Source organism: Bubalus bubalis, chromosome 23, assembly GCF_019923935.1.
Source record: "Bubalus bubalis isolate 160015118507 breed Murrah chromosome 23, NDDB_SH_1, whole genome shotgun sequence".
Taxonomy (NCBI): domain Eukaryota; kingdom Metazoa; phylum Chordata; class Mammalia; order Artiodactyla; family Bovidae; genus Bubalus; species Bubalus bubalis.
Window position 1 is genome coordinate 3,165,991 of NC_059179.1, and position 144,179 is coordinate 3,310,169.

At 37.8% G+C, this 144,179-nt stretch overlaps 1 protein-coding gene, 1 long non-coding RNA gene and 1 pseudogene across 6 annotated transcripts; 1 reads left to right on the forward strand and 2 right to left on the reverse strand.

Moving 5' to 3' along the window:
* Window positions 1-10,880: 10,880 nt before the first annotated feature.
* LOC102412762 lies at window positions 10,881-64,788 on the reverse strand. 2 transcript variants are annotated; one of them, XR_003106261.3, is made up of 4 exons: window positions 64,402-64,788; window positions 45,215-45,251; window positions 17,163-17,300; window positions 10,881-11,818 (listed from the first exon to the last, which is right to left on the reverse strand). It is a non-coding gene; the product is annotated as an uncharacterized LOC102412762 (long non-coding RNA). The 2 variants fall into 2 exon arrangements; XR_326894.4 differs by having other exon boundaries at window positions 10,881-11,823; window positions 64,402-64,786.
* A 115-nt stretch (window positions 64,789-64,903) lies between these two features.
* Window positions 64,904-69,834, forward strand: ZWINT (ZW10 interacting kinetochore protein). 4 transcript variants are annotated; one of them, XM_025274383.3, is made up of 9 exons: window positions 64,904-65,056; window positions 66,190-66,280; window positions 66,447-66,570; window positions 66,731-66,897; window positions 67,403-67,459; window positions 67,995-68,137; window positions 68,218-68,395; window positions 68,482-68,564; window positions 69,176-69,834. In XM_025274383.3, the coding sequence occupies exons 1-8, from the start codon at window positions 65,016-65,018 to the stop codon at window positions 68,557-68,559; spliced, it is 879 nt and encodes a 292-aa protein (XP_025130168.3). In that variant the 5' UTR covers window positions 64,904-65,015; the 3' UTR covers window positions 68,560-68,564; window positions 69,176-69,834. The 4 variants fall into 4 exon arrangements, with proteins under 4 accessions (XP_025130168.3, XP_006051338.2, XP_006051337.3 ...); XM_006051275.4 differs by having other exon boundaries at window positions 64,905-65,056; window positions 68,218-68,377; XM_006051276.4 differs by lacking the exon at window positions 68,482-68,564 and having other exon boundaries at window positions 68,218-68,377.
* A 44,454-nt stretch (window positions 69,835-114,288) lies between these two features.
* Window positions 114,289-123,666, reverse strand: LOC102413871 (annotated as a pseudogene).
* Between the last annotated feature and the right edge of the window lie 20,513 nt (window positions 123,667-144,179).

Below are 144,179 nucleotides of genomic sequence, written 5' to 3' on the forward strand. Positions count from 1 at the left end.
TTGGTCACTTAGTTGTATCCGACTCTTTGGGACCCCATGAATCACAGCACGCCAGGCTAACCGGTCCATCACCAACACCTGGATTTCACTCAAACTCACGTCCATCAAGTCGGTGATGCCATTCAGCCATCTCATCCTCTGTCGTCCCTTCTCCTCCTGCCCTCAATCCCTTCAGGCATCAGGGTCTTTTCCAATGAGTCAACTCTTCGCATGAGGTGGCCAAAGTACTGGAGTTTCAGCTTTAGCATCATTCCTTCCAAAGAAATCCCAGGGCTGATCTCCTTCCGAATGGACTGGTTGGATCTCCTTGCAGTCCAAGGGACTCTCAAGAGTTTTCTCCAACACCACAGTTCAAAAGCATCAATTCTTCAGCGCTCAGCCTTCTTCACAGTCCGACTCTCACATCCATACATGACCACAGGAAAAATCATAGCCTTGACCAGATGGACCTTTGTTGGCAAACTAATGTCTCTGCTTTTGAATATGCTAAATAGGTTGGTCATAACTTTCCTCCAAAGGAGTAAGTGTCTTTTAATTTCATGGCTGCAACCATCTACAGTGGTTTTGGAGCCCAAAACAATAAAGTCTGACACTGTTTCCACTGTTTCTCCATCTATTTCCCATGAAGTGGTGGGACCGGATGCCATGATCTTCATTTTCTGAATGTTGAGCTTTAAGCCAACTTTTTCACTCTCCTCTTTCACTCTCATCAAGAGGCACTTTAGTTCCTCTTCACTTTCTGCCATAAGGGTGGTGTCATCTGCATATCTGAGGTTATTGATATTTCTCCCAGCAATCCTGATTCCAGCTTGTGCTTCTTCCAGCCCAGCATTTCTCATGATGTACTCTGCATATAAGTTAAATAAACAGGGTGACAATATACAGCCTTGATGTACTCCTTTTCCTATTTGGAACCAGTCTGTTGTTCCATGTCCACTTTTAACTGTTGCTTCCTGACCTGCATATAGTTTTCTCAAGAGGCAGGTCAGGTGGTCTGGTATTCCCATCTCCTTCAGAATTTTCCACAGTTTATTGTGATCCACACAGTCCAAGGCTTTGACATAGTCAATAAAGAAGAAATAGATGTTTTTCTGGAACTCTGTTGCTTTTTTGATGATCCAGTGGATGTTGGCAATTTGATGTATGGTTCCTCTTCCTTTTCTAAATCCAGCATGAACATCTGGAAGTTCACGGTTCATGTATTGCTGAAGCCTGGCTTGGAGAATTTGAGTATTACTTGACTAGCACGTGACATGACTGCAATTATGCAGTAGTTTGAGCATTCTTTGGCATTGCCTTTCTTTGGAATTGGGATGAAAACTGATCTTTTCCATTCCTGTGGCCACTAGTGAGTTTTCCAAATTTGCTGGCATATTGAGTGCAGCACTTTCACAGCATCATCTTGCAGGATTTGAAATAGCTCAACTGGAATTCCATCACCTCCACTAGCTTTGTTTGTAGTGATGTTTCCTAAGGCCCACTTGACTTCACATTCCAGGATGTCTGGCTCTAGTTGAGTGATCACACCATCGTGATTAACTTGGTTGAAGATCTTTTTTGTACAGTTCTTCTGTGTATTCTTGCCACCTCTTCTTAATATCTTCTGCTTCTGTTAGGTCCATACCATTTCTGTCTTTTATCGAGCCCATCTTTGCATGAAATGTTCCCTTGGCATCTCTAATTTTATTAAAGAGATCTCTAATCTTTCCCATTCTTTGTTTTCCTCTATTTCTTTGCATTGATGGTTGAGGAAGGCTTTCTCACCTCATCTTGCTATTCTTTGAACTCTGCATTGAGATGCTTATATTTTTCCTTTTCTCCTTTGCTTTTCACAGCTATTTATAAGGCCTCCCCAGACAGCCATTTTGCTTTTCTGCATTTCTTTTCCATGAGAATGGTCTTGATCCCTGTCTGCTGTACAATGTCACGAACTTCAGTCCATAGTTCATCAGGCACTCTATCTATCAGATCTAGTCCCTTCAATATATTTTTCACTTCCACTGTATAATCATAACGGATTTGATTTAGGTCATATCTGAATGGTCTAGTGGTTTTCCCTACACTCTTTACGTCTGAATTTGGCAATAAGGAGTTTGTGATCTGAGCCACAGTCTGCTCCTGGTCTTGTTTTTGCTGACTGTATAGAGCTTCTCCATTTTTGGCTTCAAAGAATATAATCAATCTGATTGTGGTGTTGACCATCTGGTGATGTCCATGTGTAGAGTCTTCTCTTGAGTTGTTGGAAGAGCATGTTTGCTATGACCAGTGTGTTCTCTTGGCAAAACTCTATGAGTCTTTGCCCTGCTTCATTCCATATTCCAAGGCCAAATTTGCCTGTTAGTCCAGGTGTTTCTTGACTTCCTACTTTTGCATTCCAGTCCCCCATAATGAAAAGGACATGTTTTTTGGGTGTTCATTCTAAAAGGTCTTGTAGGTCTTCATAGAACCATTCATCTTCAGCTTCTTCAGCATTACTGTTTGGGGCATAGACTTGGATTACTGTGATATTGAATGGTTTGCCTTGGAAACGAACAGATATTCTGTCATTTTTGAGATTGCATCCATGCCCTAAGATAATTTAAATGCCAGAATTATTTGTCTCATGAAGTCACTTTGTATCAAAATCAACGGAAAAATTAGTCCTATAATTATTCCTTGTATTACTAAGTCACAGCATAAAGAAAGGATCTATTCTTGAATTAGACATGTATATTTATTTATACAATTAACAATAAGATCTTTCATTCAGATTTATATATGAATCTCAGGTGTACTGTTTAGCAGCTGTGTGTTCTTGTACAAGTGGCTTAATCTCCCTGTAACTCAGTTTCCTCATCTGTATTTCAGTTTTATTAGCATCAAATATAAATGTACATATCTCAGAGTAATAAGGTTAATTTTATGGGATAGAATACACAAAAAATGCTTAGCATACTTTCTGGCAGTCAGCACACATAGCAGTACTCAGGAAATTTTAGTTCTCTTTACATGATTAATATATAAATACCTAAACTGACTGTAGTCTCTGAAAATGCTTGTCTTTGTACTTCTCATTGCATTTTGTACTGTATCATGAATATATTGGGCATTTGTATGTATTTCTTAACTACTTTTCCCCTCCCCACTCCAATGAACAGAGCATCATGTTGGAAAACAGCTGAATGCTTGTTTTTGTTTTACTGAATTTATATAGTGCTAAGTTGATATTTCCTCACTTTCCAAATGCTAGCACTCATCTGCTGCCTTTATGTTCTTTGGGATTCTATCCAAGACCCTGTCCTCCACACATGCCCTGCAACACTCTCCCAAACCTAGTCCTAGTCACAGCCTGTACCTTTGGAAAAAACTTTCTGAAATATACCTCTAATTCACTCTATGAATATTTCCCTTCTACTGAAACTCTGACCTCAACTAACTCAATGGAACAATATAGGATCTGAATATAGTTCATATTAAAGTAATGGCAAGGTTGCTTTGAATTCTTTGTGGTGGATCTTTTTAAAGTATAAAGCTTTTATCTATAACAAATAAAATTATATTGTGGAATTTAAAACAGTATGACTAATTAACTATTGATCCTCTTCTAAAAGTAATAATATATAAATTGTTTGGGTGTACAAGAAAGGCATGGAAAAGGGCAGGGCCACCTGCTCCAGTATTCTTGCCTGGAGAATCCCATTGGTAGGGGTGCCTGTCGACAAAGCTATGGGCCATAAGGTCACAAAGAATTGGACATGACTGAAACAACTTACCACTGCACAGTACATAAGAAAGGCAACTGTCATATCTTTTTTTTTTTTTTTTTCTTACTATAGATTCCCTTTGAACTTCTGGAATTTAGTATTTTTAATAACAACAGCTGGGAGATTTAAGGCTATAATAACATGTTCCTATTTCTAATTTCATTTTCTATTCATAACTCAAAGTAACTTGGTAACATATACTGAGAGTTTTCCCCATGTATCAGACAGTTTAAAAATATGTTTGGAACAAATCAAAGATATATTTTACTAATAAGTAACTGAGTTGACTTGTGGGCAATAGATCTAAATTTTTTCTTCTTTCATTCAGTGATATTTTTGAATATTCATAGAATATATCAAATTAGAAAATGAAAACACTATTTTTTTATAGCTTGTTGTTATTGCTTTGTTTCTTCAATTTGGCTCTTAGTTTTTAAGGTAAGTTTCATATATAGATTGTACAGTGTTTGCAAGTCAACTTCTAGAAACAAATTGATTGAGGTTAAAAGCCAGAGTCAAGATACTTGGCTTCCTTTGCATCACTTTTGTCCCTTGTAAAACTGGAATTAAATGGTGAAAAAAACATGGTGCACTTTTTTTAGGGTTGTCATACTGGAATATAGTTTATAACACAGCTTGAAACTTGACTGTGCCAAATAATATTAGCTATCATCAATAGGATCATTATTGTCCCCCAAACCTAAGTCATTTGCTGGCAGTCAGATTATTCATCATTTCCTTCCAGGTAAAAATAAACATTTAAAACTTGAGAACAAATTTTAAATATTTAGTTTTCAGACCTAATATAGAAAGTCTAAGGGACAGAGGTGGTAACTGAATACAGATAGGCATAGAAAACATGAATGTTCTAAATGAGTGAGAACCTGGAACATAATGGGATATAATATTAGTACTTTAGATTGTGGAATAAAGGTGAAAATTATACTTATTATACAATAAAATAAAACCACTTAGATATTCTTACTTTGAGAATCCCATGAACAGTGTGGACAGACTAAAAGATATCATAATGGAAGATGAGCCCCCCAGGTCAGAATGTGTTCAATATGCTTCTGGGGAGGACTGGAGAAATAGCTCCAGAGAGAATGAAGAGGTTGAGCCAAAGTGAAAATGATGCCCAGTATGGATGTGTCTGGTGCTAAACAAAGTCCCATGCTATAAAGAACAATACTACATAGGAACCTGGAATGTTAGGTCCATGAATCAAAGTAAATTGAATGTGGTCAAACAGGAAATAGCAAGAGTGAACATGGACATTTTAAGAATCAGTGAACTAAAATGGACTGTGATGGGTGAATTTAATTCAGATGATCGTTATATCTACTACTGTGGGCAAGAATCCCTTAGAAGAAATGAAGTACCCATTATACGTAACAAAAAAGCCCCAAATGCAGTACTTGGGTACAGCCTCAAAAATGACAGAATGATCTCAGTTTGTTTCCAAGGCAAACCATTCAGTATCACAGTAATCCAAGTTTATGCCCCAACCACTGATGCTGAAGAATCTGAAGTTGAATGGTTCTATGAAGACCTACAGCACATCTTAAACAGGTACTCTGAACGTGTTTATATAGACTCCTTACAGGTTATCTGAATATAAGGAAATGTGCATTTAATAATGTTTAAGCTGTCCTGTAGCATTGTACTACTGCTTTCAGAAACACATAGTTCAACTAAATGCTGTGGCAGTAATTCATGTTCATAGGAAAATTGGTACATAGGCTTTGGCAAGTTTGAGGGAGGAAAGGAAATAAAATTTTCATTTTGTACTGTAAGTTACTTCTTCTAAATTGTATTTCTTAAAAATCAGCTCCCAAGGTACCATAGTTTTAGCAGGCCTCTACATGAGCCTTAGTTGTCTTTTCTTTTAACTTTATTAATGATTTTATTCCTTCCTCCCTTCCATTGTGTCTGATACTGCCACAGTTTGAATCTGTACCTCTCCCTGCCTCTTCTTTTAATCTCTCCTTTTAATCTCTCCTTTTAATATTACCCTGATTCAGCCACAGACTGTGTTTATATGTGTTTTATTCAAGTTTGCAAGGCAGTCAGAGTTCCACTTGAGTTCATGTAGTATCTGTTATAACAAGGTTAAAATTATAGAAAGAGCTCAACTATATTCCTTTTAGAGAAGGATAACAGAGGTGGATTTTACTATTTCCTTGTAAAATACTGCACCTAATAATAGCAATTATTAGGATCCAATCCCAAAAGATCCCCCCCACAAAAAAAAAAAAAAAAGGTAATGCCAAAGAATGCACAAACTACCACAAATTGCACTCATCTCACACGCTAGTAAAGTAATGCTCAAAACTCTCCAAGCCAGGCTTCAGCAATATGTGAACCATGAACTTCCAGATGCTCAAGCTGGTTTTAGAAAAAGCAGAGGAACCAGAGATCAAATTGCAAACATCCATTGGATCATTGAAAAACCAAGACAGTCCCAGAAAAACATCTACATGTGCTTTATTAACTATGCCAAAGCCTTTGACTGTGTGGATCACAATAAGCTGTGGAAAATTCTGAAAGAGATGGGAATACCAGACCATCTGACCTGCCTCTTGAGAAATCTGTATGCAGATCAGGAGGCATACAGTTAGAACTGGACATGGAACAACAGACTTGTTCCAAATAGGAAAAGGAGTACATCAAGGCTGTATATTATCACCCTGCTTATTTAACTCATATGCAGAGTACATTATGAGAAACGCTGGGCTGGATGAAGCACAAGCTGGAATCAAGATTGCTGGGAGAAATATCAATAACCTCAGACATGCAGATGACACCACCCTTATGGCAAGAAGTTAAGAGGAACTAAAAAGTCTCTTGATGAAAGTGAAAGTGGAGAGTGAAAAAGTTGGCTTAAAGCTCAATATTCAGAAAACTAAGATCATGGCATCTGGTCCCATCACTTCATGGCAAATAGATGGGGAAAGAGTGGAAACAGTGGCTGACTTTATTTTTCTGGGCTCCAAAATCACTGTAGATAGTGATTGCAGTCATGATATTCAGTTCAGTTCAGTTCAGTCGCTCAGTCGTGTCCGACTTTTTGCGACCCCATGAATCGCAGCACGCCAGGCCTCCCTGTCCATCACCAACTCCCGGAGTTCACTCAGACTCACGTCCATCAAGTCAGTGATGCCATCCAGCCGTCTCATCCTCTGTCGTCCCCTTGTCCTCCTGCCCCCAATCCCTCCCAACGTCAGAGACTTTTCCAGTGAGTCATTTCTTCGCATGAGGTGGCCAAAGTACTGGAGTTTCAGCTTTAGCATCCTTCCTTCCAAGGAAATCCCAGGGCTGATCTCCTTCAGAACGGACTGGTTGGAACTCCTAGCAGTCCAAGGGACTCTCAAGAGTCTTCTCCAACACCACAGTTCAAAAGCATCAATTCTTTGGCGCTCAGCCTTCTTCACAGTCCAACTCTCACATCCATACATGACCACAGGAAAAACCATAGCCTTGACTAGATGGACCTTTGTTGGCAAAGTAATGTTTCTGCTTTTCAATATGCTATCTAGGTTGGCCATAACTTTTCTTCCAAGGAGTAAGCATATTTTAATTTCATGGCTGCAGTCACCATCTGCAGTGATTTTGGAGCCCAAAAGAATAAAGTCTGACACTGTTTCCACTGTTTCCCCATCTATTTCACATGAAGTGATGGGACCAGATGCCATGATCTTCGTTTTCTGAATGTTGAGTTTTAAGCCCACTTTTTCAATCACCTCTTTCACCTTCATCAAGAGGAGTTTTAGTTCCTTTTCATTTTCTGCCATAAGGGTGGAGTCCTCTGCATATCTGAGGTTATTGATATTTCTCCCGGCAATCTTGATTCCAGCTTGTGCTTCTTCCAGCCCAGCATTTCTCATGATGTACTCTGCATATAAGTTAAATAAGCAGGGTGACAATATACAGCCTTGATGTACTCCTTTTCCTATTTGGAGCCAGTCTGTTGTTTGGAACCAGTCTCTTGTTCCATGTCCTGTTCTAACTGTTGCTTCCTGACCTGCATACACATTTCTCAAGAGGCAGGTAAGGTGGTCTGGTATTCACATCTCTTTCAGAATTTTCCACAGTTTATTGCGATCCACACAGTCAAAGGCTTTGGCATAGTCAATAAAGCAGAAATAGATGTTTTTCTGGAACTCTCTTGCTTTTTCAATGATCCATCAGATTTTGCAATTTGATCTCTGGTTCCTCTGCCTTTACTAAAACCAGCTTGAACAACTGGAAGTTCACTTATTGCTGAAGCCTGTCTTGGAGAATTTTGAGCATTATTTTACTAGTGTGTGAGATGAGTGCAATTGTGTAGTTTGAGCATTCTTTGGCATTGCCTTTCTTTGGAATTGGAATAAAAAGTGACATTTTCCAGTCTTGTGGCCACTGCTGAGTTTTCTAAATTTGCTGGCATATTGAGTGCAACACTTTCACAGCATTATCTTTCAGGATTTGAAATAGCTCAACTGGAATTCCATCACCTCCACTAGCTTTGTTCGTAGTGATGCTTTGACACTTTAACTCTTTGGAAGGAAAGCTGTTACCAACCTATACAACATATTCAAAAGCAGAGATATTACTTTGCCAACAAAGGTCCATCTATTCAAGGCTATGGTTTTTCCAGTGGTCATGTATGGATGTGAGAGTTGGACTATAAAGAACACTGAGTGGTGATGAATTGATTCTTTTGAACTGTGGTGTTGGAGAAGACTCTTGAGAGTCCCTTGGACTGCAAGGAGATCCAATGAGTCCATCCTAAAGGAGATCAGTCCTGGGTGTTCATTGGAAGGACTGATGCTGAAGCTGAGATTCCAATACTTTGGCCACCTGATGCAAAGAACTGACTCATTTGAAAAGACCCTGATGCTGGGAAAGATTGAGGGCAGGAAGAGAAGGGGACGACAGAGGATGAGATGGTTGGATGGCATCACTGACTTGATCGACATGGGTTTGGGTGGACTCCGGGAGTTGGTGATGGACAGGGAGGCCTGGCGTGCTGCAGTTCATGGGGTTGCAGAGTTGGACATGACTGCATGACTGAACTGAACTGAACTAAATAATGACTTAGAGTAAACCATGTCGGATTCGTGATCTCCAAAGAAGATTTAGTTTAGGGACCAGGAACAAGGTTTGATAACTCAAGCAATTGGGTAGCAGAGGTTTGTTAAAGTGAAAAAGGGACAGAGAAAGCTTCTGACATAGACATCCGAAGGGGAATGGAGAGTGCCTCCCTTTGCTAATCTTTAGCAAGGGAGCTATATACTTTTTAAATTAGTTATTACAATAAATCAAAAGAATGTCTCAACGTTATAAAAATTTTACCAGACCCACTCCTGCAATTTATATTTTAAGACAATAGGATTAAACCTGATCAATTAACAGACTTATTCCCATAATATAATTTCTAAAATATCAGGATTCAGTAGAGTTCAGTTCAGTCATTCAGTGGAATCCAACTCTTTGCGAACCCATGGACTGCAGCACGCCAGGCCTCCCTGTCTATCACCAACTCCCAGAGTTTACTCAAACTAGTGTCTATTGAGTTGGTGATGTCATCTAACCATTTCATCTTCTGTCGTCCCCTTCTTCTCCCACTTTCAATCTTTCTCGCATCAGGGTCTTTTTCAATGTGTCAGTTCATCGTATCCGGTGGCCAAAGTATTGGAATTTCAGCTTCAAGATCAGTCCTTTCAATTAATATTCAGGACTGATTTCCTTTATAATGGAATGGTTGGATCTCCTTGCAGTTCAAGGACTCTTAAGAGTCTTCTCCAACACCACAGTTCAAAAGCATCAGTTCTTTGGTGCTCAGCTTTCTTTATAGTCCAACTCTCACATCCATATAGGACTACTGGAAAAACCATAGCTTTGACTATATGAAACTTTGTTGGCAATGCAACCCCTCTGCTTTGAATATGCTATCTAGGGTGGTCATAACTTTTCTTCCAAGGAGCAAGTGTCTTTTAATTTCATGGCTGCAGTCACCATCTACAGTGACTTTGGAACCCCTCAAAATAAAGTCTGTCACTTTTCCTCTGTTTCCCCATCAATTTGCCATGAAGTGATAGGACCAGATGCCATGATCTTAGTGTTCTCAATGTGAAGCTTTAAGCCAACTTTTTCACTCTCCTCTCTCACTTTCGTCAAGAGGCCCTGTAGTTCTTCACCTTCTGCCAAAAGGTTGGTGTTATCTACATATCTGAGGTTATTGATATTTTTCCCAGAAATCTTGATCCAGCTTGTGCTTCCTCCAGCCCAGCGTTTCTTTTGATGTACTCTGCATTTAAGTTAAAGAAGCAGAGTGATAATATACAAACGTGATGTACTCCTTTCCCTATTTGGAGCCGGTCTGTTGTTCCATGTCCACTTCTAAGTGTTGCTTCCTGACCTGCTTACAGATTTCTCAAGAGGCAGGTCAGGTGGTCTGGCATTCCCATCACTTTAAGAATTTTCCACAGCTTCTTGTGATCCACACAGTTAAAGGCTTTGCATATTCAATAAAGCAGAAATAGATGTTTTTCTGGAACCTTCTTGGTTTTGCGATGATCCAATGGGTGTTGGTGATTTGATCTCCTCTGCCTTTTCTAAAACCAGCTTGAACATCTGGAAGTTCATGGTTCATGTACTGTTGACGCCTGGCTTGGAGAATTTTGAGCATTATTTTACTAGCATGTGAGATGAGTGCATTTGTGCAGTAGTTTGAGCATTCTTTGGCATTGCCTTTCTTTGGGATTGGAATGAAAATTGACCTTTTGCAGTTTTTCAGCCACTGCTGAGTTTTCCAAATTTACTGGCATATTGAGTGCAGCACTTTAACAGCATCATCTTTTAAGATTTAAAATAGCTCCACTGGAATTCCATCACCTCCACTAGCTTTGTTCATCGTGATGCTTTCTAAGGCCCACTTGACTTCACATTCCAGCATGTCTGGCTCTAGGTGAGTGAATATACCATCCTGGTTACCTGACCCACTCCCATAATATACATTCAAAGATATCAGAATTAGTCAGAAGGTTTCAAGAAGGAGAAACTGTCCTTAAGCAGGATACATTGTTGTTATATAATCCTTAGCACAGAATTTGGAGAAGGCAATGGCACCCCACTCCAGTACTCTTGCCTGGAACATCACATGGACAGAGGAGCCTGTTGGACTGCAATCCATGGGGTCGCTAAGAGTTGGACATGACTGAGCGACTGAACTGAACTGAACCCTTCCCAACATAAAGAAGCTTTTAAATTTAAATGCCCATAGCCTGGTGTCAACCATGTAGATCCACCCAATAATTGTGGAATTTTTCCGTTTAATAGATTTTTCCTTTTAATTTTTTTTTTTTTTTAATTGAGACGTAGCTCATCACTCCAAGTGAATTTGAATGACCCTAAGATAAAACTTAAATCTCTGGCCAGCATCAGAGCAGGTATTATTAATTGGCCAGGTGAGAGGATCCCATCTAGTAATATCATGAAGATAGAACAGGAGTGAACACTCTTCTAAAATAAATTTCCTAGGGGGTATCCAATCAGAGCCCTAGAGAACAGAAATCCACCAAGGTAACCCAAAAGTTCTAGACACAGGTAATTGGCCGCAACTAAACAATTGGATTGAGTTTTAAACTAGCATAGAATTGTGTCCATGATAGAAAACATTTGATTGATAGGCATAGGTCCATGGAATCAAGAACATAAATGATCATACAAGTCAAATAAGCATCTTGGGCAAGATGTCTTCTTCTTCTTTTTTTTTTTTTTTAATTTAATTTTATTTTTAAATTTACAATATTGTATTGGTTTTGCCATATATTTGTCATCTTCTTCTCATCCTGGTGTAGTTTCCTGTGTTTGAGCATTGTTTTAAGGTGAGTTTTAGGTCAGTAGGCCTCTCTATAAACCAGTCCTGCTTAGGGGCCTTTGGAAGTGTGAGTTAATCCAAGAGTCAATTTACCTTCAATTTTACTAGGCATGAGCTAGTTAAGAGTACCTGATAGAAAGGTCCTTCCACGCAGCTTGGAGACAGTTCATTAAATTATGTCTTCTTCCAGTTTTGGCTGTGTATGAGGCATCTGATCTTCAACCAAAGACAGATTACTGAGATAAGTTTCAGAAACAACCCTACAGTGTCCTTTAATAATTAAATTAAATTTTACCATAATATACCCTAACAGCACAGAGAAGTCAATGGCAACCCGGTCCAGTACGCTTGACTGGAAAATCCCGTGGATGGAGGAGTCTGGTAGGCTGAAATCCATGGGGTCGCTAAGAGTCAGTCATGACTGAGGGCCTTCACTTTCATGCATTGGAGAAGTAAATGTCAACCCACTCCAGTATTCTTGCCTGGAGAATACCAGGGATGGGGGAGCCTGGTGGGCTGCCATCTATGGGCTCACACAGAGTCAGACACAATGGAAGCGACTTAGCAGCAGCAGTAGCAATCCTAACAGCAAAGAACTATTCAGGAAATGAGTGTTAGTAGATACTGACCTCCTTTAACAAACAGGGATTTAACATTCATTGAAACATCTCTTTCTCCTTAAAATCACCGTCATTTTTACCAAATATAATCAAATTAAGATCTGCTTGTAATATACATCTGGTTTCAATAAACTTGGCCTAATGATTTATATAACCATAATTGATCATAGACATTTTAGCTTTGCTGAGACTTTTATCGAATCTTCAGACTGAACTTTTAAAATAAAAACTTTCAGGGCCAGGAAAGTCATGCCAAAGGCTTATCACAGATTTTACTAACATATCTAAAAAAAAAATTCCTCCGTTCTCATTTCATTTCAGTTCATACACTCAGTCATGTCAAACTCTTTGTGACGCCATGAACTGCAGCACAACAGGCCTCCCTGTCTATCACCAACTCCCAGAGTTTACTCAAACTCATGTCTACTGAGTCAGTGATGCCATCCAACAATCTCATCCTCTGTCATCCCCTTCTCCTCCTGCCTTTAATCTTTCCCAGCATCAGAGTCTTTTCAAGTGAGTCAGTTCTTTGCATCAGGTGGCCAAAGTATTGGAGTTTCAGCTTCAGCATCAGTCCTTCCAATGAATATTCAAGACTGATTTCCTTTAGGATGGACTAGTTGGATCTCTTTGCAGTCCAAGGGACTCTCAAGAGTCTTCTCCAGCACCACAGTTCAAAAGTATCAATTCTTCAGCGCTCAGCTTATAATCCAACTCTCACATCCATACATGACTACTGAAAAAACAATAGTTTGACTAGACAGACCTTTGTTGGCCAAGTAATGTCTCTGCTTTTTAATATGCTGTCTAGATTGATCGTAACTTTTCTTCCAAGGAGTAAGCATCTTAAATTTCATGGCTGCAGTCAGCATCTGCTGTTATTTTCGTGCCCCCTAAAGTAAAGTATGTCACTGTTTCCACTGTTTCCCCATCTATTTGCCATGAAGTGATGGGACCAGATGTCCATCAAGAAGCTTCCATAAGCCTCTTATCCTTCTCTACCAGAGGGCAGAAAGAATGAAAACCAGAATAACAGAAAACTAACCAATCTAATCACATGGAGCACAGCCTTGTTTAACTCAGTGAAAATATGAGCCATGTTGTGTAGGGCCACCCAAGACGAATGGATTGTTGTGGAGAGTTCTGACAAAATGTGGTCCACTGGAGAAGGGAATGGCAAACCACTTCAGTATTCTTGCCTTGAGAACCCCATGAACAGGATGAAAAGGCAAAAAGATAGGACACAGAAAGATGAACTCCCCAGGTCACTAGGTGCCCAATATGCTACTGGAGATTAGTGGAGATATAACTCCAGAAAGACTAAAGAGATAGAGCCAAAGCAAAAACAAAACCCAGTTATGGATATGACCGGTGATGGAAGTAAAGTCTGATGCTATAAAGAGCAATACTGTGTAGGAACCTGGAATGTTAGGTCCATCAATCATGGCAAATTGGAAGTGGTCAAACAGAAGATGCCAAGAGTGGATGGAGATCGACATTTTAGGAATCAGAATTAAAATGGACTGGAATGGATGAATTTAACTCATATTATCATTATATCTACTACTGTGGGCAACAATCCCTTAGAAGAAATGGAGTAGCCATCATAGTCAACAAAAGAGTCCATGCAGTACTTGCATGGAATCTCAAAAACGACAGAATGGTCTCTGTTAGTTTCCAAGGCAAACCATTCAATATCACAGTAATCCAGGTCTATGCCCTGACCAGTAATGCAGAAGAAGCTGAAGTTGAACGGTTCTATGGAGACCTACAAGACCTTCTAGAACTAACACCCCAAAAGATGTCCTTTTCATTGTAGGGGTCTGGAATGCAAAAGTAGGAAGTCAAGAAACACCAGGAGTAACAGGCAAATTGGGCCTTGGAGTACAGAATAAAGCAGGACAAATGCTAATCGAGTTTTGCTAAGGGAACCCACTGGTCATAGCAAACACCTTCTTCCCACAACACAAGAGAAGACTCTACACATGGACATCACGAGATGGTCAATACCAATTTCACATTGATTATATTCTTTATAGCCAAAAATGGAGAAGCTCTGTACAGTCAGCAAAAACAAGACAGGGAGCTTTCTGTGGCTCAGATCATGAACTCCTTATTGCCAAATTCAGACTTAAATTGAAGAAAGTATGGAAAACCACTAGACCATTCTGGTATGACCTAAATCAAATCCCTTAGGATTATACAGTGGAAGTAAAAAATAGATTCAAAGGATTAGATCTGAGAGACAGAGTGTCTGAAGAAATATGGACAGAGGTTTGTGACATTGTACAGGAGATAGGGATCAAGACCATCACCAAGAAAAAGAAATGCAAAAAAGCAACATGGCTGTATGAGGAGGCCTTATTAATAGCTGTGAAAAGAAGAGAAGCAAAAAGCAAAGGAGAAAATGAAAGATATTCCCATTTGAATGCAGAGTTCCAAGGAATAGCAAGGAGAGATAAGAAAGCCTTCCTCAATAATCAGTGCAAAGAAATAGAGGAAAACAATAGAATGGGAAAGACTAGAGATCTCTTCAAGAAAATTAGAGATACTAAAGAGATGGGAATACCAGGCCACCTTACCTGCCTCCTGAGAAATCTGTATGCAGGTCAAGAAGCAACAGTCAGAACTGAACATGGAACAAGACTGGTTCCAAATCGGGAAAGTAGTACGTCAGGGCTGTATATTGTCATCCTGTTTACTTAACATATGAAGAGTACATCATACAAAATGCCAGGCTGGATGAAGCACAAACTGGAATCAAGATTGCCTGGAGAAATATCAAAAACCTCAGAAATGGAGACGACACCACCCTTATGACAGAAAGCGAAGAACTAAAGAGCCTCTTGATGAAAGTGAAAGAGGAGAGTGAAAAAGTTAGCTTAAAACTCAACATTCAGAAAACTAAGATCATGGCATCTGGTCCCGTCACTTCCTGGCAAATAGATGGGGAAACAATGGAAACAGAGACTTTATTTTCTTGGGCTCCAAAATCACTGCAGATGGTGACTGCAACCATGAAATTAAAATACACTTGTTCCTTGGAAGAAAAGCTATGACTAACCTAGACAGCATACTAAAAAGCAGAGACATTCCTTTGCCAACAATGGTCTATCTAGTCAAGGCTATGGTTTTTCCAGTAGTCATGTATGGATGTGAGAGTTGGACTATAAAGAAGTCTGAGCACCAAAGAGCTGATGCTTTTGAACTATGGTGTTGGAGAAGACTCTTGAGAGTCCCTTGGACTGCAAGGAGATCCAACCAGTCCATCCTAAAGGAAATAAGTCCTGAATATTCACTGAAAGGTCTGATGCTGAAGCTGAAACTCCAATACTTTGGCCACCTGATATGACGAGCTGACTCATTTGAAAAGACTCTGATGCTGGGAAAGATTGAAGACAGGAGGAGAAGGGGGCAACAGAGGATGAGATGGTTGGATGGCACCACCGACTCGATGGACATGAGTTTGAGAAAGCTCTGGGAGTTGGCAATAGTCAGGGAAGCCTGGCGTGCTGCAGTCCTTGGGGTTGCAAGGAGTTGGACACTACTGAGCAACTGAACTGAACTGTTGTCATTTCAGTGTTTATCCCATTAGCCTTTTTTGGTCTATGTACTATGTTTCACTTTTGATGCTTTTGAACTGTGGTGTTGGAGAAGACTCTTGAGAGTCCCTTGGACTGCAAGGAGATGCAACCAGTCCATTTGAAGGCGATCAGCCCTGGGATTTCTTTGGAAGGAATGATGCTAATCTGAAACTCCAGTACTTTGGCCACCTCATGCGAAGAGTTGACTCATTGGAAAAGACTCTAATGCTGGGAGGGATTGGGGGCAAGAGGAGAAGGAGACGACAGAGGATGAGATGGCTGGATGGCATCACTGCCTCGATGGACATGAGTCTCAGTGAACTCCGGGAGTTGGTGATGGACAGGGAGGCCTGGCGTGCTGCGATTCATGGGGTCGCAAAGAGTCGGACACGACTGAGCGACTGATCTGATCTGATCTGCAAGTATGAGCTTCATACTTACTGTACACAAATCTGGCTAGAGTGTTAGTCAGAGGTTGGCTTTCTGACACCCCTTTGTTTCTGTTTTTGAGAGATTGTTTCCCATTTTAAGCTGAATTCATCAGGGATAAAAATCACTAATGAACTTGTATAGTGGGCCCATGCACTGCTTGTGAGCTTAACTCTTCCAGGAGTCACCCCAGATTCATTTCAGCTCCTCTTACGTGTCTTGGGTTCTGCCTCTGGCAATCTAAGACCACCGTGGCTGCTCAGGTCGCTGAATGGCCAGTTCTTATGTGTGACCCCCAAACATGCAAGTATTTTAATTAATGAGTGGATTTCCCTACAGGACCACTGCACAGTATAAGGAACTAGACCTCCACCACTCCCATAAATTTCTCAGTCACCAGAAAAAATCAAAACCAGCCGAGAGGCGTCTTCTCCCTTTTCTTCAGAGCAAAGTTCTCATTTGTTTTCCTCACTTTTATCCTGACAAATTCTATAATGGCAATCAAATTGAGGAAAACTGTCAAATCAGCCTCTTACTTAACCACTCGGCCAAGACCACTCAGTCCCCTACAACGGAGCAACCTCAGCATTTTTCAGCTGAGCCCAGGGTTTTCCTTGATTTTTTTCCCAGTTGAGCCCTCCTACCCAGTACCTTTCCACTGGGTGGACAATTCTTCTGGCATCTTTCAGCCAGCCCCTCACCCTGTATCTTTTGACTGAGTGGGAATTTCTCCATATCTTTCAATCGAGCCCTACTCATTGTCTAGATCATGAGTGGGTATGCCCCGAATATTTAACCTGACCCCCCCCACACACACACCAGTATCCTGCCTACTGGGAGGGTGCAGGTAACCTGCTCCACCACCAAATAAAACTAAGAATCTCAACCAATATGGGAGATGTGAAAACCAGGAGAGACTTACCCAAATTCGTCTGCACTCCCCCAGAAGGAAGATGGGTGCAAGGAGCCACTGCTGGTACCAAAGCTCCAGTTCCTCATGGAGTCCAGTCAAAGGAAGGAAGTCTATTCCGGGTCCTTTTGTGGTCACCATAATTGTTGACTAAAAAAAGATGTACAACTTGAGAGTTGTGAGTTAAGTTTTATTTGAGGCAAAATGAGGACTGCAGCCTGGGAAGCAGCATCTTGGGTAGCTCCAAGAGACTGCACTAAAGCAGCAGTGGAGGAAAAGTCAAATTATAAGGTTTTGGTGAAGGGGGAGTTCAGCGCCATAAAGCACTCATTTTATAAAATGTTTTTGTTAGTCATGAGGATATGATATCACCATGAAGGGATTTAGTGCTTCTCTAGATATCAGGAAATGTAAGGATTGAGATCATAAAATCTGTTCCTAAAAACATCCAACTATCTAAAGACCTGTCCCACCAGATTCCCTGGAGCACAAAGTGCCTCACTCCACCCTGAACTCCCTCAGGGGTTGTTGAAGGTCAATAGCTATAGCAGCATGAGGTTCAATCTCTGTAGAGGCAGATGGTAAATGCTTTTGTTGTTCAATCATTGGCAATGCTCTTGGTAAGTGCCAATTTGTAGATGACACTTCAAAAGCACTAAGAGCAAAAAAGACATTGAGAAATTCTCTACAATCCTAATGTACACCTTATCTGGATGACTACAATAATTTTGACTGTGGTTAGGCTGAAGTCCATGGGGTTTCAAAGAGTTGGACATCACTGAGTGACTGACGGGAGACAGTCACTGAGTTTCTGATGTTCATCATCACTGATGTTCAAGCTGGTTTTAGAAAAGGCAGAGGAACCAGAGATCAAATTGCCAACATCCACTGGATCATGGAAAAAGCAAGAGAGTTCTAGAAAAACATCTATTTCTGCTTTATTGACTATGCCAAAGCCTTTGACTGTGTGGATCACAATAAACTGTGGAAAATTCTGAAAGAGATGGGAATACCAGACCACCTGACCTGCCTCTTGAGAAATTTGTATGCAGGTCAGGAAGCAACAGTTAGAACTGGACACAGAACAACAGACTGGTTCCAAATAGGAAAAGGAGTTCATCAAGGCTGTATATTGTCACCCTGTTTATTTAACTTTTATACAGAGTACATCATGAAAAACGCTGGACGGGAAGAAACACAAGCTGGAATCAAGACTGCTGGGAGAAATATCAATAACCTCAAATATGCAGAGGACACCACCCTTATGGCAGAAAGTGAAGAGGAACTAAAAGCCTCTTGATAAAGGTGAAACAGGAGAGTGAAAAAGTTGGGTTAAAGCTCAACATTCAGAAAACGAAGATCATGGCATCTGGTCCCATCACTTCATGGGAAATAGAAGGGAAAACAGTGGAAACAGTGTCAGACTTTATTTTTCTTGGCTCCAAATCACTGCAGATGGTGACTGCAGCCATGAAATTAAAAGATGCTTACTCCTTGGAAGGAAAGTTATGACCAACCTATTTAGCATATTCAAAAGCAGAGACATTACTTTGCCAACAAAGGTCCATCTAGTCAAGGCTATGGTTTTTCCTGTGGTCATGTATGGATGTGAGAGTTGGACTGTGAAGAAGGCTGAACGCTGAAGAATTGATGCTTTTGAACTGTGGTGTTGGAGAAGACTCTTGAGAGTCCCTTGGACTGCAAGGAGATCCAACCAGTCCATTCTGAAGGAGATCAGCCCTGGGATTTCTTTGGAAGGAATGATGCTAAAGCTGGAACTTCAGTACTTTGGCCACCTCATGCGAAGAGTTGACTTATTGGAAAAGACTCTGATGCTGGGAGGGATTGGGGGCAGGAGGAGAAGGGGACGACAGAGGATGAGATGGCTGGATGGCATCACTGACTCGATGGATGTGAATCTGAGTGAACTCCAGGAGTTGGTGATGGACAGGGAGGCCTGGCGTGCTGCAATTCATGGGGTCGCAAAGAGTCAGACATGACTGAGCGACTGATCTGATCTGAGTGACCAGCACACACACTTAGGTTAAAGAGATATCCTTCCCAATAATATAAATTCTTTAGGATATTGGGATACAAATTTTTAAGAAGAATAGGTTTCCACTGATCACTGTTATGATTTTCCTTTGATGATGTTCTCCCTAAATAGATTATTATTCCAAAGAGAGGAAAGAAGCAAGTTTGAAAATTCAGGAAAGTTCTATAGAGCAGGTAGTTCTAATCAGGATGTTATTTGGGGAGAAATGCTTATGATCATCCCAAATATCTACACATATGATAAATCATGTTGCATGTCTTTCTCTCTCCCTCCATTATTATCAAAGAGAGAACTAGTTTAAAACAAGAAAAAATAGTCTTAATTGAATTAACAAGGCCTTCAAAGGATACTCTGATAGACTTACCCATTAAATTAAAGGGCAGCCCTGCCAACATTTTTTGGGAAATGGAAAAGGTGTAAAAAAAGATTTTAAGAAAGATTTTTTATATCCTTCTGGCATTGTCTTACCTAAGTAATTTTCTCCTCCAGTCCCTCAATTTCCTGAGCCACAAGTCCTGATGTAACAATCACAAGAACTGAATATTGTAAGGGCAAGAATTATGACAAAGGGTGTTGTATCAGAATAAGTCATACACTGAATAATAAATCAATTCTTGCATTTTCTTACTTTGTTATGTTAGCCAACTTTTCTACTGTTTTGGAAGAATTAAGAAGTAGAAAGTTGCTTTTCTGTGAAAATACAGAAAGATTTTATTCAATTCATTAAATACTTGTTGAATGTGCAAACCTAAAGAAACTGTAAAGAAAACTAATATAATATGGTTTGGGTATTATCAAAGACTAATCCTCAAAGACTAATCTCCTCCCAGGAATTCTAAGAATCAAAAAGTGATCTTCTCTCATTAAGAGATTATGGTGGTCGTCTCTCCTAAATCCAATGTAGAGTTAGGATCTAATGGAAAAATGTCAAATAAATTCTAGATCTTTATTTTATATAAAGCTTCACTGAGAAAATCTATTGTTTGCAGATATAAACAATTTAAATGCACCTGTATCAGTTGGAAGGTGGTAAGAATTCATTATCATATACTCATACAGTCCAGTGCATTAATATGGAAATTCTTAAGGGGACCACAACTAAATAACTTAATATTTAAGTAGTTTGAAATCATAAAACCAAAAGGACAATACAACAAATCTATACAAGCCAAGGATTACTAAAAACTGTGTGAGCATAAATAAATATGGAAATTAATATAGAATTTTGGATGTTTTCAAAAGAAAACAGATGTTAAATGGTCTAAATTGAATTATTTAACTTTTAAATAATCTAATCTACATATTTGTCCACTTTGTTATTAATATATGAAATCATAAGTGCCCACTTACAACTGAAGGTGTGTGTGTTTGAGTGTATGGGGATATGAGTGGATAGACTAGGTAGATAGATAGATAGATAATCAACTTCTCTAGTAGTTAAAAGTATTTTTTAATAGAATATTTAAAAAAAGGTATGGAGAGAATAAGAAATTATTTTTAAAAACCCAATCAGAAATAATTTTCAAATCCAAAACACCATGCATCCCCAAAGACTAACCCTTCAGTTCCCTATAATCTCATCTTAAAAGCAGCATACCATCACTTCTGGCATGATCACACAACGACTTGATACACGGTAGGAGGGGATTATACAAGTTCATGGATAATGATCACTGGGAGCCATTTTAGGAGCCAGCTACCTCTGTCTGCTCTCTAGACAACAATTGTTCACGAATTGTATCACAAATTCCTAAAAACTCATCCCATTATAGCATCAGCTTTAAGTTCAGAATCTTGTGATTTAAATTAGGGGTAGCTACGTATGTGCTTTGAGCTGCATTCCTGAAACACAGCTACTTGAGTATAGTTTCCTCAATCTGAAAACTGGTGAAAGTAGATAAATGAGTTATCTGCCTCTCCCATATCCATAACAAATGATAAAATAGCATAGAATAATCTTCATAGGCACTCCTATTCAATAAGGGACAATGAGAGGCTAGTAGAAGTGAATATCTCATCAGAGTTCTGAAACCCAGTCAGGGAAATATTTCCTTGGATTAGGAATTTCCCTGATCAGGATTTAATCATATATGTCCTCAGAGATGACATTCCACAGTTCTTGGTTCCACTCTCTGGACAATTCTTCTATTCTTTAAGTCATCCCTCTTTCTTTATAAAGGTTGTCACATGTTTGAGTCTGAGTTGTCTACTAAGCCTACTCCCTGTTTAAAGAATTTGGAGATCCATTTTGAACTGTCTCTGTCTCTTTCAGTCCAAATTGTCAGTATTTGTACATATGTGATTTTCTTTAAAACTTTATGAATTATTGTGAATCACTCTATTAAAGAAACATGAACCCTTTAACTGCTTCAAAATAAGCTCTACTTTACCTTGTGCATCTGTTGAGAAGGGACAGTATCCAGCACAGGCTCTATTGTTTGGTTGGCTGGATCAAGTATAGAATAACTATATATTTTAGAGGAACTTTTGTCTAACTGAATAGCACTTCAAAGCATTACCTTTGAACTTTCTGAAATCTAATCAAATAATTTTGTGGTTACATCTTTGACTTCACCTTTGGGTCATAATTTCCTGGCAGTGCCTTGGACTTGATCAGTAGTCAAAAGCTATTTCTGAATTTTAGCATAATTTACCATCTATAGCGACAGAGGAGCTTTCCCAGCAGCTCAGATGGTAAAGAAACTGCCTGTAATGTAGGCGACCCAGTTTTGATCCCTGGGTTGGGAAGATCCTCTGGAGAAGGGCATAGCTACCCACTCCAGTATTCTTGCCTGCAGAATTCCATGAACAGAGGAGCCTGGAAAACTACAGTCCGTGGTGTCAAAAAGAGTCAGACACGACTGAGTGACTAACATGTTCACTTCACTTAAGGGCTTCCCTGGCTCAGATGGAAACAAATATGCCTGCAATGCAAGAGATTCAGAATTTTCAAAGTCATGGAGTCCATTATTCTTTCATGGAGTCCATTATTTTTTCATTTATTTTATTTTTATGTGTGTGTGAGCTGGCACATGGCAACCCACTCCAGTACTCTTGCCTGGAAAATCCTATGGATGGAGGAGCCTGGTAGGCTGCAGTCCATGGGGTCGCTAAGAGTCGGACACGACTGAGCGACTTCACTTTCACTTTTCACTTTCATGCATGGAGAAGAAAATGGCAACCCACTCCAGTGTTCTTGCCAGGAGAATCCCAGGGACGGGGGAGCCTGGTGGGCTGCCGTCTATGGGGTCGCACAGAGTCGGACACGACTGAAGTGACTTAGCAGCAGCGGCAGAGCTGGCACAACTGATAAACCTTTCGAGTCTACTGAATATCTTAGCCAAAACTTTTTCAAAGCTAATTCTTGAACACAGCTTTGTTAATACCATCTGCTGTCTGATGTGGAAAAAAAAAAAAAAAAAAAAGCAAAGTATCCACTCTCATAGTATTCACATTTTATTGGATATAGACATATAATAAGCAAAGAAATACATGTCTTGAAAATTTTAGCAAGTACAAAAAAAGTATTGAATCAGAGAAATAAGATAGTAATAGGTAGTATTCATTATTTCAGCTAGGATAGTCAGGGAATGGATATTATGACTTAGAGTAATTAGGGAAGGCCTATTTTTGAAGAGGTATCTTTGAACTAAATGATAAAGAGAAGGCAGTCTTGTAATGGTTTATAATGTTTCAAATAAATAAAAGTATGTCCAAAAACACTGAGGTAGGAAGGAGACTGGCATATTTTTAAAAACAAAAAGGTTCATATATAGTTTTCCTGTATAGATGTAGCTTTGATGCAGGGTTTAAAAAGAAAAAAAAATAAGTCTTTCACCTAAGAGGACAAATTCAACTGATAATTTAATAAAATTTGCAATTTTAAGTTAATAGAAACTTTGATTTCCCTAGTATTCATCTCTGCTATAAAATCATTTAATTTTAGTTTATCTTAATATATTTTCTTTTGTTTCACTGAATCTCAAAGCATATGAGTTTGTTTATATATTGCCACAACTGGTATCACGAAGATTGCAGTCAACTGTCATTATATCATATTCTTTCCTAGTTTTTTCATTTTCCAGAATTTTATCTTCTAACAGCATAGAATCTGTATAGATTTGACAAGGCAAAGACTGAAAAACAGAAAGTAGAATTGTCATAATGATAATTTCTAGAGTGGCTGTTTTAACTTTTCTTTTGTGATAATTTGTAAACATATGTGCACTAGAAGTATCTTCCCCAGAGAAAAGACTGACCTTCTATGTTCAAACTTTAAAAGATATACATATATACATCTTTCATCATCTTAGATTTTATTACCCTCTTGCCTCCACTAGACAACATAATGATCATACTCACAAACAAAAACTCAAACCAACAATAATACTGTTTGCTATTTGAAAGAGAGCACAGAGAACCACATAGCTGTGATGGGAAGATTTTCACAGGTGTCTAAAAGGAAATAATAGTATGGATTTACATTTTTCTCATTATTTCTTTCCAAATATTTGCTTCTGCTTGATCAATGTTAGCTTTCTCTTATTTCTGCACCCAGACACATGCAAATACCTACACACATGAATATTAAAAAAACTCCTTAAATATGTGGGTTATTAAGGGTAAGCAGATGGTCTTTTTATAATGTTTAAATTCTATTTTGATTCATTCACATAACTATAAACTTCCCTATTAAAGCTAGATACTCCCCCCACCAAAGAAAATCCATTAGCTATACTTACTAAGTCCATAAAAATTAACACGCTAACATTGAAAACATAATTGCTAAATTATTTATGGAACTCTCCTTAGCATAAATATTTTTAAGGTTGCCTATATATTTTCAGGTGAATTGGGCAGCAGATGAATCAATCCAATTAGAAAATATAAAAACCATTTACCAAGTCCCAGATCACTTATCAATAATATAGCAAGATGAGTGCAAAACAAGCTATTAATGTAGATTTGGACTTACTGGGAGTTGAAGCAGAAGACAAGCTTGTAGATATTGAAATTAAGAAAGAAGCAAAAGTTTAGAAATACTTGAATATAACCAAGGTTGAAGTTTATATAGTTACCACTTTCTGGAATAAAAACTTAAAATTCCAGATCAAGAAAAAAAAAGTAGCAGAAAATATTAGGCTTTTAAAAATGTTTTGATAATCTAGGGGGAAGATGTCATTCCTGGTACACTGCAAAAGTAAAATCAGACATTCAGGGAAGGATGGGAAACTTTGACTAGCTCAAAGTTCTTTTTGGGTACTGTTTACAAAGCTCGTAACTGGAGTCAGCATATAGAAACCTGAAAGTGTGAACCATAAAGTGAAAGCTATTTTTGCTGGTTGGGAGCCTGGAACACATTTTTTTTTTTTTATAGTAGTAATATGACTAGAGAAAATTTTAGGAGAGAATAGGGTTGAATAATAGGTCTATGAACATCATTTTAGCAAAGAGCATCTGTGTCCAAAAGAGGAAAAATCCATATTATTTTCTATTTTGAGTTGACCAATGAAACAATCTCTAAAGTACAATTTAGTTATCCTTCATTCTGTCTTTTGAAATTAAATAACACAAGATGCTGTTCAATTTATTATTTTCAAAGTATCCTTGATTTGGGAGCAATATTCAAAAAAGGCCAATTTTAGTTTCTATATTTGGGAGTACTTAAAGCCAGAGTATCAAATTTTAGGGCTAAAAAAAAATCATAGCTACTGGTGTAAAGTTATTAAGTTGTTTCTTAAATCATTATATATAATTAGAGTGGCAATATAAGTTATTGCCTAAATTGGGATTCTTTAAAAGCGAAAGGGTGAGTAATACATACTGAGCCAGAGTCAGGACATCTGGCATCCAGACAACACAGGTAAATAAAAACTGCCCACAGTAAATCACACATAAGGGTACCCTATACAGAATCAATTGCTTCCTCTTTGTGTATTTATTCTTCTGTCCTAATGCTTATGGCATGTCATTTTAAATGGCATCTCAATCTGAAATATATTTGTAACTCAGTAGCTTCTCTTATTGTCTGTGTTTTTCCCTTCAGGTAAGTGTATCAGTTCAGTTGCTCAGTCGTGTCCGACTCTTTGCGACCCCATGAACCACAGCACGCCAGGCTTCCCTGTCCATCACCAACTCCTGGAATCCACACAAACCTATATCCATTGAGTTGGTGATGCCATCCAACCATTTCATCCTCTGTCATCCCCTTCTCCTCCTGCCCTTAATCTTTCCCAGCATCAGGGTCTTTTCAAATGATTCAGCTCTTTGCATCAGGTGGCCAAAGTATTGGAGTTTCAGCTTCAACATCATTCCTACCAGTGAACACCCAGGACTGATCTCCTTTAGGATGAACTGGTTGGATCTCCTTGCAAGTGCAAGGGACTCTCAAAAGTCTTATCCAATACCACAGTTCAAAAGCATCAATTCTTTGGTGCTCAGCTCTCTTTATAGTCCAACTCTCACATCCATACAGGACTATTAGAAGAAACAGCTTTTTCTAGACAGACCTTTGTTGGCAAAGCAACGTCTCAGTTTTTTAATATGCTGTCTAGGTTGGTCATAACTTTCCTTCCAATTAATTTCCTTTCCTTTAATTTCATGACTACAATCACCATCTGCAGTGATTTTGGAGCCCATAAAAATCAAGTCAGCCACTGTTTCCAGGTAAGCATATAATAGAACCATAATAACCATTCACAAGCACTTTCAACTTTCTCTCTGTCTTTGATTAGAAAACAGATGTATTTTCTATCAAACTAAGCTTGTTTGTTTTCACTTACTGGAAAAGAAAAGACACTGAGAAATACTTGGTTGCTTATTTCTTTCGTTTGCAAAGGGCTAGAAATAGAACCAGAGAAGGAAATGGCAACCCACTTCAGTGTCAACCCATTCTAGTGTTCTTGCCTGGAGAATCCCAGGGACAGAGGAGCCTAGTGGGCTGCCATCTATGGTGTTGGACAGGGTTGAACATGACTGAAGTGACTTAGCAGCAACAGCAGAAGAAACAGAACATTACTGGAGTCTCTATAATAAGATAAAAGCAAATATTTCTATTTCTACATATCTGAAATTTTGTCACCATTCTCCTAGAAGCAATTCTCAAGAATGTATTTTTGCCCTTAAAAGTCAATAATATAAAAATGTAGTCTCAGCTTCGCCAGAGAGAGAAATAACTCATTCAAAAATTTACGTTGATCTCTCATTCAAATATACTCCCAATGATAAAATTGATTTCTCTTTCTTCTACAAATGTATTATTCAGTAAAAAGAAATTTCTTGACATGTTAATGGTGACTTCCTGCAGTCTGCTTGAATATGATTGTTAAAATAATAATTTGTTAATAACAAATATACTTATTTGTGTATTTCCTTTTGATGAGTACTCCACTATATCCCACTCCAGTACTCTGGCCTGGAAAATTCCATGGACGGAGGAGCCTGGTAGGCTGCAGTCCATGGGGTTGCTAAAAGTCGGACATGACTGAGCGACTTCACTTTCACTTTTCACTTTCCTGCATTGGAGAAGGAAATGGCCTCTTGCCTGGAGAAACTCAGGGACGGAGGAGCCTGGTGGGTTGCTGTCTATGGGGTCACACAGAGTTGGACACGACTGACGTGACTTGGCAGCCACTATGTTTGTTGTAGTTTTAAGAAGGAAATTTTAAAAGTTTTAACAATGAAAAACAGAACTAAATAGCCTCTTGATGAAACTGATAGAGGAAAGTGAAAGACTTGGCTTAAAACAGCATTCAAAAAATGAAGATCATGGCATCTGGTCCCATCACTTCATGGCAAGTAGATGGAGAAACAATGGAAACAGTGACAGACTTTAGTTGTGTGGGCTCCAAAATCACCGCAGATGGTAACTGCAGCCATAAAATTAAAAGATGCTTGCTCTTTGGAAGAAAAATTATGACCAACCTAGACAGCATATTAAAAAGGAGAGACATTACTTTGCCAACAAAAGTCCACCTAGTCAAGCTATGGCTTTTCCAGTAGCCATGTATGGAGGTGAGAGTTGGACCATAAAGAAAGCTGAGCACCAAAGAACTGATGTATTTGAACTGTGGTGTTGGAGAACACTCTTGAGAGTCCCTTGTAAGTGAATATTACAATATTCTAACCCCTTTCCAAATTTAAGCAATGAAATATTTGGAAAAACTAGAGGCCAGTTAAACACATACATTTAATTTGTAGCTGTAAATAAATATACATAAAAGAATTATATGAAATATGAATTTAAGTCAGAGTAATTACTTCCCAAAATATCTATCTCATTTTGAATTAGCAGTTAGTTCATTAGAAGAGATATGAATATAATAAAAATTCTTCATAGAAATCTGCATAGAAACTCTTTATAGAAATGAAATCAAATAGATGTATAGAACACGGGAAGAGACACAATGGACAGTGAGAGAGGATTTGAACATGGTTCCTCTGAAAAAAGGAAGAAACGGCAGCTTTTACCCAAGTTGAAAAAAAAAAAAAAATCTCAGGGAGATATAGATTTAACACAAACTACTATTTTTTTGTACAGGTGTGTTATGGAAAGGAAATATGAAGAGTCTGAGTACTTTGTACATGGATGAGGAAATATAATTTCCATCTGGCATAGTCTCCAGAGACTATGCCAAATGTCCTTTGATTCAGAAAAACATTATTTAGAGGAATTACAAATCTAAACATTATTTTCTCTCTCCCCATTAATTCACTGTGTCACTCAGAATCAGGGTGATACTTGCTACTATTGAGTCCAATCTATCTGATCATCATACCTAAGGATCTTCCTTACACCCTTCTCTGCAATTTTTAACCAAATCCCTTTTTCATATTACAGGTTAAAATTATTTCCTAAAATATATATCTGACCATGGCACTTCCTACTTAAAATCATTTAGTGGATCCTGATCATCTATGATTTTGAACTCATTATGATGAACTGCTGCATGTAAAAAACCTGCTAGGTCAAAATTCCTGCCATTCCCCTAATGTTCGGTTCCTTTTATATCCAATTTGTTAGTATTGGGTATATTCTAAGCACTAAGCATACTCTAGAAATCCACTTACATGTCATTTTGTTTATTCATTCATTCACTGAATATTTCTTAGTTACATTCAGTGTGTACAGAGAAATGGTGGGACAGGGTAAAAAAAAAAAAAAAAATGAATAAGGTAGTCACAATCTTTGTCCTTAAGAAACTACGTAATCAACCAGGTACTTTTCCCCACACTGGATTGATAATTCTCTTCTGGGTTCCCACAACATTCTTTTTTTTGTTTGTTTGTTTGTTTCAATTTTTCCCACAACATTCTAAGTATGTCTCTACCTTGCTGCTGCTGCTGCTAAGTTACTTCAGTCCTGTCCGTCCGACTCTGTGCAACCCCATAGATGGCAGCCCGCCAGGCTCCGCCGTCCCTGGGATTCTCCAGGCAAGAACACTGGAGTGGGTCTCCATTTCCTTCTCCAATGCCTGAAAGTGAAAAGGGAAAGTCGTGTCCGACTCTTTGCGACCCAATGGAGCCTACCAGTTTCCTCCATCCATAGGATTTTCCAGGCAAGAGTACTGGAGTGGGTTGCCATTGCCTTCTCCATTTCTCTACCTTAAGTCACATCAAAATACAGAGAAATAACCTATTTAATTTTGTATAATCCCAACAGACCATGAGTTCCTTGATGGAAGCATAAATGTTATTTGTATCTTCATCCCCAGCATATGACTTGGTTTTATAAAGTTTGTTAAATTTAGAAGTGCCTATACCATGGTTTGAAGGTATATACTATATTATGTATATGTATTACATGTAATATATAGTATAATAATTTCAGCCTGCATTAAAAATGTAGATTATAAAACAACAGATCATAGTTAGGATTTCACATTAAATACTAAAATTAAATATAAAATTCAAAAAATCTTAGAGAAGAATGAAAGCATAAATTATACTGGAGAAGAGAAAACTATACTAAGGATCTATACACACACACACACACAGAGTAAGATCAGAGAGAAATAACATGACACATAGATAACATTAAGGAACAGAGATAAAATAATTGGAATACAAACTACACTAAGAATCTAATTATCACATGGACCAACTTGAAGTATAGAATTGAAGTGTTATAGGATGGAAGAATGCTGATGAGAAAAAGTGTATCATCAGTCAGTTAGAGAAAAATAATGATAATTTAATATAGAAAATTAAGGCTAAGAAATGACTACATGAAAATATGGAGACTTGAATTTGCTTGAGGATACAGAAGACAAGGAGGATATTGAAAATAAAAATGGATTTTTGAATTAAATTAATAAATTATGGACAAAAGCTAATAAAAAAGATGTGTGATGACGAAACAGAATGGCTGGTAACTACACACCATTTGGATTCTGAAGGGATTGAAAGTTATTAAGAGTAAAGCTAGAGGGGAGCAGCATAAAGATCAGCATAAACAAGGAGTGGATTTTATGCAGGCAGAAGTGTTAGAGCATCTTGTGGATCAAAACTATTCAGGTAGTATGCAGAAGCAAGGATGTGTAGCATTCAGATGTCAGATACAAGGAGAGAGCCCTGAAGCCAGTGAGAGACAGAAGACAGAAGGCATTCACACAGGAGGCAGTCAGTCCAAGGTCAAGGAAAGACGCTGGGAAATGGCAGCTAATTCAGGTGACTTGCAGAACTGAGGCAGGCTTCTAGGAGGATTCAATAGGGAGCATTTGGCTGCAGGGAGAATGAAAAATTGTATCATCTGCTCACCCTTGGTTGATGATTGGCTTTTGAATTTTATAATTGCTACTGAGTATAAAAAAAAAAAGAAAGAGCCTCTATGGGAATGGAAACATTTATTACTTTCAAGGCAGAATGCATCTGAGTAAGTAAGAAAGGGATTAAAAGAGTAACCAACAATATGGTTAGAAGAAACTCCCCATAAAATAACCACAGGCCTCCCAAATGGCAAGGTGGAACTTCTACTTGTGTCAAATGACTATACAGGGTTGGAACTAGTTTGAAGATGTAACTTTTCACTACCACCAGTAATTATGCAGAAGAAAGAATGGATAATAAATATTACTCAAAAAGTAATATATTGTCACCAACAGTACAAAATTATGCAAAGTGTTAAAAAACAAAATCTTTCACTCATATATGAGGATATCAATTAATTAATAAAACAACTGTTGAATATTACAAATTGGCTTTTGTCTATCTTCCTATTGTCATCAATTTGAAAATCTATAAGGAAAAGGTTAAGAAAAATACTGCATCTCAGCATGTAACCTCTAGTAGAGAGTTGGAGGGTACAGATAAAACTGTGAAAACAACAACTAGTAACATTTTAATGTGCAGATTAAATGATGCTGAATAGAAATAACAATGACAAGAAAACAGCCCTGAGCTCGTGTGACAATATATACAATAAAACTTTAAGAAAAAGTGACAACTGTGATAATAAATGTACTTCCCAAGAAGAATTAAACATATTTTCAAGTGACTAGACTTCAAAAAAATTAATCACTTCCTTAATATACTTACGTATTATTCTTAAAATATCTATGGGAACAACTATAATTGTTATGTATAGGCATTTAGAAAATATATGTTGTCATTTTTGTATGCAATTTGGGATCATTCTTCAATGAAAAACAATTTCTGACAATTAGCTTTTAGGCCTTTGTTCAGGGGAAGCCACATTATCACATTAAAATCCAAAGGTCAGACATCTGTGAAGTATTGTGTTCAAAGCCAAGAAGCTGAGGAAGAAAAATTCTCTCTGCTTCATCTCAATATAAATTGCAGATTAAACAGTGTTTTAGATTGACATTGGTCATCCAATTTGAAATGTATTGTATTATATTTAGCATCTAAAATATCATACTCAGCATTGCATATGGTTTTAATTTTCAACTGCCCACCCTTGTACTTGGTATTGTACTTTCCAAATGGGCTTTTTGATCTTCAGATGATAGGATTTTATACCTAGAAAAAACAAGCAAAAGTTTTGCAAAATTCATTGCAGCCAGTGGTTACTTATTTGCTTATTCATTTATATTTTAAAATATAGCTCATTTTGTGAGTAAACAATAAGAAATGTAATTTTAACTAATTTATTTTTAGCAGATGGTAACTTACAAAGAAAAACACCTTTAGCATTTTGTGAGAACACTATTATTCAATGAGAACTATTTGAAAATGGAAACTTGAAAACCATTTCTTAGCAGAAGGGTCATATCAGAAAAGTTTCAGAGACCAATTTGAAGAGCCTTCCCTTGGATACAACTGAGACAATTAGACCATAATTAGCATGATAACTGCAATAACTGAAATTCATCAAATGTATTTAAATCTAGGTGTACATAATGATATCAAAACATAGCCAAAACCAACAAATTAAAGAAACAAACCAAAATGAAATGAAAGGTTCATTGGTCAGTATTAGAGAATGATAGTTAACTAACTTATTTTGTTTAAAACTGAGTAATAAAGGAAAAGAATTAAGAGTTTACCTTTCCTTAGTATAAAAACTATTCCTCACTGCAAACAAATAGTTGAAAGAAAAGTTATTTTTATAAATTTATGCCAATTACTTTTTAATTAAGAAATGATTGAAATTGAATATCATTATTATCCAACTTCTAGACTCCTAGAAACGTTCATCAATGACTGTCAATGCCATATAAACACAATCAGACACCATATACCTCCTGATAGACACATATGCCACCTAAGAAATATTCTTGCCAAAAAAAGTGGACCTGTTTACTTGAATTTTCTTCCTCAGAAATACAGGAGACAATGTAAAGCATTTTCAAGGACTATGATTTCTGTTTGCTCTGTCTTCCACTATGATTTATCAGAAGAACTTGGATTCATGGCATGTGGGATGAGTTTCTCCCTGTCATTTATTAAAAATAGAAAATTTTGAGCAGGTTGCAACTTCAATGAAGCACAATTTCCTTTAAGAAAGTAAATGAACACTTAGCCATTCCTTGTACTATGAAATGACAGGAAAATTAGAGGAGAAAAATATGAGTAGAGAGTGATCACACTTCCTCTGTGATTAATGCAAAGAAATAGAGGACAATAATATAATGGAAAAGACTAGAGATCTCTCCAAGAAAATTAGAGATTCCAAGGGAACACTTCATGCAAAGATGGGCTCAATAAAGGACAGAAATGGTATGGACCTAACAGAAATAGAAGATATTAAGAAGAGGTGGCAAGAATATACAGAAGAACTATACAAAAAAGATCTTCATGGTCCAGATAACCACAATGAGTGATCACTCACCTAGAGCCAGACATCCTGGAATGTGAAGTTAAGTGGGCCTTAGGAAGCATCACTGCAAACAAAGCTAGTGGAAGCGATGGAATTCCAGTTAAGCTTTTTCAAATCCTAAAAGATGATGTTGTGAAAGTGCTGCACTCAATATACCAGCAAATTTGGAAAATTCAAAAGTGGGCACAGGACTGAAAAGGTCAATTTTCATTCCAATCCCAAAGAAAGGCAATGCCAAAGAAGGCTCAAACTACTGCACAAGTGCACTCACCTCACACTCTAGCAAAGTAATGCTAAAAATTCACCAAGCCAGAGATCAACAATACATCAACAATGAACTTCCATATGTTCAAGCTGGACTTCAAAAAGGCAGAGGAACCAGAGATCAAATTGCCAACATCTGCTGGATTATTGAAAAAGCAAGAGAGTTCCAGAAAAACATCTGCTTCTGCTTTATTGACTATGCCAAGGCCTTTGACTGTGTGGATCACAACAAACTGGAAAATTCTTAAAAAGAAGGGAATACCAGATCACCTGACCTGCCTCTTGAGAAATCTGTATGCAGATCACGAAGCAACAGTTAGAACTGGACATGGAACAATAGACTGGTTCCAAATAGGGAAAGGAGTCCGTCAAGGCTGTATATTGTCACCCTGCTTATTTAATTTATATGCAGAGTATATCATGAGAAATGCTGGGCTGGATGAAGCAGAAGCTGGAATCCAGATTGCTGGGAGAAATATCAATAACCTCAAATATGCAGATGACACCACACTTATGTCAGAAAGCAAAGAACTAAAGAGCCTCTTGATGAAAGTGAAAGAAGAGAGTGAAAAAGTTGGCTTAAAACTCAACATTCAGAAAACTAAGATCATGGCATCTGATCCCATCACTTCAAGGCAAATAGATGGGGAAACAATGGAAACAGTGTCAGACTTTATTTTTCTGGGCTCCAAAATCACTGCAGATGGTGACTGCAGGTATAAAATTAAAAGACGCTTGCTCCTTGGAAGAACAGTTATGACCAACCTAGACAGCATATTAAAAAGCAGAGATATTTTGTCCAGAGATGGACAAAGGTCTGTCTTTGGTTTTTCCAGTAGTCATGTACGAATGTGAGAGTTGGACTATAAAGAAAGCTGGGCACTGAAGAATTGATGCTTTTGAACTGTGGTGTTGGAGAAGATGCTTAATAGTCCCTTCAACAAGAGTCCCTTCAACAGCGAGGAATTCCAACCAGTCCATCCTAAAGGAAATCAGTCCTGAATATTCACTAGAAGGACTGATGCTGAAGCTTAAACTCCAATACTCTGGCACCTGATGTGAAGAACTGACTCATCGGAAAAGACCCTGATGCTGGGAAAGATTGAAGGCAGGAGAAGAAGGGGACGACAGAAGATGAAATGGTTGGATGGCATCACTGACTCTATGGACATGAGTTTGAGTAAGCTCTGGGAGTTGGTGAGACAGGGAAGCCTGGTGTGCTGTGGTCCAGGGAGTCTCTAAGAGTTGGACACGAGTGAATGACTGAATTGAACTTAACTTAAAGAGTGAAATTCTGTTAACTAAATTAGAGAAAATCAAAGATCAAAAATTGGAAGGAAAGTGATGTTTAGTTATTAAAACTGCACTGTTTAGAGTTTAGCTTTAATAACCTACTAGATGCAGCCAAATATTTCCATTGAGATTAGAAGTTTAAAGATACTTTCTCATACATTTCCCCAGCTGATCATCACAAACTCCATTAAATTAAAAAAAAAGTCATTTTTCCTTCTTCAAAAATAGATGAGGAAACTAAAACTCAAATGTTAAGTAATTAGTCCAATACTCACAAAACTACAGTTCACATTATTTCATTTAATTCATTTGTGCATTCATTTAATTTGTGCAAATTTATTTAGTATTTTTCATATTCCAGGAAGTATACTAGATATTATATATAAGGTAGTGAGCAAAAAAAGTAATCTACTTTCATAGGATTTTATCTCACATTCTAGAGGGAGACATGGACAGGACACATGTAAACAGATAAATACACAAAAATTATTACTTGCAAATATAAATTCTCTTCAAATAAAAAATAAGTGCTATATGAATTAGCAAAGGAAATGCAACCCACTCCAGTATTCTTGCCTGAAGAATACCAATAGACAGAAGAGCCTGGTCGGCTACAATCCATGGAGTCGCAGGGAGTCAGACACGACAGAAACAACTTAGCACTCACTCATGCTATATGAATAGCTTATGAAAACTTTTATAAAGGTCTTCTTTTGAGACTGAAGAGATAAAGAAGAGCCAGAAGAAGAAAAGTGCTCAAGGCAGGAAGAACATCATGTTTCAAAGCCTCTCACTTCCTAACCATGTCTGCCACATTTGGTGGGGTATTGCTCCAGTTACCTTGTTTCAGATGTGTTAAGATCCTCCTATCCATTAAACTATTGATGTCTCTGTTTCTGGGGGAAAAAAAAGACTCTCATCTCCTATTTACTAGTCTAACCCAGCACTATTAGTGGCACTGTGTGTGTGTGTTTACAGGGGACAAGGTAAGTTGGGGAGTCATTCCTCTCTCTATCATAGGTGTCACTTTCTTGGACCATAACGTTTTAGTTAAGTTTACTGTGAAGTTTTGCATGAGACTATAACATGGAAAGATTGAAAAGGAGAAAGGTGAAAATGGTCATGTCTAATACTTTTGGATACATGGTCAGGAAATCTAAGCTCCAGGAAACTTCCACTTGCACATGGATTTGCTGGACCAAACTGCCTAGACTGAAGGGACAGAGGCCACATCAATAACACTTTCCACATAAGGTGGCTCAATTCCATTTTGCAAAATGTGGCACTCAATAAGTTCTTTTAATTATGGCAACAAACCTCTGTGAGATTTCCTGATATATGGCATTACTGAAACCAATTAGATGTTTCATAAAACTCACTGGAAACCTGTATAAGTTCTTTGAGATTTCTTTCTCTATATAACAGTTTCTTCCACCCCTGTCACAGGATAGATATTAAGGCATTTTGTATGAAAGTGGGAGAAATGGAAAAATGAGAGCAGCTGCTCAAAAAATGCTGCCTCCTTCTCATGGCATTCAAACAATATTTCTACAAGTGTTATATTTCAAAGGAATTTATATCTAAAGGAAATTTATTAAAATGTTTTATGTGTTTCCAGTAAGCCTCATCTTCATAAGCCTCCATAAGCCTCAACTGAAGCTAAATGTAGCTTGTCGGAATTATAAGCACAACAGTACTTTATATATTACTGAGACTGAGTTTGAAATTTGAAACTCCAGTGTGGCAAACCTTGGGGAAATGACTTAAGGCAATCATAGATGGGACAAGTATCTCTTATTTATTGCATATAAACAGTTTTGCATATAGACCCTCAAATCTAATGACTGAAAACAAATTTGGCTAATTCCAGAGTCTAGCCTCACAATGGTTATGTTGAACATTCCTAGAATAGAAAAATGTTAAATAGGAAAGTGTTATAGTCATGAACAAGCAGTTTGTGACACAAACCTAGAAGCTGGAAGGATCTGTGCTTTTGCTTCTGCCTACAAATTATTGCCTCTTGTCTAGGTATTCTCATGAGATGCCTTGTCTATGTAACAAATATTTACTCATCTTTCAAGAATCAGTTTTAGCATCACCCATATTTTGACACTAAAATATTTCTGCAATTATTTGAACAAAGGACTGGTGATGGTTAATTATGTGTTAAGTTAGAAAATGTTTTGGGATGGGAAAAATTTAAATCAGCTATATTTGAGTAATCAGATGACCCTCCATAATTTGGGTGGGCCTTATCTAGTCAGCAGAATGACTGAATAGAACAAAAAGACTAGCCTGCTAGATTGTTTGTGAATTGATCCTGAACTTGACTATTCTGGGTCTTCACCTGCTGGCCTTCAGATCAGAACTGCACCATCGACTCTCCTGAATCTGGAGCTTCTCAGCCCACCCTGCAGATTTTGTACTTCCTTGCCTCAATAATTTTGTAGCATGGAGACACACTAACAAAAAAAAAAAAAAAAAATTACTAATCATGCCCTTTGTAAACATGTGGAAAGTAAATGGGATGGACTGGGGAATCATCTCTCCTTCACTCTTACATTATTATCAGTAGCATTAGTATAGTACTGTATTGGAACTAACACTTTTATTATTATATTAAGGCAATTTTTATAATATTTTTAATATTTTTCTTCATATTTCTGTAACATTTTCAAATGACTATGTTTATGTTAATTTAAATTTGCAATTAAATAAAACTTGTAAAATGCTAACTCTAACATTTATTCCTATAGAAATTACTTCCCATATATGACAGGATATGATAGGCTATATATACACATATGCATATACACACACTACTTGGATACATTTATAACCCACAAAATAGGGGCCAACCATATGGTTTTATTAACATTCTTATTATGAACCTGACACTTTACAAGGTCCTACTGGTTAGGATTATGTTTGGTTGTGAGTAGCAAAGATTTGGAAAGTAGTGTTTTAGCCAAAATAGATATTCATTCTTTTATAAAAGAAAGGAACTAAGAATTTAGTTTAGAGTGAATATTGTCTGGTGGCTCAAACAGTAAAGAATTTGTCCGCAATGCAAGAGACATGGGTGTGATCCCTGGGTTGGGAAGTTCCTCTTGAGAAAGAAATGGCAACTCACTCCAGTATCTTTGACAGGAGAATTCCATAGACAGAGGAACCTGGCAGGCTCCAGTCTATGGAGTTGCAAGAGCCTGACACGACTGACACTTTCACTTTGTCAGGATAGCAGGCTTTTTTTCTCTTGTTCCCTGGAAAAGTCTCCACATGATTAAAGATGGCTATTAGAGCTTTAGCCATCACATCAACATTCTAAGCAATAGGTAAAAGGGATGGTTCCTCTTCCCTTTTAAGGAAACTTTATGGAACTCTAAAAAATTTCTCTTTATACCTCAACAGCCAACCACTGAAAGAGATGCTATGAAATATATCCTTCTATTGTGGTGGCAGTGTCTCTAGTATTTGTTAAGTTAAAAAAGATAAAATACTTAGAAGAATTGAGTAGTTTCCGCCATACCATTGAAAGAATTCAAAGAAGTAAATTCCATACTATTATAGAGCAGTTAAAATCTGGTCAAGAACTCAAAACTATAATATATGACTCCACTTTAAAAGTTAAAGCATAAATCTTATAATATGCACTATGAAGGATGGATGACTTCAAGAAATAAAGAGCAAGCAGCCTGATATAAAACAGAAACTGCACAATTTAGGCCCTGAATAAACATTTGTTGAATAACTGAATTAGCAATCGAAGAGATAATTCTCAATATCCTGTTGAAAATAAGTGCAGCTCAATGTGATACAAATCTGCGAAAAAACAGAGATTGGCAATTCATCTTGATACACTGAATCACCTTTAGTATGAGAATCCTGGCTCTCAGAACTGTAAGAGGCCTCAAAAGAATATCTAGTATAACCTTTACCTTTAGTCTAATAAAGAATTACAATTCTCATTTTAGAGGTAAAACCCAAATATATTAAATGACTCAGATATGAGAATACAGTTAATAAATCATCACTTGAGATCTAGAATACTTGCTTGTTTTTTCCATTTTATTGCTTATTCAGTGAGCTATATTTTCTACTTTTTTATTCTGATGTGTTAATCCTATTTGGGAATTTTGGGGAACAATCATGTACTAAAAAGACACTTAGGAAAGTTGTATTAATCATCATTTTTGAAGTGTGTGTTCTATTCTTTCTAAACGATAATAATGGTAAGTTATTAATGAGTAAGAAATTTCCTAATGAACAAGATCCTTCCTTTTCCTATATACAATATTATTTCTATTTGACAAAGCTTATAGCATCTCCAGAGATAAGTCCAGCAACCCAACAAGTAGGAAAATAAATACACTTCATTAATCTTTATTACATATCTGTGAGGGAGGTTACTATTGGCATAAATTGCTTGTAGGGTAAAAACCAGAAAAAAAAAGATAAAGGTGAAATAATGACTAAAAAGCTTTTTTTTTTTTTTTTTTTTTTTGGTCTCTGTTCTTCGTCTCAGGACTAGTAGGAGACAATGGAATGGAGAGCAAAAGAAAAGATAAACAAAATAACATGCACAGTGTTCATATTTTTGGAAATGTTCTAAGTTTACTTATGGTATCTTCAGCATAGTTAACTCATTATCCATGCTCTTTTGTGTTGATGGTTTTATTTTTTACAGATGACTAGTAATTACAGTGTTAGTTGAAGGACAAATCATTAGACTTCCCTGAGCTTTTCATTGATATAATGGGAATAATTTATTTTGAGCACAAATAACAAAATTTCTTTAGCACAAAGGTGAAAATTAGAAGCACTATAAATTTTACTTGGCATTGTTTTTCTGGTAGACAAACTTTTCAGCAGACAATTCTGTATTGTCCTGTTCAAGTTCTATAGCAACTCCACTAAAGTTTCAGGATGTGTTTCTCATTGCACTCACTAGGTACCACTGTGAAATTTTAAAGAGGAAATACTAGCAGAAGATAAATGAAGAGTAATAACATTATCAGTTGTTAAGAGTCTAAAGTTATTTAAAGGTCATAGAGCCTGTTTCCTTCCTTTCATACTTTAAGGCGTTTCAATCTGTGGAGGTGCAGTTCATTCAAAATCATGAAGCTGAGTTAAAGTGGATCCAGGCCTAGATACTAGTCTCTTAATTAAGCATCCAGTTCTCCTTCTTGTTAAGGAAAAGATGTATATAATTTTAAAAATCACGAAGGTTATAAAAAATATCAGTAGAGGTATTACACTCTTGCTTTTCATTCCTTGCTACAAAGTGTTATTTGCCCCAAAGCAAAAGACCTTCTTCTCCTCTGTTATTTGAATTCTAACACATATTACCTGTGTTTTTTTTTTTCTTTTTTCTTTACTCTGCTTATATTTTCATTGTGTTTCCATTAACCTCAGAACCCACAATTATGACACATTAGAATGTAACCCACTCTCAAGAAAAAGAGATACAAGACAGCTATGGCAGGGATATAACTTCATTAGTGACAAGTAAAGAATTACATACTGAAGTTCTAGCTTGAAAGTACTAGCTTGAAAATTGTTCAAGTGAGAGAAATGCACACAAACACTCTTTGTCCTATTTCTTCATTAATTTGGGGATAATTACATTCATTTTTGCACACACATTTATTTTCATGAGAAACAGAATACTGTCTCATATGTATTAAATGTACCATTACATATTTTTTAAATTTAAATTAAAATATGTTCTGATATCTGCTTTTTCCATTTAAATAAATCCCTTACATGTAAAAACATACATCCAATTGTCCTTTCTTCTTCATTATTGAGGAACTGAATGTGTATGTATTTACTAAAAAGAAGTAGTGATTAAGTAGAGGAAAGTTTTAAATTCAAATTAAATCCACAGTCTTAAAACACAAACTATTCTTTGTCTATATTACTGTTTACTTTTAATGTCCTTCCATAATCTATTTCTCTGTACAGGGCAGTAAGGTAAAAGCATTCCAATTATGCATACACACTGAGGAAACCAAAATTGAAAGAGACACGTGTACCCCAATGTTCATCGCAGCACTGTTTATAATAGCCAGGACATGGAAGCAACCTAGATGTCCATCATCAGATGAATGGATAAGAAAGCTGTGGTACAAATACACAATGGAGTATTACTCAGCCATTAAAAAGAATGCATTTCAGTCAGTTTTAATGAGGTGGATGAAACTGGAGCCTATTATACAGAGTGAAGTAAGCCAGAAAGAAAAACACCAATACAGTATACTAACACATATATATGGAATTTAGAAAGATGGTAACAATAACCCTGTATAAGAGACAGCAAAAGAGACACTGATGTATACAACAGTCTTTTGGACTCTGTGGGAGAGGGAGAGGGTGGGATGGTTTGGGAGAATGGCATTGAAACGTATAATATCATATATGAAACGAGTCGCCAGTCCAGGTTCGATGCACGATACTGGATGCTTGGGGCTGGTGCACTGGGACGACCCAAAGGGATGGTATGCGGAGGGAGGTGGGAGGAGGGTTCAGGATGGTTAACACATGTATACCTGTGGTGGATTCATTTTGATATATGGCAAAACCATTACAATATTGTAAAGTTAAAAAATTAAATTAAATTAAATTAAAAAAAAAAGAAAATGCAATTTCATTCCCAAATAACAAATAAAGCATGATACTTAAAAGGCTATAGGAAGATTAAAACTGACCTACTACTACTACTACTAAGTCACTTCAGTTGTGTCCGACTCTGCGCGACCCCACAGATGGCAGCCCACTAGGCTCCCCCGTCCCTGGGATTGTCCAGGCAAGAACACTGGAGTGGGCTGCCATTTCCTTCTCCAATAAACTGACCTAATCAATTATTAAATAGTTAAAGAACTGTGGCCTTCAGAGCCATGGTTAGATAACTGTAGATGGTTAAAAGCCATGGAAACACATTCCATTTCAAATTGATAAAGTAATGTGTTGTTCGACTTGGGTTGCCATAATAAAGTACCACAGACTTGGGTGGCTTAAATAAAAGAAATTTATTCTCATAGTTCTGGAACCTGGAAATCTAAGATTAAGGTACCAGCAAGACCATTCTTTTGTGAGGCCTCTTTTCTGGGCTTGCAGAAAGTCACCTTCCTTCTGTATCCTCACATGTCCTTTTCTCTGTACGTGACACTCAAAGAAAAGGGTAAGGACAACAGTCCTATTAGATCAGGGCCTAACTTTATGATCTCATTTAAGCTTAATTGCCATATCTCCAAATAGTCACATTGACAGGTTAGGTCTTAACATATAAAATCTAGAGGAGACACAATGGAGTCCATAACAGAATAGACTTAAAAAACCATTATAAAACATAATAATGGATCCCATTAATCAGTAGCAGTGGTTACAATTTGCATTTGGAGCCAGTAATCTTGGACTATCCATATGTCATGTTATTGTCATTGTTCATCCTCCCACCTATTTTAATGGCTATATTTTTGTTCAGAATTGCCATGGCATCCTAGGTATACGAAGAGTATAATGTGAAGCAATCTGAACTGTTCTTATTGTACAACTGATATACAAATAATAATATTGGTATCTAAAATTAAGGATTAAGGGACTTCCCTGGTGGTCCAGTGGTTAAGAATCCACCTGCTAATGAAGGGGATGTGATATTGATCCCTGGTCACAGAATATCACATTTGCTACAAGTGGACCCACGTACCCATCCTAGATCCCATGCACTGCAACAAGAGAAGCCACTGCAATAAGAAGCCTGTGTACCACAGCTAGAGAAAGACTGGGCACAGCAGTAAAGATTAAGTGTAGCCATTAATTAATAAATACATAAATATGAAAAAAATTAAGAACTCAATATATATCAAATCAGATTAGATCAGTTGCTCAGTCATGTCCAACTCTTTGCGACCCCATGAATCCCAGCATGCCAGGCCTCCCTGTCTATCACCAACTCTCGGAGTTCACTCAGATTCACATCCATCGAGTCAGTGATGCCATCCAGCCATCTCATCCTCTGTCGTCCCCTTCTCCTCCTGCCCCCAATCCCTCCCAGCATCAGAGTCTTTTCCAATGAGTCAACTCTTCGCATGAGGTGGTCAAAGTACTGGAGTTTCAGCTTTAGCATCATTCCTTCCAAAGAAATCCCAGGGCTGATCTCCTTCAGAATGGACTGGTTGGAGCCAGGCACTCCACTAATTTATTTTTCTTTATTATCTTATTTACTCTTCCTAACAAGTCTATTAACTCTAAGAAGTAGAATTATTTTCAGTAATTTACATAAGAAAACTTAATGCTTAGAGAAATTAGGTCCTTTGTCAAAAGTAGTACCTCTGCCTCCCTAAGGCCTAACTCTTCTTGTTACAGTTTGCCCAGACCCTAACACTTTGCTAAAGCCCTCAACCCCTATTTAACTGATGAAAACCCAAAATGTAAAGGTCAGTTTCTATAAGATTAGCTACTTATTTGTTGCTAAAGCCATCATAAGTTAAATCTAAGCTTTACAGTTTAAATTATCTTGCCCAGATTCAACCATTAAAAATCAAATACATATGGTGTGACATATTTCTCCACAAGCATTAATAGTGCCCTCCCCACTTACTAAAATTCAAAATCCAAGTCACAGACCCTGGACAAAAGGACTCCTCAATTCTATATGTGTTCTTCCCCAAATGTGAATATTTATCCCCTAAAACTATGAAAGTCACTCAGTCGTATCCAAATCTTTGCAACCCCATGGACTATATAGTCCATGGGATTCTACAGGCCAGAATAGTGGAATGGGTAGCTATTTCCTTCTCCAGGGGATCTTTCCAACCCAGGGATCGAACCCATGTCTCCTGTATTGCAGGTGGATTCTTTACCAGCTGAGCCACCAGGACATCTCCCCTATTTTGTAGGGGTAGGGCCTTGGAATCATAAACCAAATGGCATGGAGGTCATTCCATGAGCAAGTTCATTCTTATTGTGAAGTGAGAGTGAGGGGCAGGGCCAAATCTTCTCTGTTCTTCCCTCCAAATTCACCAATCAGATATTACTCCTTTCTCCTCTAGAATGAAATATGTGAGAAACATAAAGAAAAACAGTAGTGTTCACATGAAAGGGAGCATCAGGGCATTTACTCTTAAAAATTCTGCCTCAGTAGTAAATATAATTTACAGAGACTTATTTACATAAATGCCAAAATTTTATTTAACCAGAATTATGAAGAAATTGCATTAGAGAAATGGGAAAGGGATATGTCCTGTGTGTGTGTGTTTTCAGATCAAGTCATACAAGAGAGTTGCATCCTCATCTGCCGTAAATGGATAAAGGATGACATAGAAAAGAGAAAACTTAATTTTAAGCATATTTTATATATCTGAAGGGCTTCCTTTGTGGCTCAGATGGTAAAGAATCTGCCTGCAATGAAAGAGGCCCAGGTTCAGTCCTTGGGTTGGGAAGATTTCCTGGAGAAGGAAATGGAAACCCATTCCAGTATTCTTGCCTGCAGAATTCCACGGACAGAGGAGTCTGGTGGGCTACAGTCCATGGAATAACAGAGTCAGATATGACTAAGCAACTAACACTACTACCCTCATAAAGCTCTTTGAAACCACTAGTTCCATGATTGTTTTATATATATGAAAGGAAATATCAGAAAAAATAGCTGAAGAGTTCAAAGTACTTTTTTCAAAGGAACTAAGTCAAGGATGGGGCAAAGTATTTACTAGGAAAATTTTTTTTTTAAGTTTTGTAGTATTATTTGACCCAAGTATATATGTATATATATTTTTGGTTTGATATAAAATTAAATACCATGGAATAATAGCAATGGAAATATCAAAATTTGCCTGTTATTCTAATTATTGATTTAGCCAAGAAAAGGAAAGAATGAAGGAAACAAAAAGTAATTTAAAAATGACTGGTTCTGGTAGCAGATAGAAACTTATGTTCAAAATGAAGACAATGACATTGCATCTCTTTTTTATAAGGAACAAACAGGAAATTTTGCAGCATAAATATTTTCAAAATGCATTTTTAGAGACCCAGGCCAGCTCTTAAGTCCTCCAGAGCTGCGCTGTCCAATACGGTAACCATTAGCTACACGTGGTTATTTAAAATAAGGTGTAAATAAGATTTTAAGTTCTATCCCTCACGTTAGCCACAGTTCATATGCTAAAAAGCCACATCTGGCTTATGGCAATCTTTTGGACAGCAGAAATAAACATTTTCATTACTGCATAAATTTCTATTGGAAAGCACTGCTCTAGGTCTTGCTGTTTACATGCTGAATTTGTACTAAGTCTTTCACGTTGTGGCTCAGATGGTGAAGAATCTTCTTGCAATGCAGGGGACCTGGGTTCAACCCCTGGGTCGCAAAGATCCCCTGGAGAAGCGAATGGCTATCCACTCCAGTATTCTTGCCTGGGGAATTCTATGGACAGAGAAGTCTGGCAAGCTACAGCCCAGAGGGTCATAAAGAGTCAGACGTGACTAAGCAAGTAACCTTTCATACTCTGAAACCCATTGTCTTGAGGAGAAATGAACAAACCTGCCAAGATATCAATGCCTTTAGAAAACCAAATATTTTCATATCATTTAGAAACAAGTTTGATATTCTAGCCCTGAACTGGAACTACTTCATTCATATTCTACAGATATTTATTAATATCTGTATAATCGTGTGCCAGGCAGTTTGCTGGATATTGAGAAAACAATGTCACTCAAGATCCTCAATATCCATCAGCAAAATGATGGTACAGGAAGCCCCAGAACCTGGTGCACCACAGAAGCATCAACTTAACAACATACAGCCCCAGAAACTTCTATGAGAAATTCAGAAATCAGTTAGGAAGATGTAGCACTAAGGCAAGTTCAAATCCAAGAAGAGTTACAATGAAACAGATAAGAAAAGCTATTTAATTCCAGCCATGCTACTCAAAGCTAGCACAGTTTGTAATTGGGAAGAAAAGCCCAGCTGTGGCTTCTCCTTTGGGAAGGAAAGAGAATGGTAGAATGTGTATTTAAAGTTCCAGATTTTAGAGGGACTGCTTTCTGTTTAACCTGACTCAAGGCACTGACAGGTAACTGGCATACCTTGGATGCCAGAGGCTGCAGAGATTAAAAGAGAATTCAGCCGACTGTGGCAGCACTAGAGAGTTGTAAAACTGCAGACAGAAATAGCCTTACCATGATCAGGAGTAAGCATCCAGTTTGTGTCTTCTCCCTAGTGAGAGAAAGAAAAGAGTAGAGCATGGGTCCAACGTTCTCACTTTTGCAGGTATGTGCAGTCTGAGACTGGTTTCTGTTTCATCTGACATGAAGTGCTGACAGAATAGTTACACCTTGATACCTGGGGGATACAGAAAGCCTGGTGGCTTCAGGCAGAACCAGAGAAAAACAACAAACCTTTCAAACTGGAAAATGATATACACAAGTCCAGAGAAGGTGCATCCTTAGAAAAAGCTGGAGAGACCCAAAAATCTGTAGCTGCATTGATTGGTGAAAGTCTTTCCCTGGATGAAGCCAGTAGATAAGATTGGAAGAGTTGTCTTTTTGTGTTCAAATGTGTGGATTCCAACACAGCGTTATAAGGCACATGAAGAAACAGGAAAATATGACCCAATCAGAGGAATAAAAAACATCTCCGGAAACTGACCTTAAAGAAAGTAGCACAGTATTGTTAACTATATTCACCATTGTTGTAAAGCACATCTCTAGAACTTATTTATCTTCTTAAAATAAATCTTTATACCATTGATCATCTCCCAGTCTCCCCCTCTTCCCACTCCCTGGCAAACAACATTCTGCTTTTTGTTTCTAAGAGATTGGTTACTTCGTTGGTTTCATATAAGATATCTAAAGTTAGATTTCATATTATATGCTTTTTACCACAATAAAAAAGAGATGTAAAAAAAGATGATCAGAATCTATCCAGGCTTTGAACAATTAAATAAGACTATGCATTACTGTCCAAAACAATGTCATAAGAGCTATTACAGAACAGTATAGGGTGATAAGGGAGAAGAGAAGAGAGGCACTTAGCTAATGTCTAAGGCTAACAGGATCATCAAGAAAGGCCTTCCAGAAGAACTGGTATCAAAACTAAGGATGAGAAACTAGTGACACTTTCTACACAAACATGCAAGTTTAGAAGATGACCTAGTATTTATTTCAGTAAAAAGGAAGAGCATGAAAGAAAGGTTAAGAGCAACAGAAAGCATGCTTTAATTTGCAGTGGGGAGGTAAGGGGTGGGGGGAATGGTGAAGTGATAAGGAGAGAATAAAGAGAAAAAACAATAAGAAGTCATAATCAGGGACCGTATCATATAGGGACTAGTTAAATATTTAGAGTATGGTCTCCCAAGTGTTCATCCAATAGACTGTACTTTTCATATTTGTTTTATTCACACTTTGAACAATACTCTCCACATTATATACAGTGTGTTGAATGTATTAAATATTCATTCAGTATCCACCAAAAGACTTAATAATGTAAATATATGCTTGGATTTGCATTTTATGATGTTCTACTTACATTTCAGAAAAGTGATTATAAAAGGCTACTGTAATATTAATTATGAAGAGCATCTGTACTTGCATCTGAAAAGAACAATCATAATTCCGTATATATTATGAAACATATTATATACCCATTAAGACTAATTTATTTATATATAATTAGAGTTAAATGCCTGCATGTGTGTGTATAAATTTGTTTATGATGTGAGAATAATAATATTTTAATGATGCATTTATATATTTCTCCTTGGTTTACAGTTTTATTCTCACTTCCAAAATTTGTATAAGACCATTAGTGACTTGGGGTTAAGAGAGTAAACATACGCACCCTCAGCACATTCCTAGTTACTTCTTGCATTAAAAGATTAGGTGCTAATTGTATATCAACAAGGCACAGTTATCAGTTAAATCAAATATCCACTAGATTGAGGACAGAAGTTCCAACAAAGGCACAGACTGCATTAACAGTTGGATGGGCATTATCCATGATATGTTTGTCCTTCATATTCAAAGATAATAGCCAATGGATGTTTTTCTCTCAATATGTGAACGTATTTGGAAAACCACAAGTATGTGACAACCTGCTCACAGGTGAAAGCACTATTGAGACCTTCAGTTTTGGCAGCTCAACTCCTTTGACTCATGTCCTACAAATGCCGTTGATTGGGAAAATATATAGAATCTCCTATTGTTTTACATCAATTCAGTCAACTTGCTGCTGTTCCCCACTATTGCACAGCTGTATCAAAGGGTTTGCACGCTGCCTCAGGGGTTACAACTATAAGCTCTATAGCAGACAACTTTTAGGCTGTAATCAATTATGACTTTCAGAAAAAAAAAAAAAAAAAATGTTTGAGAGTCACAGCATACATAACTGAAAGGGATGACAAATTTTAAGGAAGGCCTTTAATTTTATAAATAAGAAAACATAATTTTATAGAATTTAAATTAATAGTCAATAATGCTACATTTTCTAGTTACACAGTTGAGGCTAGTGTTTTTTTCTAATATACAGTGCTGTTATTAAGGTAGTCCATTGAGAACAGCATTCTTCCTTTCCTTTTTTCTTCCTTTATTATTTTTTCTTTCTTTTCTTTTTCCTTCCCTTTCTCCTTTATCCCTCTCTCCTTCCTTCCTTCATTTTATTTAGGGAACCACTCACTTGGGCTTCCCAGGTGGCACTAGTGTTAAAGAACCTGCATGCCAATGCAGGAGACACAAGGGATGCTGGTTCAACCCCTGGGTTGGGAAGATAGATCCCCTGGAGAAGGGCATGGCAATCCACTCCAATATTCTTGCCTGGAGAATCCCATGGACTGAGGAGCCTGCTGGGCTACAGTCCATAGGGTCACAGAGAGTCAGACACAACAAGCATCTTATGACTCACTTGCTAATTCACTTAATTACTTTTTTTTTGCGAAAAAAAATAGTGTTTTTCAAGATCAATGCTAATTGCTAAGCATATAAAACTGTAAGTTAAAACCACAGCTAAAAATATTAGCTAAGACTTCAGGAATATGAGAAAGTATAGACTCACTTTTCCCTGTTTCTTCTAAGTATAATTATATAACTTTAAAAGTACTTTATAGACAACAGTAAGATAAATCTGAAAGCTGGAAAGAATGTGTACCAGCTAGAGGGTACAGGAGTTGAGAAATAACAACATGGTGAGTTATCTGTTGTGTTTTTTTTTGGTTGTTTGTTTTTTTTCCTCTCCCATACACCTTGGACTGGCAATGGAGAGACCTGTCACAAGAAATGATTAGGCATAAAGAAAGAAAGAAAAAAAAAAAAAAAGAAAGAAAAAGAAAAAAGGGAGGAAGAAAGAAAGACCAATCTGTTCCTTCTCACCAAAGGACTGGGAAAGTAGAAACCCAACAGAGACCTAGTAGGGAAGCTCAAGCAGATTTCCACCAACAGAGCCTCTGTTGATTATCCAACTTACCAACAGCAGTGGCAACAGCAAAGTCCCAGCCATCCCAGCCTCTGTTCCATACCTTATGGCAGGTGAGGGATGTGATCTCCCAGCAGGGAAGAAACAAACTCTTAACTTTCTTATTCCCCTGTCCAGAAGCAGGGCCCAGAGAGTGGTCCCACCAGCTCATTTCTACTGCAATAGTAAAGCTCTGTGACTCCCTGGCTTCCACCCAGTGGTATAAGGGAACTAGGGCCAGTGGTTTTTTGCCTCACACAGAATATTGCTCAGTACCCCACAGATGGCACCAATAGGGCTTACACAGGAGTCCTAGCAGCACCAGAAATCAAACAAGACAAAATATCACTGCAAGGGATCACAAACTAAACATTCAAGGGAATTAAAACTCAGAGAAGTAGACTATAACTTATATACTATATAACTTAAATAGAACAACTAACTGCCTGCTAAAATAGAATACTTGGATAGGAACAGGAATACACTAATAAAATAAATGTTCAGGATACAATAAAAAAAAAAAATCATTATACCAAGAATTTGGAAAATCAGAATTTAATGACAAAAGATAACCAATATGGAGATTAAGCTGATATTGAAATTATCTGACAAGCATTTTAAAAGCAACTGCCATAAAAATTACAAATTGTCTCAAAACATATGACAACAGAAAATCTCAACACAGAAATAGAAATTATATAAAATAACTGAAAAGATTATAGAATCAAAAACTATAATTAAAAAAATTAACTGAAACAACTGAAATTAAAAAAAAAAAACCTCAATTGTACACAACAGAGTATAAATGGAAATGATAAAATCAACTGAAGATAAAGACAGATCAACAGAAGTTTCTGTAGAAAAATTTAAGAAGAGCAAAACTTTATTTTATCACAGTACAGAAGAGAAAGAGTGGGGTACTGGCAAAGTATTTGAAGAAACAATGGCTGAAAACTTGCCAAAGTTGGCAAAAGACACAAATCTACAAATTTTAACATGCGAAAACCTCAAATAACTCCATAGAAATCCACACCAAGATATAACAACATTAAAATTTTAAGTGTGAAAAAAAAAAAAAAGAAAAAAATTTAAAAATAGCCAGAGGAAAAGAATACATTACCTATAAAAGAATAACAATTCATAGTGTAGTGGATTTACTATCTGAAATCACGCAGGCCAGAAGGAAGCACAACTGTGTGTTTTTTTTGTTTTGTTTTGTTTTTTTGTTTTTTTTTTTTTAAGGTGCTGAAAGAAAAGAGCTGTCAATTCTAAAAGGAACCAGAAATTCTATATCCATTGGTGAAACTATCCATCAGGAATAAAGAAGACATAAACATATTCTCAGTCAAAAGAATGCTAAAATAATTTGTGCTAGCAAATCTACACTTAAATAATTACTAACAAAAGCTCTCTAAACCTTCTAAAAAAGAAGGTGATAACAGAAGACAGTGATCTTAAGAAAGGAAAGAAAAACAATCAGATCAGATCAGAACAGTCACTCAGTCGTGTCCGACTCCTTGCGACCCCATGAATCGCAGCACGCCAGGCCTCCCTGTCCATCACCAACTCCTGGAGTTCACTCAGATTCACATCCATCGAGTCAGTGATGCCATCCAGCCATCTCATCGTCTGTCGTCCCCTTCTCCTCCTACCCCCAATCCCTCCCAGCATCAGAGTCTTTTCCAATGAGTCAACTCTTCGCATGAGGTGGCCAAAGTACTGGAGTTTCAGCTTTAGCATCATTCCTTCCAAAGAAATCCCAGGGCTGATCTCCTTCAGAATGGACTGGTTGGATCTCTTTGAACTCCAAAGGACTCTCAAGAGTCTTCACCAACATCACAGTTCAAAATCATCAATTCTTCGGCGCTCAGCCTTCTTCACAGTCCAACTCTCACATCCATACATGACCACAGGAATAACCATAGCCTTGACTAGACGAAACTTTGTTGGCAAAGTACTGTCTCTGCTTTTGAATATGCTATCTAGGGTGGTCATAACTTTCCTTTCAAGGAGTAAGCATCTTTTATTTCATGGCTGCAGTCACCATCTGTAGTAATTTTGGAGCCCAGAAAAATAAAGTCTGACACTGTTTCCACTGTTTCCCCATCTATTTCGCATGAAGTGGTGGGACCGGATGCCATGATCTTTGTTTCTGAATGTTGAGCTTTAAGCCAACTTTTTCACTCTGCACTTTCATCAAGAGGCTTTTGAGTTCCTCTTCACTTTCTGCCATAAGGGTGGTGTCATCTGCATATCTGAGGTTATGATACTTCTCCCGGCAATCTTGATTCCAGCTTGTGTTTCTTCCAGTCCAGCATTTCTCATGATGTACTCTGCATATAAGTTAAATTAACAGGGTGACAATATACAGCCTTGACGAACTCCTTTTCCTATTTGGAACCAGTCTGTTGTTCCATGCCAAGTTCTAACTGTTGCTTCCTGATCTGCATAAAAATTACTCAAGAGGCAGATCAGGTGTTCTGGTATTCCAATCTCTTTCAGAATTTTCCACAGTTTACTGTGATCTACACAGTCAAAGGCTTTGGCATAGTCAATAAAGCAGAAATAGAGGTTTTTCTGGAACTCTCTTGCTTTTTCCATGATCCAGCAGATGTTGGCAATTTGATCTCTGGTTCCTCTGCCTTTTCTAAAACCAGCTTGAACATCTGGAGGTTCATGGTTCACATATTGCTGAAGCCTGGCTTGGAGAATTTTGAGCATTACTTTACTAGCATGTAACATGAGTGCAATTGTGTGGTAGTTTGAGCATTCTTTGGCATTGTCTTTCTTTGGGATTGGAATGAAAACTGACCTTTTCCAGTCTTGTGGCCACTGCTGAGTTTTCCAAATGTGCTGGCATATTGAGTGCAGCACTTTCACAGCATCATCTTTCAGGATTTGGAATAGCTCAACGGGAAGTCCATCACCTCCACTAGCTTTGTTCGTAGTGATGCTTTTAAGGCCCACTTGACATCACATTCCAGGATGTCTGGCTCTAGGTCAGTGATCACACCATTGTGATTATCTGGGTCATGAAGATCTTCTTTGTACAGTTCTTCTGTGTCTTCTTGCCATCTCTTCTTAGTATCTTCTGCTTCTGTTAGGTCCGTACCATTTCTGTCCTTTATCAAGCTCATCTTTGCATGAAGTGTTCCCTTCGTATCTCTGATTTTCTTGAAGAGATCCCTAGTCTTTCCCATTCTGTTGTTTTCTCTATTTCTTTGCATTGATCGCTGAAGAAGGCTTTCTTATCTCTTCAGGGGCGGTGGCCAGGAGGAGCAACGCCATGCCCAAGGCTAGGGGCTGTGACCGGGAGGACCAACCCCACGTCCAAGGAGCCGTGGCTGCGCGGGCGCAGGAGGGCCTAGAGGAGCTATCCCACGTTGAAGGTCAGGAAGGGCGGTGGTGAGGAGATACCCCTCGTCCAAGGTAAGGAGCAATGGCTGCACTTTGCTGGAGCAGCCGTGAAGAGATACCCCATGCCCAAGGTAAGAGAAACCCAAGTAAGACGGTAGGTGTTGCAAGAGGGCATCAGAGAGCAAATACACTGAAACCATACTCACAGAAAACTAGTCAATCTAATCACATTAGGACCACAGCCTTGTCTAACTCAATGAAAATAAGCCATGCCCGTGGGGCAACCCAAGACAGGCGGGTCATGGTGGAGAGATTTGACAGAATGTGGTCCACTGCAGAAGGGAATGGCAAACCACTTCAGTATTCTTGCCTTGAGAACCCCATGAACAGTATGAAAAGGCAAAATGATAGGATACTGAAAGAGGAACTCGCCAGGTCAGTAGGTGCCCAATATGCTACTGGAGATCAGTGGAGAAATAACTCCAGAAAGAATGACAGGATGGAGCCAAAGCAAAAACAATACCCAGCTGTGGATGTGACTGGTGATAGAAGCAAGGTCCGATGCTGTAAAGAGCAATTGTGCACAGGAACCTGGAATGTCAGGTCCATGAATCAAGGCAAATTGGAAATGGTCAAACAAGAGATGGCAAGAGTGAATGTCAACATTCTAGGAATGAGCGAACTGAAATGGACTGGAATGGGTGAATTTAACTCAGATGACCATTGTATCTACTACTGTGGGCAGGAATCCCTCAGAAGAAATGGAGTGGCCATCATGGTCAACAAAAGAGTCCGAAATGCAGTACTTGGATGCAATCTCAAAACGATAGAATGATCTCTGTTCGTTTCCAAGGCAAACCATTCAATATCACAGTAATCCAAGTCTATGCCCCAACCAGTAACGTTGAAGAAGCTGAAGTTGAACGGTTCTATGAAGACCTCCAAGACCTTTTAGAACTAACACCCCAAAAAGATACCCTTTTCATTATAGGGGACTGGAATGCAAAAGTAGGAAGTCAAGAAACACCTGGAGTAAGAGGCAAATTTGGCCTTGGAATACGGAATGAAGCAGGGCAAAGACTCATAGAGTTTTGCCAAGAAAATGAACTGATCATAACCAACACCCTCTTCCAACAACACAAGAGAAGACTATACACATGGACAACCAGATGGTCAACACCAAAATCAGACTGATTATATTCTTTGCAGCCAAAGATGGAGACGCTCTATCCAGTCAGCAAAAACAAGACCAGGAGCTGACTGTGGCTCAGATCATGAACTCCTTATTGCCAAATTCAGACTTAAATTGAAGAAAGTAGGGAAAACCACTAGACCATTCAGGTATGACCTAAATCAAATCCCTTATGATTATACAGTGGAAGTGAGAAATAGATTTAAGGGCCTAGATCTGATAGATAGAGTGCCTGATGAACTATGGAATGAGGTTCATGACATTGTACAGGAGACAGGGATCAAGACTATTCCCATAGAAAAGAAAAGCGAAAAAGCAAAATGGCTGTCTGGGGAGGCCTTACAAATAGTTGTGAAAAGAAGAGAAGGGAAAAGCAAAGGAAAAAAGGAACGATATAAACATCTGAATGCAGAGTTCCAAAGAAAAACAATAGACAATAGTAAATATAATAGGCTATTCTTCATCACATGAACTTCTTTTAGCAAATAGTTTGATTACAATACAAGTTATAACTGTGAAAATGTTAGTTTCTCAGTTGTGTCTAACTCTTTGTTACCCCATGGGCTATAGCCCGCCAGGCTCCTCTGTCCATGGAATTCTCCAGGTAAGAATAATGGAGTGGGCAGCCATTCTCTTCTCCAGGGGATCCTCACACCCCAGAGATCAAACTTGGATTTCCTGCTTTTCAGACAGATTCTTTACCCTCTGAGCCACCAGGGAAGCCCAATAACTATCTGACATGATAAATGTATATAGACAAGTATATTATTAAGATGGAGAGGGTAAAGGGACCTAAAGAGAAGCAAAAGTTCTATTTTTCACTCATAAAAATTTTTTCAAGCTGTTGTATTATTTTAATTATATATCCGAATGTATCTTATAAGATTAATCATCATAATTCTATTAATGATTTGTATACAGAGTATGGTTGAGACATGAGTTGAATCTATTCTGTTAATCTCTGTCTTTTAATTTGTGTATTTAGACATTTTAACATATAAAGTAATTATATGTATGTTGGGGTTTAATTTTGTCATTATTGTTTCTGTTTGTTTCTGTGTCTTTTGATGTAACTTCATTTGATATAAAATGTTAATACAGGCAATCAATATCTTTGTACATGTTAATTAAAATATTTATATTTGGATATTTAAGACTGTCATACTAACTGACAAAAATACTAGTAAATCATTGCTTTTAAAATGGCATTGTACATTGTGACACCAAAATAATGAAAGCCTATATTATAGTCATACAATTAAAAAAAAAATTACTTGCTTGGACACTAAAGTAACTATGTAAATTATTGGTTTTGAACCTGTGTATCTATGTGATATAAAGGGACATGCTTACTAGGATTGAGTTGAGTGTTATTTTTTTTAATGCATTTCATTTAGTGGAAATATAAATTTACCTAAGGATTTATGATTTTTCCACTAATATTCAACAAAAGAGTCCAAAACTGCAGTACCTGGGTATAATCTCAAAAACAACAGAATGATCTTGGTTCATTTCCAAGGCAAACCATTCAATATCACCATAATCCAAGTCTGTGCCCCAACCACTAAATGCCAAAGAGGTTGAACGGTTCTATGAAGACCTGCAAGACTTTCTAGAACTAACACCAAAAACAGACGTCCTTTTCATCATAGAGGACTGGAATGCAAAAGTAGGTAGTCAAGAGATACCTGGAGTAACAGGCAAGTTTGGCCTTGGGGTACAAAATGAAGCAGGGGAAAGGCTAACAGTGTTGCCAAGAGAACGCACTGATCATAGCAAACACTCTCGTCCAACAACACAAGAGACAACTCTACACATGGACATCACAAGATGGTCAATACCAAAATCAGATTGATTATATTCTTTGCAGCCAAAGATGGAGAAGCTCTATAGTCAGCAAAAATAAGACCGGGAGTTGACTGCAGCTTATGTCATGAACTCTTTAGTGCTAAATTCAGACTTATATTGATGCTAAGTCACTTTAGTCGTGTCCGACTCTGTGTGACCCCATAGACAGCAGCCCACCAGGCTCCCCCGTCCCTGGGATTCTCCAGGCAAGAACACTGGAGTGGGTTGCCATTTCCTTCTCCAATGCATGAAAGTGAAAAGGGAAAGTGAAGTCGCTCAGTCGTGTCCGACCCTCAGCGACCACATGGACTGCAGCCCTCCAGGCTCCTCCATCCATGGGATTTTCCAGGCAAGAGCACTGGAGTGGGGTGCCATTGCCTTCTCCGAGACATATATTGAAGAAAGTATCAAAAACCATTTGACCATTCAGGTGTGATCTAAATCAAATCCCTTGAAATTATACAGTGGAAGTGAAAAATAAATTCAAGGGATCAGATCTCATAGAATGCCTGAAGAACTATGGACAGAGGTTTGCAACATTGTACAGGAGGCTGTAATCTAAACCATCCCCAAGAAAAAGAAATGCAAAAAGGCAAAATGATTATCTAAGGAGGTTTTCAAATAGCTGAGAAAAGAAGAGGAACAGAAGAAGAGATACCAAGGGAACATTTCATGCAAAGATGGGCTCAATAAAAGACAGAAACTGTATGGAAATAACAGAAGCAGAAGATATTAAGAGGTAGCAAGAAAACACAGAAGAATTATACAAAAAGATCTTTATGACCCAGGTAACCACGATGGGTGTAATCACTCACCTAGAGCCAGACATCCTGGAGTGTGAAGTCAAGTGGGCCTCAAAATCATATTTAAACAGAATAAAAAATTTCAAAGGGATGAATAATTTCTTTAGCAATATTGTAGAATAGATGTATAAGGATAAAATGGCAGGGGGTGGGGAGTAAAATCCCTAGATTATGTCTTTGTTCCTCTTGCTTTTCCAAGACACTCACTTTGGTTTCCTTGGTGGCTCAGACCTTAAAGAATCTGCCTGCAATACAGGAGGATCTGAGTTGGACTCCTGGGTTGGGAAGATCCCCCAGAGAAGGGAATGGCTACCCACTCCAGGAGAATCCCATGGACAGAGGAGCCTGGCAGGGACTACAATTCAAGGGATCACAAAGAGTTGGGCATGACTGAGCCACTAACATTTTTCACTTCCACTGTGTGCACCTATGAAATACTAGCTATCCCTGGATGAATCTCCTTGGCTGTGGAGTGATTAAAAAAAAAACAAACAAAATATATTTAGGACTTATCTTAATCTATGAAGAGAAACAGATAATGCTTTTTGAACTGAAAGGGAAAGATATATATAGATAAAATGAAATTATCTCCCTTCAAAATTAGAGGAAAGCAATGGGAATTATCAAAACATGATTATAAGTGCAACAGATACATAAAAATGAGTTTGAGAATTAAAAATAATCTCTTTAGCTTTCAGGCTTCCATCATGTTGTTTTGTTTCATTACTGTCAGAAAACAAAGAGTAAGAAGCTGGAGAGTTAGACAGTGATTAGAAAAGATTCAATACACTTTCATGGGCATTGACTCCTAGGGAGATATCTTTCCCAAGAGGGTGTTGCAATTTACTTCTGATGATCTGTATCCAAATTGCATGTTTGCTAAGCATCGTTAGAAGAATGAGGTTGAAATAGGGAATTGAACAGGGTGTAAGAAAGAATCTATCCATCTGTAACTAGCAAACCAAGGCAAGAATTATCTTATGATCTGAAATTCAGATGCCCAACATGGAGATTCTTCCTAAGAGAAGTAGTGTGTTTATCTGAAAATTCCAGCAAAGCACAGTTGTAGCTAACACTAAACTGTCACTGACTCAGAATTATAGTTCATGGAAAATAAGTAATAGCTTTATGAGCTCAATGTTAAGTTTTTGGAAGGGTATCTCTGAGTTGTTTTAGTGAAACTTCAAATTTGAGTTTTACATATAAAGACCAAGTTGATGTTGAAAAACGAACAATAGGAAATAGTGAAAGGTAAAAATTGTAAATTATGTTAAACACTCATGGAATTGGAGGAGACAGTTTATTGGAAAATAAGCATTTACTGAATAGTTATATGACAGACTATTTCTAAATAATTTCTGCAGTTATGCATGCTTTGGCTTTATTTAAATATGACTCCTAAAATTTTAATTATGTCCACTATGTCTTGGACATAGATTAAGATGATTCCCCAAAATTCTTTTACTTGTTTTTTCATACACACACACAAAAATAACCCTGCTTATAATTATCCCTATTTAATAAATGAGAAGATAGAATTCAATATTTCATTTAAATTACCCAAGGTCACAAATGTAGTTGGTAGTTGGACTGAAATTGAACTTGAATCTCTTTATTACAAAGACCATATTCTTTGCCTTTTGACATGAATTGTGCTATAAGAAACCTGATTTTCAGCATCTTCAGGGGACAAATAATTTTCTCTGATGAAATATGACTCTAAACTAAGTTGAGGCTTTGATCATCTAAAATGCATGACCTAGTCCACCCATCTTTCCTGCAAAACATTTACAGAAAATACAGTTGAAAATGTACAATTTTGAAAATGCTGGTCATTGAAATGCTATAATTGAAGACAGTCTGTTTGGTAGGAAGTTAGTCATAAGCAAGGAAGGATGAAGGCAATGCCAAAGAATGCTCAAACTACCACACAATTGCACTCATCTCATACGCTAGTAAAGTAATGCTCAAAATTCTCCAAGCCAGGCTTCAACAATAAGTGAACTGTGAACTTCCAGATGTTCAAGCTGGTTTTAGAAAAGGCAGAGGAACCAGAGATCAAATTGTTGACATCTGCTAGATCATCAAAAAAGCAAGAGAGTTCCAGAAAAAACATCTATTTCTGCTTTTGTGACTATGCCAAAGCCTTTGACTGTGTGGATCACAAAAACTGGGGAAAATTCTGAAGGAGATGGAAATACCAGACCACCTGACCTGTTATGTATGAATGTGAGAGTTGGACTATAAAGAAAGCTGAGCACCAAAGAATTAATGCTTTTGAACTGTGGTGTTGGAGAAGACTCTTGAGAGTCCCTTGGACTGCAAGGAGATCCAACCATCCTAAAGGAGATCAGTTCTGGGTGTTCACTGGAAGGACTGATGTTGAAGCTGAAACTCCAATACTTTGGCCAACTGATGCGAAGAGCTGACTCATTTGAAAAGACCCTGATGCTAGGAAAGATTGAGGGCAGGAGGAGAAGGGGATGTCAGAGGATGAGATGGGTGGATGGCATCACCGACTCAATGGACATGAGTCTGGGTAAACTCCGGGAGTTGGTGATGGACAGGGAGGTCTGGCATGCTGCGGTTCATGGGGTTGCAAAGAGTCAGACAGAACGGAGCAACTGAACTGAACTGAACTGAACTGAAGGAAGGATGGCTTGGCTGAAAGATATGCAAGCTGTCTCTAAAACCCATCCCAGACACACCCAGGAGAGCTCACAGGTAAGTTAAAAAAATAATCACAAGTACTTTTCCAACTCCTGCAGGTGCAACCTAGGCACACAGTGGATACAAAGTAACCACAGGGGCTTCTCCAAGTAACCTTAGGCATCTAAGAGCCCATTTAGGGTGCATACATATTCTACACCTGATTATAAGAGACTGAATTATGGGAATACATAAACAACACAACCTACTTTTATATAACTTGCAATTGTCAATCCGCCTTTTGAATTCCCTGTCATTGACTGGTGGTAGGTAGAAGCCCTATTTTGCACAGGGCATAACCAAAGGAGACTGGAAGTATAAAAAGGGGAAAACCAAGAGAAAAAAGACTGTTCCTTTAGGGTTAGCCTGCTCCCAAACCTTGGGAGTGTGTGTCTAAAAAAGGATCTGTCTGCTTGAGCTGCACTGAGCTGTAATTTGTGTTTCAAAGTTCTTAGTCTGTGTTTCTAAATTTTTATTGCAATACGGCAAGAAATAAGGGAGAAAACTAAACCAAACTGACAAACCTAAAAAACTATTTGTACTGAAATATGCCTTCTCTCAATTGAAATTTTTAATAAATAAGGTTTAAGTTTCAGAAATCATAAGCAAAGCATATAATTTGGAGGATAAAGCATTACTACCACATGTAAGTAGAACAGGACAAAAACAAAGTAACAAAGCAATTTAGAATCAATTTTAAAAACATTCACTGAGAATCAGGTAGAGAATAAATATAATTACCAGATGGCACTAGTGGTAAAGAACTCACCTGCCAATTCAGGAGATTTAAGAGACATGGATTTGACCCCTGGGTCAGGAAGATCCCTTGAAGGAGAGAGCATGGCGATCTACTCCTCTGTTCTTGCCTGGAGAATCATATGAACAGAGAAGCAGGGGGTGGGGAGGGACGGCTACAGTTTATAGGTTTGCAGACTCACACAAGTGAAGTGACTTGGCACACAGGTAGAGAATAAGAAGCTGATGACTTAAGGAAAACAAACCTTCAACAAAGGCTGAATTTTATTGGTGAAAATCTCTCAGGTCTAACTCCAATTAGTTCACTAGCTAACTTTAGTGTCAGATATATTTCAGATTTAGGTCTGCAACTTACTACAACAGTTGTGTGGCCATGGTAAATTTACTTCAATTAAGTTTCTTTTCTGTTAATCTAGAGTAATAAAAGTTCAGAGTTTCTGTGTGGCAATTAAATGAGGTTTTTTTTTTTTTTTTTTAAGTCCAGCTTAGTGTCTTGGGTTAATAAATGTGAATTTCACCCATTCATAACAAAATTCCCACAGATGCCAGGTTTAAGGAGGACTTAATCCATTTTTCTTTTCCAAATTTCCAAATTTACACATCAGTTTAGAAGTTGTGATTGCTTTTAAAACACAAAGATGATTAGCTCCTGCAGTATTAAGAATGAGTAGTTTTCTTACACTTTTATGAAGGAAAAATTACCTAATTGTGAAGGAGCAAATTATCTAGCTTTGTCAAGAAAATATTATTGTGTCCTGGTAATGAAGTATTTAAACTTCTTGCCTGTTTTCTTTTAAACAAGGTGAAGTTATGGTGTTAAATACTTTAATTTGAATGCTAAATTCTTTAAAAAGTCTAACTAATCCACTTCTGTGTTTGTGTTTAATTACCTAGAGAGAGAAGTGTTTACCTAAAGTTCAGTCTCACCAGTCCAGAGAATTACTGGAGACATTGTTGGTTCATGCTCTTATGCAATAACTATATTAAGTATTCTCTGAAAATTATTGGCAGCCAACCTTTGAAATAACACACAGTTGTAAAAATAAAAATAAATTAAGAAAAAAAAAGAGAAATCAAAACGACCATCCATAACTTCCAAACTAATACAATGTAATCTTAGGAAATCCCAGTAGGCCTTTTCTTAGATTTTGATCAGCTATTCCTAAAATGTATATGGAAGTGAAAAAGATCTAGAATAGTCAAGAGGAACTAAGATCCCACAAGATGCACAATGTGGCAAAAAAAGAAAAAAAAAAAAAAAAAAGACCAACAGAATAATCAAGTCATATTTGTAAAAGAAGAAATATTTGGAAGACGTACACTTTTCAACTTCTAAAGGTATTATAAAAGGATGCAATAATCAAAACAATGCAGTTCTGCTATAAGAATAATATTGATCAATGAAATAGAATTGAGACTCCATGAAACACAAATACATTTTTAGCAAATTAATTTTTTGTGCCAAGAAGTGCCAGGACAATTAAATGAGGAAAGACTAATTTTTTGACAAGTAGTGCAGTAACAACTGAATTTCCATGTACAGAAAGATGAATCTAGACTCATATCTCACATTTGAGTTTAATGTCAGTGCTATTTTCAGAACCATTTCACATGCACTACACACAAAAACAAAACTTTAAGGCGAATGAGGAAATTTTTTATTACTAGGAACATATGCTTTAACATTTTTTTCCACTTGTTCAGTGACCAAATAGATGTTTCTATCTTAATAATGAAAATATAATGCCCCTATCAATTATATGCTTAAGGGAATTTGCTTTACATCCTTGCTGGTTGTGCTATTACTTTCTGCAATTGGGGAGATGGGTTGAGCAACATAAAATTTTTATATGTAATTTATGGAGGGCATTAGAGTTTGATAAACAGCAAATAACTCTTTAAATTCATAAACAGCTTATACACTTGCAACTTCTTTACTGCAAATGTGACTTTTTTAAGCCTTGGAAAATTTTTTATCCTGTTTGGTAAAATTAATGTCAATGTAAACTTTTGTACATAAATTACAAAATTGAAATTAATGTAAATGAAAAATTTTGGTACATAATTTACAGGATATATTTATCTATTGATGGAATTGTTCTAAAATTTCCATTATCCAGTATGGCAGTCATTAGGCATACACTGCTATTGAAAACTTATATGTGGCTAATGTGACTTAGAAAATAAACTTTAATTTTATTGAACTGTAAGTTAAATTTAAATAGGTACACATGGCTGTAGCTAGTGTATTAGACAACACAGAAAGAGAAGAAAACTTAGAATCATATGTTTTTTATTGACCTATAGTAATTTTCATTTGGAGAAGGAAATGGCAAATTAGGTCAGATCTCTACTTCCCTGGCAGCTCAGATGGTAAAGACTCAGCCTGCAATGTAGGAGAGCTGGGTTTGATCCCCGGGTTGGGAAGATCCCCTGTAGAAGGAAATGGCAACCCACTCCAGTATTCTTGCCTGGAAAATCCCATGGACAGAGGAGCCTGGCAGGCTACATACAGTCCATGGGGTCGCAAAGAGTCAGATACCCCAGAGCAACCAACAGTTTTAACACTTTCTAGAAATCAGAGCCAAGTGGAGGTTTAAACAGAGCTGCAAATTTAGATTTTGTTTGGTTGTTTGTTTGGGGCCACACCATGCTATTTACAGGATTTTAGTTCCAGATCAGAGGTAGAATCTGGGCTCTTGGCAGTACAAGCATAGAGTTCTAAACACAGGAAACCCAAGGAGTGCCCCAGAGCTGGGAAATCTGCATTATGTAGAGTCCAAAGTCAACTTGCACTCAAATTCAATTTGCAGTATGTCCTTTTGATTTGCTATTTATCTTTTAATGATTTCATCTTCAGTTTACAGTATAATATTTAAATATAGATATGAAGTGAGGTCATTTCATATATTTGAAAAGGATTTTATTCAAAAGGCAGTATTTTCATGGGAATTTGTGATCACAGTTTAGGTAGGTAGTTAGGCATGAGTAACTGGGGTGGCCAAGCCAAAAAAGATTCAAGTAGGTCTCTAAACCCCACCCCAGAGAGGCCCCACTGCAGCCCAGGAGAGCTCACAGATACACTATTAATACAAAATAACAACACTTTTCCAACTCTAGTGCATTGGCCCTAGGCACATATTGGTTCTGGCACATGGGTCTGGATGCACAGGTGTGTCCTCAAGTGACCTTAGACAAGTGGGAGCCTGTTAGAGGTTCATAAATATTCTATGCATACATAGATTATATGTATATTACATATATAATCTTCTTAGACTGAATTATGGGAAAGACATGCTCAATAAAGCCTGCTGTTACATAACTTGTACCTGTCAATCAAAACTGTCATCTGCCTAGATGAATATGCAAAACTCTGTCTTGAAAAACTCTGTACCACATTATTCCTGCACCAGTGCCTCTCTTGGCTTGCTCCACCTCTCCCCTGAAGTGTTCTTTCTGTTCTTTCTTCAATAAACTTGTTTTTGTCATGGGTAAGACCTCAGATTCATCTTTGTGTTCTTACCAAAGCATAAGGTTGTTAGAAATTATACCACAGCTCAATGTCTAATCTATTAATTCCATTTAATTTCATCGGTCACATGGCAGTTTTCACTTCTACAAGTTTAAGTCTTACTATATGTTTCGTGTTTTTGATTAACTTTTTAAGAACTCTGAGACCCATTTAAAGTGTAATTTTTATATATCAAATTATGCAAACTTCCCTATAATCTAACTTTAGAACATTTTTATTTACTCACTAAAAGAAACCCCACATTCATCCCGCCAGCCCCCAGACAACCACTAATCTATTTTGTTTCTTTATATATGGTTAATCTAGACATTTCACATAAACAAAATCATACAATATGTGCCCTTTTTTTTCACTTGGCGCCTGGCTTTCAGGTACTTTCTAGCTTGTTTCAGGTGAATGCATGCATGCTAAGTCGCTTCGGTTGTTTCTGACTCTTTGGGACCCTATGGATTGTAGTCCACCAGGCTCTTCTGTTCATGGGATTCTTCAAGCAAGAATACTGGAGTAGGTTGCCATTCCCTTCTTCAGGGAATGTTCCTGACCCAGGGATCGAACCCCCGTCTCTTAGGTGTCCTGCATTGGCAAGCGGGTTCTTTACCTCTAGAGCCACCTGGGAAGCCCAAATACGTGCTCTTTTTTGACTAGCACTTGGTAAGTTTAACATTTTGAGGAACTTCTAAACTGTTTTCCAAAAGCAGATGCATCATTTTACATTTCTACTAGCAACATGAGCAGTCCACTTTTTTCACATCCTTCCCTCTTGCCATCTTTTTGAACATAACTTTTAATACCCTTGATTCTAAGAGCTAGTTCTGTTCTGATCAGTGATTTCCTCCTAAATATGGGTTTTCTTTTCCTGATTTTTTGCAAGCTTGGTAGTTTTTGATGCCAGACATTGTCAACTATACCTTATTGGCTGCTGGACATTTTTGTATTCCTATAAATATTATTGAACTTTGGTCTGTTATATACTTAAATGATTTGTTAACCATTTGATCCATGGGGACGTGCTTTTAAGATTTGTTAGGTGGCACTAGACAAGTGAAGGCTTCCCCAGTGGCTCAGTAGTAAAGAATCATCCTGCCAATGCAGGAGACAAAAGAGAGGCCAGTTCGATCCCTCTGTAGGTAAGATCCCCTAGAGCAAACAGCAATCCATTCCAGTATTCTTACCTGAGAAATTGCGTGTACAGAGGAGCTTGGACGGCTACAGTCCATAGGATCCCAAAGAGCGGGAAACAACTGGGAATACATGCGCTAGAGGAGTGAGGTGTCTAGGGCGAATGCTCTACTTACTATTAAGGCAAAACCTGTCTGTGTACTCTAATAACCAATGCCCCATGGATTAGGAAGTTTTCCAGCGAGATCGGTGAAACGAATTACTATTTCTGTGCCTAAGTGAATCCTTAAATCCCCTTCCGGGTAGTTTCCTCAGCGAAAAGATGCTCAAAATTCAGTAGAATCCTGGAGAAAATTCTACAGAACTCCAAGTTCTCTGAACAACTCTCGCCTTTATGTTATACTCTGAAAAGAACATTACCTGTCCTGCTGCTGCTGCTGTTGCTAATTGGCTTCAGTCGTGTCCGACTCTGTGCGACCCCATACACAGCAGCCAACTAGGCTCCCCCGTCCCTGGGATTCTCCAGTGGGTTGCCATTTCCTTTTCCAATGCATGAAAGTGAAAAGTGAAAGTGAAGTCGCTCAGTCGTGTCCAACTCTTCCTTACCTGGTCTCCCCCAAACTTGCAGCTCCTTCCTGTCAAAGCAGGCAATTCGCTGGGCTCTGCTTAAGTGTTCTCTCCCTGCACTGCAGTCTGGAAAACGTTGTAAATACAGTAAGCTTTTTGAACTGATAGCATTTGTTTCCTCAGTCTTCAGGGTCACTGTTACTCGTTACTGACTCCATCTGTCTTGGAAACAGACCCAGCGTTCTCCTTCAACAGCGGTAGATTTTTTTTTTTTTTTTTTTTTTCTTTTTCAATAAAGGAACTGTTGAAAAGTACCCCTAAAAGCCATACAGAGAAATGCTTTCCTCTGCCTCTTAGTCTGAGAACTGGGCCGCGCGCCGCGGAACGAACTCAAACCACACCTCCCCCACCTCAGCTCAGCCTACGGGTTACTGCGCAGGCGTAGAACTGCGCGCCTGCAGCGCTCAGCAACAACTGCGCCTGCGCCAAACAACAGGGCCCGCCAATGCGTCAATCTGAGCCTGCCAATGAAAGCGCTTAAAGGTCCTTGAGTCCCGCCCACTGACCGGACATCCAATCGTCTGTTCCGGCGCGCAGCCTGCGGTGGATCCAAAGTAGTCCCAGGGTAGAGTTGAAGCGCAGCCTGGAGCAAGATGGGGGCTGCGGAGTCTGAAGTGGAGACTGCAGCCCGAGAGTAAGTGTCTCCCGCCCAGGGGGTGGAGGGGGGGCAGCTGGGGGCGGGCTGGGACGGTCCTTGCGCACCCCCGAGTTAAATCAGTTAATGCCCCTCAACTCATTATAGCTGTTGGGATTCGGCTCTCCCGTGAAGTGATCGTGACCCCAGACTCCCTGTCTTAGGGTGGCTCTCTCCAGGAGTAAGGCATATGAGAGACTGTTCCCCACCACGAACGCACACTCCCCAGAGATGTGTACTTAAAGGGGACGGTTACATCCCTGTCAAGCCCCCACATCTCTTCGCAGGTTGACCATCCTAACAGGAGACTTTCCACCCCAGGAGGTACCCTGGGAAATCCGTTTAATTTCTGCCACTCTTGTCCCAACGTACACTGTTGCTATGAGTTATTTTATTCTGGTTACCGCTTCCTAATGGACTGCTCCAGCCCCCAACAAGGAAGAACTCTGGAGAGCCTAGATCCAGGGATCCAGCTCCCCGTCCTTAGCTCCTGCTCCAGTATTCTGAGACCTTGTCCAAGGCTGTGTCTCTGCGCGGGGCGCTGTCCCATCCCCTGTATATTTCTTTGATTTCAGAAACTCAAATGTCTTCTTTCTTTGCTCTGACTTTCTCTAGCTTCAGTGAGTGGGTTTACTATCTAGCTGCGGTGCCCGGCTTCTCATTGCAGTGGTTTCTCCTTGCAGAGCACTGGTTCTAGAGCGAGGGCTTCAGGAGCTGTGGTGCCCGGGCTTAGTTGCTCCGTGGCATGCGGAATCTAACAGGACCAGGGATGGACTCTGTAACATCTGCGTTGGCAGGCGGATTCTTTATCACTGAACCACTAGGGAAGTCCCCTCAAAAGGTTTCTATTCGGTGAAACAGACCCTATTTAAAATCACAGCTCTTTCCCCACGCTTATTATTCCCCTTGCTTTGCTTATTTTTCCTCACTTATTATTTCACTTATTACTTCCATGTCTCTTCCATGCACACACATTCCTGGTCTCAGGTGGCCCTTCAAGCCTGTGTGTAGCTGCTAGTCAGGACAAGACTCAGCATTGATACACATAATCACATATGTGCAATGTGCACACAAATTCACTAGAACTAGCACCTCAGGAGTCTGCAGTTTTTCCTCTTTTCTTGCCTCTTCAGGGTCCTGGCCAAGGTAGCAGACATCCTGGAGCGTGTAGGTCTTCAGGAGGAGGCTGAACTGCCTGCCCAGATCCTGGCTGAGTTTGTGATGGTATGTGCAAGATAGGAGCTAGCCTTTCACCAGCCAGGGGCTGCTCCTGAATCCTCTTGTTGAGATACTGGGCAGCATTAATGGTGAGCAGACTGGAAGGTAACCTTTTTGGCCTGTAGTACAAGGAGGTAAGAATGTTCCCTGCCGATACCCTCCTTCTGAACAGGACTCTCGGAAGAAAGACAAGCTCCTTTGCAGCCAGCTTCAAGTAGTAGACTTCCTGCAGAATTTCTTGGTTCAGGAAGGCACTGCCCAGGACCAGAACCCTTTGGCTTCTGAAGACATAAGCCGTGAGTGGGCTCAGGGTTCGGATAGAGGCTTCCCTGAGTGAAGAAGAAAGGGGGACATCAGTCAAGTCAGCTGTTTGGCTGATGTGATGACCGAAGCCCCAGTGCTGCAGGCAAGTGGGTCTACCTCACTTCTATACTAATTGTTGGTGGCTCTCCACAGGGCAGAAGGCACTTGAAGCCAAAGAGCAATGGAAAGAGCTGAAGGCCACATATCAAGAGCATGTGGAGGTTATCACAAATTCCCTGACCGAGGCACTGCCCAAGGTGGAGGAGGCCCAAATAAAGCAGGCACAGCTCCAGGAGGCCCTTAAACAGCTCCAGGCCAAGGTGAACCAATGATGAGAGGAGGGAAGGTCAAGCAGAGAGGAGGAGGAAAAGGGTGAATGTGCTAGGTTGGACCCACTGGTTATCTTTTAAATTTCAACCATATGACTGAGTGTACCACATCTTCTTTGTCCATTCGTCAGTACTATTCAGCCATTAAAATAATATAATGCCATTTGCAGTAACATGGATAGACTTAGAGATGATCATACTTAAGTAAGTCAGACAAAGGAGAATATATGATGACATTTATATGTGGAATCTAAAAAAAAGATACAAATGAACTTACTGTAAAACAGAAATAGACTCACAGACTTAGAGAAAGAACTTATGGTTACCAGAGAGGAAGGAGGCTGGGGACAGATTGGGAATTTGACATGGACACACTGCTATATTTAAAATAGATAACCAACAAGGACCTACTATAAGAGAAAATTAATTTAAAAAAATGAAATGCAACAATAAAAATTCACTCTTCCTCTCATTCACTTCCTTCGCTTACCTGCAGAAGCAAATGGCCATGGAAAAACTCAGAATAGCTCAGAAGCAGTGGCAGCTGGAACAGGTAGGTCCATTTCCCTAGGAAAATATCTCTTCCCACCACCATGCTAGCGCATGGGCCAAGTCCTCTGCCTAGAAAATTTTCATCTCATTTTCTCCTGTGTGGCATTATATTATGGGACCCACATGGACTTTGATCCTAGCATCACCACTTACCACTGCATGATCTTGAACTGTCACCTTACTTTCTCTGCTTCTGTATCTTCATCTGTGAAATGAAGAAAATAATAGCATCTACCCTATAGAGTTGTTAGGATGACTGAGTAATTGGTACAGCAAGTGTTTAAAATAGTGCCTGGCACATAGCAAACTAAATAAGTCTTATCATTCTTTGTGCCACTTTCCTCCAGAATGCCTCACCTTGGAACAACTCACTTTGATTCTTTTTTTCTAAGCTCCTGGTCCTGCCTAAAATGAGTGGAGTCCCTCTATTCATCTATGTATCTGAAACCCCAGCTAGGTCTAAGCTGGAGGGTTGGGAAAATGGCTCCAAGACCTCAGGATCTGAGGAACCATATCTTCATTCTCACTCTTGGTAGGAGAAGCATTTGCAGAATCTGGCGGAGGCTTCGTCAGAAGTGAGGGAGCGTCAGACAGGAGCTCAACAGGAACTTCAACGACTATATCAGGAACTTGGAACCCTGAAGCAGCAGGCAGGGCAGGAGCAGGACAAGCTGCAGAGGTGAGGCTGGGAGCATGGGCTGCAGACCTAGGGTTGTCCAGCGGAAGTTCCCTCTCTTCATAACCACATCCTCCTTGTAGGCACCAAATCTTCCTCCAGCTGCTATACACCCTGCAGGGTAAGCAGCTATTCAATGAGGCAGAGGCAGAGATACCACAGCAGCTGGATCTTCCTAAGGATAAGCCCCAGCAGGTGACCCAGCCCCAGGAACAGAACACTCAGGACACCATGGGAAGAGAGGTTGGTGTGTCCTCCAACGTGAGTGAGAGATGGAATAGTTGGGCAGGTAGACAGAGAAAAAAACGGATAGACCTTACTCACTGCCCATACCTTGTTTTCCCAAGGCTGACAACCCACAGCCTGTTGGAGATGTAGGCTTACTGTGGCTTCCTGGCAGACAGCAACATACGGAAGAATCCTAGAGCAGGTCAGACTCCAACTCAGGCCATGGTTTCCCTGGACTGCAGTATGGCAGGAGGGAGGGTCTGGTCTATCTATCTCTGTTTCCTAGCTCCACTGTTCATGGAAAGAATGGGATGTGGGAAGAAACAAGAAGTTTATTTTATGGTTGAAGTTTAGTACTTTATCCCCATGCCCAGCCTACCCTAAACTAGTCTGGCTCTTCCTCTTCTCCAGCCCTCTCACCTCACCCTCATTGTAGGATTGACTTAAATTATTTGAGTGCAGTTTGATTTTTGACTACACACCTGCTCAGGGCAGGCCCTGGATTCTGTTTATTAAAAACCCTGGAGCTCTCTCAGCTGCCTGTTTGTCAGCTTATCTTCACATGTTGGTTGGAAGAGCCACACTCAAAGGCCAACAACATGATAGATGCTTGGACAGGTGTGAGTGGAGAGAATATAGATCGGGAAAGGGCCCTGGCCTGGGGCATCAGAGGTTGCTTACCCAAATGGATATGCCACAAATATGCTGAGCTTAATTCAGGGAGAAGGTGAATGCTTTATGCAGGTGATTAGATGTAGAAAGCTAACTTTAATTACTGATCGTAATGTTTACTGAGTCTCTGATTTGTGCCAGGCCCTGATTTGCTATGAACTGAAGTTGCAGAAGTGGACTTAACTGACCAGTCACTGGCCACTTGGACTATAATGAGAATGAACAAGTCAGTAGGATGATTTCAGCATGTGTGACAACAGGGTAGCAAACTGAAACAGTAATAAAGAGCAATAGTGAAAAAGTATAGAGACCACCCCCCCTCTATATTGGTCTATGATATGTGAGTTAGTATTTCTATTTGTGCTGGTATGTTTGTGTTTCTATATTTTTGTTTGTTGCTTTCATTCTCCATTCCTCTATGTGTATCACTGAATGTATGAACAGTGGGATCACTACTGTGTTTGAGGAAGTGATTGCATCCCTGATCTGTAGCCTATTCTAGGATGTCCTAATGTTATATTCCTGATACATTTTTTGTGTTCTACTGTTTTTTTTTCCTTGACTCATCCTTTCGGATTGTCATTTGTCTTCAAATATTTGAATGCTAAAAGACTGGCTTTTGTGATCTCTGTTGTATGTTTTGTTCTGGTTCATTGATTTGTAGTAGTATCTTGATCATTTTCTGGCTTCTGTTTTTAGGTCAAGAATATGGTTTTTTTTTTTTTGGTAAACTTTTTATCAGGTAATAAACTTGTGTATTTGGACCTTTATTTGTTTTCTCAAATAAACATTTAAAGTTATTTTCTTCTGGCTTCCTATTAGTATTTTCACAATTATTCAATTCATAGAATTTTCTATTAAAATTATTTCTTTGATTCATGAGTTTCTTAGAAAAATAATTTTCAAATTTTTTACTCTATGTGAGAGGATAATCTTTCTAGGTTTATTCTAATTTAGTCAGAAAATGTCAAATCTATAATAAAAATTTTGAAATTTAGTGACAGAAGCAATTGTAGCCTTGAATGTGATTTCTTTAATTTTTCATGTTGATTTTTTAAAACAATGTCTTTTAGAACTGTCGTTTCAATATATGGCAGAACCAATACAATATTGTAAAGTTTAAAAATAAAATAAAATTAAAAAAAAAGAACTGTCATGTATGATGTTTTTTGTATGTTTATTAGATTATGCTTCTTAGGTTTTTCAATTTGTATCATCTATATACTTAATTTTTTATTTTCCAAATATCATCTTCTGAGAGAGGTGTGTTCAGATTTCCAAATGATAGTGGATTTGCTTATTTCTCTTATAAACATCTGGATAATTTCAACAAAGCTAATCCCTATCATTCTATCTTTATAATTTTAAATTCATAAAATTAAATTTGCTTCAAATATTCTACCCTATTTTGAAAAGAAAACTATCTTCCCATTTTAGAATCTTTCTGTCCTTAATAAGCCCCATCCTGTCTTATAAAATTATGCAACTTGTATTACAATTTTTATGTCTCCTCTTTGGGCCAAATACGTATAAGTTTTGAAATATAAACAATGTGAAATTAAGTCAACTAGTTTTATTATTGTTGTTAGCACGGTATTTAAATGAACTTTTTGGTACTTTTCGGAAAGACAGAAATTTAGTGAGTTTTGATACACTTTGCTTTTGAAAGCCCGAATAACCTAGGCATTAAGTCTAAAAGCTTAGAGTCTCAGGAATCAATGTCTTGAGGGCTTTTTAAATTGTCTTTTTGTGGGGACGAGGGTGTAAATTCTTCTATTTATGTTGTTGAATTTGAGTAACTGTCGACATAGTTATAAAAAACTTGTTAATCTTCATGGAGCTCTCCAGTGTACAAAAATTAGATTTCAGATGCCGTATTCAAATGAATATCTAAAATTTAAATTGTCAAGTGAACTTTAGCAAACACACCTATACAAGGTATGCATAATTCATTTCATCATACATTTTATACTGATTATACCTACATGATAATTATTTAAATGAGTTGATTACTTTGTACCTAAAATTGTGTTCTGAGATAGAAAAAATAAGAAAATATAAAAATGTACTTTCAGAAGATAACAGAACTTTTGGAAATAAAAGATTATCACAAATAAACATAAAAGAAGCACTATATATATATATGACCTAGTGTACAAATTTTGAATGTATTGTAAAAATCATAGGAAAAACACACAAGAGTTGGAATACTCAAAATAGGGTTTATTTTATGAAAGAATGAAAGTTTGTTTAAAATATCTTGTAGAATCTCCATGTTATGAAGTTATATTGTAAAAACTTTGAATCTAATCTTAATAACCAATCATAAACAGCAATCTTATTAATAAAAATACCAGTTTTAATAATAGATATATTAAATTTGCATCCTGTTTATAAAACTAAGTAGACAAGAAGTTATGCTTTACGTGGATATTTCAGGGAAAATACTTCTCTTTAGGGGCAGGGACCTATCCACAGTCTCCATGTATATAAGGCTTGGATTAACCTGGCCAGATATTCTAGAAATAAAAAAGGAGTTTGAAATAATTTATTTACTGAAGTTCAGCATTATCTGTGGTTGTTTCATTTGCTTACTCCAATGATAATACAGTCTCGGGCAAGATATGCTGGTCTCTTGGTTGAACACTACTCTTGATGATGACTGAAATGCCTGTTTGAATGTGTCATTTTCAACATAAGAAAGATGGGGGAAAGGAAAGAAATAGTAAATTTGGTTGAGGATTTTAGGCATGAGATATATAACATTGGTGTGTGGGAGTGTGTGTGTACTTACATACACATATAAAGCTGGCAGAGTTAATGTAGATTAGCTGGAGGAAGTGAGTGACTGGATGATGGATATTTCACCTCTGTTTTCAGATCCTGTCATTAATCATTTGTTCTATGTAATTTCTCTCTACAGGAACATATATTCTTTGTATCCACAAATAAACATATATCAATACCTTCACATTTTAAAAGTACTTAGTAAATGTTCATTTGATCATCTTCAGGGAAGATTTTCTGAAGAGCTGCCTTTGAGTTCAATTTCAAATAAATTATCCAGAGGTAGATTTTGTCATTTATTTAATGTCAGCTATGTGCTAAATGTAAGTTCTGAGAATTTAAAAAAAGGAAAATGATTAAGAATCTGAGTTTAAAGACAGGAAAGAAAAGACTAATTCTTACAAAAAAAAAAATTATGTCTGTCATTGTTAAGGACTAAGAATTAAAATATTTTGACAGCACCAAGAATTGAAATATTTTGACAGCACTAAGCAGAAAGTGAAGTCGCTCAGTTGTATCCGAATCTTTGTGACACAGTGGACTGTAGCCTGCCAGGCTCCTCTGTCCATGGGATTTTTCAGGCAAGAATACTGGAGTGGGTAGCCATTCCCTTCTCCAGGGGATCTTCCTGACCCAAGGACTGAACCCAGGTCTCCTGCATTGCAGGCAGACTCTATCGTCTGAGCCACCAGGGAAGGCCTAACTAAGCAGAAGGAACATCATAAGTAAAGTACAGAAAGTGAGAAACTCAATTTCAAGAATACATATGGCCAAGCCAGTGCTTGGAACATAGAATATAAGGGGAGAAATGGGAGTAGTGAGTTAACTGAACCATATACCTTTACCCTTCTGGCTATAGGAAGTCAATACCTTCACCTGGAAGCCACAGAAACCTGTTGAAATGTTCTTACTTAGATAAAAATTTCTCATGTATTTTTATCTATTGCAATAGAACTCTCAGAAAGTAACACCGTTGGTGAGAACATTTATGAATTTAAAGCAGAATATACATTTAGAAAACAGTACTAATGTTTTCATCCTCTTGAGGTAAAGATGTCTGCTAAGTTGCTTCAGTAACTTCTGACTCTGTGACCACATGAACTATAGCCCACCAGGCTCCTCTGTCCATGAGATTCTCCAGGCAAGAATACTGGAGTGGGTTGACATTTCCTTCTCCAGGGAATCTTCCCAACCCAGGGATTGAACCCATGTCTCATGTCTCCTGCATTGGTAGGCAGGTTTTTTATGACTACTGCCACCTCAGTGCAGTTCAGTCACTCAGTCGTGTCCGACTCTTTGCAACCACATGAATTGCAGCAAGCAGGCCTCCCTGTCTATCACCAACTCCCGGAGTTCAGCCAGAATCATGTCCATTGAGTCAGTGATGCCATCCAGCCATCTCATACTCTGTCTTCCCCTTCTCCTGCCCCCAGTCCCTCACAGCATCAGAGTCTTTTCCAATGAGTCAAATCTTCACATGAGGTGGCCAAAATATTGGCGTTTCAGCATTAGCATTCATTTCTTCCAAAGAACACCCAGGACTGATCTCCTTTAGGATGGACTGGTTGGATCTCTTTGCAGTCCAAGAGACTGTCAAGAGTCTTCTCCAACACCACAGTTCAAAAGCAACAATTCTTTGGCAATTGGCTTTCTTCACAGTCCAACTCTCTCATCCATACATAACCACTGGAAAAACCATAGCCTTGACTAGGCGGACCTTTGTTGGCAAAGTAATGTCTCTGCTTTTGAATATGCTATCTAGGTTGGTCATAACTTTCCTTCCAAGGAGTAAGAGTCTTTTAATTTCATGGCTGCAATCACCATCTGCAGTGATTTTGGAGCCCAAAAAAATAAAGTATGACAATGTTTCCACTGTTTTCCCCATCTAATTCCCATAAAGTGATGGGACCAGATGCCATGGTCTTCGTTTTCTGAATGTTGAGCTTTAAGCCATCTTTTTCACTCTCCTCTTTCACTTTATCAAGAGGCTTTTTAGTTCCTCTTCACTTTCTGCCATAAGGGTGGTGTCATCTGCATATCTGAGGTTATTGATACTTCTCCCGGCAATCTTGATTCCAGCTTGTGCTTCTTCCAGCCCAGCGTTTCTCATGATGTACTCTGCATAGAAGTTAAATAAGGAGGGTGACAATATTCAGCCTTATACTCCTTTTCCTATTTGGAACGTGTCTGTTCCATATCCACTTCTAACTGTTGCTTCCTGACTGGCATATAGACTTCTCAAGAGGCAGGTCAGGTGGTCTGGTACTCCCATCTCTTTCAGAATTCTCTACCTTTTATTGTGGCCCACACAGTCAAAGGCTTTGGCATAGTCAATAAAGCAGAAATAGATGTTTCTCTGGAACTCTTTTGCTTTTTCGATGATCCAGCAGATGTTGGCAATTTGAGCTCTGCCTTTTCTAAAACCAGTTTGAACATCTGGAAGTCCATGGTTCTCCTATTGCTGACACCTGGCTTGCAGAATTTTGAGCATTACTTTACTAGTGTGTAAGATTAGTGCAATTGTGCAGTAGTTTGAGCATTGTTTAGCATTGCCTTTCTTGGGGATTGGAACGAAAACTGGCTTTTTCCAGTCCTGTGGCCACTGCTGAGTTTTCCAAATTTGCTGACATATTGAGTGCAGCACTTTCACAGCATCATCTTTTAGGATTTGAAATAGCTCAGCTGGAATTCCATCACCTCCACTAGCTTTGTTCCTAATGATGCTTTCTAAGGCCCACTTGATGTCACATTCCAGGATTTCTGGCTCTAGGTGAGTGATCACACCATCGTGATTATCTTAGTCGTGAAGATATTGTTTTGTAGAGTTCTTCTGTGTAATCTTGCCACCTCTTCTTACTATCTTCTGCTCCTGTTAGGTCCAAACCATTTCTGTCCTTCATCGAACCCTTTGCAGGGATCAAATTGCCAACATCCACTGGATCATGGTAAAAGCAAGAGAGTTCCAGAAAAACATATATTTCTGCTTTATTGACTATGCCAAAGCCTTTGACTGTGTGGATCACAATAAACTGGGGAAAATTCTGAAAGAGGTGGGATACCAGACCACCTGACCTGCCTCTTGAGAAATCTGTATGCATGTCAGGAAGCAACAGTTAGAGCTGGACCTGGAACAACAGACTGGTTCCAAATAGGAAAAGGAGTACGTCAAGGCTATATATTGTCACCTTGCTTATTTAACTTCCATGCAGAGTACATCATGAGAAATGCTGGACTGGAAGAAACACCAGCTGGAATCAAGATTGCCAGGAGAAATATCAATAACCTCAGATATGCAGATGACACCACCCTTATGGCAGAAAGTGAAGAGGAACTAAAAGCCTCTTGATGAAAGTGAAAGTGGAGAGTGGAAAAGATGGCTTAAAGCTCAACATTCAAAAAACTAAGATCATGGCATCTGGTCTCATCACTTCATGGGAAATAGATAGGGAAACAGTGGAAACAGTGTCAGACTTTATTTTGGGGGGCTCCAAAATCACTGCAGATGTTGAATGCAGCCATGAAATAAAAGACTCTTACTCCTTGGAAGGAAAGTTATGACCAACCTAGATAGCATATTCAAAAGCAGAGACATGACTTTGCCAACAAAGGTCCGTCTAGTCAAAGCTATGGTTTTTCCAGTGGTCATGTATGGATGTGAGAGTTGGACTGTGAAGAAGGCTGAGCGCTGAAGAATTGATGCATTTGAACTGTGGTTTGGAGAAGACTTTTGAGAGTCTCTTGGACTGCAAGGAGATCCAATCAGTCCATTCTAAAGGAGATCAGCCCTGGGTGTTCTTTGGAAGGACTGATGCTAAAGCTGAAACTCCAGTACTTTGGCCACCTCATGCAAAAACTTGACTCATTGGAAAAGACTCTGATGCTGGGAGGGATTGGGGGCAGGAGGAGAAGGGGACGACAGAGGATGAGATGGCTGGATGACGTCACTGACTCGATGCACATAATTTTGGGTGAACTCCGGGATTTGGTGATGGACAGGGAGGTGGCGTGCTGCGATTCATGGGGTCGCAAAGAGTCAGACACAACTGAGCGACTGAACTGAACTGAACTTGCATGAAATGTTCCCTTGGTATCTCTAATTTTCTTGAAGAGATCTCTAGTCTTTCCCATTCCATTGTTTTCCTCTATTTCTTTGCATTGATCACTGAGGAAGGCTTTCTTATCTCTCCTTGCTATTCTTTGGAACTTTGCATTCAGCTGTTTATATCTTTCCTTTTCCCCTTTGCATTTTGCTTTTCTTCTTTCACAGCTATTTGTAAGCCCTCCTCAGACAGCCGTTTTGCTTTTTTGCATTTCTTTTCCATAAGGATGGTCTTGATCCCTGTCTGCTGTACAATGCCACGAACCTCCGTCCACAGTTCATCAGGCACTCTATCAGATCTAGGCCCTTAAATCTATTTCTCACTTCCACTGTATAATCATAAGGGATTTGATTTAGGTCATACGTGAATGGTCTAGTGGTTTTCCCTAGTTTCTTCATTTTAAGTCTGAATTGGGCAATAATGAGTTCATGATCTGAGCCACAGTCAGCTCCCGGTCTTGTTTTTGCTGGCTGTATAGAGCTTCTCCATCTTTGGCTGCAAAGAATATAATCAATCTGATTTCGGTGTTGACCATCTGGTGACTTCCGTGTGTAGAGTCTTCTCTTGTGTTGTTGGAAGAGGATTTTGCTATGACCACTGTGTTCTCTTTGCAAAACTCTAGTAGCCTTTGCCCTGCTTCATTCTGTATTCCAAGGCCAAATTTGCCTGTTACCCCTGGGGTTTCTTGACTTCCTACTTTTGCTTTCCAGCCCCCTATAATGAAAAGGACATCTTTTTTGGGTGTTTGTTCTAAAAGGTCTTGTAGGTCTTCTTAGAACCATTCAACTTCAGCTTCTTCAGCGTTACTGGTTGGGGCTTAGACTTGGATTACTCTGATATTGAATGGTTTGCCTTGGAAACGAACAGAGATCATTCTGTTGTTTTTGAGATTGCATCCAAGTACTGCATTTTGGACTCTTTTGTTGACTACGATGGCTACTCTATTTCTTCTAAGGGATTCCTGCCCAGAGTAGTAGATATAATGGTCATCTGAGTTAAGTTCACCTCTTCCAGTCCATTTTAGTTAGCTGATTCCTAGAATGTTGATGTTCGCTCTGGCCATCTCCTGTTTCACCACTTCAAGATTGCCTTGATTCATGGACCTAACATTCCAGATTCCTATGCAATATTGCTCTTTACAGCATCGGACCTTGCTTCTATCATCTGTCACATCCACAACTGGGTATTGTTTTTTCTTTGGCTCCATCCCTTCATTCTTTCTGGAGTTATTTCTCCACTGATCTCCAATAGCATATTGGGCACCTACCAACCCAGGAAGTTCCTCTTTCAGTATCCTATCATTTTGCCTTTTCATGGGGTTCTCAAGGCAAGAATACCAAAGTGGTTTGCCATTCTCTTCTCCAGTGGACCACATTCTGTCAGACCTCTCCACCATGATCCACCCGTCTTGGGTGGCCCCCACAGCATGGCTTAGTTTCATTGAGTTAGACAAGGCTGTGGTCCGTGTGATTAAATTGACTAGTTTTCTGTGATTATGGTTTGTGTGTCTGCCCTCTGATGCCTCTCAAAACACCTACTGTCTTACCTCAGTTTATCTTAACTTGGGCATGGGATATCTCTTCACAGCTGCTCCAGCAAAGCACAGCTGCTGCTCCTTACCTTGGATGAGGGGTGTCTCCTCACAGCTGCCCCTCCTGACCTTGAATGTGGAGTAGCTCCTCTCGACCCTCCTGCCCTTGCACATCCACCACTCCTTGGACTTGGGATTGCTCCTCCCAGCTGCTGCCCCTGACCTCAGGCGTGTGGTAAGTCCTCCAGGCCGCTGGCACTGACCTCGGGCATGGGGTAGCTCCTCTCGCCGCCAGCCCTGACCTCAGACATGGGGTAGCTCCCGTCGGCCGCTGCCCCTGACCTCGGGCGACGGGTAGCTCCTCTCGGCTACGCTTCTGTGCGGTCCGTTGCAGCCAGCGCGCTTCTGCCGCAAGGTCTGGAGGCCCTAAACATGTCTGACCATTGCTAATTATTGAGACTTGCTATAATGACAGCAACTAAAGTGCTGAAATACACTTAACCAATTAGATGATTAAAGCAACATTGGAGTGGCAGCAGAATGGAACCTCTATTTTAGAATGTTGCTACTTAAATATAATAACAATTATCATAATTATTAGTTATTGTGTATTATACCCACTGAAATAATCACTAAAGGAGTTCAGTGATACTGGCATTCCTGGATGATGACAACAATCCAAACAAATACATGCCAACTAGAAACTAATAAACCACCTATCCCAGAGCTCAGTGTTTTTTGGTATATTAGTCACTGAAGGTTGACTATTTCAGAGCATCAGAAAACATTTTCAGCAATGAAACATCACTTCCTGTGCCTGAGTCTTATTCTACTTGCCAAGATTTTAGGTATAACAATTGAAAATAGGTGGTGAAAAAAACCTACTATAAAATATTTGTATTAAAGAACAATGACCTACTTTGTATCAATTAAAAAATGAATATGGTTTTTAAACAGTACCATATGACTGCTTAGTAATGTTAGTTTCAACAATTATGTTGAACAATATTTAGATGTTCCTGGAATACAAAGAAAAGAGAAGCTTTCCATTAGGTGCCTAGATCACTCTTGGCACTCAAAACAGACTGTTAATCTTTTAGAAAAGAGTAAGACAAATCTTATTTGGTTGAAAAAAAGTTTAGTATCATTAGAGATTTTATTTATTTCCACCCTATCTCTTCTCTACACTTATATCAGAAATTTTCAGGAACTAATTCAGTAACTAACTCTTAGTGTATGGTGGTGCTGGTGATCTCAGGAAGTTGAAGTAGTTATTGAAAAAAATTTTATTCTTACAACAGTGGAAAGGAAGGGCTAGCACATTCTCAGTTAATTCTAAATAATTGTATATATTTTGTGTAGGAGAGAAACTAAAACTGGGATTTCATGTCCCTCAAGGCAAAACTTTGTTTCATATCTAAGATGATTTGTGTGTGTGTGTGGGGGGGGTGGAGGGGAAGGTATTAACACAATGTTTATTGGTATGTCATGGTAGATTGTAATTTAGCGATCACATTGTCCAGCTCAAGTAGGTGGCACAGACTGGCCGATGGTGATGGGGATTAATTTATAAGGCTCACACTTTCTTGAAAATGTCTTGCCTGTTCTTTTTATAAAATTTTGTTTATGTGTTTGTATGCATATACCTAATCATATTCATATAATGTGTGCTATTTTATATTTTGACCCAAGTGGTTGACTATATATAGATTCCAGCTTGTACTAACTCATATTTTTTTCTGTTCCCTGTCCAGTCAAAAAACATTTTTGAGTACCTATGTGCCAGGTACTGTTCTGTTTCTATTATTAAAATATATTTCCATAAAACATTGCATAAATTTAAGATGTAAGACTTGTTAATTGGATAGGTTTACGGAGAAGGCAATGGCACCCCAATCCAGTACTCTTGCCTGGAAAATCCCGTGGATGGAGGAGCCTGGTAGGCTGCAGTCCATGGGGTCGCTGAGAGTCAGGCACGACTGAGTGACTTCACTTTGACTTTTCACTTTCATGCATTGGAGAAAGAAATGGCAACCCACTCCAGTGTTCTTGCCTGGAGAATCCCAGGGATGGGGGAGCCTGGTGGGCTGCCGTCTATGGGGTCGCACAGAGTCAGACACGGCTGAAGCGACTTAGCAGCAGCAGCAGCATACAGTGTAATGTGATTGTCATTTTAGTGATTTGTACTTCTATCATGTTACATAATCATTTATTTTTAGTGGTTAGAATGAGTTGTAGTCTCTTAGCAAATGTGATGATTGTAATATTAATAAAATGTTGTCTATATTCTTATATTACTTACCTCTCTAAGACTTGTTTACTACTTGTTAAAAGTCTCTACACTTTAAACCAGGTACAAGCTACTTCTCTACCCGCCACATCACCTGGAAACCACCATTCTTCTCTTTTTACCAGTTCAGCTTTTTAGATTCCACATGTAAGTGATATTGTGTAATATTTGGTTTTCTCAGTCTGAATTATATTGCTTTGACATAATGCCCTCAGGATTCACTCATGTTGTTGCAAATGACAGGGTGTCCCTCTTTTTCACTGTTGAATAATTCTCCATTGTGTGTGTGTGTGTCTGTGTGTGTATCACATCTTCTTTATCCATTCATCCACTGATGGGCACTAAGATTGTTTCCATATTTTGGCTATTTTGAATGATACTGCAAAAGATGTGGGAGTGCATATATTTATTTAATATCCTTTAATATTAAACAAATGAATTTAATATTCATTTCCTGGGGGTATATGCCCAGAATTGATATTGCTGAATCACATGGTAGATCTATTTTTAATTTTGTGAGGGACCTCCATGTTGTTTCATGTATTGGCTGAACCAATTTATATTTCACCAACAGTGTATAAATATTCTTTTCTCCACATCCTCATCAACTCTTGTCTTTTGTGATTACAGCCATTCTAATAATTGTGAGTTGATATCTCATTATGATTTTAATTCACATATTCCTGATGATTGGTGATGTTGAGCATCTTTCATGTACCTATTGGCCATATTTGGAGAAACGTCTATTTAACTTCTCTGACCATTTTTAAACACATTGAGTTTTTCTTTGTTTTTAATTGAATTTTTAAAATTTATTTCTGATATTAACTCATTATCAGATATGTGGTTTGCTGCAATTTTCTCCCATCCTGTAGGTTGCCTTTTTAATTTTGTTATTGTTATTTTTTCCCCAATATGGAAGATTTTAAGTTTGATATAGTCCCATTTGTTGATTTTTGCTTTTGTTGTTTGTGTATTTGATGCCACATGTGTATATATATATATGCTCAGTCACTCAGTCATGTCCAACTCTGCGACCCCATGGGCTGTGGTCCACCAGGCCCCTCTGAGGGATTTTCCAGGCAAGAATACTTGAGTGTGTTGCCATTTCCTTCTCCATGGGATCTTCCCAAACCAGGGATTGAACCTGTGGCTCCTGCATTGCAGGCAGATTCTTTTGGTGCAATAGCCAAAAAATCATTGCCCAGCTCGGTATTAAGCTTCTTCCATACATTTTCACTGCAGATGGTGGTTGCAGCCATAAAATTAAAAGATGCTTACTCCTTGGAAGGAAAGTTATGAGCAACCTAGATAGCATATTCAAAAGCAGAGACATGACTTTGCCAACAAGGTCCATCTAGTCAAGGCTATGGTTTTTCCAGTAGTCATGTATGGATGTGAGAGTTGGACTGTGAAGAAAGCTGAGCACCAAAGAATTGATGCTTTTGAACTGTGGTGTTGGAGAAGACTTTTGAGATTCCCTTGGACTGCAAGGAAATCCAACCAGTCCATTCTAAAGCAAATTGGTCCTGGGTGTTCTTTGGAAGGACTGATGCTAAATCTGAAACTCCAGTACTTTGGCCACCTCATGGGAAGTGTTGACTCATTGGAAAAGACTCTGATGCTGGGAGGGATTGGGAGCAGGAGGAGAAGGGGATGACAAAGGATGAGATGGCTGGATGGCATCACCGACTCGATGGATGTGAGTCTGAGTGAACTCTGGGAGTTGGTGATGAACAGGGAGGCCTGGCGTGCTGCAGTTCATGGGATCGCAAAGAGTCGGACACAACTGAGCAACTGAACTGAACTGAACTGATACATTTTCTTCTAGTTTTTGAATTATTTTTTTGTAAGTATTATAATGTAGGGGTCCAGTTTCATTGTTTTGCATGTGTTTATCCAGTTTTCCCAACACCATTTTTTGTTGTTGTTGTTGAAGAGATTATCTTTTCTCCATTAGATGTTTTGGCTCTCCTGTCAAGTATTAGGTAACCTTTTATGTTGGTGCTTAATTCTGGGCTTTTTATTCTGTTCAGTTGGTCTGTGTGTGTCTGTTTTTATACCAGTGGCTGATAGTTTGAAATGAAGAAAGGTGGTACCTCCAGCTTTTTTCTTCTTCCTCAAGATTATTTTGGTTATTTAGAGTCCTTTATTGTTCTGTACAAATTTTAGAATTGTTTTCTTCTATCCCAGTGAAGTACACCATTAGAATTTCTTTCTTTTTAACTTTGATTTTATATAACAATTTACATACATAATGAAATCTGAGAAAATATTTCTCTTCATTTGATCACATGATTTGACTTTGGAATTTTGATGGGAGTATTGGGTTGAATTTATAGACGGATATTTTAACAGTATTAATTCCTCTGATTCCATAAACAGTGTCTTTCCTTTGGGTTTTCTTCAGACAATCCATTTTATATTAAAAGCAACTTATCTTCACTTCCCTATAAAGACTCCACCCTTTTACTCCTCACCTTTTAGGTTTTGGGTTTGTTTGAGGTATAACTGGCATATAGTCCCAGGTGTACAGCATAAAGATTGCAAATTGATTACTACAATAAATCTAGTTAACCTCTGTCACCATACATAGTTATAAAAATTTTTTCTTCTCTTTTGCTATAAGAACTTTTAAGTAAGACCTATTTTCTTAGCAACTTTAAAATATGTAGTGTATTATTAACTATATTTTGTGTTTCTGTTATTAATGTTCCAGTTTGTGTCTTCTTTCTTTTTTTGGCCACTTCCTTTTGAGTGGCTTTCAGGATTTTAGTTCCCTGACCAGGGATTGAACCTCTGCCACTTCAGTGAAAGGGCTTAGTGCTAACCACTGAACAGCAAGGGAATTCTCTCAGTTTACCTCTTTCTATGCTTGAACTGACATTGTGACATTGTACAGGAGACAGGGAGCAAGACCATCCCCAAGAAAAAGAAATGCAAAAAAGCAACATGGCTGTCTGAGAAGGCCGTACAAATAGGTGTGAAAAGAGAAGCGAAAAGCAAAGGAGAAAAAGAAAGATATACGCATTTGAATGAAGAGTTCTGAAGGATAGCAAGGAAAGATAAGAAAGCCTTCCTCAATGATCAGTGCAAAGAAATAAACAATAGAATGGGAAAGACTAGAGATTTCTTCAAGAAAATTAGAGATACCAAGGGAAAATTTCATGCAAACATGGGCTCAATAAAGGACAGAAATGGTATGGACCTAACAGAAGCAGAAGACATTAAGAAAAGTTGGCAGGAATATACAGAACTGTACAAAAAAGGTCTTCACAACCCAGATAATCATGATGGTGTGATCACTCGCCTAGAGCCAGACATCCTGGAATGTGAAGTCAAGTGGGCCTTAGGAAGGATCACCATGAACAAAGCTAATGGAGGTGATGGAATTCCAGTTGAGCTATTTTGAATCCTAAAAGATGATGCTGTGAAAGTGCTGCACTCAATATGCCAGCACATTTGGAAAACTCAGCAGTGGCCACAGGATGGGAAAATGTCAGTTTTCATTCCAATCCCAAAGAAAGGCAATGGCAAAGAATGCTCAAACTACCAAACAATTGCACTCATGTCACAAGCTAGTAAAGTAATGCTCAAAATTCTCCAAGCCAGGCTTCAACAATACTTGAACTGTGAACTTCCAGATGTTCAAGCTGGTTTTAGAAAAGGCAGAGGAACCGGAGATCAAATTGTCGACATCCGCTGGATCATTGAAAAAGCAAAAAACTTCCAGAAAAATATCTGCTTCTGCTTTATTGATTTTGCCAAAACCTTTGACTGTGTGGATCACAATAAACTGGGGAAAATGCTTAGTGATGCAATACCAGACCACCTGACCTGCCTCTTGAGAAATCTCTATGCAGGTCAGGAAGCAACAGTTAGAACTGGACATAGAACAACAGACTGGTTCCAAATAGTCAAAGGAGTACATCAAGGCTGTATACTGTCACCCTGCTTATTTAACTTATATGCAGAGTACATCATGAGAAACTCTGGGCTGGAGGAAGCACAAGGTGGAATCAAGATTGCCAGGAGAAATATCAATAACCTCAGATATGCAGATGACACCACACTTGTGGCAGAAAGTGAAGAAGAACTAAAGAGCCTCTTGATAAAAGTGAAAGAGGAAAGTGAAAAAGTTGGCTTAAAGCTCAACATTCAGGAAACTAAGATCACGGCTTCTGGTTCCATCACTTCATGGCATATAGATGGAGAACAGTGGAAACAGTGAGAGTTTTTATTTTGGGGGGCTCCAAAATCACTGCAGATGATGATTGCAGCCATGAAATTAAAAAAATGCTTACTCCTTGGAAGGAAAGTTATGACCACCCTAGACAGCATATTAAAAAGCAGAGACATTACTTTGCCAACAAATGTCTGTCTAGTCAAACCTATGGTTTTTCCAGTAGTCCTGTATGGATGTGAGAATTGGACTGTGAAGAAAGCTGAGCGCCAAAGAATTGATGCTTTTGAACTGTGGTGTTGGAGAAGACTCTTGAGAGTCCCTTGGACTGCAAGGAGATCCAACCAGTCCATTCTAAAAGAGATCAGTCCTGAATATTCATTGGAAGGACTGATGTTGAAGCTGAAACTCCAATACTTTTGCCACCTGATGCGAAGAGTTGACTCATTTGAAAAGACTGATGCTAAGGAAAGATTGAAGGCAAGAGGAGAAGGGGACAACAGAAGATGCTAAGGAAAGATTGAAGGCAAGAGGAGAAGGGGACAACAGAAGATGAGGTTTGGTGGCATCCCCAACTCGATGGACATGAGTTTGAGTAGATTCCAGGAGTTTTTGATGGACATGGAGACCTGGCGTGCTGCAGTCCATGGAGTCGCAAATACTTGGACACGACTGAGCAACTAAACTGAACAGAACTGATGCCTGAATTGGTCAATGAATTATAGCAGTTATAGTTATTTTAAATATTCGTTTCCTTTAAACTTATAATGTAGTTAACTGGTAAAAACAACGTTCTAATTTAAAGTTATTCTGTTTTTTCCCCGACTGATACCAGTGCGTTACATACTTTCACATATTTTCCTGTTCCTGATTAACTTCTTTTCATTCCAGCTTGAAGAACATCTTTTCAGTATGTCTTGCAAGTTAGGTTTAATGGTGCTAACTTCCTTCAGCTTCTGTTTGTCTTTGAAAGCTGTTGTTTCTCCCTCATCTCTGAAAAATAACTTTGTCAGATAAAACATTCTTGGCTGACAGTTTTTATCTTTCAACAACAATGTATTTCACTTCACTCTCTTCTGGCCCACCTAGAGTTTCTACTGAGAAATCTGTTGATAGCTTACTGGGAGTTTCCTAGTATGTTGCCTTGGTCACTTTGTTTTTTACCCTGCCTGCCTTTAAGATTCTTTCTTTGTCATTTATTTTTGACAGTTTCATTATGTGTCTAGGAGAAGAAGGTCTTTTTGCATTGAAATAATAAGGTGATTCTGTTATGTTCCTGGATTTGTATGTCCAGTTCTTTCCCCAACTTGGGGAAGCTTGAGAATTTCAATCTCTTTGGTAGAAAACTGCTTACATTCATTATTTTTACTCTAAATTCATAGAATTGCCTTTTAGGTTCTCTTGTAGCTCATTGAATTTCTTCATGACAGCTATTTAGAATTCTTTATTAGTTTGCAGTAGTTTGTGCCTTTGAATTTAGTTGCTGGAGAATTACCATTTTCTGTTGGTTTTACCATCTTTGATATTTCACAGTGTTTAGAGGTATGCATTTTTCCTTTAGCATTTGAAGTAGCAGACATCTTCGTAAATTAAGACTTTCTATTGTCTTTCAATCTTATGGACCAACAAGCTGGCTATTATAAACCATGTTTTATCCCAGAAGGTGGCACTATAACATGTTTGTGGTTTCTTTTATAGCCACTGGATCGTAAGGGTGCACCAGGGAGTGGGGACAAGGACTCCACAGCAGAGATGAGGTGTGGACTTAGTATCTGGGGTTTTGGGGATTCCACAGGGCCAGTGAGGGAAGTGGGGAATGTCCAGAGGTTCATGGGAGTTCTCCTTTGAAATCTAGAAGCAGACAGCAAGAAACATGACACTTTGATATTCTTGTCATCTCCCTTTCCTTTTCTCCCCCGCTTCCCCAGTCACAGAGGTCCTTCCTCAGAAATCCAGGTACCACTGGAGAGAAATATGTCCCTCCAGCCTGAGCCTGCACAGCTGATATTGAAATTACTCTCCCAGTAATGAATGGAATGATTTTTGCCTTTGTGTTACCATCTCTATATCTCTAGAAACTTAGTTCCCAACAAATAGGGTATAATTTAAAGAAACTGTCTTTATGAAAAGACTTAATTAAATTGTATTTTCTGTTAGACATGTTATAGTATTTAATTTCATTTTGGGAACTTAAATTATACAGCTATTTGATGTTGTGTTTTGTGGTTTTTTTTTTTTTTTTCCTAGCAACGTATGTTGAGCTTAAAATAGTTTTTTTTTTTTTTAATATATGTACATTACATATAGTCTAAAATGTAAAGTTAGGCATCGTTTTCTCTTTATAAATTTAATTTAGTTTGTGTTGTTTTTTAAAGAGTCATTTATTCAATCATGAAGACACCTGGAAGCTACAGGAAACCCAGCTCATTTTGTTGTAGTACTGATTACTATCAACAGTTTGCTATTTTTCACCTGAGTATCCTGTTTATTTGTAAAGAAGCTAAATGACAGCCTGGTTAAGTTTTGAATTTTGTATTAGGAGCAGAGTTTTCACTTAGTGCTGTCTTAAAATTCACAAGATGCTTGCTTCCAGGATGCGTATCACTTTGACAAAAAAAGTTTTGTGATGAACAGTGTACTTGTTTTGCTCAATTTGGATTGAAGTTTATCTAATATTTTCCATATTAGTAATTATGTGAATTATGCATAATCTAAAATATAGAAAAATAGAACATGTAAAATCTAGTTATCATTGTTTTCTTTGAGGTGTGTGTGTTTGGCAGAAATCTAAATAAATAATTTCCATCCTTGTAACAAATCCTCCAGAGATTTCCATAAAGTTTTGTACTTTAGCTCTCAGTCCCTTGATTATAATTTCTCTAATCCCTTGAGACCTTTTTTTAAAATTAATTAATTTATTTTAATTGGAGGCTAATTACTTTACAATATTGTAGTGGTTTTTGCCATACATTGACATGAATCAGCCATGGATGTACATGTGTCCCCCATCCTGAACCCCCCTCCCACCTCCCTCCCCATCCCATCCCTCAGGGTCGTCCCAGTGCACCAGCCCTGAGTGCCCTGTCTCATACATCAAACCTGGACTAGCAATCTTTTTCACATATGGTAATATATATGTTTCAATGCTATCTCTCCAATCATCCCACCCTCATCTTCTCCCACAGAGCCAAAAGTCTGTTCTTTACATCTGTGCCTTGAGACATTTTATATTAATATACAATGTCCCTTTTGCATGACTATCTCTGATGTTACTCTTGTGCTGTTGAATAAGAAACACCAAACTCCTTTTGTTGCTCCTATTTTGTCGATCAGTGGTTGCTTGCTTCTTTGTAGATGGTTTTTGCTGAACAGCCCATACCTAGGAATACAAAGAGAATATAGGTTACTAGGAATACAGATTACTTATATAACTTGTGCTATCCTAAATATGTCTAATATGAGAATAGGCTTGTGAAGGCAACCAGAGTCTGTTTGAACATTACTTTGCCCTTCATGAAATGATCTTTCAAAAATCCACTTGAATTACCTGGATTAAAAGACTGAATACCTCAGAGAAGTGAGTTCAGTACTTAGGTTGTAATCATAACACAAACAATTCAAGTATCCTTTCATCACAAACATCTTTGAATATCTGGCAAAAGTTTTATAACTTGAGTTTAAATGAAAATTTGCTGCCATAATATGGTGTGCCAGATTCTAATTGGCTTTGATGTCTATAGGTGTAAATTATTCTATATAAACATTTAATACTAATGGTCACTCTCAGCACCCACTGATATAACAGACATCAGTAGTCAATTCTGGCTCTTGTGTAATGCCCATAAAGTGACAGATCATTTTATCCCCCTCCACTCCCATATTACCCCATTCAGTTCCTACTAATTGTTAGACATCTGGCATATATGATAAATATTTTTGCTCTGCCTATTAAAATCTGTGAAAATCAATATACCATAAATGCACTGGGCTTTCCTCGTGGCTCAGATGGTAAAGAATCCGCCTGCAACAATGGGAGACCTGGGTTCAATCCCTGGGTTGAGAAGACAACAGTGACTGACTCCAGTATTCTGATCTGAAGAATTCCATGGACAGAGCCTAGCAGGCTACAGTCCACAGGGTTGCAAATAGTCAGACACGACTGAGCGACTTTCACTCACTCATCAGTACACTACAGAAATACATGAAGTGGGGAGCCAACTCCATGAGGTGAAATAGATCCAGGAGATGTCCTGGAAATAGTGGAATATGAAACAGACCTTTATAAGAGGTATATTTTGCCAAGAAATTTTAGAGTGAATTATATTCTAGGTAAATAAGCTGGGGGGGATATATATATTTCATATATATATATATAATAATTTCTTCAGGAACAGAAAAGTGGTAATGTGGCTTAAGGGAAAATGTATCTGGATTTGTGGCTGGGACAGAATTGTGGTTAGACTGCAGAGACAGCTGAACAAGTTACAGTAAGTAATGTCTAAGAAGTTTAAATATTAGAAACAAAAGCAAATAGCTGTTGAAACATTAAATTTTTATCTGTTCACCTTAGCATTGATTTTGTCATCTACCTGATTATCTTTTCAGTGAAAAAAAGCAGATTTTTGTCAGCTTACAATTTTGACAGATTAGCAGTCAATTCTTGGATATTGAACACCTGCATGCTATCAGGTATTAACTAATTCATTATTATGATACCACTTATAGACCAAACAACTAAGGATCAGGTGCTTTGCCCAAAGACAAAATACCAGCAGTAGCTTTGTTATTCAAATTCTCAGCCCTTATGCTCAAAATTGGCTTTCCTCATGGGTCAGATGATAAGGAAACTTCCGGCAATGCAGGAGACCTGTGTTTAATCCCTGGGTCAGGAAGATCCCCTGGAGAAGGAAATGACAGCCCACTCCAGGACTCTTGCCTGAAAAATTCCATGGACAAAGAAGCCTGGTACGCTACAGTCCATGGGATCACAAAGAGTCAGACACAACTAAGTGACTAACACTCACTTTCATACTTAACATTTCCTTCCACATGTTATAGTTGCCACACACACACACACATTACTTTTTTAAAGTTACTATAAGAATCCAAATATGTAAGAAAACTACTAAGCCTATAGTTCTTAAAATGTATGTGCAGTAGAATAATATGGAGGGGTTTTGTTTTTTTTTTAATGTTGACTTAAGCCATCCCTGGAAGATTTTAATCCCCAATTTCTGGTTTAACTTGCATGTTTAACAAGTACCTCAGATTATGATGCGGTGAATTTAAGAACTATTTTGTGAGAAACACCATGCAGTTTTTCATTAAGACTAGCTTACATTCTGGTATGGCTATTAGTGCTTAAAATTGTGAAGCAACAAACATACCCACTTTGAAAAGGATTCGAGATCCAGAAAAGAATATAAACTACCTGTACACTAGGAAGAATTGAATATTTTTAATAATGATGGGAACACTAGGTTCGGTCAGAAGTCTGAAGTCAAATATGAGGTATAACCTGAAACAGAAAGACATGCTAAAAGGAGAGTAAGAAGAGAGTGTGGGCAAACTTCTGCTTTAGTGGGTTTTGACAGAATAATTATTGAAACTCATATCTACAGACACACACACACATACCTGATAAATAGATAACCCTGGCTCATGACACCATCCTACATACCACCATACCTCCCATTCTTTTCCTTCATCTGCTGGCTGAAAGGAGAGGACAGTGAGAATTGGGACAAAGACAGAGACAAAATGGAGGGAATTTTGATCCTCATGACTTGAAAGAAAGCAAACTGACAAAGGACAACTGTTGGGTCAATGAAGTTAAAAAAAAAACCAAAACTTTACTATATGAAACCTCTGAAACACTAAAGTACTTATTTCAGAGAGCTTAAAGCTGGATCTAAATCTGGTTTCTTTAGGCAGATATTTCAGTAAGATTTCCCTTAACCGTTGGTAATGATAGTAAAATATATACTTGCCTACAAGCCGCTTTTTTAAAGATCTTAATCGCAATTAAATAATAATATATGTATAATATAGTATGTACTATATTATATATATAATATATATTTGAAAGATCTTTTTGAAAGATCTTCATCTCAATTAAATAATGATAATAATAAATTATAAGAACATATATAGTAATATATTATATACCAATTTATTATTAATAATTATAAATAAATATTATATATTAATATATATAATTATATATATAATATATTATAAATATAATATATAAATATTATAAAGTGTAAATATATAATATATATTGAGGAAGTATAAATATATAATTACATATTAATATATATTAATATGTAATTATATATTAATATACATAATATTTATGGTATATTATATATAGAATATGTTATATATAATATATAACATACATTATATATAATATTATATTATATATGTAATATGTAATATTATAATATAAAATTATAATATATATAATATATAATCTACAATATACACATTACTATATATACTAATGTATATAGAAATTATAAATATATAATATATATAATACATATATAATCTTATATATTATATATAATACATATTATCTATGTAGTATATATAGTATATAATAAGAAATATGTTAATTACATATTTAATATTAATATATTATATATTAATGTGCATATAATATACATATTATATATTATAATTATATATACTATATAATTAATTATATACCATTATATATAAAATATACAATTTATATATACAATTTATATATTATATATATAATTCATATATTATATATGTAATTTATATATATATTAGTATATGTACTAATGTATATTATGTGATATTATATAATATAAAATATATATTAATATATTAATATATAATATACAATATATAGTATATAATATAATAATATATATAATTATATATTATAATTATATGATATATAATATATATTATGTATAATAATATATAATTATATATAATTTTGTACATATTAATTAACATATATATCATTATATATTTAATATGTTATATATATTTACTATTTTATTATATATAACATATATATAATATATTTAATCAGATCAGATCAAATCAGTCACTCAGTCCTGTCCGACTCTTTGCGACCAGATGAATCGCAGTACGCCAGGACTCCCTGTCCATCACCAACTCCCAGGTTCACTGAGACTCACGTCCATCGAGTAAGTGATGCCATCCAGCCATCTCATCCTCTGTTGTCCCCTTCTCCTCCTGCCCCCAATCCCACCCAACATCAGAGTCTTTGTCAATGAGTCAACTCTTTGCATGAGGTGGCCAAAGTACTGGAGTTGCAGCTTTAGCATCATTCCTTCCAAAGAAATCCCAGGGCTGATCTCCTTCAGAATGGACTGGTTGGATCTCCTTGCAGTCCAAGAGACTCTCAAGAGTCTTCTCCAACACCACAGTTCAAAAGCATCAATTCTTCGGCGCTCAGCCTTCTTCACAGTCCAACTCTCACATCCATACATGACCACAGGAAAAACCATAGCCTTGACTAGATGGACCTTTGTTGGCAAAGTAATGTCTCTGCTTTTGAATATGCTATCTAGGTTGGTCATAACTTTCCTTCCAAGGAGTAAGCATCTTTTAATTTCATGCCTGCAGTCACCATCTGTAGTGATTTTGGAGCCCAGAAAAATAAAGTTTGACACTGCTTCCACTGTTTCCCCATCTATTTCCCATGAAGTGGTGAGACAGGATGCCATGATCTTCGTTTTCTGAATGTTGAGCTTTAAGCCAATTTTTTCACTCTCCGCTTTTAACTTTCATCAAGAGGCTTTTTAGTTCCTCTTCACTTTCTACCATAAGGGTGGTGTCATCTGCATATCTGAAGTTTATATTTCTCCTGGCAATCTTGATTCCAGCTTGTGCTTCTTCCAGCCCAGCATTTCTCATGATGTACTCTGCATATAAGTTAAATAAACAGCGTGACAATATACAGCTTTGACAAACTTCCTATTTGTAACCAGTCTGTTGTTCCATGTCTGGTTCTAACTGTTGCTTCCTGACCTGCATACAGATTTCTCAAGAGGCAGATCAGGTGTTATGGTATTCCCATCTCTTGAAGAATTTTCCACAGTTTATTGTGATCCACACAGTCAAAGCCTTTGGCATAGTCAATAAAGCAGAAATAGATGTTTTTCTGGAACTCTATTGCTTTTTCCATGATCCAGCGGATGTTGGCAATTTGGTCTCTGGTTCCTCTGCCTTTTCTAAAACCAGCTTGAACACCAGGAAGTTCACAGTTCACATATTGCTGAATTCTGGCTTGGAGAATTTGAGCATTACATATTAGCGTGTGAGATGAGTGCAATTGTGCAGTAGTTTGAGCATTCTTAGGCATTGCCTTTCTTTGGGGTTGGAATGAAAACTGACCTTTTCCAGTCCTGTAGCCACTGCTGAGTTTTCCAACTTTGCTGGCATATTGAGTGCAGCACTTTCACAGCATCATCTTTCAGGATATGGAATAGCTCAACTGAAATTCCATCACCTCCACTAGCTTTGTTTGTAGTGATGCTTTCTAAGGCACACTTGACTTCATATTCCAGGATATCTGACTCTTGGTCAGTGATCACACCATCGTGATTATCTGAGTTGTGAAGATCTTTTTTGTACAGTTCTTCTGTGTATTCTTGCCACCTCTTCTTAATATCTTCTGCTTCTGTTAGGTCCATAACATTTCTGTCCTTTATCGAGCTCATCTTTGCATGAAATGTTCCTTTGGTATCTCTGATTTTCTTGAAGAGATCCCTAGTCTTTCCCATTCTGTTGTTTTCCTCTATTTCTTTGCATTGATCGCTGAAGAAGGCTTTCTTATCTCTTCTTGCTATTCTTTGGAACTCTGCATTCAGATGTTTATATCTTTCCTTTTCTCCTTTGCTTTTCGCTTCTCTTCTTTTCACAGCTATTTGTAAGGCCTCCCCAGACAGCCATTTTGCTTTTTTGCTTTTCTTTTCTATGGGAATGGTCTTGATCCCTGTCTCCTGTACAATGTCATGAACCTCATTCCATAGTTCATCAGGCACTCTATCTATCAGATCTAGGCCCTTAAATCTATTTCTCACTTCCACTGTATAATCATAAGGGATATGATTTAGGTCATACCTGAATGGCCTAGTGGTTTTACCTACTTTCTTGAATTTAAGTCTGAATTTGGCAATAAGGAGTTCATGGTCTGAACAATAGTCAGCTCCTGGTCTTGTTTTTGCTGACTGGATAGAGCTTCTCCATCTTTGGCTGCAAATAATATAATCAATCTGATTTCAGTATTGACCATCTGGTGATGTCCATGTATAGAGTCTTCTCTTGTGTTGTTGGAAGAGGGTGTTTGCTATCACCAGTGCATTTTCTTGGCAAACTCTATTAGTCTTTGCCCTGCTTCATTCCATATTCCAAGGTCAAACTTGCCTGTTACTCCAGGTGTTTCTTGACTTCCTACTTTTGCATTCCAGTGCCCTATAATGATAAGGACATCTTTTTTGGGTGTTAGTTCTAAAAGGTCTTGTAGGTCTTCATAGAACTGTTCAACTTCAGCTTCCTCAGCGTTACTGGTTGGGGCATAGACTTGGATTACTGTTTTATTGAATGGTTTGCCTTGGAAATGAACAGAGATCATTCTGTAGTTTATGAGATTGCATCCAAGTACTGCATTTTGAATTCTTTTGTTGACCATGATGGCCACTCCATTTCTTCTGAGGGATTCCTGCCTGCAGTAGTAGATATAATGGTCATCTGAGTTAAATTAACCCATTCCAGTCCATTTTAGTTTGCTGATTCCTAGAATGTCGACATTCACTCTTTCCATCTCTTGTTTGACCACTTCCAATTTGCCTTGATTCATGGACCTGACATTCCAGGTTCCTGTGCACAATTGCTCTTTACAGCATCGGACCTTGCTTCTATCACCAGTCACATCCACAGCTGGGTATTGTTTTTGCTTTGGCTCCATCCTGTCATTCTTTCTGGAGTTATTTCTCCACTGATCCAGTAGCATATTGGGCACCTACTGACCTGGGGAGTTTCTCTTTCAGTATCCTATCGTTTTGCCTTTTCATACTGTTCATGGGATTCTCAAGGCAAGAATACTGAAGTGGTTTGCCATTCCCTTCTCCAGTGGGCCACATTCTGTCAAATCTTTCCACCATGACCCGCCCGTCTTGGGTTGCCCCACAGGCATGGCTTAGTTTCATTGAGTTAGACAAGGCTGTGGTCCTAATGTGATTAGATTGGCTAGTTTTCTGTGAGTATGGTTTCAGTGTGTTTGCCCTCTGATGCCCTCTTGCAACACCTACCATCTTACTTGGGTTTCTCTTACCTTGGGCGTGGGGTATCTCTTCACGGCTGCTCCAGCAAAGCGCAGCCATTGCGCCTTACCTTGGATGAGGGGTATCTCCTCACCACCGCCCTTCCTGACCTTCAGTGTGGGATAACTCCTCTAGGCCCTCTTGCGCCGGTGCAGCCACGGCTTCTTGGACGTGGGGTTGGTCCTCCCGGCCACCGTCCCTGGCCTCAGTCGTGAGGTTGCTCCTTCCCGCCGCTGCCCTTGGCCTCTGGCTTAGGGGCGTGGGGTATCTCCTCTGGCCCGCCACCCCTGACCTCGGACACGGGGTAACTCCTCTCGTCGCCACCCCTGACCTCGGATGCTGGGTATCTCCTCTCGGCCACCCCCCCGACCTCAGATGCGGGGTAGCTCCTCTCAGCTGTTCCTGTGCCGTTGCAGTCTGGTACTCTCAGCCACTGCCCCTGACCTCGGATGTGGGGTAACTCCTCTTGGCCACCGCCCTTTGGGCATGGGGTCCTCCCAGCTTCTGCCCCTATATGATAATATATATAATAATATAATATATAATATATATTATATATAATATAATAATAATATATAATTCTATATTAATTAATATATACAATACTGTATATTATAATAATATTGTATTATATGCATATACAATATGTTAAAATATAATATATATTATAATATTATTATAATTTATTATAATATATTAATATAATATATATTATACTATATAATATATAACATAATATATATTATAGTATATATTATATATAATATATTATATGCTAATTATAATATATAATTATATATATTATATTATATATATCATATTTCATATATATTATATAATAGATAATATATAATATGTATATTATATATTTTTAGAATATTATATTATTATATATACTATATAATACATATATAATAGAGTGCCTAATGAACTGTGGACTGAGGTTCGTGACATTGTACAGGAGACAGGTATCAAGACCACCCCCATGGAAAAAAAAGGCAAAAAAGCAAAATGGCTGTCTGAGGAAACCTTACAAATAGCTGTGAAAAGAAGAGAAGTGAAAAGCAAAGGTTAAAAGGAAAGATATAAGCATCTGAATGCAGAGTTCCAAAGAATAGCAAGAAGAGATAAGAAAGCCTTCTTCAGCAATCAATGCAAATAGAGGAAATCAACAGAATGGGAAAGACTAGAGAGCTCTTCAAGAATTTAGAGACACCAAGGGAGCATTGCATGCAAGAAGGGCTCGATAAAGGACAGAAATGTTATGGACCTAACAGAAGCAGAAGATAGTAAGAAGAGGTGGCAAGAATACACAGAAGAACTGCACAAAAAGAACTTCATGACCAAGATAATCACAATGGTGTGATCACTCACCTAGAGCCAGACACCCTGGAACATGAAGTCAAGTGGGCCTTAGAAAGCATCACTATGAACAAAGCTAGTGGAGGTGATGGAATTCCAGTGGAGCTATTTCAAATCCTGAAAGATGATGCTGTGAAAGTGCTGCACTCACATGCCAGCACATTTGGAAAACTCAGCATGGGCCACAGGACTGGAAAAGGTCAGTTTTCATTCCAATCCCAAAGAAAGGCAATGCCAAAGAATGCTCAAACTACCGCACAATTGCACTCATCTCACACGCTAGTAAAGTAATGCTCAAAATTCTCCAAGCCAGGCTTCAGCAATATGTGAACCGTGAACTTCCAGGTGTTCAAGCTGGTTTTAGAAAAGGCAGAGGAACCAGAGATCAAATTGCCAACATCCGCTGGATCATGGAAAAAGCAAGAGAGTTCCAGGAAAACATCTATTTCTGCTTTATTGACTATGCCAAAGCCTTTGTGTGGATCACAATAAATGTGGAAAATTCTGAAAGAGATGGGAATACCAGACCACTTGACTTGCCTCTTGAGAAACCTATATGCAGGTCAGGAAGCTACAGTTAGAACTGGACATGGAACAGACTGCTTCCAGATACGAACAGGAGTATGTCAAGGCTGTATATTGTCACCCTGCTTATTTAACTTCTATGCAGAGTAAGTACATCATGAGAAACGCTAAGCTGGAAGAACCACAAGCTGGAATCAAGATTGCTGGGAGAAATATCAATAACCTCAGATATGCAGATGACACCACCCTAATGGCAGAAAGTGAAGAGGAACTAAAAAGCCTCTTGATGAAAGTGAAAGAGGAGAGTGAAAAAGTTGGCTTAAAGCTCAACATTCAGAAAACTAAGATCATGGGATCTGGCCCCATTACTTCATGGGAAATCGATGGGGAAACAGTGGAAACAGTGTCAGACTTCATTTTTTTGGGCTCCAAAATCACTGCAAATGGTGATTGCAGCCATGAAATTAAAAGACGTTTACTCCTTGGAAGGAAACTTATGACCAACCTAGGTAGCATATTGAAAAGCAGAGACATTGCTTTGCCAACAAAGGTCCGTCTAGTCAAGGCTATAGTTTTTCCAGTAGTTATGTATGGATGTGAGAGTTGGACTGTGAAGAAAGCTGAGCACTGGAGAATTGATGCTTTTGAACTGTGGTGTTGGAGAAGACTCTTGAGAGTCCCTTAGACTGCAAGGGGATCCAACCAGTCTATTCTAAAGATCAGTCCTGGGATTTCTTTGGAAGGAATGATGCTAAAGCTGAAACTCCAGTACTTTGGCCACCTCATGCGAAGTGTTGACTCATTGGAAAGGACTCGGATTCATTATGATATTTGGCAAAACTAATACAATTATGTAAAGTTTAAAAATAAAATAAAATTAAAAAAAAAAAAAGGAAAAGACTCTGATGCTGGGAGGGATTGGGGGCAGGAGGAAAAAGGGACGACAGAGGATGAGATGGCTGGATGGCATCATGGACTCTATATACATGAGTTTGAGTGAACTCTGGGTGATGGTGATGGACAGGGAGGCCTGGCATGCTGCGATTCACGGGGTCACAAAGAGTCAGACACGACTGAACGACTGAATTCAACTGAGCTGATAAACATCAGGCTCATCTACAGCATATAAAGCAGAGAAAATGCTAAGTGTTACTTCTGAGATTAAAATGCTATATCCTTATATTTCCTTTGGGAAATTTCTTCTGTTTTCTCAGTTGCCCCATATTATCTACTATGAGTCTATTAATTATGTGCATTCATACTAATATTTGTACTCCTTCTTTTTACTTGTCACTTAACTTGCAATATGTTATCTCCTAATTACTTGTCAGTTTCTTCACTGTAGCTTGAAGAATCTATGAGAAGGTGAGTTAATCATCATCATAAATGTTTCTCAAAATTTGTTTTTAAGAAGCACTTGCAGTATCATTCAGTTCAATTCTGTTCAGTTCTCAGTCATGTCCAATTCCTTGTGACCCCATGGGCTGCAGCACGCCAGGCTTCCCTGTCCATCACCAACTCCTGGAGTTTACCCAAACTCATTTCCATTGAGTCGGTGATGCCATCCAACCATCTCATCCTCTGTCGTCCCCTTCTCCCACCTTCAATCTTTCCCAGCATCAGGGTCTTTTCCAATGAGTCAACTCTTCCCATCAGGTGGCCAAAGTCTTGGAGTTTCAGCTTCAACATCAGTCCTTCCAGTGAATACTCAGGACTGATCTCCTTTGGGATGGACTGGTTGGATCTCCTTGTAGTCCAAGGGACTCTCAAAGAGTCTTCTCCAACACCAGAGTTCAAAAGAATCAATACCTTGGCACTCAGCTTTCTTCATAGTCCAACTCACATCCATACAAGGAGAACCTGGAAAAACCATAGCCTTGACTAGAAAGACTTTGATTGGCAAAGTAGTGTCTCTGCTTTTTAATATGCTGTCTAGGTTGGTCATAGCTTTTCTTGCAAGGAGCAAGCGTCATTTAATTTCATGGCTGCAATCACCATTTGCAGTGTTTTTGGAGCCCCCTAAAATAGAGACTCTCACTGTTTTCCCATCTATTTGCCATGAAGTGATGGGACCAGATGCCATGATCTTAGTTTTCTGAATGTTGAGCTTTAAGCCAACTTTTTCACTCTCCTCTCACTTTCATCAGAAGGCTCTTTAGTTCTTCTTCACTTTCTGCCATAAGGGTGTCATCTGCATATCTGAGGTTATTGATATTGAGACTCTTGAGAGTCTCTCAAGGAGACCCTTGAGAGTCCCTTAGACTGCATGCAGTATCATAATTTAGTCTTATTGTTTTGGATCCAAGTACACTTAAAGATCTCATGCTTCAGTGGCAAGATTTTTTTATCTTATTTTTTTTAGAAGGCTTTAATCGTTTCCTTTAATCTGCTTTCTAATTTTCAGAAGTCACATCTTATTTTTTTGCATTTTAGTATTTTCTTTATAATTACTTTCCCTAACCCCTTTCTCTGCCTCTATACCTTCCCCACCCTACCACCAGATATGCACACATGAGGATAAGAACTGTTTAAGATGATGAGGTTTGGGGATGGTGGATTTTCCTAACTGTTTCCCCTGAATTCATTGGTGGTGGTTTAGTTGCTAAGTTGTATCCAACTCTTGTGACCCGTTGGACTGTTAGCCCACGAGCTTCCTCTGTCCATGGGATTTTCCAGGCAGGAATACTGGAGTGGGTTGTCATTGCCTTCTCCATGGGATCTTCCCAAACCAGGGATCGAACCTGGGACTCCTGCATTGCAGGTAGATTCTTTACCAACCGAACTTGAATAATGTTTACATATAAACATCATCTAATATTATCTTTTTTAAAAACTTGATAGAGTAGTAAGTTGCAAACGATTGTCATCTTTATGTTAAAAGCATAATAGTGAACATGTTGATTTTCAACATTATGCTGTTTTCATTTAACTTTTGAATATCTCAGGATAACTGAGTTGCCATAGCAATACCTGTTAGATGTGCAAATGCAAGAAGAACTTTAAATATTTTGATTCTGTCTGTTCTTAATTTGTACTTTCTTATTTCCATTAGTTATTTTCATTAACAATTTAATGGGATAGATATTTACTAGCAGTTAGAAGTTATTTCATAGACAGTAAAACTATTACAACCTTATAATTTTTATCTTAAATGTATGAACTATATTTGAAATACTTTGACCTTAAAAGCATTGTATTTATCACAACAATCTTTGGCATATCTCAGAGCAAAAAGCTGATATTTGCTCCTCTGTGTTTCTTCTACACCCTGAGCATACATTCTACTCAGTGCTCACCATATTTTATGTAAGTACTATTAACTTGTCTAATTTTGTACACTACTTTGTACAAAAAGTACATATTATTTAAATTATGTACATATATTATTGATATATAAATGAAAATTACATATATTATTTATATTATGACTATAAATTACAGTGCACATTGCATGATAAGTATACAAAAGTTGTTTCTTAGCTTGTTTTCCTTTTAACTATTGAACATTATATCCCAGTGGCTTGGACTGAATTCATCAGATGATTTGTCAACATACACTCAAACTTGCAAATAGGGAAAATAGTATTTGTTTGTACCTGTCTGGCTTATTTCACTTAGCATATTGCCTCCAGGCCCATCCATGTTGCTGCAAATGGCAAAATTTCATTCTTTTCTATAACTGAGAGTAATTCCGTAGTATACACATACCACATCTCTTCATCCACTCACCTGTTGATGGACACTTAAGTCACTTCTGTATCTTGCAATTGTAAATAATGCTACTATGAACATTGGGGAGCATACATCTTCTAGAATTAGTGTGTTGTTTTTTGGAGTGTATACCAAGGAGTGAAATTGCTGGCTCATATGGTAATTCTACCTTTAGTTTTTAGAAAAATTTCCAGTGTTTTCCAGTGGCATCACCAATTTACATTTCAACAGTATACAAGGATTCTCTTTGCACCACATCCCCACCAACATTTGTTACTATGTTCCTTTTGATGATAACCATTCTAACAGGTATATGGTGATATTTCATTGTGATTTTGATTTGCATTTCCCTGATGGTTAGTGATGTTGAGCATATTTTAATTTGCTTCTTGGCAATTTGCATTTCCTCTTTGGAAAAATGTTTATTCAGTTCTCCTGCCCATTTTTTATTGTTTTTTGTTTTTGTTGTTGTTGTTTGTTTGTTTGTTTTGGTGTTGAGTTATATGAGCTATGTATGTATGTTGGCTGTTAATTCATTAGTCATATCATCTGCAAATACTTCCTCCCATTCAGTAAGCTGTCTTTTTGTTTTTCTAATGGCTTCCTTTGCTGTGCAAAAACTGTTCATTTATGGTCAATTAATCTACAACAAAGGAGGCAAGAATATACAATGGCAAAAAGTCTCTTCCATAAGTGGTGCTGGGAAGACTGGACAGCTACATGTAAAAGAATGAAGTTAAAATGTTCTCTAACATCATATACAAAAATAAACTCAAATGTATTAAAGGAAGTAATATAAATGTCAAACCAGACCATAAAACTCCTAGAGGAAAACACAGGCAGAACACTCTTTGATGTAAATCATAGCAGTATTTTTTTGGATATGTCTCCTAAACCAAAAGAAATAAAAGCAAAAATAAACTTAAACAAGTGTTTCAAATCTGAGGACAAGATATTTCCCTGTGTAATGGAATGAACACCAAAGGCATTTTGTACATTTTCTTTTATGAATTAGGCAAACCATGGCCTACTCAAAGCCATTTGTACTTTTTTTGTATATAACTTCAAAAATAATATTTAAATGTTAAACATTGAGCATGCTGTTGGGTTATGTTCTGTCAGTATGTGAGTTTGTTAACCACTACATTTTTCTTTTCTCAAAATCTAAAGTTTGCATATTTTTTCCTACAACCAAGGACTCCTAATGGTGCAAAGGAAATTTCAAATATGCAGGCCTTAAGAACTATCCTATAAATCACTGGCACTTGTACATAATAGTTCATGCAATAAGAACTTACTTTTCTTGTTTTCCACCAACTGACCTCTCTTATTTTGATGCCATTGTGTATGTATAATTACACCATGTAAAATCAGTGATTAATATACAAATCCCTTATCTTTTAATGATAAAGTCTATATTTTACACTGAAAGCAACATGTGTTAGTGCAGGGAATGGTGACCTGGCTTTCGAGAAACATGAGTTCATGTTCCAAGCTTGATAATAACCAACACTATTATTTTGAGGACTCAAATGGCTTATCTGTAAAATGATAATGTTGGAATAAAAGTTTTTAAAGGCCCTTATATGTCTAACTCTTTATGTTTCTATAGTGCACACTATAATTTAAAATTTGAATTGGGTTCAGTCGCTCAGTCATGTCCGACTCTTTGTGACCCCATGAATCACAGCACGCCAGGCCTCCCTGTCCATCACCAACTCCCGGAGTTCACTCAAACACATGTCCATCGAATCAGTGATGCCATCCAGCCATCTCATCCTCTGTCGTCCCCTTCTCCTCCTGCCCCCACTCCCTCCCAGCATCAGGGTCTTTTCTAATGAGTCAACTCTTTGCATGAGGTGGCCAAAGTATTGGAGTTTCAGCTTCAGCATCAGTCCTTCCAATGAACACCCAGGACTAATCTCCTTTAGGATGGACTGGTTGGATCTCCTTGCAGTCCAAAGGAGTCTCAAAAGTCTTCTCCAACACCACAGTTCAAAAGCATCAATTCTTCGTTGCTCAGCTGTCTTCACAGTCCAACTCTCATATCCATACATGACCACTGGAAAAACCATAGCCTTGACTAGATGGAGCTTTGTTGGCAAAGTAGTATCTTGGCTTTTCAATATGCTATCTAGGTTGGTCATAACTTTCTTTTTCACCGTAATATAAATAAGAACAAGAACATTTTCATATATACCTACCTCGGGAACATATCTACCTGAACTAGATCACCAGGAATCTCCTGCAGAAATAAGAAAGAAGACACTGAGATAAATTATTAGAACCTAAGACAACCGAATCACATTCTTAGATAAAACAGGGTTGTTTCAGGTTATCTGTGAACTGTACCTTGGAGGTAAAGTGTCCATCAAAAAAAGAAGAGAAAAATCACAAAGCATACAAAAGATGGGAACGTGTAGTCCATTCAAAAGGGGAAAAAAACAACAACAACAAAGATTGTATCTGAAAATGATCATATGGTGGCCTACTAAATGACTTTAAAACAACTGTCTTAAAGATAATTAAAGAACTAGAGAAAGTTGTGGAAAATATATTAAAGTGATACATTGAACGTGAAAATCACTCAGTCGTATCCAACTATTTGGACCATTCAGTCCATGGAATTTTCTAGGCCAAAATACTGAAATGGGTAGCCTTTCCCTTCTCCAGGGGATCTTCCCAACCCAGGGATCAAACCCAGGTCTCCTGAATTGCAGGAAGATTCTTTACCAACTGAACCACAAGGAAAGCCCAAGAATACTGGAGTGGCTAGCCTACCCCTTCTCCAGTGGATCTTGCCCTACTCAGGAATCAAACCAGGGTCTCCTGCATTACAGACAAATTCTTTATCAACTAAGCTATCAGGGAAGCCCAAGAAGTGTTACATTAACAAGATGGACAATTCAATAAAGATATAAAAATTTAAAAAAAATCTAGAACTGAAAAAAATGCAAAAACTGAAAAGAAAAATATGTTAGAGGCGTTCAAAGACAGATCTGAGAAAGCAGAAGAAAGAATAAGTGAAATTGAAGATGACTGAATTAAGGTGTACAGAGCCTGGGACTTGTAGGATATTGTGGGATCCTCAGAAGAAGAAAGAAAGAAATGTGCACAAAGATTATTTGAAGAAATAAGGACTAAAATCTTCTCAATTTTATCAAAAGACACAAATATTAATAACAGATATCTAAGAAGCTCAGTGAGTCCAAGTATGATGAATTCAGGCAGACCCACATTGAGACATACTAAAATCAAGCTGTTGGAAAACAAAAAATTTGAACAAAGCAATGGAGAAGTAACTCATAACATATCTTATAAGAAATTTCTCATCAAAATTTTGAAGGCCGTAAAGCAGTGGGCTTACATATTTAAGTGCTAAGTTAAATGCTATTTAAGTTTCATATTTAAAATTCTGAAAAAAAAAAAAAACTGTCAAGGTCCTATATCTGGAAAAATATATTTAAAAATGAGGGAAAAATCATTGTATTTTCAAATAAACAAAAACTGAGAAGGTCGTTGCCATGAGATCACTGCTACAAGAAATTTGAAAAGAGACCTATGTGTGAAATAAAAGGACAGTAGATAGTAACCAAAAGTTACATGATTAAATAAAGATCCCAATAAAAGTAAATTCATTGGAAGTTATAAAGCTAATATTATTATAACAATGGTTTATAACTCCACTTTTTGTTCTCTGGATGACTTAAGAGGCTAATGCCCTAAAAAAAAAAAAAAAAAAAAGACATTTATCAGTCTAAAAGCTAGTATTATAACTTTGTTTTATAATAACATTTCCTCATACACAATTTAAGATACACATTCAGCATCAGTCCATCCAGTGAAGATTCAGGCTTGATCTCCTTTAGAATCGACTGGTTTGAGCTCCTTGTTTCTCCAACACCAGTTTGAAAGCATTAATTCTTCAATGTTCAGCCTTCTTTATTGTCCAACTCTCACATCCATACATAGCTACTGGAAAAACTATAGCTTAGACTATACACACCTTTGTGGGCAAAGTGACATCTTGCTTTTTGATAAACTGTCTGTCATACCTTTTCTTCAAAGGAGCAAGTGTCTTTTTAATTTCATGGCTGCAGTCACCATCCACAGTGATTTGGAGCCCAAGAAAATAGAGTCTGTCACTGTTCCATTGTTTCCCCATCTATTGACATGAAATGATGGCACTGGATGCCGTGATCTTAATTCTTTGAGTGTTGAATTTTAAGACAGCTTTTTCACTCTCCTCTTTCACTTTCATCAAGAGGCTCTTCATCAAAAAAAAAAAAAAAAAAAAAGTTCCTCTTTGCTTTCTGCCATTAGGGTGGTGTCATCTGCATATCTGAGATTATTCTGATACTTCTCCCAGCAAGCTTGATTCCAGCTTGAGCTTCATCCAGCCCTACATTTCACATGATTTACTCTGCATGTAACTTAAATAAATTTTCCAGTTTTTTGTGATCCATAAAGTCAAAGGCTTTAGTATAGGCAATGAAGCAGAAATCAATGTTTTCCTGGAATTTCCTTGCTTTTTCTATGATCCAACAGATGTTGGCAAGTTGATCCCTGGTTCCTCTGCCTTGTCTAAACCCAACTTGTATATCTGGAAATTCTCCATTCATGTACTGTTGAAGCCTAACTTGAAGGATTTTGAGCATTTCCTTTCTAACATATGAAATGAGTACAATTGTGTGGTAGTTTGAATATTCCTTGGCATTGCCCTTCTTTGAGATTGGAATGAAAACTGACCTCTTCCAGACCTGTGGCCACTGCCAAGTTTTCCAAGTTTGCTGACATGTTGAGTGCAGCACTTTACCAGGATTTGAAATAGCTCAACTGGAATTCCATCACCTCCAATAGCTTTGTAATGCTTCCTATAGCCCTCTTGAGTTCACACTCTAGAATGTCAGGCTCTAGGTGTAGTCACACCATCATGATTGTCTAGGTTCATTAAGACCTTTTCTATATAGTTCTTCTGTGTATTCTTGCCACTTCTTAATATCTTCTGCTTCTGTTAGGTCCATACCATTTCTGTCCTTTATTGTGCCCATCTTTGCATGAAATGTTCAAGGAAAGCCAAGAAAAATGTTTGTCTGAGGAGGCCTTATAAATAGCTGAGAAAAGGAGAGAAGTGAAATTCTTAATATGCTTGATAGCAACGTATGCTTAACTCATCACCGACTCAATGGACATGTGTTTGATCAAAGTCCAGGAGATAATGAAAGACAGGGAAGCCTGGCGTGCTGCAGTCCATGGGGCCACTTAGTGACGTAACAACAACAATAATTTGGGAGGTGGTCCTAGGAAACTTTGTATTTGTGTGTGAAATAAGAGAGGGAAAGGACGCAAGTCAGTATGTAGTATTTAATGAGCATTAAATGTGTTGTAGGTTAACCACCTACTGTGATTTCTGGCTGATGGTATAAAACATGATTCAGAGTTGTCCTAAATGGCAGGAAAACTGAGATAAATACTTAGTATTTTTCAGTTGTCATACTTTGAGTTTATTTTCAGAGGTAGGAACTTCTTAGTATTAATAAATACTTACCCTCATCCCTGTGCATGAGTAGAATATGTTCTTACAGCCAGAGAAAGCTATTAGAGTTAGGCACAGGAAAAATTAATGCTAAGATTTTTTTTTTTTTCTGGAGCTAATTAAACTTTATTATTATTTTTTTAATTTTATTTTATTTTTAAACTTTACATAACTATATTAGTTTTGCCAAATATCAAAATGAATCCACCACAGGTATACATGTGTTCCCCATCCTGAACCCTCCTCCATCCTCCCTCCCCATTCCATCCCTCTGGGTCGTCCCAGTGCACCAGCCCCTAGCATCCAGTATCTTGCATCGAACCTGGACTGGCAACTCATTTCATACATGATATTTTACGTTTCAATGCCATTCTCCCAAATCTTCCCACCCTCTCCCTCTCCCACAGAGTCCATAAGACTGTTCAATACATCAGTGTCTCTTTTGCTGTCTCGTACACAGGGTTATTGTTACCATCTTTCTAAATTCCATATATATGCATTAGTATACTGTATTGGTGTTTTTCTTTCTGGCTTACTTCACTCTGTATAATAGGCTCCAGTTTCATCCACCTCATTAGAACTGATTCAAATGTATTCTTTTTAATGGCTGAATAATACTCCATTGTGTATATGTACCACAGCTTTCTTATCCATTCATCTGCTGAGGGACATCTAGGTTGCTTCCATGTCCTGGCTATTATAAACAGTGCTGCAATGAACATTGGGGTACACGTGTCTCTTTCCCTTCTGGTTTCCTCAGTGTGTATGCCCAGCAGTGGGATTGCTGGATCATAAGGCAGGTCTATTTCCAGTTTTTTAAGGAATCTCCACACTGTTCTCCATAGTGGCTGTACTAGTTTGCATTCCCACCAGCAGTGTAAGAGGGTTCCCTTTTCTCCACACCCTCTCCAGCATTTATTACTTGTAGACTTTTGGATCGCAGCCATTCTGACTGGTGTGAAATGGTACCTCATAGTGGTTTTGATTTGCATTTCTCTGATAATGAGTGATGTTGAGCATCTTTTCATGTGTTTGTTAGCCATCTGTATGTCTTCTTTGGAGAAATGTCTATTTAGTTCTTTGGCCCATTTTTTGATTGGGTCATTTATTTTTCTGGAGTTGAGCTGTAGGAGTTGCTTGTATATTTTTGAGATTAGTTGTTTGTCAGTTGTTTCATTTGCTATTATCTTCTCCCATTCTGAAGGCTGTCTTTTCACCTTGCTAATAGTTTCCTTTGATGTGCAGAAGCTTTTAAGGTTAATTAGGTCCCATTTGTTTATTTTTGCTTTTATTTCCAATATTCTGGGAGGTGGGTCATAGAGGATCCTGCTGTGATATATGTCAGAGAGTGTTTTGCCTATGTTCTCCTCTAGGAGTTTTATAGTTTCTGGTCTTACGTTTAGATCTTTAATCCATTTTGTGTTTATTTTTGTGTATGATGTTAGAAAGTGTTCTAGTTTCATTCTTTTACAAGTGGTTGACCAGAGTTCCCAGCACCACTTGTTAAAGAGATTGTCTTTAATCCATTGTATATTCTTGCCTCCTTTGTCAAAGATAAGGTGTCCATATGTGCGTGGATTTATCTCTGGGCTTTCTATTTTGTTCCATTGATCAATATTTCTGTCTTTGTGCCAGTACCATACTGTCTTGATAACTGTGGCTTTGTAGTAGAGCCTGAAGTCAGGTAGGTTGATTCCTTCAGTTCCATTCTTCTTTCTCAAGATCGCTTTGGCTATTCGAGGTTTTTTGTTTTTCCATACAAATTGTGAAATTATTTGTTCTAGATCTGTGAAGAATGCTGTTGGTAGCTTGATAGGGATTGCATTGAATCTATAGATTGCTTTGGGTAGTATACTTATTTTCACTATATTGATTCTGCTAAGATTTTTATGAGTAGAATGCCAGTTGTTTCTTCTACATTCTACCACTTGTACTCCTCACATCTATCTGTGCCTCATATTATATTCCTCACATGTTATAATTGCTTTTGTAAAATCATGGCCAGTCAAAATTTTACATACATATTCATAAGAGAGTTTCTAAGATAAGATATAGTGAACCCTGAAAATTTTCTCTGATTACTTAAGAAAATAAACTCTTTATTTTGAAACAATAATTGTAAAATCATATGCAGTTTTAACAAATAATATAGACATTCCATATTTCACCCAGTTTCTCCCAACTGCAATTAGCTTAGAATTTATAATTAATAATCATTTTTCTCTTTTATACTAAATTTCAGAATTTCCTCAACCTGCTCAGTTAATACATCTCATGACTTCAGCTGCTTGCTCAACAAAATAATTTAGATATTTAACCCTGAAGTATGTGAACATCTGGTTTTTATGCTCTTTTCAGTCCATCATTCCTACAATTGCCCACTTAAAATCATCACTCAGTGTGGGATCACAAAGAGGTACCTCAATGAATATCCTGAGCTCATATATGCACTTCTTTGCCCTTGCTACATTGCAATCCCATTTCCTGATCCTGAAGATTAGTTACTTCCAGCAGTATGTCCACCTATATATCTACTGGCAAGAGAAACCTAAAAGGTTTAAGTGATTGTCAGGCTTTATATTTAGCAATATTTATCTTCTAGGAGGAAAAACGCCTCTCCAGCATCCCTCCAAAACAGAACCTCAATTCCATAGATGCTAATTTTGTAGGGAATAGAAATATAAATTATCCATTGGGTCACTAAGAATGACAATGAAATAGGTTACTTCTTCCTTCACGCTTTGCTCCCTTGACCTATATACTTGAACATCAGCGATAAAAAACTACTGATGCATAGAACTGCAACACCATAGGTTGCAGTTCTATGCATAGGTTGCAAACTATCAACTTAGCTTCATTTTAAAGAAGCCTTGCCAGTATTCTACTGGGAAAGAAATTTCTAGGTAACAAAGTATACAGGCTAGAATGAGTAGATCCTATTGTTATGGACATCTGAGGTTCTCAAAGCATCCACCCAAGTTCCCTACCATATCTCAAAATCTCAATACTCTTCTATTAGAACCCAAATTTAGCATAGGTGACTTATTAGAGTAGTTCAATTTCATTATAACTTATCATTATAAAAATGAATCTTAATCTTTATTTTCTACACACTCTATGCTTTGGCTGTAGAAGAGAAAGTGAAGTTATTAAATTCTACCAAGGAGATCTTCTGTCTTATACAATATGCACTGAGTTAAAAGGCTAGCCTAATTTTTCACAGAACTAGAACAAAAAATTTCACAATTTGTATGGAAACACAAAGACTATAAATAACCAAAGCAATCTTGAGAAAGAAAAACAGAGCTGGAGGAATCAACTTCCCTGACTTCAAATTATACTACAAAGCGAGTAATCAAGGCAGTATGATACTGGCACAAAAACAGAAATATGGACGAATGGAACAAGATAGAAAGCCCAGGGATAAGCCCATGCACCTTTGGGCACCTTATCTTAAACAAAGGAGGCAAGAGTATACAATGGAGAAAAGATAGCCTCTTCAATAAGTGATGGATGCTGGGAAAACTGGACAGTTACATATAAAAGAATGAAATTAGAACACTTCCTATCACCATACACAAAAATAAACTCAAAATGGATTAAAGACTTAAATGTAAGGCCAGAAACAATAAAGATCTTAGAGGATAACATAGGCAGTAAGCTCCTTGACATAAATCACAGCAAGATTCTCTCTGACCCACCTCCTAGATTAATGGAAATAAAACAAAAAATAAATAATAAATAAAATTTAAAAGCTTTTGCACAGCAAAGAAAACTATAGACAAGCTGAAAAGACAACCCTCAAAATGGGATAAAATAATTGCAAACAAAGGAACTGACAAAGAGCTGATCTCCAAAATGTATAAGCAACTCATATAGGTCAATATCAGAAAAATATATAACCCAATCAAAAAATGGGCAGAAGACCTAAACAGATATTTTTCCAAAGAAGACAGACAGATGGCCAATAAACACAAGAAAAGTTGCTCAACATTGCTTATTTTTAGAGAAATACAAATCAAAACTACAATGAGGTATCACCTCACACCAGTTAGAATGGTCATCATCAAAAAATTTACAAACAATAAGTGCTGAAGAGAATGTGGAGAAAAGGGAAGCCTCTTGCACTGTTGGTAGGAATGTGAATTGATACAGCCATTATGGAAAACAGTATGGAGATCCCTTAAATAATGGACTAAATTTACCATATTACCCAGAGTTCCAACTACTGGGCATATAACCTGAAAAATCCACAATTCTAAAAGACAAGTCTACCCTAATGTTCATTGCATCAGTATTTACAATAGCCAGAACATGGCAGAAACTTACATGTCCATCGACAGATGAAAGGATAAAGAAGTTGTGGTACATTTATACTACGGAATATTAGTCATAAAAAGGAACAAATCCGAGTCAGTTCTAGTGAAGTGGATGAACGTATACCCTCTTATACAGAGTGAAGTAAGTCAGGGAAAAAAATCAAGTATATATTAATGCACATATATGGAATCTAGAAAAATAGTACTGATAAACCTAGTTGAGAACGGACTTGTGGACATAACAGGGGAAGGTGAGGGTGGGATGAATTGAGAAAGTAGCACTGATGTATATAGACTATCATGTGTAAGACAGATAGTGGGAAGTTGCTAAATAATGCAGGGGGCCTAGGCTGGTGCTCTGTGCTGACTTAGCTGAATGGGATTTGGGAAGGGGAGGGAGGCTCAGGAAGGAAAGGATGTACATATAATTATGACTGATTCTCATTATTGTATGGCAGAAACCAACATAAAATTTTAAAGCAATTTTCCACCAATAAATAAATATATCCCAGGGTGGGGAGGGGAGAAGGTAAGTCCGAAGCTGTTACTTGCTTTTAATTAATTAAATTCAATTTCTAGCAATTGGGGCTTCCCTAATGGTTCATCAGTAAAGAATCCACTTGCCAATGCAGGAACTGCAGGAGACACAGTTTCGATCTTGGGTCAGGAAGATCTCCTGGAGGAGGAAATGGCAACCCATTCCAGTATTCTTGCCTGAAAAATCCCATGGAGAGGGGAATCTGGTGGGCTACAGTCTGTGGGGTCACAAAGAGTCGGACACGACTGAGCAACTGAATATACAAGAAATCTCTGGCAATTACTTTTGACTTGAAATCTTATAAGCGCCAAAGATATTAGAAAAACTGATGTAGTCCCTTCTATCATACTTCACCCAGTTCATGAGAAAGGAGTCTTAGAACTTTTTTGCTGCAATATACAATGGACTAACACCATGCTGCTTACCATTAGCAGTGGTCACCCTTAGTATTTTGTTGAAAGATACCACAAACCCATTCTAAAAAAAAAAAAATCTGATTTCTAAAACCACAGGTGGCACCAACTGTCTTTGCACCAACTATCATTGAGTTGGTGGTACCAACTCACTTAAAAAGGCTCTGATACATAAATTTGATGCATGTAATTTGTTTTGGAGATGATCCCAAGAAACATTGTGAGGAATTAGGTAGTTTGGATATGGAAAGGAAGGAATCAAGTACAAGTATGCTAGTGAACATGCTACCTCCATAGGTAACTGATTCTCAAACTTCTCTTGGAGTTCTAGGGAGATGGTGTATATAGTTTTCTCATCTGAATAATGAGAAAGCTGCATCATTGGTTTAAAACTGCTTTCTTAAATGCCATCATCTTGCAATTTGGGACTACCTCACATTCTTTGCCAAGATAACACTGGGCAAAGAGTCATCATTCTTCATAGACAGTATGATAGATTCTTTTGGTAAGAAATTTGTTAACATGTATAGAAAAGGTATGAGTACATATGGGTATCATATCATTAGTATCACATCACTCTGAACAAATTAACAAAAACTCTTCTGGACAGAAAGTTATTTATTTAATATAACAAAGAAATTGGAGTTATGCTTTATTTTATGCTCTGTATGCATTCAACTATATTAACCATCACAGTACTTTTGAGGTAGGCTAAAATTTCTAACATCACAAATGAAAACAATAATCCTAGGATAACTGACAGCAAGTAACTAAATATAGATTTTTCTGAATTCAATGGCCAAACTCAGGCGGTGACCAGGTCAGACTATTTTTATTATATGATATTAAATTATATGTTTCATTATCAGTGTCTTTTTAAATATATAATTGAGCACCATGAATAACTATGGAAAACAATAGTTTTCTGTTCAGTTTAATAAATAGGAAATCTGAATTTCAGATATTTAGTCTCAGCTGGTAACTGGTAATACAAGAAAACCGATCCTGGTAGAAAAGATTCGGTCTCTACAACTGAGAACTTTGTCCATTTATCCACTGAAGTCACAGATTTACCAAGGTGAAAAAAGACCTCAGAAAATGTAAAATGAAAGTGGCTGTGAAAGGATGTATTTATTTATAGCAAGCTTTCTGAGAGAGAATGAACAATATACCAATTATTTTAGTCAAGCTGTATGTGCTTTCTAATTTTAGGAGTAAATGTTCTCCAGAGATTTTGTCTTTATAATCAACATTGTTTTCAGTCCTCCTCATTGTCATCATCACCATACTGTCAGAAGAATGTTTCAGTTCAGTTCAGTCGCTCAGTCTTGTCCGACTCTTTGCGACCCCGTGAATCGCAGCACGCCAGGCCTCCCTGTCCATCACCAACTCCGGCGTTCACTCAAACTCACATCCATTGAGTCAGTGATGCCATCCAGCCATCTCATCCTCTGTCGTCCCCTTCTCCTCCTGCCCCCAATCCCTCCCATCATCAGAGTCTTTTCCAATGAGTCAACTCTTCACATGAGGTGGCCAAAGTACTGGAGTTTCAGCTTTAGCATCATTTCTTACAAAGAAGACCCAGGGCTGATCTCCTTCAGAATGGACTGGTTGGATCTCCTTGCAGTCCAAGAGACTCGCAAGAGTCTTCTCCAACATCACAGTTCAAAAGCATCAATTCTTCAGCACTCAGCTTACTTCAGAGTCCAACTTTCACATCCATACATGACTACTGGAAAAACCATAGCCTTGACTAGACGGACCTTTGTTGGCAAAGTAATGTCTCTGCTTTTGAATATGCTATCCAGGTTGGTTATAACTTTCCTTCCAAGGAGTAAGTGTCTTTTAATATCATGGCTTCAGTTACCATCTGCAGTGGTTTTGGAGCCCCAAAAAATAAAGTCTGACACTGTTTCCACTGTTTCCCCATCTATTTCCCATGAAGTGATGGGACCAGATGCCATGGTCTTCGTTTTCTGAATGTTGAGCTTTAAGCCAACTTTTTCACTCTCCTCTTTCACTTTCATCAAGAGGCTCTTTAGTTCCTCTTCACTTTCTGCCATAAGTGTGGTGTCATCTGCATATCCGAGGTTATTGTTATTTCTCCCGGCAATCTTGATTCCAGCTTGTGCTTCTTCCAGCCCAGCGTTTCTCATGATGTACTCTGCATATGAGTTAAATAAGCAGGGTGACGAGTGATGACAAAACATAGTAAAGAAAGACATCTGCATCTATGCAATTGAATCTGAAATTTAGCAACGAGCCTTTGCACTCTACCTAAATTTTTAGTGCCTTTATTGCACATTTTCAAACTTGTGTTTCTATTGACTCCAGCTCTGCTGGAGAAATATATGTATTTATAATTTGGACCAATAATTCATTTTACTAACTCTTTTATTTTGATACTTAATAAATAATAATTTAATAAATGTTCAATTAAATATTTAAATATTAGCAATAAAGGTATTCACTCTTAAAGTAAATTCAGTGCTCAGGAACTGTGATGCTGTGTTCTTAATGCTTGGGATATAGTGATGAAAGCAAAGAAATTTTTTGACCCCAGTGTACTATAATTTTAGTGGAGGAGACTAAACAGATAGCTAGGAACTATGAATTGGAATGTCATATCATGCCATAAAGGGAAAAATAAAGGAAAAATTAAAGGGTTATAATTAAAGACTTTTTTAGTACATAGATGGTAAATATGGATAAGGTGATATTTGAGCAAAGACAAGAAAAAATGGCACATAAATTTAGTATGACTGAAGGAGTTAGTGTCCTGAAAGGAGAAAGTAATAAAGCAAAGATATTTCGTGTCTTTGTGGAATAGTTTAAAGACTGTGATGATTAGAGTATAGAGAGATGGAGAGAAATATAGAATAGCTGAAGACAAGCTCAGGACTAGCTCATAGAGAGCTTTGTAGTCCATGAGGAGTTCTTAATTTCATTTTTAATGAGTTAAGAAGTTGGTAAAAATTTTGAACAAAGGAATGATATGATCTGATTAATACTTTAAAAAGAGAAGATACAGAATAAAATGTAGGAAGACAAGGGATAATGGTGTTTGGATTGGTTAGTACCATTGAAAGTAGTGATAAATTGTCAGATTAGTTATATTTTGAGATTATAACTGACAGGATGTGTTTGTCCTTGATTCCTGACATGTACATAGCTATGTTAATGTTTTATAGTAAACCGAGGACTTCCTGTGGCCCCACTTATTTTGTTAGAATTTATCTAGCCAAACTCTTGGCACCCCTTCAACATTTCTCATTTCACTGGGTGGCTTATCCAAAGTAATAAATATGAGAAGATAAAACTGTAAACAGAAAGAAACGGATCAGAGTCTATCTCAAAAGTGAGAACCTTGCGACTGAAGAGAGAAAGATGAAGTTGCTCTGGCCTAGAACAACTTCAGATTGTGACTGTTAAGCCTATCTCTCATCACTTAACTAGCAATTCCCTTGTCTTGGTTAATGGCAGTGAAATTTGCTGGGTATCAAGTGTAGCCTTGATTGACCTTGATATTCAAGGCTTGATAAGGAAGTCAAGATGAAATGCAACCAGACAGGCATTTAGATAGGGCTCTGTTAGGGAAAGCCTGATGAACTTCAGATGTAAATCAGCTTCCAACTGTCCTCATCAGCATTGTGGCAGCTGCCTCAAGGTATATCTGCTCTTGATACTGAGCTGTTCCAGTTTTCAAGATCAGAGAGTCCTGGAATTTGAATGCTAGTAATATCGTAGAGGCCATTTTATCTGATACAGAAGAAAATTAAGATGTAAACATCAAAGACAATCCTCTATCACCACCAGCTGAATAAATGTAGAGCTGGAACTAGTTTATACCTTCAGTGCCATAGGTGGACTTTCCCTTAAGAACACATCTGACTTTGTAAATATTTAATAAAACAGAGGTTTTAAATAAAGGGAAAATGGAACTGGATTTCATCTATAATACCAGGACAGGTAATCATTCATGTGAGTTTGTTATTCTTAGCTTTGACAAGAACAATTTCATCCATCTATTTTGAGAATTTTAGAGAAAAATAGTTTAAGTGATGATGGAGTATAGGCCAAGCTGATGACAGAAGGCTTTTGAATTTCCTCTAATGGACCCAATGAATATATAACTGCAACAGAGCAATATCACTCTAGTATCTGGAGAAATCCAGATACTAAATGAATGACAAAGGAGCATCTAAATATATAAAGTAAATATCAATGAATCTGAAGTGAAAAATAAATAGTAATAAATACAATTTCAATATTCCACATTAAAAAATGGATAGATCATTAAGACAGAAAATCAATGAGAAACTATACGTTAACTACATATTAGGTCAAACATATACATAACATTCTAACAGCAGCAGAATACACATTCTTTCTGAGGCACACATGGAACATTCTTCAGGCTAGATCATATATTAGGTTCAAAAAACAAGTGTTAATAACTTAAAATTAAAATTATATTAAATATCTTTTTTCTGGCCACAATGGTTTGAACCTCTAAATCAATTACAGGAGAAAAACTTTAAAAAATCCACTAATACGTGATGATTAAACAGTATGCTAGTCAACAACCAATAAGTCATTGAAGAAATCAAAAGGGAAATAAAAAAAATATATTTTTAGACAAAGGAAAATGGAAACACAAATTATCATAACTTATGAAATACAGCAAGAAGAAAAATTCCAAGAAAGAACTTTATAGCAATAAATGTCGACAGTAAGAAAAAAATTAAGATCTCAAATAGCATAACATTACATCTCAAGGAACTACAAAAGAAGGATAAATTAAGTCCGACATTTGTAGCAGGAAGTATAAAACAAAGATCAGTGCAGAACTAAATGAAATAGAGACTAGAAAGATAATAGAAAATATCAATGAAACCAAGAAATTGTTTTTTATGAATATAAAATTAACAAATCTTTATTTGAACTAAGAAAAAAGAGACAACACTCAAGTAAAATCAGAAATAAAAGAGAAGATGTTACAACTGATACCTCAGAAATACTAAGGAGCATAAAAGACTACTGTGAGCAATTATAAGCCAATTAGTTAGGTAATCTGAAAGAAATAGACTAATACAGAGAAACATGCAGCCTAGTAAGAATGATTGTGACTGCTGTGACTGTAGGGCTTCCATGGGCTTAGATGGCAAAGGAACTGCCCGCAGTGTAGGAGAACCAGGTCAGATCCCTGAGCCGGGAAGAATCCTTGGAGAAAAGAATGGCAACTCACTCCGTTATTCTTGGAGTGAGGAACCTGGAGGGCTGCAGTCCATAAGGTCACAAAGAGTTGGACAAAACTGAAGCGACTTAGCACACAAACACAAAATATGGAAACAACATAATCATCTGTTGAAAGATAAATGGATAAAGAATATGTATATACATATATGCACACAATATAATATTATTCTGCCTTATAAAAGAAGGAAAGTCTGCCATTTACAACAACATAGATGGAACTGGAGGATATTATACTAAGTCAACTAAGCCAGACAAAGACAAACAGTGCATGGTATCACTATGTAAAACTGTAAAAAAGCTGAACTGATAGAAACAGATTTGAATGGGTCTTGCCATGGCTGAGTGGATGATGGCAGATAGTAGAGAGGGAAATAGGAAAAGTCTGGTAAAAGGGTACAGACTTTCAGTTATAAAATAAAGTCTGATGACCTAAGTATAATGTAATGACTCTAGTTGATAATATTGTATAATTGAAATTTACTAATAGAACTTGGTTGTTCTCTCCCTACCTGCACCCCAGGTTGTTCTCTCCCTACCTGCCCCCCACCCAAGGTAACTATGTGAGGTAATGAACATGTTAAGTAACTCAATGGTGGGAATCTTTTCACAATGTTTGCATTTATTAAATCATCACACAGAACCCTTTAAATATATTACAATTTTATTTGTCAATTATACCTCAGTAATGGAAAAAAGAGGAACAAAAAAGTCACAGTGTTCAAAACTTCCACTCTCCTAGAAACTATATAAAATCCCCAGAAAATTCATATTAAACTTTTAAAAATCATTCTAGTTTTTTTTTTTTTTTTTTTTTTTTTTAATAATTGAAATGTGAAGTGAGTTTGTATACAGTAGGGATCATTGGGTACAAAATTTTTGCTAGCCCAATTTTTTGCCTCAACTGTGATAAATGAAAAAAATAATTATATCAGTATAATTTTCCCAAACTCTCCATGAGAACACTTTACTTCCAGGCCAGGATTTCTATCTACCAATACCAATTACCTAGAAGATATTTTTTCAAGTATGTTATGTAGAAAAACATGAAAGAGTTTCTTTATCTTTTGAATATTCATGTTCACTCTGGTTTGTCAGAACTATTGTGTACCTTCATGATGTAACATGCCACATGCAAGTCAAATGCGGCTTTCAGTTATGAGTTTTTTAATTTGTTTCTTTAAGTCATATTTGTAACCACCAATAATGGTATCTTATTTTGCTTTTGTGTGTTTGTCCATGATTTGTATTTCAAATTGTAGTGGTAGGTAAATCAGTTGCAAAAAATCACATTCTTACAAAAGAGATTAGTAGCCAGCATTCATCAAAGAAACCTGAGAGTGGAGATAACAGAAAGGAAAGCTGAAGTACATCAGCAATCAAGGACATGATGACATTCTATAAATAAGTACTCAAAAATGTGTGTTTCCTGTGTGATCTCCCAGCATATTCCTTCCTATTTTATTATGTCTTCTTTAAGTAATGGTCTATTAAAGTAATATCCAAAGGCAACCACTCATTATGCTTTTCTTAATCAACAACATTAAGAATTACAAATGGACTGCAAGGAGATCAAACCAGTCCATCCTGAAGGAAATCAGTCCTGAATATTCATGGAAGGACGGATGTTGAAGCTGAAACTTCAATATTTTGGCCACCTGATGTAAAGAGCTGACTCATTTGAAAAGACCTCAATGCTGGGAAATATTGAAGGTGGGAGAAGAAGGGGATGACAGAGGATGAGACGGTTGGATGACATCACCGACTCAATAGACATGAGTTTGAGTAAATTCCGGGAGTTGATGATGCACAGGGAGGCCTGGTGTGCTGCAGTCCATGGGGTTGCAAAGAGTCCGGCACAACTGAGCAACTGAAATGAACTGAATGAAGTGTAACTGACCAATAAAAAACCGTGCATAATTAAAAAAATTACAAATGAAGGTCATAACTAATATTAATTAATTTATGCTAATAGCTATTTCTTAGACACCTACTTCAATGAACCAAACTTTGAACTAAATACATTACATTCATTTTGCTGTTAATAGGTTCAAAATGTGTCTATATATTAAAGAGAGGGACACTGAGGCTCAGAGAAAATAAGTAGCCTCTTTAAAATAACTTTTTTTTTTTTGATGAAGCAGGGATTCAAACTCAAGACTCTGACTCCAGTACCTAGTTTGGTTTTCTCTAGATGATGTGGGCTCAAATTAAGTCTAAATACAAAAGAAGTAATTCCTTAAAAAGATGAGTGCTGATGCTGCTAAGTCACTTCAGTCGGGTCCGACTCTGTGCAACCCTATAGATGGCAGCCCACCACACTCCCCCATCCCTGGGATTCTCCAGGCAAGAACACTGGAGTGGGTTGCCATTTCCTTCTCCAATGCATGAAAGTGAAAAGTGAAAGTGAAGTCGCTCAGTCGTGTCCGACCCTCAGTGACCCCATGGACTACAGGCTTCCAGGCTCCTCCATCCATGGGAGTTTCCAGGCAAGAGTACTGGAGTCCGGTGCCATTGCCTTCTCCGTAAAAAGATGAGTATTCAGTAGTAATAATTTAATAGAACTGCTAATAGTAAAGCTATTATTTTCTAAGCACCTTCTGGAAACTTATTTTTGTGAGGAAAAATATATCTAATACCACTTTTTAATTCTAGGAGCTCATTAAACTAAACTTCCTAAGTGGTAATTCTACTTTCAGAATTCCTTACCTCTTTCTCTTTCAGTATTCTTCTGCTTACATTCTAGCACAGAGATTAAAACAAACTAATAAAATATGGTGGCAAAGTGCTATTATTAAAAACACATGAAAGAGGGTGATGAGGGAGTGCTAGCTATGGAGGGGTGTTTTCAAAGGATGATGTGTTGATTTGGAAAAGTTTTAAATAGGGACTACAAAAGTTTGTTATCCTGAGGAACTGAAAAGATAGAGTTATCTCATACTGACATAGAGCAAAATGGTGTGAAGTGGAGATTTGGGCTACATACCTAGGAATTCAAAAGCAAAAAGAAGTGATTATTTAACAAATCAAATATAAAGGATATATCCATTAAATGACTGTGTAATTACTCAAATGGAATACATCTGTTAAAATACATAACCTTTATCAGAACCTTGAGGTCTCATTGTAGAATCACCAAATAAGAAAAAAATTATTTGGACTGTAATTTTAATATGTTCATTTAATTCTAAAGGAGATCAGCCCTGGGTGTTCTTTGGAAGGAATTATGCTAAAGCTGAAACTCCAGTACTTTGGCCACCTCATGCGAAGAGTTGACTCATTGGGAAAGACTCTGATGCTGGGAGGGATTGGGGGCAGGAGGAGAAGGGGACGACAGAGGATGAGATGGCTGGATGGCATCACCAACTCGATGGGCGTGAGCTTAAGTGAACTCCGGGAGTTGGTGATGGACAGGGAGGCCTGGCCTACTGCAATTCATGGGGTCACAAAGAGTTGGACACGACTGAGTGACTGAACTGAACTGAACTGAACTGAATTTACAAACTTTGACTAATGTTGCTTGAAGGAATTTTTTTTTTTTTTAATTCACAGCTGCAATATTTGTCTTTGTTATGTCAATTTCTTCTGTTACTTGGAAAGAAAAAATGCAACCTCTGTGCTTCTGCTCAATTTGCTATGAAGTTAAAACCACTCTAAAAAATGCTGCCTGTCTAAATTCATTTACCTGAATTTTATATATATTACATTTTGTATTTAAAAAAACTGGGAGTCATATATTTGACTAAGTAAAATTTTGTCCCTATTACATAATGATCACCAGTTCAGTTCAGTTGCTCAGTCGTGTCCGACTCTTTGCGACCCCAAGGACTACAGCATGCCAGGCTTCCCTGTCCATCACCAACTCCCAGAGCTTGCTCAAACTCATGTCCACTGACTCGGTGATGCCATCCAACCATCTCATCCTCTGTCATCCCCTGCTCTTACTGCCTAAAACTTTTCCAGCATCGGGGTCTTTTCCAATGAGTCAGTTCTTCACAGCAGGTGGCCAGAGTATTGGAGCTTCAGCTTCAGCATCAGTCCTTCCAATGAGTATTCAGGATTGATTTCCTTTAGGATGAACTGGTTTGATCTCCTTGCAGTCCAAGGAACTCTCAAGAGTCTTTTCCAACACCACAGTTCAAAAGCATCAATTCTTCGGTGCTCAGATTTCCTTATGGGCCAACTCTCACATCCATACATGACTACTGGAAAAACCATAGGTTTGACTGGATGGACGTTTGTCAGCAAACTTAATATCTCTACTTTTTAATATGCTATCTAGGTTGGTCATAACTTTTCTTCCAAGGAGTAAGCATCTTTTAATTTCATGGCTGCAGTCACCATCTGCAGTGATTTTGGAGCCCAAAAAAATAGTCTGTCACTGTTTCCACTGTTTCCCCATCTATTTGCCATGAAGTGATGAGACCGGATGCCATGATCTTCATTTTTTGAATGTTGAGTTTTAGCCAGCTTTTTCACTCTCCTCTTTCACTTTCATCAGAAGCTTTTTAGTTCTTCTTCACTTTCTGCCATAGGGTGGTGTCATCTGCATATCTGAGCTTACTGATATTTCTCCTGGCAATCTTGATTCCAGCTTTTGCTTCATCCAGCCCAGCATTTCTCATGATGTACTCTGTACATAAGTTAAATAAGCAGGGTGAAAATATGCAGCCTTGACATACTCCTTTTCCAGTTTGGAACCAGTCCTTTGTTTCATGTCAGGTTCTATCTGTTGCTTCTTGACCTGTCTGTATACAACGATTCTTTCATGCAACCTCACAGGACAAAAAATTCTTACTACCTGCTTTAAATTTTCAAAATTGCTTTCAGTACTTTTCTTAGAAAATTCCACAATTATTTCTACGTAGATTATATTTTTTTCTAAAATCACCATAACAGTCCCATTGAAAGATTTTTGGCATGAAAAATATGTATTTTTGTACTTGATTAAAAAATATGTATATATATAAAATCTAAACTGAGATAACTGAAAAGTGAAATATCATTGTGTAATTTTAGTTTTCAACTTCATAACATAAACCGTTCTTGCTATTTACATTGGCTACTTCCTAGTTAATTTTTGTTACTTGTGTGAATATTTTATAACTTAACTGAAATATATTTAGCTACACATATTAGCAGAGAAGGAAATGGCACCCCACTCCAGTACTCTTGCCTGGAAAATCCCATGGACAGAGGAACCTGGTAGGCTACAGTCCATGGGGTCGCTAAGAGTCGGACACATCTGAGCGACTTCACTTTCACTTTTCACTTTCATGCATTGGAGAAGGAAATGGCAACCCACTACAGTGTTCTTGCCTGGAGAATCCCAGGGATGGGAGAGCCTGGTGGGCTGCCATCTATTGGGTTGCACAGAGTCAGGCACGACAGAAGTGGCTTAGCAGTAGCAGTAGCACACATATTAGTGTACAGTTGGATTAGTTTTCACATATGTATGCACTCATGAAATCATCCCAATCAAGATAAATGTATTAATCATCATGAAACAATTGTAATCCCTCTCTCCGCCTGTTAAGTATTAGTTGCTCAGTCGTGTCTGACTTTTTGCGACCCCATGGACTGTAGCCCTCCAGGCTCCTCTGTCCATGGGATTCTCTAGGCAAAAATACTGGAGTGGGTTGCCATTTCCTCCTCCAGGGGACCTTCCCAACTGTACATAAAGGAGACTTCATTAATGTGCATTAGAGGATACCCTAAGTTAACTGTCATAGAAAACTGTCTCTTGAGCCTTTACATTCTATACCAATTCTACACCTCTGGTTGGCCAACTGTTTGTTTCTTTATTTAGGTTTTAAGGTGAATGACCTGGGGCTATTTTTTTTCCATCAATCTGACTGCAAATCTAAAGGTGCAGTTGAAATGTCTATTTTTCTTGCCATCCTCAGAAGAGAGTGCTGCAGATCTACTCTATGATTCTCATTCTTTTCAGCTTACAATACAAATAGCTTATTATTTTTTGCAACCTATGTCTTATAATAAAGCAGTGCTGAAAAATTAAATAGAAGAATGTTCAGTTGCCATATAGGCTACGAAAATGATTTGCTGGTGGTGATTTTTAAGCTTGATTCTAAATAGATTTATGAAGAGTGGCACTTGGAAGACGTGGTTCAAATTTTGCTATTTAAGATATCTTAAAATTATAGGCTCACTCTCCCTAAAATTTCAAAAAGTGTAGAGCTGAGGCTCTTAAGGGTATAGCAGTAATAAAAGTTTTCATAGTCATTTCTAAAAAGCAACACTTCATAGTTTTCACCTCCAGTGGTTCTCTAATATACTTGTAGAAGGAAGGCAACAGAAAACCAAGAATAAAAATAGCTGAGCTCTCCACAATTGGGCTTCCTGCTTACTTTCCCTGTTCAAAAAAAGAGGAGACACCATCTTGCAATAGAGGCTTCCTAGGCAACTGGGCTTCTCCAGTGACAGTTGGCATTTGATGCCCCCTATCTCTTGGTTCTTCTTGTTGCCAATGGTTGGCCTGACCATGGTGGTGAAATGGGAGCAATTAATCTGTAGATGAGGGAGGGCTTCCTTTAACAGTTGAAGGGTGCCGTCTGGTTCGATTCCAAAGACTTGTAATGTTTTTAATGTGGGAATTTCTCCAAGTTCAAGTAAAGTTTCAGGTATTATGTCATAGCACCAACTGAGTGATAGGTGTTGGAGGTAGTTGAGTTGGTAAAATTCTGGAAAGCAGTCATTTTTCAGCATGACACTATCACTTAAGTCTAGGTGGACAAGGTTGGGACATCTTCCAACTAAGGTAGAGACATCTGATCTCTGCAGATTCTTTAGGTACCAGCTGAGATTCAGCTGGGTGATAGTCTCTGACACATGTGCAACAGCCACCTGTACATTCTTTTCAATGAAATCATAGCACCAAGAGAGGTTCAGTTCATCCAATCTGGAACAGTTGCTCAGCAAAGTCTTCAGGACAGATTCAGAGAATCCAGAACACCCAGAAAGGTTTAGTCGCAGTAAATTTGTGTTCTGAGCAAGATTATCAACAACGGGATCTGAAAGTCAGAGGCCTTCCAGGCTGAGATTCTGCAACTTGGAGCAGTGAGACAGAAGGCCCTGCAGGGTAGACGCATAGATCACAGAGTTCGACAGGTCCAGGTGCTATAGTCGGAAAGGGCTGAAATGTTCAACTGACGGTTGGTGCATAAATGATCGTGGACAGTGGAAGGCAACCACCCCTCGGGACAAAAGCCGACCAACCACATCTGGGTAGAGGTTTCTGCCCGCGAGGTCTAAAGTCTGCCAGAGAGACTCGTCAAACGCTAGATGATACCATCTCTTACAAACACTGGAGACTTTCAGGAGTTCAGGGAGGCATAGACAGGAAAAGATTCCTAAGAGCAGCTCATTTGGAAGGGAGTCCCAAGAAACACCTGGAAAGTTCTCTTGGTTTAGCTTAAGTCTGAGGACAATCACAAAGTCCTTGTCATTCCCTTTGCTTTTCAGCCGTTTTCGTGGGGGGCTTTGTGGGTGGCCCAGGTTTGAAAGCAGTTCCTGGGGGATGTTCTCACTGTTCACCTCCTCCTTCTCCAGGGTGGAGACCCCCATCCCTGAAAGCAGTTCAGAAGTCTTGCTAGACTCCCATCCCCACATGAAACTGGTGGTAACGTTGCTACTCTGGTCGGGTATCTCCTGGAGGTGTTTCCTGTGCATGGCGTCTGCAGGTTCAGGAGTTTTAAATGCATGCATTAATTGCAGAGGTGCCCGCCTCCCGGATTCCCATTTTGGCGTGCGTACTTTATGTCAACATAGGTTTGTTTGTATTTTCTGTTATATTATTTATTTGAATTACATAATATATACTTTTTTTCTTTTTGGTTTGACTTCTTTGACTCAACTTAATCTCAAAATTTGAGATATACCATATTGTTGTGCTTATTCTTTTCTATTCCACTTAATTGTATTTTAGTTTTAATTCGTTATATAGACATATCTTAATTCTTTCATTAAGTCATTTGTTAACTGACACTTGCACCGTTTCTGGTTTTTAGCTGTTATGAATAAATATGTTGTGTTTTTTTTGTAAAATCTTTGTATGTGCATGTGTCTTCATTTTTTTAATATAAATTTATTTATTTTAATTAGAGGCTAATTACAAAATTGTATTGGTTTTGGCATACATCAACATGAATCCACGATGGGTGTACACCTGTTCCCCATCCTGAACCTCCTCCCACCTCCCTCCCCCTACCATCCCTCTGGGTCATGCCAGTGCACCAGCCCCGAGCATCCTGTATCATGCATCGAATCTGGACTGGCGATTTGTTTTACATATGATATTATACATGTTTCAATGCCATTCTCCCAAATCATCCCACCCTCGCCCTCTCCCACAGAGTCCAAAAGACTGTTCTGTACATCTGTGTCTCTTTCCCTGTTTCACATACAGGGTTATCGTTACCATCTTTCTAAATTCCATATATATGCATTAGTATACTGTATTGGTGTTTTTCTTTCTGGCTTACTTCACTCTGTATAATAGGCTCCAGTTTCATCCACCTCATTAGAACTGATTCAATTGCATTGATTCAAATGCATTCAACTGATTCAAATGCATTCTTTTTAATGGCTGAGTAATACTCCATTGTGGATATGTACCACAGCTTTCTTATCCATTCATCTGCTGATGGACATCTAGGTTGCTCCCATGTCCTGGCTATTATAAACAGTGCTGCGATGAACATTGGGGTACACGTTTCTCTTTCAATTCTGGTTTCCTCAGTGTGTATGCCCAACAGTGGGATTGCTGGGTCATAAGGCAGTTCTATTTTCTATTTTAAGGAATGTCCACACTGTTCTCCATAGTGGCTGTACTAGTTTGCATTCCCACCAACAGTCTAAGAGGGTTCCCATTTCTCCACACCCTCTCCAGCATTTATTGCTTGTAGATTTTTGGATAGCAGCCATTCTGACTGGTGTGAAATGGTACCTCATTGTGGTTTTGATTTGCATTTCTCTGATAATGAGCGATGTTGACCATCTTTTCATGTGTTTGTTAGCCATCTGTATGTCTTCTCTGGAGAAATATCTGTTTTGTTCTTTGGCCCATTTTTTGATTGGGCCATTTATTTTACTGGAATTGAGCTGCAGGAGTTGCTTATATATTTTTGAGATTAATTTTTTGTCAGTTGCTTTGTTTGCTATTATTTTCTCCCATTCTGAAGGCTGTCTTTTCACCTTGCCTATAGTTTCCTTTGTTGTGCAGGAGTTTTTAAATTTAATTAGGTCCCATTTGTTTATTTTTGTTTTCATTTCCAATATTCTGGGAGGTGGGTCATAGAGGATCGTGCTGTGATTTATGTCGGAGAGTGTTTTGCCTATGTTCTCCTCTAGGAGTTTTATAGTTTCTGCTCTTACGTTTAGATCTTTAATCCATTTTGAGTTTATTTCTATGTATGGTGTTAGATTGTTCTGCTGCTGAGTCACTTCAGTCATGTCCGACCCTGTGCGACCCCATAGACAGCAGCCCACCAGGATGCCTTGTCCCTGGGATTCTCTAGGCAAGAACACTGTAGTGGGTTGCCATTTCCTTCTCCAATGCATGAAAGTGAAAAGTGAAAGTGAAGTCGCTCAGTTGTGTCCGACTCTTAGTGACACCATGGATTGTAGCCTACCAGGCTCCTCTGCCCATGGGAATTTCCAAGCAATAGTACTGGAGTGGGGTGCCATTGCCTTCTCCGAGAAAGTGTTCTAGTTTCATTCTTTTACAAGTGGTTGACCAGTTTTCCCAGCACCACTTTTTAAAGAGATTGTCTTTAATCCATTGTATATTTTTGCCTCCTTTGTCAAAGATAAAGTGTCTATAGGTGCATGAATTTATCTCTGGGCTTTCTATTTTGTTCCATTGATCTATATTTCTGTCTTTGTGCCAGTACCATACTGTCTTGATGACTGTAGCTTTGTAGTAGAGCCTGAAGTCAGGCAGGTTGATTCCTCTAGATCCATTCTTCTTTCTCAAGATTGCTTTGGCTATTCATGGTTTTTTGTATTTCCATACAAATTGTGGAATTATTTGTTCTAGCTCTGTGAAAAATACCGTTGGTAACTTGATAGGAATTGCATTGTATCTATAGATTGCTTTGGGTAGTATACTCATTTTCACTATGTTGAGTCTTCCAATCCATGAACACGGTATATTTCTCCATCTATTAGTGTCCTCTTTGATTTCTTTCACCAGTGTTTTATAGTTTTCTATATATAGGTCTTTAGTTTCTTTAGGTAGATATATTCCTAAGTATTTTATTCTTTCCATTGCAATGGTGAATGGAATTGTTTCCTTAATTTCTCTTTCTATTTTCTCATTATTAGTGTATAGGAATGCAAGGGATTTCTGTGTGTTGATTTTATATCCTGATAATTTACTATATTCATTGATTGCTGCTGCTGCTGCTAAGTCGCTTCAGTCGTGTCCGACTTTGTGTGATCCCATAGACAACAGCTCACCAGGCTACCCTGTCCCTGGGATTCTCCAGGCAAGAACACTGGAGTGGGCTGCCATTTCCTTCTCCAATGCATGAAAGTGAAAAGTGAAAGTTAAGTCGTTCAGTCGTGTCCGACTCTTTGCGACCCCAAGGACTGCAGCCTACCAGGCTCCTCCACCCATGGGATTTTCCAGGCAAGAATACTGGAGTGGGGTGCCATTGCCTTCTCCGATATTCAGTGACTAGCTCTAGTAATTTTCTGGTGGAGTCCTTAGTGTCTTCTATGTAGAGGATCATGTCATCTGAAAACAGTGAGAGTTTTTCTTCTTCTTTTCCAATTTGGATTCCTTTTATTTCTTTTTCTGCTCTGATTGCTGTGGCCAAAACTTCCAAAACTATATTGAATAGCAGTGGTGAAAGTGGGCACCCTTTCTTGTTCCTGACTTTAGGGGAAATGCTTTTATTTTTTCATCATTGAGGATAATGTTTGCTGTGGGTTTGTCATATATAGCTTTTATTATGGAGAGGTATGTTCCTTCTGTTCCTGCTTTCTGGAGAATTTTTATCATAAATGGATGTTGAATTTTTTCTAAGGTTTTCTCTGCATCTATTGAGATAATAATATGGCTTTTATTTTTCAATTTGTTAATGTGGTGTATTACATTGATTTATTTATGGATATTGAAGAATCCTTGCATCCCTGGGATAAAGCCCACTTGGTAATGATGTATGATCTTTTTAATGTGTTGTTGGATTCTGATTGCTAGAATTTTGTTAAAGATTTTTGCATCCATGTTCATCCGTGATATTGGCCTGTAGTTTTGTTTCTGTGGAATCTTTGTCAGGTTTTGGAATTAGGGTGATGGTGGCCTCATAGAATGAGTTTGGAAGTTTACCTTCCTCTGCAATTTTCAGGAAGAATTTGAGTAGGGTTAGCTCCTCTCTAAATTTTTGGTAGAATTCAGCTGTGAAGCGGTCTGGACCTGGGCTTTTGTTTGCTAGAAGATTTCTGATTACAGTTTTAATTTCCGTGCTTGTGATGGGTCTGTGAAGATTTTGTATTTCTTCCTGGTTCAGTTTTGGAAAGTTGTAGTTTTCTAAGAATTTGTCCATTTCTCCCAAGGTGTCCATTTTATTGGCATATAATTGCTGATAAGATCAGATCAGATCAGTCGCTCAGTCGTGTCTGACTATTTGCAACCCCATGAATTGCAGCATGCCAGGCCTCCCTGTCCATCACCAACTCCTGGAGTTCACTGAGACTCACGTCCATTGAGTCAGTGATGCCATCCAGCATTCTCATCCTCTGTCATCCCCTTATCCTACTGCCCCCGATCCCTCCCAGCATCAGAGTCTTTTCCAATGAGTCAACTCTTCACATGAGATGGCCAAAATACTGGAGTTTCACCTTTAGCATCATTCCTTCCAAAGAAATCCCAGGGCTGATCTCCTTCAGAATGGACTGGTTGGATCTCCTTGCAGTCCAAGGGACTCTCAAGAGTCTTTCCAACCCCACAGTTCAAAAACATCAATTCTTCGGCGCTCAGCCTTCTTCACAGTCCAACTCTCACATCCATACATGACCACAGGAAAAACCATAGCCTTGACTAGACGAACCTTTGTTGGCAAAGTAATGTCTCTGCTTTTGAATAAGCTATCTAGGTTGGTCATCACTTTTCTTCCAAGGAGTAAGCATCTTTTAATTTCATGGCTGCAGCCACCATCTGCAGTGATTTTGGAGCCCAGAAAAATAAAGTCTGACACTGTTTCCACTGTTTCCCCATCTATTTCCCATGAAGTGGTGGGACCGGATGCCATGATCTTCGTTTTCTGAATGTTGAGCTTTAAGCCAACTTTTTCACTCTCCACTTTCACTTTCATCAAGAGGCTTTTGCGTTCCTCTTCACTTTCTGCCATAAGGATGGTGTCATCTGCATATCTGAGGATATTGATATTTCTCCCGGTAATCTTGATTTCAGTTTGTGTTTCTTCCAGTCCAGCATTTCTCATGATGTACTCTGCATATAAGTTAAATAAACAGGGTGACAATATACAGCCTTGACGAACTCCTTTTTCTATTTGGAACCAGTCTGTTGTTCCATGTCAAGTTCTAACTGTTGCTTCCTGACCTGCATACAAATTTCTCAAGAGTCAGATTAGGTGGTCTGGTATTACCATCTCGTTCAGAATTTTCCACAGTGTCAACATTCTAGGAATCAGTGAACTGAAATGGACTGGAATGGGTGAATTTAACTCAGATGACCATTATATCTACTACTGCGGGCAGGAATCCCTCAGAATAAATGGAGTGGCCATCATGGTCTACAAAAGAGTTCAAAATGCAGTACTTGGATGGAATCTCAAAAACAACAGAATGATCTCTGTTCGTTTCCAAGGCAAACCATTCAATATCATGGTAATCCAAGTCTATGCCCCAACCAGTAATGCTGAAGAAGCTAAAGCTGAACGGTTCTATGAAGACCTATAAGACCTTTTAGAACTAACACCCAAAAATGATGTCCTTTTCATTATAGGGGACTGGAATGCAAAAGTAGGAAGTCAAGAAACACCTGGAGTAACAGGCAAATTTTGCCTTGGAATACAGAATGAAGCAGGGAAAAGACTACTAGAGTTTTGCTAAGAAAATGCACTGCTCATAGTAAATACCCTCTTCCAACAACACAAGAGAAGACTCTATACATGGACATCACCAGATGGTCAACACCAAAATCAGATTGATTATATTCTTTGCAGCCAAAGATGGAGAAGCTCTATACAGTCAGCAAAAACAAGACCAGGAGCTGACTGTGGCTCAGACCATGAACTCCTTATTGCCAAATTCAGACTTAAATTGAAGAAAGTAGGGAAAACCACTAGACGATTCAGGTATGACCTAAATCAAATCCCTTATGATTATACAGTGGAAGTGAGAAATAGATTTAAGGGCCTAGATCTGATAGATAGAATGCCTGATAAACTATGGAATGAGGTTCGTGACACTGTACAGGAGACAGGGATCAAGACCATCCCCATGGAAAAGAAATGAAAAAAAGCAAAATGGCTGTCTGGGGAGGCCTTACAAATAGTTGTGAAAAGAAGAGAAGCAAAAAGCAAAGGGGAAAAGGAAAGATATAAACATCTGAATGCAGAGTTCCAAAGAATAATTGCTGATAGTAATCTCTTATGATCCTTTGTATTTCTGTGCTGTCTATTGTGATCTCTCCATTTTCATTTCTAATTTTATTGATTTGATTTTTCTCCCTTTGTGTCTTGATGAGTCTGGCTAATGGTTTGTCAATTTTATTTATCTTCTCAAAGAACTAGCTTTTAGTTTTTTGATTTTTGCTATGGTCTCTTTTGTTTCTTTTGCATTTATTTCTGCCCTAATTTTTAAGATTTCTTTCCTTCTACTGACCCTGGGGTTCTTCATTTCTTCCTTTTCTAGTTGCTTTAGGTGTAGAGTTAGGTTATTTATTTGACTTTTTTCTTGTTTCTTGAGGTATGCCTGTATTGCTATGAACCTTCCCTTAGCATTGCTTTTACAGTGTCCCACAGGTTTTGGGTTGTTGTGTTTTCATTTTCATTCATTTCTATGCATATTTTGATTTCTTTTTTGATTTCTTCTGTGATTTGTTGGTTATTTAGCAGCATGTTGTTCAGCCTCCATATGTTGGAATTTTTAATAGTTTTTCTCCTGTAATTGAGATCTAATCTTACTGCATTGTGGTCAGAAAAGATGTTTGGAATGATTTCAATTTTTTTGAATTCACCAAGGCTAAATTTATGGCCCAGGATGTGATCTATCCTGGAAAAGGTTCCGTGTGCACTTGAGAAAAAGGTGAAATTCATTGTTTTGGGGTGAAATGTCCTATAGATATCAATTAGGTCTAACTGGTCTATTGTATCACTTAAAGTTTGTGTTTCCTTGTTAATTTTCTGCTTAGTGCTCTACTCATAGGTGTGAGTGGGGTATTAAAGTCTCCCACTATTATTGTGTTATTGCTAATTTCCTCTTTCATACTTGTTAGAATTTGTCTTACATATCGTGATGCTCCTATGTTGGGTGCATATATATTTATAATTGTTATATCTTCTAGGATTGATCCTTTGATCATTATGTACTGTCCTTCTTTGTCTCTTTTCACAGCCTTTGTTTTAAAGTCTATTTTATCTGATATGAGTATTGCTACTCCTGCTTTCTTTTGGTCTCTATTTGCATGGAATCTCTTTTTACAGCCCTTCAATTTCAGTCTGTATGTGTCCCTTGTTTTGAGGTGGGTTTCTTGTGGAAACATACTGGGGGTCTTGTTTTGTATCCATTCATCCAGTCTTTGTCTTTTGTTTGGGGCATTCAACCCATTTACGTTTAAGGAAATTATTGATAAGTATGATCCCGGTTGCTATTTACTTTATTGTTTTGCATTCAAGTTTATACATCCTTTCTGTGTTTCCTGTCTAGAGAAGATCCTTTAACATTTGTTGCAGAGCTGGTTTGGTGGTGCTGAATTCTCTCAGCTTTTGCTTGTCTATAAAGCTTTTGATTTCTCCTTCATATTTGAATGACATCCTTGCTGGGTACAATAATCTGGGCTGTAGGTTATTTTCTTTCATCATTTTAAGTATGTCCTGCCATTCCCTCCTGGCCTGAAGAGTTTCTTTTGAGAGATCAGCTGTTATCCTTATGGGAATCCCCTTGTGTATTATTTGTTGTTTTTCCCTTGCTGCTTTTAATATTTGTTCTTTGTGTTTGATCTTTGTTAATTTGATTAATATGTGTCTTGGGGTGTTTTGCCTTGGGTTTATCCTGTTTGGGACTCTCTGGGTTTCTTGGACTTGGATGATTATTTCCTTCCCCATTTTAGGGAAGTTTTCAACTATTATCTCCTCAAGTGTTTTCTCATGGTCTTTTTTTTTTTCTTTTCGTCTTCTTCTTCTGGGACTCCTATGATTAAAATGTTGGGGAGTTTAACATTGTCCCAGAGGTCTCTGACATTGTCCTCATTTCTTTTCATTTGTTTTTCTTTTTTCCACTCTGATTCATTTATTTCTACCATTCTATCTTCTACCTCACTAACCCTATCTTCTGCCTCCTTTATTCTACTATTTTTTCTCCCAGAGTGTTTTTTATATCATCTATTGCATTATTCATTATATATTGACTCTTTTTTATTTCTTCTAGGTCCTTTTTAAACCTTTCTAGCATCTTCTCATTCCTTGTCTCCAGGCTATTTATCTGTGATTCCATTTTGTTTTCAAGATTTTGGATCATTTTCACTATCATTATTCAGAATTCTTTATCAGGTAGATTTTCTATCTCTTCCTCTGCTGTTTGGTTTGGTAGGCATTTATCCTGTTCCTTTACCTGCTGGATATTCCTCTGTCTCTTCATCTTGTTTATATTGCTGGGTTTTGGGTGGCATTTCTGTATTCTGGCAGTTTGTGGAGTTCTCTTTATTGTGGAGTTTCCTTGCTGTGGGTGGGGTTGTACGGGTGGCTTGTCAAGGTTTCCTGCTTAGGGTGGCTTGTCAAGGTTTCCTGTGTAGGGAAACTTGTGTCGGTGTTCTGGTGGGTTCTTCTCTGTGGAGTGCAATGAAGTGTCCAGTAATGAGTTATGAGATGTCAATGAATTTGGTGTGACTTTGGGCAGCCTGTATATTGACACTCAGGGCTATGTTCCTCTGTTGCAGGAGAATTTGTGTGATATATCTTTCTCTGCAACTTGTTGGCCCTTGAGTGGTGCTTGGTTTCAGTGTAGGTATGGAGGCATTTCATGAGCTCCTGTCAATTAATGTTCCCTGGAGTCAGGAGTTCTCTGGTGTTTTCAGGATTTGGACTTAAGCCTCCTGCTTCTGGTTTTCAGTCTTACGTTTACAGTAGCCTCAAGACTTCTTTATCTATATAGCACTGTTGATAAAACGTCTAGGTTAAAGACGAAAAGTTTCTCCACAGTGAGGGACACCCAGAGAGGTTCACAGACTTACATGGAGAAGAGAAGAGGGAGGAGGGAGATAGAGGTGACCAGGATGAGATGAGGCAGAATCAAAAGAGGAGAGAGCAAGCTAGCCAGTAATCACTTCCTTATGTGTTCTCCACAGTCTGGACCACTCAGAGATGTTCACGGAGTTACACAGAGAAGAGCAGAGGGAGGAAGGAGACAGAGGTGGCCAGGTGAAGAAAAGAAGGAATCCAAAGGAGAAAGACAGATCCAGCCAGTAAACAATTTCCTAAGTGTTCTCCACAGCCCAGAACACACAAAGAGATTCACAGAGTTGAGTAGAGAAGAGAAGGGGGAGGGAGGAGATAGAGGCCACCTGGAGGACAAAAAGAAGAGTCCAAAGGGGGAGAGAGCAGTCGAGCGAGTAATCTCTCTCCCTAGTAAAAATCGGTCCTGAAGATTGGGTTCTTAAAGGTACAAAATTGATAACAAATACCAAAAAGCAAATATTAAAAATCTAGGGTAGAGGTTGGGTTCTCAAAAATACAATATTAAAGGAAAGAAAAAAAAAGTCACAAAATTTATAAAATATATTCATATGAAGTACATTTTCGGATAGTTCCTTGATCTGGCTTATATTTCTCAAGATCTACAGGCCCCTTTCTATGTAGTCAGTACTAACTACAGGGTTTTAATCTAGTGCACCTTTCTCTTCCAAGGAGGTTCCCTCTGTTGTAGCTTCTTCTGTTTGCTGGTCTCTTCATTGTCTAATTTCCGCCCTGACACGAGGGGGTGGTGGTGGACACTTTTTTAGGCTCGTTTGTTCAGGTGCTGTGGGAAAGGAGGGACTGCTACTGCTGCTAAGTCACTTCAGTCGTGTCCGACTCTGTGTGACCCCATAGATGGCAGCCCACCAGGCTCTGCCATCCCTGGGATTCTCCAGGCAAGAATACTGGAGTGGGTTGCCATTTCCTTCTCCAGTGCATGAAAGTGAAAAGTAAAAGTGAAGTCTCTCAGTCATGTCTGACTCTTCGTGACCCCATGGACTGCAGCCTACCAGGCTCCTCCATCCATGGGATTTTCCAGGCAAGAGTACTGGAGTGGGTGCCATTGCCTTCTCCAAGGGAGGGACACTGCAAACAAAAAACACTGGCGTGTGCTTACAGTGTCTTGGCCACACTGGGTTTGCCCCCGCTCACGGCATCTGTGCTTTCCCTGTCTACACTGCTTAGGCTCTAGGTTGCTCTGCCAGGAACCGGCTGAGACCAGCCCTGGGTTTTATGCACTTTCCAGGTGTAAGCTGCTCAGGTTCAGGTACTTGGGTAGTCCTCAGAGGTGCAGACTCGGTTGGGCCTACATTTTGTGCCCTTCCCAGGTCTGAGCAGCTCAGATGACCAGGAGTTTGGCGAGCATGGTCGCTGTGACTTGTGTCCTCCCCTGTCCCTGCTGTTCGGTTTTCTGGGTGTACAACTGGCACACCTTCTCAGGTGGATGTCGACAGTCTAGAATCCCAAGTAGTCTTGGTTAGCAATGAAGCCTGCTTGCAGTTTTGTAGATAATGCCTCTCTAGGGCTGTGATTGCCCACTTCTGGCTCTGGCTGCCCTCGCCTGCCTGTCTCAGGAGGGGGATGGCCGGTCTGCAGCTGGCTAGCTCTGCTCAGTCCTTTGTTCTGTGAGCGGGCCTGGCGGTATCTTAGATTAGGGCTTTTTGCGTGGTAGCTCTCCCACAGTCTGGTTTGCTATCCCAAGTTAGTTCCCTCAGATTGCCCTTGGGGCATTCAGGCCGGTCCTTACTCTAAGCAATGCAGCCGGTGCCTCCCTGTCCAGCCCCTGCTTGCTAGTGGCGGATGCAGGCGTCCGCGCTGTTTCTCCGCTGGAGGAGTTACCATTGGGCACGTAATCTGTGGGTTTTAACTATTTATTTATTTTCCCTTCTGGTTATGTTGCCCTCTGTGGTTCCAAGTCTCACCACAGAATCAGCAGTGAGTTTTTCCTGGTGTTTGGAAACCTCTCTTTTTTAAGACTCCCTTCCCAGGATGGAGCTCCGTCTCTACCTCTTCTGTCTCTCTTTTTATCTTTTGTATTTTTTCCTACCTCCTTTTGAAGACAATAGGCTGCTTTTCTGGGTGCCTGATGTCCTCTGCTGGCATTCAGAAGTTGTTTTGTGGAATTTACTCAGTGTTCAAATGTTCTTTTCATGAATTTGTGGGGGGAAAAGTGGTCTCCCTGTCCTATTTCTCCGCCATCTTAGGACCACCCCCGTGTCTTCATTTCTTAAGGGTAAATTCTTGTAAATGTGCAGGTTGGATCATATGGAAGTGTCTGGAACTTTTGAAGAAATCAACACATTGTTTTTCAGTGTTTCTGTTGCTTTACAATCCCACAGTAATGTAAAAGAACTGCAATTATTCCTCGTCCTCAATGCTTGGTATGATCAGTCTTATTAATTTTAGGTATTTTTATAGGATGTCTTGGTGATTTTAATTAATGATTAATTTGCAAATAATAATGTTGAGCATTTTTTCATGTGCATATGTTCCATCCATATATTTTATTTGGTAAAGTAACAACTCAAATAATTTGCCCTTAAAATAATTTACTGTTTGTTTTCCTCATTTTGTGAGTCTTTATATATGTGAATACAAGCATTTATTAGATATAATATCTTCAGATAATTTATTCCAATCTGCAATTAATATCGTTATTACTATTATATTATCTTAGCTGTCTTTTGAAGAGCAGATATTCTTGATTTTGATATATCTTAATTGATCAATAGTTTATTTTTATGACCTGAGCATTTGATATAAATAAGAAAAATTTGCCTAATCCAAAGTTAAAAATATTTTATCTAGTTTAGGTGGTGGAAGAGACCTATCTTATCCTTGTATGACTTTGTTGATATTCCCTCTGCTCTTTTTGAGTGCCTTTTCTCTACAGTCCAGCAGTCTCTTCACATATATTGTTGTACTAATTGAAAGACATGAGAAGGACTCTTGTTCACATCTCTACTGCTAGTATCTCTCTATACAGTTCCCTCCTCTCCTGTATTCTGCCCTACATCCTCTCCCTCCCCTTGGCCTCCCTAGATTTCTAGCCCCATCTCCTCATTTCAAGTGGACTTCCAGGATGGGTTTTGTATGTCTCTGAGACACAGCCTGGAAACTACCTTGAGACTGTAAGTTAAGGCAATCATAAGGATAACTTCATTATTTATCCCATCTCGTGGATCTTTGCCCTATATTGTCTGTTGAACAATGTCTTAATAAAAACTGTTTCATGTGCATATCTAGTTTTTTCATTTATTTTAAGTGAAAGGGTAATTCCTATCCCCATAACTATACCTTGACCAAAAGTGAAGGACCCAATAATATCAATCTAATGTTTATTTAACTTGCTCTTTTATCATCTGTTGTCTTTTATGTAGTCTTTTGGCTTTTCCATTCTTAATCCTGTAATATTTCTTCATTGACATTATTAATATTAATTTGAGAATAGTTAATGGTTGTTGATATTGCTAAATCTCCATAAAACAACTAAATAGTTTACTTCACCATTTTTTGGAGGCTTTGGGTGGAGAATATTCTCCATGGGTTTCTTGTATTTCTGCATGTTTTGTGGGGAAAGAAATTAACTGAGTTTTTATTGACTGTCTTTTCAATGATATTTGCACAGAGAATATGTTTGGAAAGGAGAGATGATGTCCCTTAGAGCAAAGAGCATGTTTACCTTTAGTCTTGGAAGATAGAGATAAAATCTAGAGCAAAGGGTAGCCATGTTTACTGCCCACTATAAGACATTCAGATTTTCTAACTTCAGTGTTCCTCTATTGTAATGATATCCCTTGCCAATGTACCTGTCAACTGCTTCTTTCCATGTAGCCCTCTGGGAATTAGGGCCTATGGGGCCGGTAAAAGAAAATGTTAGTACTCTGACTATTGCTGTTTCTCGGAGTAACAGAGTTCTTTGTCTCTGATGAAGGAGTCTTAAGTCTTCTGCCAACATTAATGACACCATGGTAGGTGAAATTCTTCTTTGAAAATAGATAAAATCTCAGATTTTTTTACAGTTTTGTGAAACTTTTGTGATAATTTACAAGTCTAAGTTGAATGGAATTATTAATTGAAGTTAGTTTCTGGTAGTTTTGTCATTATTAATGTGTGACAACTATGTAGAACAGGCATTTTAGACCACACTGGTGTATTATGACAATTATTCTAACATCTCTTGAAAATGAGCAAATGGAATACATAAAATATTTGGTCACACTCTCCTGAATTGATAGCCCAATTGAACATCAAAGCATAGAAAGAAATGTGCATACCTGCTAAGTAAGTCCTGAGGAAGTTTTTACTGCTTGTCTTAACATTATCTCTAGAATAAACTGAAACATAGGGGCAGAAAGAAACAGCCTCTTGGATAGAGAAAAGTGACTGATCCTTTTCTTGTTCAGTTCCTTCCATTAGCCCCCTTTTTCTGAGGAAATGGAAAGTGTGAACCTGGCTCCCAGGTAAATCACATCTATTCTTGAGTGGTTTGTAACAGATCAAGCAAGGTGAAATCAGCATCAACATGAAAGATGGACAAAGGTAACTTACCTAAGGAAGTATTTTATCCTTGGGGCCATTATTTTCAACTATTGTGTGCTTCTGCATTGTTATCTATAAAAGTAAAAATACATCTGTGAAAGACAAAATATAATACAGTTGGCCCTTAAGTAACATGAATTAGAGTTTTGGGGGTCCACTTCTGCATAGAGTTTTTTTCATTGGTAAATATTATAGTACTACATGATCTGTGGTTGGTTGAATCTTTGGAAATGAAATGAAAGGTATATTATTTTCATATGGCTGTAGTACAGTAACAAAATACCAGAAACTTGGTGGCTTTGAACAACAGGAATTTATTGTCTCATAATTCTGGAGGTAAATTATGAAATCAAGATATTGGTAAGACCACACTCCCTCTGAAAACTGTAAGAAAAATTCCTCCTTCCATCTTTAAGCTTCTGACAGCCCCAGATGTTACTTGATAGGTGGCTTTCTAATTCCAACCTCTGCCTCTATCTTCAAGTGGTATTTTCCTATGTCCCTTCATCATCGTTCTTCTGTGTGTCTGTGCCTATATCCATATTTTTAAATAATGACACCATTGTATTGGATTAGGGTTCACCCAAATGATTAATTTTATTACCTCTATTTTAAAGATCATATTTCCAAATGAAGTCATATTCTGAGGTACTGGAAGGTAGGGGTGTTTAGGACTTTAGATATCTTTTTTTTTAACTCGATACAATTCAATTTATTACAAAAGTAATTATGCTACATATGCAATAAACAGTATGGATGTTTTATTGAAAGTATGTATCTAAGAAAAGGAAACATGGTCCTGAAAACTTAACATTACCTAAAATTAGAATATTGTAGGATGGTCTTGACAATGCACAGAGGATATGTTGCTTTTTAAAGTGATACCAGCCTGTAACAACAGTTTAGTTTAATTCATCTGGATACATCCTCTTGAAATTATATGACTGATGATTACAAGAGAGAGGCAAGGATGAAGAGAAATAACAATTTCTGTATTCATTAAATTTTTCTTAATATATAAGATCATATTATGCTAAAATTAACTTAACCTGATTGACATAAAATAGAACTTCACAGGGCAACTGGATCATGTTGAGTGTATTTATGCAAACTGGGCTTTTTGTAGGTGATACCCATTGAATTTAAAGATTTTGAAGTCCTTGTAATTTGAAATTTAATCCCACGAAATAGTGGGACTTTACATAATTAATATGATCTTGAAGAATTACTAATATATATGGATAATTGCTTGAAGAGATCTCTAGTCTTTCCCATGCTATTGTTTTCCTCTATTTCTTTGCATTGATCACTGAGGAAATCTTTCTTATCTCTCCTTGCTATTCTTTGGAACTCTTCATTTAAATGGGTATATATTTGCTTTTCTCCTTTGCCTTTCTCTTCTCTTCTTTTCACAGCTATTTGTGAGGCCTCCTCAGACCACCATTTTGCCTTTTTGCATTTCTTTTTCTTGGGGATGGTCTGATCCCTGCCTCCTGTACAATGCCATGAACATCCATCCATAATTTGTGACAATAACCTCATCGTTCATATCAATAACCTCACATATGCAGATGACACCACCATTATGGCAGCAAGTGAAGAAAAACTGAAGAGCCTCTTGATGAAAGTGAAAGAGGAGAATGAAAACGTTGGCTTAAAGCTCAACATTCAGGAAACTAAGACCATGGCATCTGGTCCCATCACTTCATGGCAAATAGATGGGGAAACAGTGGAAACAGTGGCAGACTATTTTTTGGGTTGCAAAATCACTGCAGATGGTGACTGCAGCCATGAAACTAAAAGACACTTGCTCCTTGGAAGGAAAGTTATGACCAACCTAGACAGCATATTAAAAAAGGTCTGTCTAGTTAAACCTATGGTTTTTCCAGTAGTCATGTATGGATGTGAGAGTTGGACTATAAAGAAAGCTGAGCACCAAATAATTGATGCTTTTGAACTGTGGTGTTGGAGAAGACTCTTGAGAGTCCCTTGGACTGCAAGGAGATCAAACCAGTCCATTGTAAAGGAAATCAGTCCTGAATATTCACTGGAAGGACTGATGTTGAAGCTGAAGCTCCAATAGTTTGGCCACCTGATGTGAAAAACTGACTCATTAGAAAAGACCCTGATACTGGGAAAGATTGAAGGCAGGAGAAGGGGATGACAGAGGATGAGAAGGTTGAATGGCCTCACCAACTCAGTGGACATGAGTTTGAGTAAATCCTGGGAGTTGGTGATGGACAGGAAGGCCTGGTGTGCTGCATTCCATGGGGTTGCAAAGAGTTGGGCACAACTAAGCAACTGAACTGAACTGATGAATAACTGCTTAGGTGTGCAAATCACATTAATATGGTACAGTAGAGCTCAGTTGTGAAAAGAAGACCTAAAGATATACATTAAACTGTTACTTGTCACTTTAAATACATTTCAATTTAAACTTTATTATTTTTTTATTTTCTACTTGCAATCATAGACTGATAACTAGTGTGCCAAAATTATAGCCATAAAAATATGACTTCAGGAAGGAATGGAAGAATTCTTGCCTGGCATTTCATTCTAAATTCTTCTTTGTCAGTACAGCATGAATTGGGGAAAATACCTGGCACCAGATTATCAATGCTCTTGATCAAGGATTCTGGCAAACAGACACTTACAAATGATGAGAATATATGTCTTTGCTTCAAATCTAGGCCTCCGTGGAGTAAATACTAAAGTAATTCAGATGTTTTACCCTAAGCCAGACAAAGAACCACATATAGAGGTAAGTTTTGCTCCTTTTCCACATTTTCTTGGAATAAGAAACTTCTCTCAAACTCCAGGCATTGAAGTCAGTCATCTACAAAGATAGAAAATTTAAGAATACATGAAGACAAATATATTAGAATTTCATGGGTAGAATATTCTGAATTATATATATATATATATTATATATAAATATATAATATATATATATATAATTTAAACTTAAAAAAGGGAAGTTTGTATTGGAAGCTCTAAGGTATGATTTATGGTTGAATCATTTTTAATGAATTCAGATCTACCCAGGATGGCACAGTCATGCTGGAACACCAGACTATGTCTCTTTTGTACCATTAGAATTATAGTGCAATCCCAAATATACATGCTGAATTGTTTATTCAGGAAATATATAGTATAAGATGTTCTAGGAGTTTTACAAATATGTATGAGTAAGAAGGATGAAGAAGCAAAACCAAGTGGAATAAGGATCTAAAAAATATTACTAAAGTGTGGAATTTGACTCTATGATGGTAACTAAATTATCTGAGGAAACAAGGGATGTGTACAGCCTGAACTTGGTTTAGGAATATTACAATATTCATTAATATATAATAATAATTACACCTATATCCCAAGACCAATGAAAAATTATATATTATGGGCTGGAGAAGGTGTGTCATCTAAAAATAAAATCATAGGCACACACATGTGCATGCACATATACAGAGACACACAAACATATATATAAGCATATGCATTAATGAAATACAGAATAAATATTCTGAAACAATTTTACAGCTAAAACAGAACTAATTCTTCTTCTTTATAAAAGTATGTGATATATGTCTGTAAAAGCTATAAGAAACCTGGTGTCCAGATGCATGTTTCCTACTGTTAGATGTAAAACCTCCCCTTGACAGATGGTGACTGCAAATGAGTTTAGGAAGCAGATGATAGCAATAAGTTAACTCAGTATGAAAATCCTCATAACAGCCAGCTACTCTAAGAGTTCCTCTCAGAATTCATCACCCACTGGGCTTCCAAAAATGACAAAAGATAAAGCTTCTTTCAAGAAGTTTCATTTTTCACTGAATTCAAGCTAAATGCCATGTAAACACTCAGTACTTCTCATAGGGATCTCATTATAGTTGCCAGATGACTCTGTTAGAATTTAGGCCTGAAAGAAAACCTCCAGTCTTCCTCAAAATTTCTAGGCTGTTCTTTGATAGTAGGATTTACTTATACCATACATAGTATACTAAGATTTGATTTTCCATAACCTGTTTCATTTTTAAGTGAGTAAAGAATTGAGTGTGTTTGTGTGTGTGTTTTAATTTATACTGCAAATGGCCCAGTTTGGGCACTGTGGGGCTGGCTGCCAGAAGTACAATGAATATTCCTTCTTCTGATTTCAGACTTAGAAGGAAGTATGATATGGGAAGTTGGTCACAGACCTATATTTTAGGCTGGAAGGTTAATGTCTAGCAGACTGCCCTGATCTATTAATTTCACTCCCATTTTTCTGACACCATTCCTGTCTGTAACTGAGAGTGTTTTATCATCTATAAAATAAGGCTATTGGACCTGATGGCACCTAATTCAAATAGTAATGAGTCACCTCAAATTAAGTGTTCCATTCAACAAATTCAAACAAGTGACAAGCACTGAGTCAAATTAACTGTGGGCACCTTAAGGACATGGACAACTTCATGTACTTTCCATAGAGAACCCTGAAGTGAAGTGAAGTGAAAGTGAGTTGCTCAGTCATGTCTGACCCTTTGTGACCCCCATGGACTATACAGTCCATAGGGATTTTTCATGCCAGAATACTGGAGTGGGTAGCCTTTCCCTTGTCCAGAGGATCTTCCCAACCCAGGGATCGAACCCAGGTCTCCCACATTGCAGATGGATTCTTTACCAGTTGAGCCACCAGGGAAGCCCTAAAGCACCCCAGCACTGGGTAAATGCTTTCTGTATCCTCTCAGGAGGTTTATTCACACTTGTGAACCTGTTAATATAGTGTTGGGCCACAGTAGATGAATAGGGAAACAAAATCTGTGCCTTTCACTTTCTTGGCTATGTCATATCTTCAACAAATACATTGAACACTCTCAGATACCCAAGCTTTCAACACAAGAAAATGTGAACATACATAAAAAGATTTAGAAATGTAACCATGATTATTTGAAAATAATGTTAAACTACAACAAAAGAAAATATATCTATCTACATATTTGAAAACCTGTCTACTCTAGTTACCCAGAAAAGTACTTTGTATACTAAAAGATGCTTAATAAAGTTTTTTTGGTTTGCTTTATTTATTTAATTAGTTGATAATGACAATTATGTAATAAGGCAAGTTAATGAAGCAACACATTTCCGAGAAGACTTTGTAATTTACATGTGGGAAACTATTTTAATGCTTCATAATTAGGCTTCATCTGAATGTGTCAAGTAATCATATTTGATCTTAGCTTTTGTAAACTCCTTGTCCCTTGGTCTTACATTATCCTGTGTATAATACAGCCAAGAGGACAAGAAGATTTGAAAATGCAATAAGAATTATGTTAACTTAAAATAGTTACCAATTTCCCTAAAAAGTTTGATGTACAGGGTTATCATAGTTCCAGTCTACTAACAGAAACAATGCATGGAAATGGAACAAATACCAAAAATACTTTTAGGGATAACAGAATACAGTGATATAGAAACTATTTTCTAACAGCATGTAATATGGTACTTTCAGTTAAAAACACTTGGAATGGTCTAGTACAATCATAAACATGCAAAGAATCCTAAATGAATTAAAAATATAGCATAGTAAGGTAAATCTAAAACGGGGTGTTTTAGATTTACCTGACTAAGTCTGACTCTAGTTGTGCCCTGTGCAAAGATTTCTTGCTGAGCTCTGAATGTACTAACAATTGAAAACAAAACACTCAGGTATGAGTTTTAGAAAATTCTAAGTAGTAAGAATTGTTCTTTATATTTATTACCCCAATGGCTGCAAAAAATTCAAAAACTCTAAACAATGTCTTGAGAATTGTTTTTAATAAGTAAATTAGATTCAGCTTCATTTCTGAGTAAAGCATATTTTTTTCAATACCAATATTTTGATGATTATCAAGCCATAAAGTTTAATGCTGCAAACATTTATTATTGAACACCTTATCTGAACAAGACAATATGCTATGTGATTTGGGGAATAAAAATAGATAAAATAATTTCCCCCACTACTTATAACTTACTAGTGTGGCTAAATAAAGACATAACTATTTTATATATTTGCATGATAGTGATATGTTGAAATATTTTTACTTTTAAATATAATTAGAAGGTTGGATGTTGATAAATCTCATTCTTTATTCATGAGAGAAAACTTTACATGATCTACTTAAACAGATTTAATTAGGTCCAAAGAAATATAAAGAAATCTTCACTGACACCCTGTTGCTTTCAAAGTTAATTCTAGACTTCCCACTTTTTTTCAAAAGTGTTTTATATCATGACCCAAACTTTCTACCATTATCTCCCTAGACTGCCTATGTAAAAGCCCAATAAAACAGAATTTAGATTTCTGTTCCCTGGTATCATTTTAGTTGGATTTGTTTGAGACGTTTTACAGAAGAATCCTTTCTCCTCAATCAAGGAAATTACTGAATTAGCAACTTGATCTCACTCAAAATTGCAAAGTTGAAGGTGTATTTAGAAAGTCATGTTTTTAAATACAATTATTGTTTGCAAAGCTAGCCACCCGGTTACGAAGAACCTATCAAAGTAAATAATGAGAGTGCAAAATATCCTGAGAGTAATTAAAGATGACAAAGGCCACATATTGTGAAAGAACAAATTTTGCAAAGATACTTGTTTTCCAAAAATTGAATAAATTCAACTTCATCACAAAGGACATCATGATTTTTATGGTAGAAATATACAAACTGATTCTATAATCCCAGTGGAAATTCAAAAGACCTAGATGAGCAAAACTAACATAAAGAAAAGGAAAATCAGAGATTGGCAACACCTGACTTTAAGATTACAATAATCAATACATTGTGCAAGTAATATAAAGTAATATAAAGATAGACAAACAGATGAATGGAACAGAACAAAGTGTTCAGAAACAGAATCACATATATATGGACAACTGATATTAGACAAAGGAAACTCACTCAGATTAGAAAGAATTAATCTCAAAAAATTATGTTGGAAAAATTTGGTATGGAAAATAGTGTTGGAAAAATTGATAAACCACAATAAATTATCATTAATGCATCTCACATTTTAAATAAAAGTGACTCAAACTATATTACACTCATTAATGTAAAATTTAAAGAAATATATTTTAAAAAGAAGGCCAAGAAGTCTTTTCTGACCTTGAAAAAGACAAACATTTCTTAGAATCAATAATAAAGATGTGACTCATAGAAGAAGAAATTGATACATTGTACTTAGTCAAAATTATAAACTCCTTTATAGAAGATGTTATTAAGCAATGTAACTATAAGCCACAGACTATACAAGCCTAGAAAAATAG

Bases quoted from the DNA above. Each gene is read 5' to 3' on its own strand.
- ZWINT (XM_025274383.3), top strand. From the start codon at position 65,016: ATGGGGGCTGCGGAGTCTGAAGTGGAGACTGCAGCCCGAGA. The intron at 66,898-67,402 runs GTGAACCAATGA...GCTTACCTGCAG, and splicing joins TTAAACAGCTCCAGGCCAAG to AAGCAAATGGCCATGGAAAA. The intron at 68,396-68,481 runs GTGAGTGAGAGA...TGTTTTCCCAAG, and splicing joins AGGTTGGTGTGTCCTCCAAC to GCTGACAACCCACAGCCTGT.